This window comes from Phoenix dactylifera, unplaced genomic scaffold (assembly GCF_009389715.1).
Source record: "Phoenix dactylifera cultivar Barhee BC4 unplaced genomic scaffold, palm_55x_up_171113_PBpolish2nd_filt_p 001260F, whole genome shotgun sequence".
NCBI classification, from domain to species: Eukaryota; Viridiplantae; Streptophyta; class Magnoliopsida; order Arecales; family Arecaceae; genus Phoenix; species Phoenix dactylifera.
Window position 1 is genome coordinate 1 of NW_024068594.1, and position 122,341 is coordinate 122,341.

The 122,341-nt window shown below is 39.5% G+C and overlaps 5 protein-coding genes, 1 non-coding gene and 1 pseudogene across 13 annotated transcripts; 3 read left to right on the top strand and 4 right to left on the bottom strand.

Moving 5' to 3' along the window:
* Positions 1 to 25,044: 25,044 nt before the first annotated feature.
* On the top strand, positions 25,045 to 34,352 carry LOC103713379 (guanine nucleotide-binding protein-like NSN1). The gene is made up of 10 exons (XM_008800277.4): positions 25,045 to 25,294; positions 25,818 to 25,859; positions 25,952 to 26,196; positions 27,849 to 27,981; positions 28,101 to 28,274; positions 28,440 to 28,654; positions 30,265 to 30,529; positions 31,622 to 31,801; positions 31,879 to 32,093; positions 33,673 to 34,352. Exons 2-10 carry the CDS (start codon positions 25,841 to 25,843, stop codon positions 34,135 to 34,137), a joined length of 1,911 nt encoding a protein of 636 aa, XP_008798499.2. The 5' UTR covers positions 25,045 to 25,294; positions 25,818 to 25,840; the 3' UTR covers positions 34,138 to 34,352.
* Positions 34,353 to 37,472: 3,120 nt separating this feature from the next.
* LOC120108293 lies at positions 37,473 to 51,005 on the top strand. Its single transcript, XM_039121876.1, has 3 exons — positions 37,473 to 38,646; positions 50,188 to 50,558; positions 50,754 to 51,005. The coding sequence occupies exons 1-3, from the start codon at positions 37,473 to 37,475 to the stop codon at positions 51,003 to 51,005; spliced, it is 1,797 nt and encodes a 598-aa protein (XP_038977804.1).
* LOC120108295 lies at positions 41,986 to 42,085 on the bottom strand (annotated as a pseudogene).
* Positions 51,006 to 63,955: 12,950 nt separating the features above from the next.
* Positions 63,956 to 65,678, bottom strand: LOC120108294 (LOB domain-containing protein 18-like). The gene is made up of 2 exons (XM_039121877.1): positions 65,122 to 65,678; positions 63,956 to 64,633 (listed from the first exon to the last, which is right to left on the bottom strand). Exons 1-2 carry the CDS (start codon positions 65,455 to 65,457, stop codon positions 64,250 to 64,252), a joined length of 720 nt encoding a protein of 239 aa, XP_038977805.1. The 5' UTR covers positions 65,458 to 65,678; the 3' UTR covers positions 63,956 to 64,249.
* Positions 65,679 to 75,486: 9,808 nt separating this feature from the next.
* LOC120108292 (ATP-dependent Clp protease ATP-binding subunit CLPT1, chloroplastic-like) lies at positions 75,487 to 93,386 on the bottom strand. Its single transcript, XM_039121875.1, has 6 exons — positions 93,005 to 93,386; positions 92,877 to 92,912; positions 92,690 to 92,799; positions 80,859 to 81,038; positions 75,951 to 76,078; positions 75,487 to 75,872 (listed from the first exon to the last, which is right to left on the bottom strand). Exons 1-6 carry the CDS (start codon positions 93,259 to 93,261, stop codon positions 75,840 to 75,842), a joined length of 744 nt encoding a protein of 247 aa, XP_038977803.1. The 5' UTR covers positions 93,262 to 93,386; the 3' UTR covers positions 75,487 to 75,839.
* Positions 93,387 to 96,188: 2,802 nt separating this feature from the next.
* TRNAL-AAG lies at positions 96,189 to 96,269 on the top strand. Its single transcript has one exon. It is a non-coding gene; the product is annotated as a tRNA-Leu (tRNA).
* A 1,614-nt stretch (positions 96,270 to 97,883) lies between these two features.
* On the bottom strand, positions 97,884 to 113,798 carry LOC103713381 (DNA-directed RNA polymerase III subunit RPC8). 8 transcript variants are annotated; one of them, XM_039121880.1, is made up of 11 exons: positions 113,700 to 113,785; positions 113,093 to 113,313; positions 111,456 to 111,510; positions 107,290 to 107,428; positions 106,600 to 106,715; positions 106,426 to 106,521; positions 105,212 to 105,299; positions 101,870 to 101,933; positions 101,635 to 101,701; positions 101,449 to 101,538; positions 97,884 to 98,220 (listed from the first exon to the last, which is right to left on the bottom strand). In XM_039121880.1, exons 5-11 carry the CDS (start codon positions 106,708 to 106,710, stop codon positions 98,170 to 98,172), a joined length of 567 nt encoding a protein of 188 aa, XP_038977808.1. In that variant the 5' UTR covers positions 106,711 to 106,715; positions 107,290 to 107,428; positions 111,456 to 111,510; positions 113,093 to 113,313; positions 113,700 to 113,785; the 3' UTR covers positions 97,884 to 98,169. The 8 variants fall into 8 exon arrangements, with proteins under 8 accessions (XP_038977808.1, XP_026662876.1, XP_026662875.1 ...); XM_026807075.2 differs by lacking the exon at positions 113,093 to 113,313 and having other exon boundaries at positions 107,296 to 107,428; positions 113,700 to 113,798; XM_026807074.2 differs by lacking the exon at positions 113,093 to 113,313 and having other exon boundaries at positions 113,700 to 113,798.
* Between the last annotated feature and the right edge of the window lie 8,543 nt (positions 113,799 to 122,341).

The window sequence follows — 122,341 nt, forward strand, 5'->3', positions numbered from 1 at the left end:
CAACAAGTTGGTAACACCCCTAAGCAGGAGAGAGAGTCGTCAATCCTGCTAGTAATACTCAGACAGGACAACAAGAACCGGGCCTAGGCCAAGTTATGCAGACCATAGTGGGCCTTATGTAGATGCAACAGCAAGTGCAACAGCAGTTGCTCCAACAACAAGCGCAGTTGCCCCAGACACAACCACAGCAAGGACGAGGGGAACAGTGTGAACAGTGTAGCAATATAGCTGAATTTAAGAGGCTGGCCCCTCCAGCTTTCAAGGAGACTACAGAATCGTTGGAAGCAGACAATTGGCTTACAGAGATGGAAAAAGCATTTGCTGTCTTGAGATGCCAGGATGATGAAAAGATTTTGTTTGCATCATACATGATGCAAGGTGAGGCATTCAACTGGTGGCGGATGTTGGAACATAAATATGAGCAGGATAATTATGGCAATTCTGGCCCCACCACAGGGTATAATTATGGTATTCTGGCCCACGGGTGTGCGGCGGTTGGCGCGGACCCCCGGCTCGCAATCTCGAGCTGGAGGCGTGACAACGGCCATTATCGAGCGCTGCCTTATCTCCGTGGTTGACTCCTATTCCATAGCCATCCTTGAGCGCTGACCTTGTTGTGCAGCCCTTGCTCTCTCTATTTGTCCACCACCTAGATAAGGTCCAACCACCAAGCTAGGACTTCGAACTCGAAGCATTGCAAGGAAGACAATCCAGCAGATCTGAGTTAGATTAAGATCCAACCAGATCCTTAGATCATGGGGGGACCTATGGATGGATGATCTCCCTTTGAGGCTCTGGCTAACTATGGTCGGCTCTAAGGTGGCAGATAGCATGTGAGTCTATGATCTACTACTTCTTGGAGAGCGGAGGTGGGATACCAACTGAATCATTCGTTCGTTTGAGGACCACTTGGCCGAGAGGGTGCAATCTATCGCTATTCTGAGATGTAGTGCTTTTGATGTGAGAGTTTGGAGATTCACTTGCAGCCCAAGGGTTAGAGCAAGGGATCTTTATGGCCTCTTCAGAAGAGAGCAGACTTAGAGACATGATTGCACCTAGATTTGGTGGTTGGGTGTCCACCCGAGGGTTGCCTATTCCTTTGGATGGTGACTTAGGGGTGCCTTCCAACTAGGGTCATCCTAAGCAGACGTAGGCTGCGCATCCCGCTAACTTGCCTCTGATGTGAGGTGGAGAACTCTATCAATCATGTCCTCTTCTGGTTCGTGAGAATTCTTTTTTTTAGAGGGTGGATTAGTTGCAGTTCCATAAACAGGCTGGCTCAAGCGATAAAACTTTTTGTTGCCCAGATAGACAACCCAAGAGGGGGGGTGAATTGGGTTTTTAAAATAATTTGCAACTAAAATATTTGTGGAAGACTAATTAAGACTTTAGCAAGATGATTAGTTAGTTGCTATGTGCTGTGAGTGAGATGAGAGTAAGAGAAAGGAACAAACAATCACAAACACAAGGTTTTTATAGTGGTTCGGAGCTAACCCTTGCTCCTACGTCCACTCCCCAAGTCTCACTTGGGAATTCACTATAACCCCCTGGATTACAGTCGGTTGTTTTACAAGCTCACAACCAAACTTGTTGTTTTACGAGCTCTCAATGAACTCGGTCGGTTTTCCCTGGCTCACCGACTAGAACCACCCCGATTGTTTTTCCGGGATCACAATCGAACCCTTACACGTTGGTTTTAACCTAGGCTCACCAACCAACCTCTACACCCTTGATTCAATCCCCCGATTGAACCAAGCTAAGACAATATGCTAATAATGAGGACAAACAGAAAAACAGAGCTTCTCAAAAGCAAATATACAGCAATATTAATAAAAGCAAAGTTAAGAGCCCTCAAACGCGTTTAAGTTGGAGAAGAGAAAGGGCTTCTTGAACTTCGGGTCTCCTCTTGAAATTCTGGACGACTTGAAGGCAGGAGGAGATCTCTTTCAATGTTGGGAAGATGTGGTTGGAAGGAGTTAATGGCGCTCTTCCCTCTTTTCGTTGAAAGACCACTTGCAGAGAATGAATGCTTGATCTTTTTGAATGGAATGGTAGTTCTCTGCCTTGCTACAGTCCTCTGTGGCTATTTAACCCATCCCCTACGGAAACTAGCCGTTAGACACCTTTTTCTGCCCGTTCTGCACACTCTGCACAACCTGACAATATGTCCGTTGGGGGTCGGAGTCGACTCGCGCGATCTGGAGTCGACTCGGCTGTAGCGGGAGTCGACTCATGCTTTTCTGGAGTCGGCTCGGCAACTGTTCCGGATTTGAATTAAAGTGACCTCCTCGACTGGGAGTCGACTCGACTTAACCTGGAGTCGACTCGCCAACTTCTGGAGCTGACTTGGCATTCTCGGAGTCGGCTCATCCCATGAAGTCCATGGAGCTAATTTTCAACTTGGCCCACTCGAGTCGACTCGACAGTCCTGGGAGTCGACTCGGCGCTCAGAGCCCGAACTCCCGATCTTCTGTCATTCGCCTCGTCCAGTCTTGGAGTCGACTCGGACTGTTCCGGAGTCGACTCGGCTCTCAGTTTCTGAAACATACCCTTCTGCCTTGGAGTCGACTCAAGCTGTCTGGGAGTCGACTCGGCTCTCAGAGACAATAATTTGGTCTTCTGTCTTTTTGGGATCGCGCTGTCTCGGAGTCGACTCGCGCATTGCGGGAGTCGACTCGAATCTCAGAGTCCGAAAACTGCTCTCTGACTTTTGCCTTGTGAACCACTGAGAGTCGACTCTCGCTTTCTTTGAAGTCGACCTGCCAACCATCGGAGTCGACTCGCGTTCCACAGGAGTCGACTCGAATCTTAGGGTCGAAAATCGCTCTCTGACTTTTCTGTCTGTAACTCCTTGGAGTCGACTCATATTACTCCGGAGTCGACTCGGTAAGCATCGGAGTCGACTCGCGCACTTCAGGAGTCGACTCGCTGACAGGTTTTGAGTTGATGCTTTCTGTTCGTCTGTCTGTTCTCAGTCGGAGTCGACTCGTAATGATCCGGAGTCGACTCGAGCCCGTGCCAGTGATTCTGATACGCTTGGAGTCGACTCGTAATATTCTGGAGTCGACTCGAGTCTCAGACTTTGGTTCAAATTGACTTCTTAACTTATCCAAACTATCTTGAACCAAATCTAGAGACACTTAGACAAGATTTTCACTGAAACACTCAATTGAATTCATTAGTAAACAAAAGATATACTCAAATGCTTTGAGCTCATCAAAATCAAATAGGGTTTTAATCAATCACTCCACAATCTCCCCCTTTTTGATGATGACAAAACATTGAGTATATGTAAAGTGAATTGCTCAATAAACAGGAAAATAAAATCCATAAATGAATTCAAGTGTCTGGTTATTTAATTTATCCAAGCTTGAAAGGTGTGAAACAATAAATTTTGGAGTTAAAGCTCCCCCTTTTATTTGGAATTATATAAGCCTTCATATCATGCAAACAATTGTTTGGCTTATATATATTTAATGATTTAGCTTTCTTAAGAAAATTCAGATTCTCCCCCTCAACATATGCATTCATCTTTGTTTTGGTTCTCTGAATTTTCTTTTAATGCATTGAAGTTTTTGGACTGAAATTTTTGGTTTTTAGAGGAAAAATCTGTCAATTTGTTCTTGAGTTGGATTCAACTAATCTCCGAATATCCCTTGAATAGATTCTGGAGATTACTCCATTAGGAGCCCCAACAGAGAGATAATGAGCCTCGAGGTACCAAATCCACTAAGAACAAATTTCATTTTGATTCTTTTTATGTTGATTCCATTTACATATCTATTAAGTATTTCTCCCCCTTTTTGTCATCGTATCAAAAAGGAGGTAAGCAGAACACACAATCAATCATAGATCAAATTGCACAGAATTGAAGAGAATATGTCTACTCATTGTATTGATTTGTATGTAAAGACATTTTAGAATACAATAAGTAAAACAAAAAAAAATAAATGTCAAAATAACACAAAATGATCTAAGGCTTCCTCGAGGAGGATGCGGGTCCCCGAGGCATGCGCTCTGCAAGTAGTGTGACTGCATTGGTGACGTGCTCGAGCTGTCGGATAATGGCCGAGGTGGCCCTGCTATGTGTCGTATCGAGCTTGGTCACCGATTTCTGAAGGGTGTCCAGCTTGTCGATGAGCACATTCGCCAAGCGCTCGGCCCCCTGGGTAGTGGTGCCCATATCCTGTCGGACGTTATCGCGCATCTTCCGAGTGGTGCTCGAGACTTCGCTCATGCTATGGAACTGGGCTTGGACCAGGAACCTTACATTGTCGATCTCTTCCCGCACATGGGCTGTCATCTCAGCCACGGCGGACAGAGAAGGGACCAACGCTGAAGAAGGTGCAGGAGAAGGAGCAGGCACTGAACCCCGGAGCTCCCTAAGTAGGTCGTCCCGGAGATCTCTAACTATCTCCTGCCGCAACTCCCGGAGCTGAAGAAAAAATATCCCGCAAAATTCGATAAAATCGGATGCCAGGTCAGAAAATCAGTTTTAAAATTTTATCTATTTATTTATAACAGGTATAAATAAATAACATAACTATATTATGTTTACCATACCTCGATCCCGCAGCGGAAGATGGTCAAGGTACTCAGGAACAGAATCTGGTACAGGGCCAAGTGCTGGATCAGATACTGGATCAGATGCTAGATCTGGTACTGGATCTGGAACTGGATCTGGTGCCGGATCTGGTACTGATGGATCTGGTGCTATGCGAGGCCCGGATGTACGGACCCTCTACTTCACACGCACGCCAAGAAATGCAGGAAGGTAGGATGATGTCTGTATAGTGCAAAAACCCTTTTGCAAATAAACCCCTGGAAGAAAAAAATTTCAAAAATTCCTTCTTCCCTTTTTCTTTTTCTTTCTTTTCCTCTTTCTTCCCGTTTCCTTTTCCTCTCTTTTCAAGCTACTCAAAAGATCATGAATCTCCCCTCTCCCCAGATAAAATCTCTAGCAAAGAATGAAGAAAAAGCTAGCCTATTTATAGGCAAAGACAAGGCTGAACCAGGGAAGAGAAAACGCCAAAAGGGAAGAGTGAACGCCAAACATTTCATGATTTTATTGAATTTTTTGAACCGTTTGATTTCAATTAAATCAGTCCTATATTAAAGAGGTTTCAAAACCGAAGAGACACGTCTCTTCGGATCTTCAAATGGTAGCCGAAAGAGGGAAGATCAAGCGGCCTTCGATGTGTTCGGAAGAAGAAGAAGAATGCGGTCCACGGGAGAAAGTTTGCAGAAAATTGGTCCATGGACCGAGGAAGAAACCAGAACGTGTCATTCAAATAGAGGGGCAAACTAGTAAATGGGTTAATTCAAATGGGCTGAATCAAATGGGCTTGGGTCCATTATTGATTCTAAACCAAATTGAAGACCAATTTGAAAGATTTTGGATCCGAAAAAATTCCACATGAATCTGATTCATGTGAACTCCAATTAGTTCAATTTTCAGATCAATCCGAGTCACACTTGGACTAGAATAAATATGGAATAAATTCTAATAAAATCATCATTAAGCCCAATTACATTCATTTGAATCCAATTCAAAAACAAACTCAACAAATGAGTCCAAATCAATTTCAATTACATTAATTGAAACTTGATTAAGCCAGAATACAGACAAAATTAAATACACATCCATGAAATTCAGTATGTACCTCATGTTCAATGCTAGCTGAACATAGACAAAACCAAATTTCAAATGACCCACAATTTAATTCTCAATTAAATTGGATCAAGTCCTTCCTACTTAACTTGACTTATGTGCGTGACTCCGATAGGTTCGAACACTAAGCCGGTAGTACATGAACCACTCCATGCACTAATCGAGGTGACCATCTAGCAATGATACCCGATGTCCGGATAGGTCGAATATGCAAAGCAACATTCAAGAACCCATTCATATGGTTACCGCATAATTCATCCTTTTGACCAACGATGCTCAAGATGACCTAAAGTGAACTGTCACACTTTGGTCCGGTCATCCATATTGTATTTCAATTAATTAAATTCAAGTGACCAATCACTTGGTTTACCCTGGCCAAGGTTTTACTAAATTGAAACACAGCGAAACATCAACTCCTATAATCTGGAGCGGTCAATCCCTTCTTGACTCATACACAGACTTCGCGAGTACTTGACTGCACCCAGCAACTTTTCAATATCTGAATTAGAAATTCAGATCGTTCAGTGCCAAAGTACAGTGAGTTGCTTGCAAGTCACCGTGATAGTCTCAGGTCTAAGGGATACTTATGCCCATATGCTTTGTGAGCTAACTCCTGACAGTGGAGTGCTCAACAGGTGAGTCACTGTTCAGTGACGATGTACTCCTACATCTCACCTATATGCCATACCAATGTCTCCACACTCCTTGGTTAAGAGGACAACCAACTAAATGGCATACAACGACCTATACTTGACATAGCTATTGTCCAATTAATAGCTTGTCAATCGGTCGCGAACCAATTTAAGGACTAAATGATAAAACCTCCTTTATCCACTAAATTAGTCCTAAGGACTTCATTACAATACACAGGAGTTCCTATTTGAAGATGCAACACTTGTGATGAAAAGAATGCCAGAATAGATTTTATTATTCATTAAATAAAACATATACATTATTCTTACAATAAAAATTGGCTTTGGGACACAATTCCCTACAACTCCCACTTGAACTAAAGCCAATTTGTACAGTATCTAATACCCATCTTCGATTTGTGATAATCGAACTCCTTTACAGAAAGGGCTTTAGTGAATGGGTCAGCTAGGTTCTCCTTTCCATCGATCTTTTGAAGATTGACGTCACCTCGTTCCACGATCTCTCGTACAAGGTGGTAGCGACGCAGAATGTGCTTGGTTCTATGGTGGGACTTTGGCTCCTTTGCTTGTGCAATGGCTCCAGTATTGTCACAATACAAAAGAACTGGACCGTTGATTGAGGGAGCAACACCAAGTTGATTTACAAACTTCTTGATCCAAACAGCTTTCTTTGCCGCATCTGATGCAGCAACATACTCTGCTTCGCATACGGAATCGGCTACTGAATGCTGCTTGGAACTTTTCCAGCAGACTGCTCCTCCATTCAGGGTAAACACAAATCCCGACATACTCTTACTATCATCATGGTCTGACTGAAAACTAGAGTCTGTAAACCCCACAAGTTTTAAGTCGGATTCTCCATAGATTAACCATTGGTCCTTAGTATTTCTCAAATACTTAAGGATGGTTTTCACCACCTTCCAATGGTTCTCACCCGGATTAGACTGATACCTACTCGCTACTGCTAGTGAGTAAGCAACGTCCGGTCTTGTACATGTCATGGCGTACATGATAGAACCTACTGCAGAAGCATATGGGATTCTACTCATACGCTCTCTTTCTTCGGAAGTTGTCGGACAATCTTTCTTAGAGAGAGAAATTTCTTGGCCTATCGGAAGATAGCCCTTCTTGGAATGCTCCATGTTGAACCGCTTCAACATAGTGTCGATGTACGTGGATTGGGATAATCCAAGCAACCTCTTAGATCTATCTCTATAGATTTTCATCCCTAGGATGTAGGATGCTTCTCTCAGATCCTTCATGGAGAACTGTGATGACAGCCAGAGTTTCACATTTTGTAATGCAGGAATGTCATTCCCAATTAAGAGAATGTCATCCACATACAAGACAAGGAATGTGATCACTGAACCGTTAGCCCACTTGTAAACACAAGGTTCTTCTTCGTTCTTAACGAAGCCATACGTTTTGATAGTTTTATCGAAACGTATGTTCCAACTTCGAGAAGCTTGCTTAAGTCCATAAATGGACTTTTGTAGCTTGCATACTTTGGACTCGTCTGTGGATATGAAACCCTCAGGTTGTATCATATACACCTCTTCTTCCAGCTCTCCATTTAGAAAAGCTGTTTTCACATCCATTTGCCAGATTTCATAATCCATATATGCTGCTATAGCTAGCATGATCCGAATAGATTTTAGCATTGCCACAGGGGAAAAAGTCTCGTCATAATCGATACCATAACGTTGACGATACCCCTTGGCAACCAGACGGGCTTTATAGGTCTCCACCTTTCCATCTGCGCCTCTCTTTCTTTTGAAGATCCATTTGCACCCTATGGATTTTATCCCTTCGGGTGGATCAACTAGTGTCCATACACTATTGATTTTCATGGACTCCATTTCGGATTTCATGGCATTAAGCCACAACTCAGAGTCAGACCTCTGCATAGCATCCATATAGGTGATCGGATCCTCATTGTTCTCATCGAGCTCAATAGGATCCGCGTCATGAACCAAGAAATCGTAGTATCTATCCACTTGACGCGGTACTCTACCGGATCGCCTTAATGGTGCTTCTACATTGGGCTCCGGGTTTGATCTAATCAAAACCGATTCTGTGGGTTCAGTAGATTGTGTTAAATCTTTCACCTGCTGAACTTCACTAAGTTCAACCTTAGAGGCAACAATTCCTTCACTAAGGAATTCCTTTTCCAAAAATGTTGCCTTAAGTCCTACGAACACCTTTTGTTCATTAGGAAGGTAAAAGTAATAACCCCTAGTTTGCTTGGGGTACCCTACAAAATAACACTTATCGGACCTAGGATCCAGTTTGTCAGTTTGAGAACGTTTAACATAAGCCGGACATCCCCAAATCCTAAGGTATGAAAGTGTCGGCTTACGCCCAGTCCATATCTCATATGGAGTCTTCTCAACAGACTTACTTGGAACCTTATTTAGTATTATACACGCAGACTCTAAAGCATAACCCCAAAAAGATAGAGGCAGACTAGTAAACCCCATCATGGATCGAACCATGTCTAACAGAGTTCGATTCCTCCTTTCGGATACACCATTATGCTGAGGTGTTCCTGGAGGGGTCCATTGTGAGAGAATCCCATTCTCCTCTAAATAAGTCAAGAAATCACCGGAAAAGTATTCTCCTCCTCGGTCTGACCGAAGGATCTTAATACTCTTTCCAGTCTGTTTTTCTACTTCATTACGAAATCGTTTGAACATTTCAAATGATTCCGACTTATGCTTCATCAGATAGACATACCCATACCTGGATAGGTCATCTGTGAAGGTTATGAAGTAGGCATAATCACCTTTGGCACTTACGTTCATAGGTCCACATACATCAGTATGTATGAGGCCAAGAACATCGCTGGCTCGTTCACCCTCTCCAGAAAAAGGTGACTTGGTCATTTTACCCAGTAGACAGAATTCACAAGTTGGCAATGATTCACAATCATTGATTTCTAAAATGCCTTGTTGGGCTAACCTGTTTATCCTGTTTTTGTTTATATGACCAAGCCGGCAATGCCATAAATAGGTTTCATTGACTTTATCTAATTTAGGGTGTTTATTAGATGTGTACATTACATTCACAGGCAATGATAGAGTATAAATGCCATATTTCATTTGTCCACTGAAAATTTTAGTATCATTCAAAATGATATCACAAAATCTTTCATTTATATAAAAGGTATAACCATTCTTGGCCAAAAAACCTACAGAGATGACATTCATCAAGAATGCTGGACAAAAGTGACAATCATCTAACATAACTACTCCAGACTCAAAAAACAACTCAATGACTCCTAAAGCTAGGACTGGAACAGATCTTCCATCACCAACATTTAGGAATCGATCGCCGTTCTTGAATCTTCTACTTACTTGAAGTCCCTGCAAAGAATTGCAAATATTAATTGGACTTCCGGTATCCAATACCCAGGTAGTAGAATCATAAACAGAAAAATTACAAGGTGTTATCATATAATTACCTTGTGCAGCAACTGTTTGCTGCATTTTCTTCTTTGGCCTGTTTGGATCAAGGGACGCTAAATAAGCCGGACAGTTCCGCTTCCAGTGACCCTGCTTCTTGCAGAAGAAGCATTCTGCCTTACTCTGATCAGATTTCTGCTTCATAGTCTGTTTGGGCTTAGAGACCCCAGCACGAGCTTTCTGCACCTTCTTCTTCTTTCCTTTCTTAAAGGAAGAAAGTCCTGCAGAAGTCCCACCTACCACATTCACCGACTCCTTTTTGAGTTGGTGATCCTTCTCATAGGTCTGCAGTAAACCTAGCAAACCATGATAGGATACTTCAGGTTTAGTCATTCTATAATGACTAAGGAAGGTCAGGTAGGACTTGGGAAGTGAATTCAAAATGGCATCCTTGCCCAATTGCTCGTGCAAAGGAAAGCCAAGTTTACTTAGGCGATCAATTTGTTCGACCATGTACAATACATGATCGGTGACCGATGCCCCTTCCCTCATGCGGGCATTGAATATAGCGCAGGAGGTCTTATGTCGTTCAACATCATCAGGTGTGCCGAAAGACTCCTTCAACATTTGAAGGATTTCCACTGGCTGCGCTTCCTCGAATTTACGACTAAACTCGTCATTCATCGAGGCCCTCATGATGCAACGCACTGTAGTGCGATCGTTGAGCCACTTCTGATAAGCGTCTCTGATTGCACGTGGTGCATTGGCTGCAGGTTCCTCAGGTACAGGATCCGATATCACATACAGGATCCGCTCATGCTCTAATACTATTTTCATCTTTCGATACCAGCTATCGAAGTTAGTTCCATTAAGCTTATCATTGTCTAATAGTGTTCGGAGGGATAATGAGTTAGCCATATCTGAAAGGAAAAACCAGAGCTAATTAGTATATGATTTATTTTAATTCTAAAGACTTGGACTTCAGTCTAAAGATTTCTCCCACTATTTTAGTCAAATTTTTAGCCTCTACCTTTAATTCGAGGAATTACTTTAATTCCTTAGCGGGTACTAGAATCCACATGGACTATATACAGGCCCGAGGAAAGCTCGGCCAACCCATATGCATCTAAGGGTAGGTACATTACCAATTATTTCTCTAAATAATTTCTAGTATTTTATTTTGCCCCAGGTGGTAATCAGTAGGCAGAGGCCTCCACTGAAAATCCTGGTCAGATCCAACCATTAATGAACTAACTCGATGACACTACCTAATGTATGATCAGGCCCGAGGAAAGCTCGGCCAACCTAATCACAATCAGATAGCTCAAAGAGCTATCATATAATGAAGGATAATTCCAATATTCAGATGAACACCAGACGGAAGCGTCCTGCATGTCCAACTGAAATACTGGACCAATTATCATCCATGTTAATGGGAGGCTATGACCTAGTTATCTATATAACTATATCATTTTAAGGACCTAATAATTTAGAGGATTTTAGAGAGACCGATAATTCTATATCCTCCCACTGACTGCACTGAGTCATATAGAGGACATAGAATTTCATTGGTCTATGGACATCTAAATCAGTCATACTGATTTCCTTATTGACATGGGTGAGTACCAAGTCTCAAGATATCTAAATCAAAGCTTGAACGACCACATTGGCCAGGTAAGAGAGATCACGGGAGGGTTCCGCCATTAACCGTCTTTCCTAGACACCAACAGAGTTGGCCAGGAAAGAGGTAGCCCCAATTAATAACCGTAGATCCAACTTGCCTTAGACACCAAATGGTATGTCAAGTTGATTTAGATAGTCATTAAGAACTCAGGCTCGACCACTGAGCCACAATCAGATCCAATTGAAGTGTTTGGACATGATCAACTAAACTATTGAGTTTGATCAAATTAGAAAAATGAATTTAGTCTAATACAACTATTGATTCCAATTCAATTCTAACATTAGGTCTAACCTAATCAACTAATCTGATTGTGCTAACCCATGCCCCAAAACCCATGTTCAAATTTAAATTTTAAAAATTTTTAAATTTTAAATTCAACATTTAATTCTTTATTAAATGTATTATGATCATGGATTCAAGGTGTCAATTTATTCCAAATATAAACAATTTATATTTAAACTTTGTGGTCATAATAAATTTAAAACTGAAATTTCATAAATATCAATTATGCATAATTTCACAAAAATAAACTATTTATTTTATGATACAAATTAATCTCAATTTTGTGCTAGGACAACCTTTTCACTATAAGGGGTTAACCTTATAGCAGGACAACCTTATAATTCAGCACAAGATTGATATTTTATCAATAAATCTAGATCTAATCTAAATTTAAAAATTAAATCATGCATAATTCTAGATATTATAGGCCAATTCCATCGGCCAACCTGGCTCTGATACCAATTGAAGAAAAAATATCCCGCAAAATCCGATAAAATCGGATGCCAGGTCAGAAAATCAGTTTTAAAATTTTATCTATTTATTTATAACAGGTATAAATAAATAACATAACTATATTATGTTTACCATACCTCGATCCCGCAGCGGAAGATGGTCAAGGTACTCAGGAACAGAATCTGGTACAGGGCCAAGTGCTGGATCAGATACTGGATCAGATGCTAGATCTGGTACTGGATCGGGAACTGGATCTGGAACTGGATCTGGTGCCGGATCTGGTACTGATGGATCTGGTGCTATGCGAGGCCCGGATGTACGGACCCTCTACTTCACACGCACGCCAAGAAATGCAGGAAGGTAGGATGATGTCTGTATAGTGCAAAAACCCTTTTGCAAATAAACCCCTGGAAGAAAAAAATTTCAAAAATTCCTTCTTCCCTTTTTCTTTTTCTTTCTTTTCCTCTTTCTTCCCGTTTCCTTTTCCTCTCTTTTCAAGCTACTCAAAAGATCATGAATCTCCCCTCTCCCCAGATAAAATCTCTAGCAAAGAATGAAGAAAAAGCTAGCCTATTTATAGGCAAAGACAAGGCTGAACCAGGGAAGAGAAAACGCCAAAAGGGAAGAGTGAACGCCAAACATTTCATGATTTTATTGAATTTTTTGAACCGTTTGATTTCAATTAAATCAGTCCTATATTAAAGAGGTTTCAAAACCGAAGAGACACGTCTCTTCGGATCTTCAAATGGTAGCCGAAAGAGGGAAGATCAAGCGGCCTTCGATGTGTTCGGAAGAAGAAGAAGAATGCGGTCCACGGGAGAAAGTTTGCAGAAAATTGGTCCATGGACCGAGGAAGAAACCAGAACGTGTCATTCAAATAGAGGGGCAAACTAGTAAATGGGTTAATTCAAATGGGCTGAATCAAATGGGCTTGGGTCCATTATTGATTCTAAACCAAATTGAAGACCAATTTGAAAGATTTTGGATCCGAAAAAATTCCACATGAATCTGATTCATGTGAACTCCAATTAGTTCAATTTTCAGATCAATCCGAGTCACACTTGGACTAGAATAAATATGGAATAAATTCTAATAAAATCATCATTAAGCCCAATTACATTCATTTGAATCCAATTCAAAAACAAACTCAACAAATGAGTCCAAATCAATTTCAATTACATTAATTGAAACTTGATTAAGCCAGAATACAGACATAATTAAATACACATCCATGAAATTCAGTATGTACCTCATGTTCAATGCTAGCTGAACATAGACAAAACCAAATTTCAAATGACCCACAATTTAATTCTCAATTAAATTGGATCAAGTCCTTCCTACTTAACTTGACTTATGTGCGTGACTCCGATAGGTTCGAACACTAAGCCGGTAGTACATGAACCACTCCATGCACTAATCGAGGTGACCATCTAGCAATGATACCCGATGTCCGGATAGGTCGAATATGCAAAGCAACATTCAAGAACCCATTCATATGGTTACCGCATAATTCATCCTTTTGACCAACGATGCTCAAGATGACCTAAAGTGAACTGTCACACTTTGGTCCGGTCATCCATATTGTATTTCAATTAATTAAATTCAAGTGACCAATCACTTGGTTTACCCTGGCCAAGGTTTTACTAAATTGAAACACAGTGAAACATCAACTCCTATAATCTGGATCGGTCAATCCCTTCTTGACTCATACACAGACTTCGCGAGTACTTGACTGCACCCAGCAACTTTTCAATATCTGAATTAGAAATTCAGATCGTTCAGTGCCAAAGTACAGTGAGTTGCTTGCAAGTCACCGTGATAGTCTCAGGTCTAAGGGATACTTATGCCCATATGCTTTGTGAGCTAACTCCTGACAGTGGAGTGCTCAACAGGTAAGTCACTGTTCAGTGACGATGTACTCCTACATCTCACCTATATGCCATACCAGTGTCTCCACACTCCTTGGTTAAGAGGACAACCAACTAAATGGCATACAACGACCTATACTTGACATAGCTATTGTCCAATTAATAGCTTGTCAATCGGTCGCGAACCAATTTAGGGACTAAATGATAAAACCTCATTTATCCACTAAATTAGTCCTAAGGACTTCATCACAATACACAGGAGTTCCTATTTGAAGATGCAACACTTGTGATGAAAAGAATGCCAGAATAGATTTTATTATTCATTAAATAAAACATATACATTATTCTTACAATAAAAATTGGCTTTGGGACACAATTCCCAACAGGAGCTGCTCAGGAGCGATCTGGACCTCCATGGGCTGAGTAGGTGGAGCTGAGGAGGAGGGTCCGGCTGAGGTGGAGGGTACTGGAGTGGAAGGCTGAGTGGGATAATCAGAATCAGGGTCTGGACTAGAAGAATGTCTGGTGGTATGTGTGGAGGTAGAAGACTTCCTAACCCATGTCCCCTCTACCTTCCGAAAGCCCATCCTGTGCAGGGTTCCCGTTCGCGTGCGATCTGTCCATCGCAATGCACGAGAGGGTTCCCCCTCAGGAATAGGGATCTCGGCCTCCCTAAACAACAGGGTGAACATCATGCCGTAGGGGAGGGTGAGCCTAGGTCTATCTAGTGGCTCACATAGATATCTATAAATAAGTTTTGGGAAGTTGACTGGGGTATCCTGGAGAATATAGAACATAAGGGCGAGGTCCCTCTCAGAAACAAAATCGAAGCGGCCAGTCTTCGGGAAGAGGGACCTAGACAGGATGCTCAGGAGGATCCGCACCTCAACTGGAAGTGAGCTAGCGGATACCTCAACTAAGGGGGACTGAGGTGGATAACCTAGAATGGCCGTAAGGGCCTCAGTCCTATCCTCGGGGTGTGTGGGAGCCACCCCTACTTGTGGAAGGTGGAGGATTTGGGCAATGATATCCTCCGAGACGAACAAAGGGACACCGGCTACCGTGCCCTCTATACCCCCATCTTTCCTATGGACGGTACCATAAAACTCTCTAACTAGTCCAGGGTATGTGGGGAGATCTAGGGTAAAGAAATACTCTAGTCCCTGGACTCGCAACCTCTCTCCTATCGTAAAGCCCTCCCGGGAGAGATAGTCGAAATCGACGTATCTCCCGGTGGAGACCGCCTTCCCGGCACACGGCCTCGAGGGAACGGCCCTCGGCGGGGAACGAGCCGGAGGTTGTGGCCTCACGGGGTCGTTCCGGGCCTTGGAACACCGCTCGGCACCGGTCGCGGAATGGGGCCTCTTCTGGCTTGGGACAATGGTTTTGCGAGGCATGGTTGACCTAGAACGGGATGAAAACCTAATGGACGATGAAAAATCGACGGAAAAAGGACCTAGAGGCGGCCGGAGACGTTCTAGGAGTCGATCTAGGGTTTTGAACAGTGGCGGCGGTGAAAAGATGTGTTTTCTAAATGATGGAGTTAGGGTTAAAAAGTCGGATCCCGACTGCGAGTCGACTCCACTGAGTCGCGAGTCGACTCGACCTCGAGTCGACTCCAAAATATGCGCGAGTCGACTCTCCTTATGCGGCTGTTTACCTCGAGTCGACTCCCGACTGTATGCGAGTCGACTCTCCCTCTGCTGCCATCGTTCTCGAGTCGACTCCCGTAAATATGCGAGTCGACTCCCCCTTACGAGCCGACTCTGAAACTTGCTCGAGTCGTCTCGAACTCTGGCACGCACCTAAAAGTCATGCTATGTTCGTGCCGAATGAGGGAAAATCACTAAGTTATGATCTGATTTGATGATCATTGTAAAGAAACTCTAAATTAACCATGATCTAATCATCAAAATCAATGAACTAGTGGAAAATACCACTAGGATGGATCAATCACTCCTAATCCCCTCCTAAACACACTAAATCTCTCTTCACTTAGGGGTTTTGTAAAAATGTCAGCTAATTGATCATCAGTGCAAACAAATTGTAGTGTCACATCACCATTCAGTACATGATCTCTTATGAAGTGATGTCTTATCTCAATATGTTTAGTTCTTGAATGCTGAATTGGATTTTTAGTTAGATTAATGGCACTTGTATTATCACAATTAATGGGTATTTTATCTTGTTTAATGCCATAATCTTCTAATTGTTGTTTGATCCACAAGATTTGAGCACAACAACTCCCGGCTGCAACATATTCAGCTTCAGTAGTAGATAATGCAACCTAGTTTTGTTTCTTGCTAAACCATGATATTAAGTTTTTTTCTAGGAATTGACATGACCCGCTGGTGCTTTTTCTATCAAGTTTACATCCAGCAAAGTCTGAATCTGTATATCCTATTAAGATCAGGCTAGATTCTTTAGAATACCATAAACCTATATTCTTAGTTCCTATTAGGTATTTAAAGATTCTCTTAACTGCAATTAGATGTGATTCCTTAGGATTAGACTGATATCTAGCACACATGCAAACACTAAACATGATATCAGGTCTACTTGCAGTAAGATACAATAAAGATCCTATCATACCTCTATATAGTTTCTGATCTACAGATTTACCTGATTCATTTTGGTCTAATTTGCATGAAGAGCTCATGGGGGTGCTGATTGACTTGTTCCCCTCCATATCAAACTTTTTAAGTATCTCCTTGATATATTTGGCTTGATTGATGAAGATGCCTCCTTCAGACTGTTTGATTTGAAGCCCGAGGAAGTAGTTCAGCTTTTTCATCATGCTCATCTCAAATTCACTCTGCATCAAATCAGCAAATTCTTCGCAGAGGCGATTGTTAGTAGCACCGAAAATAATATCATCAACGTAAATCTGCACTAATAACATATCTTTGTTTTGCTTTTTCAGAAATAGTGTTGTATCTACATTACCCCTAGAGAACTCATGTTCTAATAGGAATTTGCTAAGCCTCTCATACCATGCTCTAGGTGCTTGTTTCAAACCATAAAGTGCTTTGTTCAATTTATATACATGATTAGGGTATTGATGATTTTCAAAACCAGGAGGTTGTTCTACATATACCTCCTCATTAATATACCCATTTAAAAATGCACTTTTTACATCCATTTGAAATAGTTTGAAGTCCTTAGAGCATGCATATGCTAATAATAATCTAATAGCCTCAAGTCTAGCTATAGGAGCAAAGGTTTCATCAAAATCTATACCTTCTTCTTGATTATAGCCCTTTGCTACTAGTCTAGCCTTATTCCTTATGACAATTCCATTTTCATCAAGTTTATTTTTATGAATCCATTTGGTACCTATAATTGGATATTCAGAAGGTCTTTCAACTAGATTCCATACTTTGTTTCTAGTAAATTGGTTTAATTCTTCTTGCATTGCATTTATCCAATTTACATCTTTTTCAGCTTCTTCTATGCGTTTAGGCTCAAAATGTGAAACGAAAGCTAGATGATTGTTTAAGTTCCTAAGGGATGCTCTAGTCCTAATAGGTTGAGACGGATCATCTAGAATTAATTCCTTAGGATGCCCGTGAGCATGCCTCCAAGCTTTGGTTAGCCCATGATCTACTATAGTCTCTTGGCTTGATGATGCATCTTCAATTAATTTTCGACTGTTATCTTGTAATGTCATCTCGTCAATCTTTTCTTCAAGAATTTCCGTATCATCATCAAAATTAACTCTCTTACTAGAAGAGATATCACTAGAATCATCGAAGACAACATGTATGGATTCTTCTATAACTAGGGTTCTTTTATTAAAGACTCTATATGCTTTACTAGTTATAGAGTACCCTAAGAATATGCCCTCATCAGATTTAGAATCAAATTTTCCTAGATTATCTTTTCCATTATTATGAACAAAACACCTACATCCAAAGATATGAAAATAGTTTACCTTTGGTTTTCTGTTTTTCCAAAGTTCATAAGGTGTTTTCTTTATAATAGGTCTCAATAAAACTCTATTTAATATATGACAAGAAGTATTAATGGCTTCTCCCCAAAAGTACTTAGGGAGGTTACTTTCACATAACATAGTTCTAGCCATTTCCTCTAGAGTTCTATTTTTTCTCTCCACAACTCCATTTTGTTGTGGTGTCCTAGGTGCAGAAAAATTATGTGTTATCCCCTTTTTACTACAAAACTCATCAAATAAATGATTGTCAAATTCGGTACCATGGTCACTTCTAATAGCTACTACTGAAGTATCTCTAGCATTGGTTACTTCTTTATGAAATTTCTTGAAAACTGAAAAAGCTTGATCCTTATGAGCTAAGAACATGACCCAAGTGTATCTAGAATAATCATCTACAATAACTAGACCATATTTATTTCCACCTAGGCTTGTTGTTCTAGTTGGTCCGAATAGGTCCATGTGTAGTAGTTCTAGAGGTCTAGAGGTAGAGACACAATTTATAGATTTAAAGGAGTTCCTTGATTGTTTGCCAAATTGACATGCTTCACATATTTTATTCTTTTCAAACTTTAATTGTGGCAAACCTATCACAGAATCTCTTTTAACTAGTTCAGATATTGTGTCCATGCTTGCATGACCTAACTTACGGTGCCATAACCAACTAGCATCATTATCCTTAGTTTCATTAACAACTAAACACGGGTTGTGTTTGGCAAGCTCCTCAAGGTCTACAACATACATATTTCCACGTCTTATTCCTTTAAAAACTAAGCTATTGTCATTTGGGTTTGTTATGATGCATAGTGATGGTTTAAACATAACATTATAACCTCTATCACATAATTGACTAATGCTTAATAAATTATGCTTAAGACCATCAACATATCGAACATTATCAATAAAAGTAGAAGGGGTAATTTGAACTTTACCTATACCAATGATGTGACCTTGGTTATTGTCTCCAAAAGTCACAGCACCTCCCTTCTTAGCTTCAAGGGTGAAGAATTGATCCTTGTCACCCGTCATGTGTCTTGAGCAGCCACTATCCAAGTACCAGCAATTTTTGTTGACCTTGGCTGCAAGACACTCCTACACAAGCAAATCATATAATCTTAGGTACCCAAGTTTTCTTGGATCCTTCATGGTTAGTCATGTTGGTTCCTTTTGGAACCCATACCCTTTTAATTTTTCTTTTTGTTTTTCCTTTTCTATAATTGCACACATTTTCTTTATGTCCTAAAGTTCCACAACAAAAACAGGTTATTTTCTTAGTTTTGCTTTCTCCTGCTTTAACAAAGAAGTTACTAAGAAGTTTTTGCTTATTTTTTGGTTTATATCCTAAACCTGCTCTATTGAATACCGCTCGTTGACTATTAAGTATCATATTCAATTTTTCTGAAATATATGTAAATTTTTCAACCAAGGGTTTGTATTTTTCAAGTTCTTTAGTTAGTGTTTGTTTTTCTGCTTTTAGATCATTTAGTTCTTTTGTGATACTCTCATTTATATGTTTATTATTTTTGGGTTCTAATGTTTCTTTGTTCAGCCTTTCATTTTCTTTAGTTAAGGTATTATTCTTTTGTACCAAGATTTGGTTGTTTGTTTTAAGTTCTGCATTCTCTTTGATAAGAACATCTTTATCCTTAACTAATGAATCATACTTACGGAGATGAGTTTGGTTAGTTACTTTTAGTTCTTTGTTTTTAACGTTTATTGTTTTGTATTCATCCATTAATTCATTGAAAGCATCATATAGTTCATCGAAAGTAAAATCTAAATGTGGTGCGGATGTTACCTCATTGTCATTGGCCATTAAGCAGAAATTGGCCTTTTCTTCTAGTTCCTCATCCGATGATGACAATGATGCGTCGGAGTCCGATAGGGTGGTGACAAGAGCTTTCTTCTTCTTGTACTTGCTCCCCTTCTTCAGTATGGGACACTCAGCTCTGATGTGCCCCGGCTTCTTGCACTCATAACACCCAATCCCCTCATTTTCCCTTTCCTTACCTTTATCCTTGCGATAGGAATTTGAGGGGCCTCTCCTTTGATGAAAGGTCTTCTTTTGGTTGATGAATTTTCTGAACTTGCGCACGAGAAGAGCCTCATCATCATCTCCCTCATGATCCTCTTCTTCACTGCTGCTACTGCAAGACAAGTCTTTATTAGTTGAAGTAGATTTAAGAGCTATTACCTTTTTCTTATGGGAGGACTCTTCTTCGTTGTGTTGCTTCATGGTTAGCTCGTGCGTCATTAGAGATCCAAGAAGCTCCTCAAGAGGAAGCTTGTTCAAATCCTTTGCTTCTTGGATTGCCGTCACTTTGGCTTCCCATGACCTTGGTAAGCAGCGAAGAATCTTCCTGACAAGATCACTGTTAGTATAGTTTTTGCCAAGGCTTTTTAGGCCATTAACAATGTCAGTAAATCTAGTAAACATGCATGTAATTGTTTCATTAGAATCCATCTTAAATAGTTCATACTTATGAACCAATATATTTATTTTGGATTCTTTGACTTGATTTGTGCCCTCATGGGTCACTTCAAGTCTATCCCAAATCTCTTTTGCAGAATTGCAAGTAGAGACTCTATTGAATTTATTCCTATCTAGTGCACAATAGAGCACATTCATTGCTTTGGCATTGAGTTGTGCCTTCCTAAAGTCATGGTCATCCCAATCCTTTTCTAGTTTGGGTACTGTGACACCCTCTACATGGATGGATGGGATGTATGGTCCATTCAATATGATGGTCCACATCTCATAATCTTGGGCTTGGATAAATATCCTCATCCTAGCCTTCCAATATGAGTAGTCGGATCCATTAAAGAATGGGGGTCTTTGGGTGGACTGACCCTCGATGTGGGAAGATCTAAATGGGGTTGTCATTTTGATCTTTGACTCTTAGGGTAGAAGAGTTTAGGCTCTGATACCACTTGTTGCCCAGATAGACAACCCAAGAGGGGGGGTGAATTTAGTTTTTAAAATAATTTGCAACTAAAATATTTGTGGAAGACTAATTAAGACTTTAGCAAGATGATTAGTTAGTTGCTATATGCTGTGAGTGAGATGAGAGTAAGAGAAAGAAACAAACAATCACAAACACAAGGTTTTTATAGTGGTTCGGAGCTAACCCTTGCTCCTACGTCCACTCCCCAAGTCTCACTTGGGAATTCATTATAACCCCCTAGATTACAGTCGGTTGTTTTACAAGCTCACAACCTAACTTGTTGTTTTACGAGCTCACAACGAACTCGGTCGGTTTTTCCTGGCTCACCGACTAGAACCACCCCGATTGTTTTTCCGGGATCACAATCGAACCCTTACACGTTGGTTTTAACCTAGGCTCACCAACCAACCTCTACACCCTTGATTCAATCCCCCGATTGAACCAAGCTAAGACAATATGCTAATAATGAGGACAAACAGAAAAACAGAGCTTCTCAAAAGCAAATATACAGCAATATTAATAAAAGCAAAGTTAAGAGCCCTCAAACGCGTTTAAGTTGGAGAAGAGAAAGGGCTTCTTGAACTTCAGGTCTCCTCTTGAAATTCTGGACGACTTGAAGGCAGGAGGAGATCTCTTTCAATGTTGGAAAGATGTGGTTGGAAGGAGTTAATGGCGCTCTTCCCTCTTTTCGTTGAAAGACCACTTGCAGAGAATGAATGCTTGATCTTTTTGAATGGAATGGTAGTTCTCTGCCTTGCTACAGTCCTCTGTGGCTATTTAACCCATCCCCCACGGAAACTAGCCGTTAGACACCTTTTTCTGCCCGTTCTGCACACTCTGCACAACCTGACAATATGTCCGTTGGGGGTCGGAGTCGACTCGCGCGATCTGGAGTCGACTCGGCTGTAGCGAGAGTCGACTCATGCTTTTCTGGAGTCGGCTCGGCAACTGTTCCGGATTTGAATTAAAGTGACCTCCTCGACTGGGAGTCGACTCGACTTAACCTGGAGTCGACTCGCCAACTTCTGGAGCTGACTTGGCATTCTCAGAGTCGGCTCATCCCATGAAGTCCATGGAGCTAATTTTCAACTTGGCCCACTCGAGTCGACTCGACAGTCCTGGGAGTCGACTCGGCGCTCAGAGCCCGAACTTCCGATCTTCTGCCATTCGCCTCGTCCAGTCTTGGAGTCGACTCGGACTGTTCCGGAGTCGACTCGGCTCTCAGTTTCCGAAACATACCCTTCTGCCTTGGAGTCGACTCGAGCTGTCTGGGAGTCGACTCGGCTCTCAGAGACAATAATTTGGTCTTCTGTCTTTTTGGGATCGCGCTGTCTCGGAGTCGACTCGCGCATTGCGGGAGTCGACTCGAATCTCAGAGTCCGAAAACTGCTCTCTGACTTTTGCCTTGTGAACCACTGAGAGTCGACTCTCGCTTTCTTTGGAGTCGACCTGCCAACCATCGGAGTCGACTCGCGTTCCACAGGAGTTGACTCGAATCTCAGGGTCGAAAATCGCTCTCTGACTTTTCTGTCTGTAACTCCTTGGAGTCGACTCATATTACTCCGGAGTCGACTCGGTAAGCATCGGAGTCGACTCGCGCACTTCAGGAGTCGACTCGCTGACAGATTTTGAGTTGATGCTTTCTGTTCGTCTGTCTGTTCTCAGTCGGAGTCGACTCATAATGATCCGGAGTCGACTCAAGCCCGTGCTAGTGATTCTGATATGCTTGGAGTCGACTCGTAATATTCTGGAGTCGACTCGAGTCTCAGACTTTGGTTCAAATTGACTTCTTAACTTATCCAAACTATCTTGAACCAAATCTAGAGACACTTAGATAAGATTTTCACTGAAACACTCAATTGAATTCATTAGTAAACAAAAGATATACTCAAATGCTTTGAGCTCATCAAAATCAAATAGGGTTTTAATCAATCACTCCACACTTTTGATACTAGTTTCCGGCAGCAGAAAATTTTAGAGGTATCCACTTGTTTGAAAGATCTAAATTGTTTTTTTCTTGGTACATAGCTATTTTCTGATAATTCATTAAGATCAAGCTCTAGACCGATGACATTTTACAACTGTTCTCCTTCTTGGGTGGATGTTATATCAGTTAAGGCTGGTTTGGTTATTTTTTATTTTTTTCTGATGTGGCATTTAGGTCTTATTTAAGTGAACGATTTGGATAATATTCTGCTAAGTTGTGAGTTAAAGTGTTGAATAAGAATAAACCTCAGGGGGTAAGCATAGGTTTTTCAAGCTATTGAATGTAAGTATAATTTATTTCTAATCTTAGAGAATTTTTTGTAATTTACAAATCACTCAGAGGCAATTTGACTTTTCACATAAGGTAAACGGATTCGCTAATACCATTAATTGAACTTGAGATAAGTATAGGTTCTACAAATTATTAGATGTAAGTGTAATAAATATAAACCTTAAGAAGATTTTTATAATTTACTTTTTATTCTATTAATATTAATAACTTTGTATTTTTTTCTTTTTGAAGAATTGCGTTGGAGCTATAATGGCATCCACGTTAATGCATGTTAGACAGATTCCATATTGTGAAAGAGCATAGACTCACACATAACATGGTAGCTGCTATTCATTCAATCTGCTACTTATATATATATATATATATATATATATATATATATAGGATGGGAAGCAACTGCAAATGATGCTAAAATTTTTCTAGTGCAAAACAATTCTAGAATGCCAACTTCCCTTGGCCCTTTGAAGTAATCTAGAATTATCTTATATTGTATTTGTTTAATGACTTGTATAAATAATGTGATTGTTGTTAATGACTTGCATAAATAATGTGATTGTTGATTCAGGGTAGACCAAAATGCCCGATTTTCTCTAACCATATTGTGGGGAGGGTTATTACATAAGTCATTATAGGGGATTGAGATGGAGTTCAGCTCAAATGGAGGAGCTATTTAATTACAGGCACTCATCTTTGAGCATTTTTTTTGGGAATTAATGGCCCAATTCTTAGTTCATACATAAATACCTCTTTATAAATTATGGATGCAGTGTTATATTGTGATTGTATGTTGTGCTATAGATAATTTTATTTATTTGGTAAATATGAGAGGGAAGATCATATAGTAGATGATGATGTAGAACTCCCATAAGAGATCCTTTATTTGGTAAATATGAGAGGGAAGATCATATAGTAGATGATGATGTAGAACTCCCATAAGGTGGAAACTCACTGGAGCAAGTTCAAATAAACATGATACCTAGCCATTTGCATTACATGGGCCAAGTTCAAGATAAAATATCATGACACGTGGGAAAGATAGAATATCCAAAACGAGGTTCTTTTTGATGTTTCACTTAGACTTATTTTAACTTATGTATCAACATATATAATGAAGCATAACTATATTGTATAATTAATTTTCAATGATAATAGATTTAATTAGTCTAATTACAAATCATATATGTGAACTTTATATGCATAATTGTATATTCAATGGTCATCGGTAAATGGATAATATTTATGAAATGATGGAGAAAATACATTTGCATTGAGTTTTCATTTTTCTGCTTACCTAACATGTTTTTCTATTTTTTATTATGAAAAAAATAAAAATAGCAATGACTACTAAGCATGTTTTTGTTTTCAAAAATCAGAAATAAAAAAATAAAAATGATGCCAAATGCGCCCTCCGGCCTAAAGGTCCGAGTCGGTTTGGATTAAAGATCCAGGTTAGGTTGGATTAAGTTCAGAGTTTAAATTAGCCACTTGGGGATCTGTGTCTGGTCGGGCTCAACACTTGGGTCCTAGATCGGGTCAGATTCTTGTCTCGGGCTCTATGTTTAAGAGTGGCAAAATATGACCCGATCCGCTAACCCGACTTGTGTTCGACCCGCCATAAACAGATTTAGGTTTGGCCTAAACAGGTTGATCCGTTAACATATTTATTAATTGAATCGGATACAGATTTTAGATATCTGATCCGTGTAATCCGTTTAACCCGTTTAACTGTTGGCTGATAAATAAGAGCCAGAATCCACAAAAGCCGAGGGCCGGCCCAACTCCCCGCCAGTCCGTTTTATATGCCTCGGCCCAACTCCCTGCCTCCGCCCAATTTTCAGCGCGTCCACGACGTCTCCTTAGTTAGGGACTTAGGGTTAGGGTTTGTCTATTCCCTCCCTCATTATCTCTCGAGTCTCCCCCCTCTCCTCTCCTCCGCATTCTTGGCCTCCCGAGCCCTCTCCTCCGGACCTCCGCCTCCGCCCTCTCCTCCCCCGTGCCGACAACGTCGGCCTCCCCGTCGACGGCGACCGCGGCGGCTCGACGGGTCCTGGGAACCAAGGTTGAACGGAAGAGCTCATAAAGAGGTCGGATCCTCTGCTCTACCGAGGTAAGAAAGATCCTCTTTTCTTCTTTCTTCCTTTGATCTTTCCTCTCTTCTTCTCTTTCTTTTTTATGTTCCTCCCTTCTTCTATTCTCTGTGGGGTTTATCCTAGCTTCTTCTTGTAGCTTCTTCTATTCTCTGTGGGGTCTGAAAGTTTGGCTCTGTTTCCTTCATTTATTTATTTTTATTTTTATTTTTCGTTTACAGATTTGAGTTTCGAATGCCTGGTATAAAATTGACAATTTTAGTGGTGTCTTTTTGGTTGTTCTTCAGTGCGGGGGAATATTATGGATGGCTTGTCTTTTTTTTTCTGTATTCTGCCGAAAAACATGATTGAAGAAGATGAACTTTCTACCCTTTGTTCTTTAGATCTAATAAATGATTATGGAAGTCTCTTTTTTCAAAGTTTTTTTTCCTGCCGGTAGTGTCAAGTTTGTGGAATTCTAATTGGAACATAAAAATATGTTTTTGGGCAAGGTAACAAATGAAACGTTGAAAGGCTTTATTGTTTCTTCCTTTCTCCTTCCAGGTTTTTCCCTTGAAGAAGCAAAAATGGTGAAGAAGAGCAAAAGTAACGTGCTGCATGGAAAAAGATTTAAAGTTTTTTCATTTCTTCTGTAAATTTGGACGAGTTCTAACGTTATTTTTTAATTCATAACTAAGAGAGTAAGAGTAAGAGGGTGCCTCTTAGGAAGAAGTACAAGATATTAAGGAAGGTGCGAGAACACCACAGGAAGAAGGCAAAGGAAGCAAAGAAGCTCGGACTGAACAAGAAACGGAAGGTCGAGAAGGACCCAGGCATCCCTAATGACTGGCCTTTCAAGGAACAGGAGCTCAAGGCACTCGAGGCCCGTAGAGCCCGTGCACTGGAGGAACTGGAGCAGAAAAAGGCTGCTAGAAAGGAAAGGGTATTTTTTTAGCCCTTTTGCTTTTAGTAGGTTTATTGCATTTGGTTTTCTGTCTTCTTGGTGCATCAAAAGAACTAGGCTGCATTGAATAATGCTACTATAATTGCTTCATTGTCTTCATACGTGAAGACCAGACATTCGTAGGAAGAGCTTTCCATGCCATTGCTTTCTTTAGTATTTATGATATTATCTACCTATGTTATGATGTCAAGGGAGATGATGTTCATGGTGCTATTTAAGTATACTGAAAGTTGTCATTTGTCTTTCATTGTCTTGATTCACGAGGGTGATATATTTTGTACTAAAATGCTATTTGTTCTTGATTGCATTGCGAAAACTCAAACGATTAGTTGTATCTCATAGTATTACCAATTTACCATGTCCATGACCATAACCATAACTACAACTATGAACCCTTATCCCAACTATTTGCATCTGGCAAATGTGTCATGGTAGTCCAAGCCTAAAGTACCTGAGGGTGATGTAAACTGTTTTCTTGGATTTTAGTTGCCTAAATGAGCTTCAAGGGAAGCGAGTGGGATATGAAAGGAGTATAGGACCAAAAAAGGGAATCTATGGATGAAGTTCTGTGTAAAGTACAAATTTCTGGATGTATGCATGCATAAACGCACTCACACCAAAAGACTTAAATAGCATTTTGCTGGCTTGAAATAAATCTTGGATGCAGTTATTGGTAGTTAGTCCTTGGATAAGACTGAACATTGAAGATGCACAGGTGGGGTTATGGTGTGCTAATAGCCTCTAGCTAGAGGGCTGTGTGAATCAATTTTGATTGCGGGAGAGGAAAATTTTTTCTGATCATTATCTCTGGGCTTGGAATATAGATAGTCATTTGTCTGAGGTCTTGAGAGGGTAAAATGTGGGCTCCTAGTGTGCATATATCTTTCATAATGTGACTTGAAGTTGGACTCGTCTCAGAAATATAAATCACCTGGAATTTTCCCTGCTTTCATTTTTCTGCTTTTGCAGGAGTGGGGAAATTTGAGATTGCACTGTTAACCAAAGCTTGATAATAATAAAGGAGATAGGTATATGATATTTAGAAAGAATGTTTTAAGTTGCTAAATTTTTTTTTGGAACTTACGGTTCACTCAATTTTATTTGCGGATTCTTGTTTTTGAGCAAGTAAAACCCATCTATGGATGGAAATGGAGGAAAAATGATGATATCCAGACGCATTTGGAATGATAGTCTTGTTGAAATCGAAAATAGACCTCTTTGGAGAGGCTTTTGTCCCTAGAGGATGTCATGCTCTACATTAATTAAAAGAGAGAAGTGCAGGTATGGTGTGTGCGCGTGTTGGGCTTAACAAAATTACTTTATCTAGATCTTGAAATGAAGTACCAGATGTGTTAAACCAGTTTCACTAGGCCAAGTACTATTAAATTAGTCTTTGGAGCACTTGACAGTGTTTTTTCTTTGTTTTTTTTTTCCACATTTGATACTTTCTGTTAGCTATATTCCTAAATTGGGTTTTTGTGTTCTAGAACATTGATACACTAGGATTCTATTTTGGTAGTCTTATCTTCAACGAGTGCATTCATATGTATATGTTCACAATTGAGCTGGCCATCAGATATGACAATTTTTCTTAATCTCACTTTGAGTGGTTGACATTTGCTTGATCACAGGCTAAGAAGAGAAAATTGGGTTTACTCGAGGATGATGATATGAGTCAATTGGCTTCCATGGCTGCTGCCAAAGACCTTGAGTTTGGAAATAGGAATACAACAGTAGAGGCTTCAGCTGTAGCTAAAAGCCATGGTAATTGATATTAAAGGAACAGTATGAAACAAAGTATTCTTGTCTTTTTATGCCTCATGCATATTTGATCAACATTATTTAACATTCTGAATTAACAAGAATTTTGATTGATATCACAGACCATTCTGAAAGATCGTTCTACAAGGAGCTGGTTAAAGTCATAGAAGCATCAGATGTAATTTTGGAGGTTCTTGATGCACGGGATCCCCTTGGTACTCGCTGCTTCAACATGGAAAAGATGATATTGAAGGTGGATCCAAATAAGCGTATTGTTTTGCTTCTGAACAAGATAGGTAACTATTTTAGTTTCTTTCATAATTGTATGTTGATTGGATATCATTTTATCTATTATAATGTCTAATACCTAAATATGATTTTGGTAGAAGTGAATGTGAATGCCGTCTCCTTATGGAATGATATTAAGATGATCATTGCTTGTATTCTTTCTTATGTCATAGATCTTGTTCCTCGGGAGGCAGTTGAAAAATGGCTCAAGTACCTTAGAGAAGAGTTACCTGCAGTGGCCTTTAAGTGTAGTACCCAAGAGCAGAGGTCAAATTTGGGGTGGAAATCTTCAAAGGCAGCAAAACCGAGCAACATTCTGCAAACAAGTGATTGCTTGGGAGCTGAAACTCTCATCAACTTGCTAAAGAATTATACAAGGAGCCATGAGGTAGCATCAAATTCTTTCTTTCCCTACTGAAATTATAGAATTTAATATAAGTCTGGAAGCACCTGGTGACATAAATTTTATATGTGTCTGAATAAAATTTTTAAGTTTACAGCTTCTAAAATCGACATTATGATTCTTGGACGATTTTGTTTGTCTTGTAGACATCGTGGCCATTCAATGGATCATATTATGATTTAGTGTTGATTTTTTACGAACATATACTTATAAATAGCTTGTATTAGTTTTACTGACTCTATCACTGCCTGTTTGAATGAGTAGATATTTGACCAAATGGATTAGATTTGATGGACTACGGGATTATTGCCATTTAGTTTTCAATTTTGTAGAATTATATTTGTTACTGACACTAGACTAGACATTGATTTACTGGTGCAAATTGGTTCAGTGATTCAGGTGTTGGAGAAGAAACGGACTGCTTCTATCTAGAAAATCTATTTTTTGGCTTCAGGAAATCTTCCCTACCAAAAAGAAACATGCTCTCGACCAATATCTCATCATCTATTACATATGTTTTATCACTGTAATAATATAGTATAGAATTAGATTGTTATACAAATACTGGTCAAATTTTTGGACATGCTTATATCATCATAGATTTAATTGAAATTGTAACAGGTCTTGATCCTGCGAGTTTCATTTTTTCTTCCACTTTTTGTCTCTTGGTTGCTTTATTTTAATCTTGTCACTTAAATTTGACTGTGTTTTTTGAAAAAAAAATTCTTTATTATTATTATTATTTCTCTTTTTTTTGTTTGCTATCATGAAGAACACAATGTACATGTAAGGACATAGGTAATGTTCATAGCAAGGTTCGCCGTCTCGATACCAAACTCCGTACCAGTGCCACACTAGCACAATGTCGATAAGGTATGGTACGGAATTTTTTTGGCAACACACAGTACGCTACCTATTCCGAGTACCGATACCAAATCGGTATAGTACGATACGTCCTATACAGCCCGATTCGGCCTGGTACGGCATATCATGGTTCATAGACGTATATTCATTATGTCATAATTGAAAGTTCACCAGGAAAATGGTTTATTGTACATCCTTTTACCATTCTTGTTGATTAGATCTACTTTGTAATACCATGACCAACAAGTTTGATTCTGTTATTTTGTATTAGTTAGAGCTCAATTTTGTATGTTGGCCTAATTCATTGTTCGTTGTTTTGTTAGGTAAAATACTGGGTGGGTTTTTAGTGGATGGTTGAGACCTGAACCCCTTTATGCTAATTTCTTCTTTGTTCTGAAGATAGTTCTTAATAATCTTAACGCTTTGTATGAAATAGCATAATAAAAAAAAGAAAGTATTCTCAATTTAATGTCTATTATGTAGTTGAGTAATTGACATTGGGGCACAACCAAGTCTATTCCCTCTCTATTGACTCTTTTTTTTATTGCTTTGTCCATTATGTGGTGCACATATTTTTATCTGTTGAATGTTTGATATTGAAATTATGTAGCATCATTATCATATAACTTCAACCATGATTGTAAATTTTAAACTGTTTGTTTAGGTTTTCAGTATGTGATGAAAGATCTGTGCTGTCATACAATGCTAACTGAACTGATTTGCTTTGGCAGCTCAAAGTATCAATTACTGTGGGAATTGTTGGTCTTCCTAATGTCGGTAAGAGTAGTCTGATCAACAGCTTGAAAAGATCTCATGTAGTCAATGTTGGTGCTACTCCAGGACTGACCAGATCAATGCAAGAAATTCAATTAGATAAGAAGGTGAAGCTTTTGGACAGCCCTGGAGTTGTAATGCTCAAGTCTGGTGATAGTGATGCATCTATAGCTCTTCGCAACTGCAAAAGAATTGAGAAGTTAGATGATCCAATCACTCCAGGTAATTATACATTTTTTAAAAAGAAATATGTAACTGTACTAGAATTTCATTTGCTCGATTGCATTTGATAATTCATTTTGTATTTTGAGAGTTAGTTTTTCATTTTTTTAATGCATGAAATAATGAAAAGTTGCCGTTGGGTAATCAGAATCAAGAATTGACAAACAATACAAGTGAGAATTGGACACATTTGCATTTGACTGTGATTGTTGCTCAATTCGAGGCTTGGTTATGCTCTGCTGATTACTTAAGGACTAATCATGGTGTTGGGTAGAGGTCTCCTTTAGTAGCTCAGCAGGGTCAAATAACAAACAAAGAAAAAAAAAACTAATGGGTTTGATTGCAGAGTATGGTTGCAGCAAAGTTCATTCATTCTTGTGTTCAAACTATAATATGCAATGGCATCCACATTTGTAAATTTATGAAATCCTATCAATCCCATTACTAGTGCTTAAGGCTGTGTTTGGATGCTGGCTAGCAATCCCATAAGTAATCCTTAAGGCTGTTTATGGATGCTGGTTAAATGGTGGATAACATAAAGTTATTCAGCTAACATCCAAACACACTCAAAAAGTGATGAATAAACTTATTCGATCAACAAGTGAAAAAAAGGTACCGACCAGGTTAAAATTATTTCAGGGGGGGAGCATGAAACAACTTTAACCACCCAAAGCTTTCTCTCTCCCTCTACCTTTTTCACTTTTCCTCAACTTTATCCCCGACTGTGGGAGCACCACCAAATAGCAAATAGAGTTATTTGCTGGTTAGCTGGTTAGGGGGTGAATACCAACGGTTAAAGTTATTCTAGGGGTGGTTAGCCATTCGACATCCAAATGCAGACTAAGATATGATTATTAAGCAAAACTGTCCTTTGATCGTCGACTCTTAAACTAACATCTCTTTGTAGTGACCATGGTGGCTTTGATCCAAATTTGCTCTTGAAACTAGGTTGGTTGATTGGAACTGTAAGTTTAAGCTGGAGATAACTTTCTATACTCTCTAACTTTTAAAATAATTGCCACTCTTTTTTGTTCAGGATTTAGTTTCTGACTATTAGAAACTTAGTTAATTTGGTCCTGTGAACTCCTGCAGTTAAGGAGATCCTCAAGCTTTGCCCGGCAGAAAGGTTGATATCCCTATATAAGTTGCCAAGCTTTATGTCAGTTGATGACTTTCTTCAGAAGGTGGCTACAATTAGGGGTAAGTTGAAAAAGGGTGGAATAGTTGACATTGAAGCTGCTGCAAGAATTGTGTTGCATGATTGGAATGAAGGTATGTGTTTCTTGTTTTAGCTTTTGAATTTATTTAATTTGTAATTCCCATTAATCTGACTTGCTATGATGTTTCAGGTAAAATTCCATATTACACACTGCCTCCTACAAGGGAACCAGGGGTGAATTTAGATTCAGTAATTGTTTCAGAATTTGGGAAGGAGTTTGATGTTGATGAAGTTTATAGGAGTGAGTCTTCATTCATTGGTAGCTTAGCATCAGTCGAGGATTATTCTCATGTTGAAGTTCCTCCGAGTCTTCCACTAAATTTTGATGAACAGATGCTAGAGGAGGTTTGTTTCTTCTTGTTTCCTACTATACTCTTCCCTCATTAAAGTTTTGCTTGTAAGCGTGACTTGCTAGTTAATTTACCTAACATTTGTTTTTCTCAAAAAAGAATGTATCAAACATTGACACTTTTTCATACCTGCCTCCAATCAACCTACTGTATTGTTCCATAGTTATGTCATGCTATCATTTTTTATCTCAAAACCTGAAATAGTTGTCTGCTTGTTGATGATTCTGTTCTTGTAGAATATACAGATATATTTTACTATAACTATAACCCAATGAGGTTTGAGTTTAAAATAAGGATCTTCTGAATGTTGATTGCTGAATTTTGCGAACTATGTTAAGGAAACTTGTTAGACATTAATACACCTTGGGAGAACCCAAAATCCTGCTAAAAGTTTATAAAGAAATCTTAAGCTGAATGTCTTTCACCCTGGAATTACCAAACCAATACAATGTTCTCATTTGTTTTCAAAATTTACTGTAGAATTTTATATGAACTTCAAACTGTTCTGATTAAGGTACGCCATCTTAGTATCGAGCTCTGTACCAGTGCCACCTAGTTACTATGTCGGTATGCCCCGTACCGTCCGGTTCGTTATGGTATTGGCGTACCTTGGTTTTGTTAGCTGCCAACATCTGGAGCCTCTGGGATGTTTGGTCATTAGAATTCCTCTCATGTTTGGTACAAGTGACAATCATCACCTTGTTAAGACCATCACTGTTACTAGGTGTATTACAGTTTTTCGTACAATGGAGTCTTCTCTTTTTTAGGAACAGTAGCACATCCTTTAGAGACAAGTTATGAGAAAAGAGCCAGTTACTATATACTGAGATAGTGCATAGAATCATAATGCATCTGGTCTTGTAGCAAACATCAACCTTCAGATGGTCTAAAAGAGTAGCAACAGTCTAGTAAATAAAGGTCATTTTACTATGTTAATGTAATCACATTACTAAGATTATAAGGGCAGCATTTTGATTCACAAATATTTGGGATTTTAGTGGAGTAAGGCAGGGATCAAGGTAGTTGTTTATTGGTGCATCCACTATAAAAGTGCGTTATCCCCCTTTTGTTTTCATTTTTTGTAAAGCATTGAATGACAGATGCAGACTTATGTACCATCCCCAAAATCTGCAGCCTTAAAAATTGCAATCTTATTTTGCTCCATGACCTTGGAGAATATATATTCTAATCTCATGTCCAGTTTAATTATGAAAACACTGATTAATGTATGAATAATTCATTCATACATCTTTGCCCTTCTGTATGTTTATTCTCACAAGCCAGATATATTTATAAATGCTCTCCTTTTTATCTTCGATCCCGGGACTACATCTTGTGCATTCTGTGTTCCTTGGATCTTCTGAAGGTTGAATTACCAGGTAAGATTTAGTGTTATGCTTTCAAAGATAGCATGTTCCATGATATTTTTAATTAGCCAGGATGCATAAACGTGATAGCAGTGCAGTAAATTCTTGTAATCAAGATAGAGCATATAATCTGTAACCTTTCTTTTTAAACTGAAGAGGGAACGACATTCATATTTGAGCATAGTTGACTGAGCTCAACTTTTTCAGGATGATGTAAAACAGAAGGAAATAGCTGAAAATGAAGACGAACCCATGGCAGATGATGGAAAAGACCCTGTAGAATCTAAACCCAGCACTGCTGGCAAACAAAACGAAAAGCTATATACTGCTGAAGGCATACTAAATCCGCACAAACTAAGAGCAGAGAAGAAGAGGAGGAAGGCCCAGAAATTAAACTTAATGAATGATATGGATGCTGATTATGACTTCAAGGTGGATTATCAGATGAGGGAGGTTGGCTCTGACGTGAATGCAGCTGGTGAGGATGAAAGTGATGGTGAAGATGATGCCAATGAGGAGGTGCCCTATGTCTGGTGTTGGTGTGGATGCCTGAGAAAGGTTGGAGACTTGCCGAGATGCCTGCGTCATTGTGAGTTTTGCTTTCTTGCCACCATGCAGAGGATCAGTAAACCATGCATTGCCCGCGCCTGTTATCAGAGCCTGCTGATCTGAAGCAATAGAAAGCAAATTACTGATCAAGAAGTAAATCAAGACAGTTGAGCAGGGTTTGGTGCCTGAACCAGTTTTGAGTTAATTCTAGTAATAATGGGATTATGATTGTAGTAAAAATGAGGAAGTAATCCAAGACTTGTGGATTTTTTTGGTTAATTCAAAAGAATGAAGAAGAGAATTCTGTTTATTTAACTGTACTTTTCTATTCCATCCCACATCATGCTTTTGACATATTCTGTCTGGTTGGTCTCCCAAGCTGGTTCTGTATTCTTACCAATACTGTAAGAAGGTAAGTCTCTTTTATTTGTTATTTATTTGGGGGATCTTGTAGTTGAATCCACCACAAATCACAACTTGTTTCCAGCATGTGGCCACATTAATGCCATTGTATTTTTAGTTAACAACTAAATCAAGCTACCCTCAGCATTTTTTTTGAGGGAGGGGTTCGGGAAAAAAAAGTTTGGAGACAAGCTCTGGTTTACAAAATCCAGTGAAAAAATAACCTGCATCCTGTGGCCTTCCAGTGAAGAGAATCAACCTTTACATTTTACTCTAGTTTTACAGGAGCCTTGGGGTGGATATCTGCATGCTTGATGACCACATCGACCATGTCTGGGTTACGAAATACGAAACTAGCTTGCTGTTTTTTGGCTAACATTCTGCATTGACATGCTTTTACCTAAATTTCTTAGTCACTACTAAGACCACATTTTATAATGCTTTAACATGATGGTTCATTTTAGCCGTACTAATTGAATTGAAATATTTCAACTAACTTATAATATTTGAATTACCAATTTTTCTTCTTTGATAGAAAAGTCGATAAAATACATACATTATATGGCACCAGACAACAACCCAACCGAGTTCTTCTTCTGTGTCTCCTAACACTCTGGAGAGTTTCTAAAAGAAGAGTATTGCTAACGGGACGACGGAACATAGCTGTGGGGAAACTCCTAACGGATAGTTTCCTGCCGGAGAACTGCCCGTCGGTGTCAACGCCGGACTAGGCGAAGTGGTCTCCGGCGTTGCGGGAGGCCGGTCGTCCATCCGGGTGGCGGGACTTGCGACGGAACCTAAGCTAACAGCTCGACGGACCCCACCATACTTACCGTCTTCTTCCTTGCAGGGCGCCCAATGGATCGGAGGGGGAAGCAATCGACGGGGACGGCAACGGAGGGAGCGGCAAGAGGCAATGGTAAGGGGTCTGGAGCCTGGACGAGGCCGGGGCCGTGGGTGACTCAATGGCCCACGGCCGCGGAAGTCGAGCGGCTGAGCCGCTGCTTCCCGGAGGTGTTGCATCCTCCGGAGGAGCCGATCGCGGCGGCCCGGCTCGAATGGGAAGGGCGGGCAGCGGTGGTCCGGAGTTTCGGCCGCCGTGTCCCAGCCGAGTGGGTGGCGAAGGAAGTCGCCGCTCGGACCAAGTTGACAGAGGTGGTGGCCGTCCCGCTTGCGGACGGCTACCTCGCCCTGAGGTTCCGGTCGATGGAGGACCGGGACCGGGCGTTGAGCGAGGGCCCATGGGTGGTGGCCGGGCAACTCCTCGCCATGACCCCATGGGTTCCGGATTTTGAACCCGGGGAGGAGGCCGTGCAGACGGCAATGGTGTGGCTCCGCCTGCCTCATCTGCCGCCGGAATATTGGTCGACGTCGACCATCTTCTTTATAGCCGCTCGGGCGGGCCGGCCGGTAGCTGTGGACAGTTTCACAGAACAGCGGCAGGCGATGGGATACGCCCGGGTGAGGGTGGTGGTTGACACCACCAAACCATTGCTGCCGGGAGTGCTGATCCAGGGGAAGACGAAGGTGAGATGGCAGCCCTTCGTCTTCGAAAATGCCCCGGTGTGCTCTCGGTGTGGGCGTATGGGCCACCAGGTAGCGGCTTGCCGCTCTCCGGCGACCACTAGCGCTGAGGGGGGCTCGGGTTCGGCTTCGGCCTCTGCGGCGGCGGTGGACCCGGGGGGCGGGCCTGCCCAGCCAGCTCCGGGCGTCGGGGAGAACGTACAGGGACCGATCTACGGTCCCTGGATGGTGGCGACACGGCAGCGAATCCCGCGGGAGAATCGGCCGCCGTGGCCGGGGAAGACGACTGAGGCGCACTCGGGGCCCGGGTTGTCCTCGACTCGGCCGCTGTCTCCGGCGGCTCGACCAACTATGCTGGTGTCCCCGGCGGACACCGATGGCTGGCAGAAGCCGGCGAAGGTGGCTCGCCGCCGGTCCCCGCTAGCCGTTGGGGGGGACGGCCACCCGGATACATCCCTCGGCCCCCTCCTGGTGGACTCGGCCGATGACCTCCTGGCCGAGTCTGGGGACCCGGGGCTGAGTCGACGACTCGGCAAAGCCCCGATCGGGGCTGATCCTGAGCCCAGCAGGGCGGCCGCGGCCCGGGCCAAAACCCAGAAGCGGCCCAGGCCGCAGGCGGGCCTTGGCCCACTTGGGGGTACCGGGCGGGGGGCCCAGCTGGCCCTTGTACCTATGGGCCGAGGGAACCCAACCGGGCCCCCCCAGCGCAGCCGGGCCCACGAGGCCGGGCGCCGGGGTCGCAGGCCGGTGGGGGCGGGCCGAGGCGCGATCCGCGACGCGGGCGTGGCCCACGCGGTCGGCGCAACCCGCGCTGTTGGCGTGCTTTGCGCCAGCAGCGCGCCGGGTTCTGGGGACGCGCCGGGCGCGCTGAAAGCGCCCGGTGCTGGGGTTGAGCGGGCCCAGGATACGCTGGGCCCGTGCGATGATGCGCGCGACCGATGGGCCGCGCGGTCTGCTGGGGAATCGCGGGCGCTGGGCCCTCAGGCCCAGCCCGCGGTTGGCTCTTTGGGCCACGCCATATTAGGCCCACAGGCCCACTCAGATACGGGCCTGGGGGGTCAGACTGGACTTGCGCTGCAGGGCCAGAGCGAGGAACCAGCTGGGCCTTTTCGGTTTAGGCGTCCTCATCAGGGAGCAGATTTGGAGATGGGTCCCCCCGCACACGACGATCATGCTCTTCTCACCTTGGGTGTGACGAGTGGGGTTCCGCCTGGGGACGTGCGGGTGGGCACTGACCATGATGGAGTCTTTCGGTTTGGCCCTTGGCCTCTGGTTGGAGATGAGCAGCGGGAGGATGCATCCAGTGGGAGCGGGGCCAGGGACCACATCGTGCCGCTCTCGCAGGGGTGTCAGGCCGAACCGATGGTGACGGGAGGGGGCACGGACCACACGATTGCTGTGCAACGTATTAGGTCGGCAGTCATGCAGGTCGTATCTGCTGAGCAGCGGGAGGGCCCAGGTAGCACGCTTGAGGCTGGCCCCGCGGCCCAGGGGGAGGATGGGTCAGAGGCCGACTACGTGGACTGTGATCCATGAGGATCCTAGCCTGGAATTGTAGGGGGGCGGCCAAGCCGTCCTTCATGTCATCCTTCAAACGGTTAGTGCAAGTTCATTGTCCGGAGATCTGCTTCATCAGCGAGACCCGGCTATCTGGTGAGGGGCTTGTACGCTTGAGACGGTGCTTAGGGAGGGACTGGGAGTCATACGCAGTCGATTCCCGAGGGCTGTCGGGAGGTATCCTGCTACTGTGGAGGCGAGGGGTGGCGACCTTTGATGTCTTCCACAACTGCCCCCAACAGGTAGTTATGGTTGTTTCGGCACCGGATGTTGCCCCATGGGTTTTGCGTGGGGTGTATGCGAGCACGGATTATAGGGTCAGGAGAGTCCTCTGGCAGGAGATTACCAGCCTTACAGCCCAGGGTGTCCCGACAGTTGTAGTTGGCGACTTTAATTGCATATTGAGTTCGAGCGACAAGAGGGGCGGGGCAGCCTTTATGGATAAAGCGGACAGGAGGGAGTTTCGCGATTTTGTGTCGCGTACGGGCCTAGTGGACTTAGGGTTCTCTGGACCTCAGTTTACTTGGTGCAATAATCAGCTCGGCAGTGCTAGGGTTTGGGAGCGTCTAGATAGGGCCTTTGCGTCCCCGGACTGGATCCTCCATTTTCCTACCTGCAGAGTTAGTCACCTACCTCGGATCGCCTCAGACCATTGCCCCCTGCTGATTTCCACATCATCGGGACCTAGTCATCATAGCCCCTTTCGCTTTGAGAAGGTTTGGCTATCATACCCCCAGTCCTGGGATATTGTCCGTGAGGCATGGCGCATCCCGGTGCGTGGAGACGCTATGCACCGGGTGTCGCGCAAACTAGAATTGGCCAAGAGGCGTCTTCGGCGGTGGAACCGTGAGACTGTGGGTAATATCTTCCGGAGAGTAGAGGGGGTAGAGACTGCGATCTCTGAATTGCAGCGGAAAGAAGATCTAGAAGGTGAGGTCTCGGTGGATGACATGGGTAATCTCCGGGGGCTTCTAGCAACCCACCACTCACTACTACGGCAGCACGAGATCTTCTGGCGACAGAAATCTCGAGTTCAGTGGGTACATGAGGGTGACCGCAATACTAGTTTCTTCCATCGGTCTACGATTATCCGGAGGCAGCGGAGCACTATCCACTCGCTGCGAGACGGGTCTGGACATCGGGTGGAAGGTGAGCCTGCCATTCGCCAGGTTTTATTGGACTTCTTCCATGATAGATGGACGGCAGATGAGGAGTCCGGCGATAGAGACCTGATGAGAGCACAAAAGTGTGATCTATACATCACTTAAATTAGTATTATTGCTAACAAATAATGATAAAATTGCCGCATTAATATTATATTTTTGTGAGGTGCAGGTGATCGGAAATCAAAGCTAAAATGCACATTAGGTTCAAAAAGATGCATCACTATAGGTGACCAGCCAACCGCATGGGTCGACCCCAGTTGCACACTAGGAGGAGGTCAAGTTCAGCCGTCTACTTCGTCGCAGCTTCAGTCTTCTGCAAGCCGGCATCTATTCAACGTCTCCGTCTGCGTGGAAGAAATGAGCATTCTCTTCTTTCCCCCATTTCAAAGGCTTTTGGAGTTCATCCCAGCCGTCACTCCCGGCGTCCGTGATCAACCCCCTCAGATTGTGTCCGTGCAATTCCCAGCATGCCACGTCCGTGAACCAGAATCTCCCAAGATTCAGCCTCCGTCTTCCTCGCAGTCCACCTCTTCCGGATTAAGCAAGCGATCGCGATCCACCCAGCCGTCCACGTTCGAGAATCTCCCAAGCTTGCATCCACATCTCAGCCCCCAGCAAAGAACCAGCTTCTAAGCCCGTGATTTCAGCATCCATGATCACGCCCCGTCCGCAACCTCCCGCGAAGCATTCTTCCATGATCCCGTCCGACGAATCATCCCGAATCTCCCGAGATCCCAGCTTCGGTGATTAGGTCCCCGTGTCCACACCTCTTCCTCCCAGCCGTCCGCGTGCAAATCTTCCGCGAAGATCCCGCATCCACAGCACAAATCCAGCTCCTCCCAGATCCCGCAAGCGTCCGCTCTCCACGCGTCCGATCCCTCCGGAGCCAGCATCCCGTGGGATCAGGGACCTATCGCAGCAATAAAGAGGACTCTCTCAGCTGGGAAGAGGGGAGTTCATTCGGGAAGGAAAACAGAGGAGCCGGCCCTAGCATTTTGAAAGAAAAAAAAAAAGAGAGGAGGAAGAAACAGGGGATGTCCTGTTCTTCCGAAAAGAAAAGAAAAAAAAAGGAGGGAGGGGCTAATGTTTTAATGGAGGGCTGAATCCTTCGGTGAAGGGTGATGGGAGAACCCTTGACTTATTACTTTCTTGAAGTAAACTCTGAACTTTGGTTTTAATGGATTTACATCTTTTCATATGTTCTGATTCTCTCATTTTTTTTTATTAGATAGATTCATCATGTTTTATATTTATTGATGCATGGATTGCTCTGATATTTGATTTGTCGTAGACATAACTGGCACGATGAATGCTTAGACATTGAGTTCATGTATTCAAAAGATATATTTCATGATTGGAACTATTTTATTTATTTGATCCTTGATCGAGAATTACCAAGTTTATTTCTTGAACGCAATATTGTCAAGGGGGATTCCGGATCCCTAACCATTTCTATTTGATTGAACTTAGTTTATTGATCTATTATTCTCTGCTTTTAATTTCTGAAAATCAAAACATAATTTTAATCCACAAATTTATTGAATTAATTAATCTAAAATTATATTAAATAATCTCTTATATATTCCGTTCCCTGAGGATTCGACCTCGGACTCCCGAGAATTTACTACTTGTGCGATTCTCCTGCACTTGGGAGAACAATTTTATTTTTGCATCAAGTTTTTGGCGCCGTTGCCGGGGAACGGATGATTTATTAGTATAATTTTAGATTTAATTTTTACTTTAGTAGTTAGTCTTTTTCTTTCGAAAAAAAAAAATTCTTTACTGCTGTTTTTTTTATTCCCTGCACAGTCTGCATCAAACTCTGATATCAAAGAAATTAACCGTCTGATTGAACTCAAATTTGGTCGTCCGCTGCAGGACCTGTATTTCTTTCATCTGAACGGTCTGATTGACATTCTGAAACTTTTAAGACTATCAGATTAATACGAAAACTTGCTGCTGTCTGTTTTGAATTTTCTGCATTTAATTGTTTTGAATCAGAATTTTATTGTTAACATATCTCATTAACCCTTGTTGCTAATTGAAAATTTAAAAAAAAAAGAAAAAACCTAAAATTTCAAATTTCAAATTTCAGAATTCAAATTTCAAACTTCAATTCATAAAATTTAAAAAAATAAATAATTTGCTTGATCACCTATTCAATGAAATTTAATGTCATGTCATAAAATATTAAAAAAAAAATCTCTTGATTGTTGCATATAGTATAAGGCATCAGCATAAAATATTCTAAGGGCTGAACTTATTTAAAAAGATAAGGTCGGGATTTCATCACTCGTCCTTAGCCCAAAAATCACCCCATTGCATAAATATCCTAAGCTTAATTAAAATCAACTAGACGTTGGCCCCTAAGGACATTCGAGCTCAATAGGACGAAGACCACCGAAAGTTGCACCAATTTCGCTCTGTGGCTTAGTTGATGTCTAGGCAAGCTTTGTCCCTATAAGGGAGACAGTTCATCTGTTCGAGGCAAGTGGGTTTTAAGTGGGACCTTTGCGAACGCATCGTGACCCCTCCACTTACCTGGGAGTTTACCTGGTCAACTCGGTTCATTAGACCGGATTGGAGGCTTAGGTGCCCTCTTCAAACCAGTTAGGAGCTGTCTAGAAATTTAGGAAAAACATTAGAAATTGAGGTGTAATGTTTAGTTGCATGTTTGATTGTGAATAGATTTTTGTCTTAGGGTGTAGTTTTAGGTTATCTTCAGTTGGTACTTACATTTATATTTATTTTTTTAAAAAAAACATAAAAAAAATTAAATTAATTAAATTTTGTATGCTAGGTTGGGATAGGGACGACACCGGTCGATTAAGTCGTACAACTTTAGATCATCCCTTAGGACACATCCTTGAAATTCCTTCGCATTATCTCACACCTTGTGAGATGGCAAATTTTCCTGATGATGTAGGAAGTCACCATGGTGATGAAGGTAGACCCCCAGTTATAACACTTCGACAATACTTACATCCCACTAGGACTAGTCAACCTTCATGCATGATTATTCCTGAAAATGTAGGACACTTTGAAATCAAACCAGGAGTAATTCAATTGCTGCCCAAGTATCATGGAATGGAATCTGAGAACCCTTATCTTCACCTTAAGGATTTTGAGGAAATTAGCATCACATTTAGAGTGCCAAATGTATCGGAAGATGTCCTTAAATTGACCTTGTTTCCTTTTTTCTTAAAGGATAAAGCCAAAACATGGCTGAACTCCTTAAGACCTAGATCGCTAGGAACATGGCATGATATGCAAAGAGAATTCTTGAAAAAATTCTTTCCCGCACAAAGGACTAACTTTTTAAAACGACACATTAGTAACTTCCAACAAAAAGACCATGAAACATTTTATGAATGCTGGGAGAGATTTAAAGATTTGCTTCTCTCTTGTCCTCATCATGGGTTTGAAACATGGAGAACCATTAGTTTCTTTTACGAAGGGTTGTCTCCACAGTTGAAACAATTTATAGAGACTATGTGCAATGGTCTATTTCTGGAAAAGCAACCCGATGAGGCATGGGACTATTTAGACTCTCTCGCAGAGACTGCACAATTATGGGATACAGGGGATAGAGTGAATAAACATTTGCCTAAGCCTACTAGCACTCCACACGGGGGCCTTTACAACCTTAGTACTCAGGATGATATTCAGGCTAAAATGGCAGCCCGTACTAGGAAGGTAGAGAAAATTGAACTTAGAAGGATTGAACCCGTCAAAACCGTAGAACATAACAGCGAGTGTTGTAGGATTTGCGAGATGCCTGGCCATCTCATCACTGATTGCCCCACAATACCCGCATTCAAAGAAGTCTTGCACGATCAGGCCAATGTTATGAATACCTATCAAAAATCTTTCAATAATCCTTTTTCGGGTACTTACAACCCTGGGTGGAAGAACCATCCAAATTTCAGGTGGAGGAATGACCAATCTCAACAAGTATATAACCCAACTCCTCCACCTCCGCAACCTAATTATATACACGCACCCCCTCAAAAATCCAGTCTCGAAGAAACTTTGCAATCTTTCATGCAAGGTCAAGCTAAAATCAATGATGAATTAAGAAATCAACTGACAACGCTGACCACTGCTTTAAGTGCTAAGAGAAAGGTAAGCTACCAGCTCAACCACAACCTAATCCTCAAGTCTATGGCGGTAGCAATGCATCATCATCAACTTTGCATAAAGAACAAGCAAAGAGTATAATAACTTTGCGAAGTGGAAAGATTATTGACCGACCAGTTCCAGAACAAACACAAGTCATACCTGATTCTGACCCTCCTAAGACAAAAGAAAAGGATAATAAAGAAACCGAAGCACCAACATCTACTGAAAAAATTGAATGTTCTTTTCCTGCACCATTTTCACAAAGATTAAAGCCCTTACAAAAGCTTGAACCAAACTCTGAAATTCTTGAGCTTTTTAAGCAAGTAAAAATCAATGTACCTCTTCTTGATGCAATCAAACAAGTGCCTTCCTATGCAAAATTTTTAAAAGATTTGTGCACTGTCAAGCGTCGTTTAAATGTCAAGAAGAAGGCATTTCTGGCTGAAAATGTGAGTGCAATTTTACAGCATAACATTCTTCCTAAATATAAGGATCCAGGTTGCCCAACTATCTCGTGCATCATTGGCAATTTTAGGATTGAGCGAGCATTGTTAGACTTAGGAGCGAGTGTGAACTTGTTGCCATATACGGTATATGAGCAACTCGGTTTGGGTGAGTTGAAGCCAACAACTGTGACCTTACAACTAGCTGACAGGTCAGTGAAAGTCCCTAGAGGGATTATCGAAGATGTGTTGGTCCAAGTAGACAAGTTCTATTTTCCCGTTGATTTTATCGTACTGGACACACATCCGGCTTCCAATTCACCATCTCAGATTCCGGTCATCTTAGGACGTCCATTCCTTGCAACTTCTAATGCATTGATCAATTGTAGGAATGGTGTCATGAAGCTTTCTTTTGGCAATATGACCTTGGAACTGAACGTCTTTAGTATAGGTAAACAACCCAGTGATCATGAAGAAAGTAAAGAAGTTGAATGGGTTGAAACTATTGCGGAAGAATATTTGTTAAAAGAAACATTTACTGAATCGGCCGACAATGGTTTGATAGATTGGTGTTCTGAAGGTACTGCTAATGATGTGGTCCCACCTGATTTAGATAATTCGGATGTTATGATGGTCAATGGGTGGAGACCGCGAATAGAGGAATTTGAACAGTTGCCACCTCGAAAAGCAAAGATAGTACCATCCCATGAACAAACACCTAAGCTCGAGTTGAAACCTTTACCGAAGGAACTCAAGTATGTCTTTCTTGGATCCGAGGACACATTTCCTATAATCATCTCATCTGATCTGGATCATGCCCAAGAAAGAAAATTACTTAGGGTTCTAAAGAATCATAAGGGAGCTTTAGGATGGTCTATTGCCGACTTGAAGGGGATTAGCCCTTTAATTTGCACGCACCGGATATATTTGGAGGACAATGCCAAAACCACAAGGCAAATGCAACGCAGGTTGAATCCTACGATGAGAGATGTGGTTAAAGCAGAAGTCCTCAAGTTGCTTGACGTGGGTATTATTTACCCAATTTTCGATAGCAAGTGGGCGAGTCCTACTCAAGTCGTGCCCAAGAAAGCAGGTCTGACGGTAGTCAAAAATGATCAGGGTGAACTAGTTCCAACTCGTGTTCCGACGAGTTGGCGCATGTGTGTTGACTACCGAAAATTGAATTTGGTCACTAGGAAAGATCACTTTCCCCTACCCTTCCTAGACCAAGTTTTGGAAAGAGTTGCAGGACACAAATTCTATTGTTTTCTCGATGGCTATTCCGGGTACTACCAAATCGAAATTTCACCTGAGGATCAAGAGAAGACTACCTTCACTTGTCCTTTTGGCACATTCGCTTTCCGTCGGATGCCATTCGGGTTGTGTAATGCACCTGCAACATTCCAAAGGTGTATGCTTAGCATTTTTGAAGAAATGAACGAGAAATTTTTAGAAGTGTTTATGGATGATTTCTCTATTTTTGGCGATTCTTTTGATGATTGTTTATTACATTTACAAGCAGTCTTAGCTCGATGCATGGAAAAGAATTTGATACTGAATTGGGAGAAATGCCATTTCATGGTGCCAAAGGGAATTGTCCTAGGACATATTGTTTCATCGAAGGGCATGGAAGTTGATAGAGCTAAGATTGACCTAATCGCCAAGCTACCTGCACCCAAGACGGTTAGAGATGTTAGATCATTTTTGGGTCATGCTGGATTTTATAGGAGGTTCATCAAGGACTTTAGTGTCATAGCTCGACCATTATGTAACCTCCTATCCCTTGATACACCGTTCAATTGGACTGAAACCTGTCAAGAGGCATTCGAAAAGTTGAAGTCTATGCTTAGCACTGCACCCATCGTGCGACCACCCGATTGGTCATTACCTTTTGAGATCATGTGCGATGCTAGTGACTATGCGATAGGAGCTGTCCTAGGACAACGCAAGGATAATAAGCCATATGTCATTTACTATGCAAGCAAAACTTTAAATGATGCTCAAATGAATTACACCACCACCGAAAAGGAATTGCTTGCAGTAGTATTTGCATTAGACAAATTTCGCTCTTATATCCTTGGTGCTCCTATTGTTATCTTTACGGATCATGCAGCGCTAAAATATTTACTGGATAAGAAAGAGGCTAAACCACGCTTAATACGATGGATACTTCTACTCCAAGAATTTGACATCACTATCAAAGATAAAAAGGAAGTAGAGAATGTGGTTGCTGACCATTTATCACGGCTAGTTGTTCATGATTTGGTGCCACAGTTGCCCATCAAGGACTCGTTCCCTGAAGAGCAATTGTTTGCACTTTCTACTATGCCATGGTATGCTGATATTGTAAACTTTCTTGTCACGAACCGGATGCCGGAGCATTGGGGATCGAATGATAAGAATAATTTCTTGCGTGAAGTAAGGAGTTATTATTATGATGCCCCTTATTTGTTCAAGTATTGCAATGATCAAATCTTTAGAAGATGCATTCCGGATCATGAGATACAAAGTGTACTCTCTTTCTGTCATGCCAATGCTTGCGGAGGACACTTTGCATCTAAGAAAACGGCAGCTAAGGTGTTGCAATGTGGTTTTTATTGGCCTACACTATTTAAAGATGCCCACGAGTTCTGTAGGACATGTGACCCATGTCAACGTGTTGGAAGTCTAACTCGTAGGCAAATGATGCCTCTTCAGCCCATTACTGCTATTGAAATTTTTGACATGTGGGGCATCGATTTCATGGGCCCATTCCCACCGTCTTTTGGATATGAGTACATTTTGGTTGGTGTTGAGTATGTGTCCAAATGGGTAGAAGCTGTGCCTTGTCGAACAAATGACCACAAACCAGTTTTAAAATTTCTTAAAGAAAACATATTTTCTAGATTTGGGATGCCCAAGGTTATAATTAGTGATGGGGGAAAATATTTCTGTAATAAGTCTTTTGAGATCCTATTACGAAAGTACGGTATCACTCATAGAATTGCAACTCCTTATCACCCGCAGACTAGTGGCCAAGTTGAGTTAGCTAATCGGGAGATTAAACGAATTTTAGAGAAAACGGTAAATCCATCATGCAAAGATTGGTCTTTAAAACTTTCTGACGCATTGTGGGCTTACCGTACTGCTTATAAAACTATTCTTGGTATGTCCCCGTATCGGCTAGTCTATGGAAAAGCATGTCATCTACCTGTTGAAATAGAGCATAAATCGTATTGGGCCATTAGAAAATTAGACTTTGAACTGTCAGATGCTGGTTTCGCTAGAAAATTACAATTAAGTGAATTGAATGAAATTCGTCGGGATGCGTATGACAATGCTAGACTCTGTAAAGAACGAATGAAAATTAGGCATGATAAATCAATTCTAAGAAAATCTTTTGAACCTGCACAAAAAGTTCTTTATTATGACTCCCGCTTACATCTGTTTCCTGGAAAGTTACGATCAAGATGGACAGGTCCTTTCATTATAAAAACTGTTTTTTCACATGGGGCAGTTGAAATTGAAAATCCACAGGATGGCACAATTTTTAAGGTAAATGGACAAAGATTAAAATTTTTTCTTGAGAATTTTGCAGATGAAGAGGACTCCTTTCCCTTGGAGGAGCCTTCTTATGACTGAGCATGACGGCCAAGGTATGTGTATATTAGTTAGAATTATTTTTTTTCTTTTATTTCTAGTTTTCTTCTTATTTTGTAGTTCTTCTTTTCTAGAAATCAACAGCTCAAGGTATTTTTATTCTCTCTATTATTTTCTCTATTGTCTCTCATATATAATTTTCTTGCATTCTTTTTTTTTACATTGAGGACAATGCAATGTTTAAGTTGGGGGAGGAAAATATTTTGATCAAAAAAAAAAAAAAAAACTTGTTTTTGCATTTGATTTATTCTATTGCTTTCTTTTCTGAGCAAATGCACATGTATTTTCATATTGAGTTTGTGCAACTATTAAGGCAAGGAACACATGCATACTATGACTGATCAGAGACCTATTATTAGATCCCCACACGTGTACTTAATGACAATAGGAAGGCCTCAGGAGTTCATATTTGTTAACTGCATTTTTGTTAGCCTTATCCGTAAAAGAAGTATGAATGTCCTTGTTTGTACTATAAGGTTCATGATTTAGTTTTCATATAAAAATAGAGGTTGAATATCCCGACTAGATTATTTAGGTGCCTTATGATCCGACCTTGGTTGACCTATAGTCACAATGCAGTCACATATATAATAAAAATATCTATATGGTTCAGTCTACCATCTCTTTTCTTGCATAAAAATAATAATAAAAAAAAATCCTTATGATGACAAGTCTGGCCTCGTGGCGTAGTCTGGTTCGAGTAATTAAGCCCGAGGGGTGTTTCACCTAATGTCTTGAGCCAACTGGATCGGGGGTCATTGGCTGAAAGCTCGCTACATGAACCTTACTAGAGCCTAATGGGGTTGGATAGCTGTAGTTGTCATGTGTATTGAAAAAAAAAAAATGAAATAAAAATAAGCATGAATGAGTTGGTTAGGCTGAACCTAGTGACATGTGGTAATGGCTGGTTTGACTCCATTGTATTGGACCTCTGTGTACCCGGGTTGTTTAGTTGAGATTGATAGCTCTTTCTTTACATGCAAACCATTCTAGACAAATTTAGACAACATGTGATATTCTGAAAATTTGATGGATCAGGTTCTAACAAATTGTAGAAAATACTTGTGAACTTGAGTAGTGCACCTAAAACTCAGGCGGTACCCTGTTGTGGTGGAGATATTAGTACTCTGAGAAAGTCATGCTATTTTATGCACACTACATTTTCATATTTTCTTGCCTTGACAGTTGCCATGCTTGAAAATATATATCAATTAATTACATGTGTATTAGCTTAAGATTTATTTCATATTTTTATTAGAATCTCATGTCATATAATTCATGATGTTTGTGGGTAACATCTCTGAAAATCCTCACGAGACAACACTCGTCCACTAGGGTAACCTAGGGGTTTAACGGCTTGTTGCACGTGCTAAGTGCAATCGTGATTCCTACAAAAGTGAGTACATATCTTAGTTTTATATCTTCAGCTTCAATAAAAAGTCATAGGTTAAACCATACCTTTTGCACTCTCATTCTATTATCTGCTCATTAATTGCTAGAGACTAGCAATAAGCTAGTTGGGGGGTGTGATGAGAGCACAAAAGTGTGATCTATACATCACTTAAATTAGTATTATTGCTAACAAATAATGATAAAATTGCCGCATTAATATTATATTTTTGTGAGGTGCAGGTGATCGGAAATCAAAGCTAAAATGCACATTGGGTTCAAAAAGATGCATCACTATAGGTGACCAGCCAACCGCATGGGTCGACCCCAGTTGCACACTAGGAGGAGGTCAAGTTCAGCCGTCTACTTCGTCGCAGCTTCAGTCTTCTGCAAGCCGGCATCTATTCAATGTCTCCGTCTGCGTGGAAGAAATGAGCATTCTCTTCTTTCCCCCATTTCAAAGGCTTTTGGAGTTCATCCCAGCCGTCACTCCCAGCGTCCGTGATCAACCCCCTCAGATTGTGTCCGTGCAATTCCCAGCATGCCACGTCCGTGAACCAGAATCTCCCAAGATTCAGCCTCCGTCTTCCTCGCAGTCCACCTCTTCCGGATTAAGCAAGCGATCGCGATCCACCCAGCCGTCCACGTTCGAGAATCTCCCAAGCTTGCATCCACATCTCAGCCCCCAGCAAAGAACCAGCTTCTAAGCCCGTGATTTCAGCATCCGTGATCACGCCCCGTCCGCAACCTCCCGCGAAGCATTCTTCCATGATCCCGTCCGACGAATCATCCCGAATCTCCCGAGATCCCAGCTTCGGTGATTAGGTCCCCGCATCTACACCTCTTCCTCCCAGCCGTCCGCGTGCAAATCTTCCGCGAAGATCCCGCATCCACAGCACAAATCCAGCTCCTCCCAGATCCCGCAAGCGTCCGCTCTCCACGCGTCCGATCCCTCCGGAGCCAGCATCCCGTGGGATCAGGGACCTATCGCAGCAATAAAGAGGACTCTCTCGGCTGGGAAGAGGGGAGTTCATTCGGGAAGGAAAACAGAGGAGCCGGCCCTAGCATTTTGAAAGAAAAAAAAAAGAGAGGAGGAAGAAACAGGGGATGTCCTGTTCTTCCGAAAAGAAAAGAAAAAAAAAAAGGAGGGAGGGGCTAATGTTTTAATGGAGGGCTGAATCCTTCGGTGAAGGGTGATGGGAGAATCCTTGACTTGTTACTTTCTTGAAGTAAACTCTGAACTTTGGTTTTAATGGATTTACATCTTTTCATATGTTCTGATTCTCTCATTTTTTTTATTAGATAGATTCATCATGTTTTATATTTATTGATGCATGGATTGCTCTGATATTTGATTTGTCGTAGACATAACTGGCACGATGAATGCTTAGACATTGAGTTCATGTATTCAAAAGATATATTTCATGATTGGAACTATTTTATTTATTTGATCCTTGATCGAGAATTACCAAGTTTATTTCTTGAACGCAATATTGTCAAGGGGGATTCCTGATCCCTAACCATTTCTATTTGATTGAACTTAGTTTATTGATCTATTATTCTCTGCTTTTAATTTATGAAAATCAAAACATAATTTTAATCCACAAATTTATTGAATTAATTAATCTAAAATTATATTAAATAATCTCTTATATATTCCGTTCCCTGAGGATTCGACCTCGGACTCCCGAGAATTTACTACTTGTGCGATTCTCCTGCACTTGGGAGAACAATTTTATTTTTGCATCAAGACCATCCCATGAGGATGGATGCGAGAATCGAGGATACTGAGAACGCAGCCCTGGTCCGACCATTGTCCGCTCAGGAGGTTCAGGAGGCAGTCTGGGCTTTGGCTCCAGACAAGGCTCCGGGTCCGGACGGGTTCCCCCCGTTCTTTTTCTGACAGTATTGGGGTATCATTCGGACAGCAGTGGTAGAGGCTATTCAGTGCTTCTTCTCTCAGGAGAGGATGCCGGATGACTGGAAGGCTACCTTCATCACGCTCATTCCGAAGCGTCAGGAGGCGGCGGAGCCCGGCCATTTCAGACCCATTAGTTTGTGCACAACCTTGTATAAGGTTGTGGCCAGAATAATGGTCCGTAGGATGAAGCCCTTACTGCCTGGCATTATCAGTCAGGAGCAGGGGGCTTTTATAGCTGGCAAAAACATCTCCCATAATGTTCTGTTGGCCCAGGAGATGATGTGGGATCTGCAGCGAGCATCGAAGCGACGTAGCTTGATGGCTATTAAGCTGGATATGGAGAGAGCTTACGACAGGATCAGATGGAGATTTCTTCAGCAGGTACTCGAGGCGTACGGCTTCCACAGACAGTGGATCGGTTGGATCATGGGGTGTGTCGGGGGGCCAAGGTTTTCTATCTTGGTCAACGGCACACCTTCCCCTTTCTTCGAGTCCACCATGGGGCTGCGCCAGGGATGCCCTCTATCGCCTTATTTGTTTATTCTTTGTGCTGACATTTTGTCTCGTGATTTGCAGAGGGTGTGTGCCCGTAGAGAGCTCGAGGCCTATGTCCCCGCCCCGGGGGCTAGTCCTCTTTCCCACTTACTTTTCGCTGATGATTGCCTTCTTTTGGCCAGGGCGCGGGTTTCTGATGCACGGGTCCTTCGGAGGGTAGTGGCGGACTATTGCGCGGCGTCAGGTCAGAGAGTTAATTTCCACAAGTCAGCAGTCCACTTCAGCCCGAGCACGGAGAGCAGGGTCAGACAGGAGATCCGAGGGATTCTATAGATACCTCAGCAGGAGGAGACATTGACCTACCTGGGAGTTCCTATCACAGGCCGCAGACTGCGGGTGGCAGAGTGCTCCTACCTAGTGCAGCGGGTGGAGAGTAAGTTGGAGGGATGGAGAGCGGCCTCCCTGTCTATGATGGGGAGACTGACCTTGATCAGATCAGTGTTGGGGTCCATGCCAGTATACCTTATGGCCAACACCGTGGTTCCGAAGACGACCTTGCTGAGGGTCGAGCGACTGCTGCGATGTTTTCTGTGGGGGTCATACGGCGGAGGCCACGGGGTGCACTTGGTGGCCTGGGAGCATGTCTGCCGGCCTACCAGTGAGGGTGGCCTCGGGGTGCAGTCCCTACTGGAGCGGCGCGAGCTTTTCATTGCTCGGCATGCAGCTCGGTTCTTGTTATAGCCACACGGGCTGTGGAGTCAGGTGATGGCGGCCAGATATGGCCGTGGGGGCTCAGAGGCGGCACGGAGAGCGCGACGAGTCTCCTTTATGTGGCGTGAGATTGGGAGGTATTTGCCGACGGTGTCAGCAAATACCAGGTGGCTGATTGGCGATGGGCGGAGTATTGATATGACTGCGGACCCATGGGTGGATACTGTTCCACTGAGGTGCTGGCCGACCATGATCGATGCTGAGGCAGTGGAGGGGTTGCGGGTCTCCAATCTTCTTGCCCCAGGAGAGTCAGCATGGGATGACGCTAGGCTATGTCAGCTGTTCGGAGGATATCTAGCTGAGAGGATCCGGTCCCTTCCGGTGCCAGGTTGCGGGGGGCCTGATGTCAGGGTTTGGGGCACCTCTTGCCGGTCCAGTGTCAGTCTGGGAGACCTCGCCGATGTTATCCTGCAGGAGCATGAGCCGGGGCAGGACTATGCTTGGATCTGGAGGTCTGGGCTTCACCCGAGGGCGGCACTCTTCTTATGGAAGGTGGCATGGGACCGCCTTCCGACGAGAGCAGTGCTGAGCAGGCGAGGTTGGGGGATCCCTGCGGAGTGCGGGACATGTAGTGTTGAGGAGTCGACCGACCACGTGCTCTTCCAGTGTACGTGGGCGAGGTCGGCATGGCTGTGGGCAGGGTTCCCGCAGGAGGTTTGGTGTGGGAGGCCTCAGTTTGTACAGATGATGCAGCAGTGGCTGGCCCGGCCTCGGACATGTCAGGAGGCTATTCGAGCGACCTGCACAGCACATCAGATCTGGCTGGCGAGGAACGCCCGCACCTTCGGTGAGCGCAGGGTGTCACCGAGGTTCGTTGCGGAGTTCGCGCGAGTCCAGGCATTGGAGATCAGACTTTCTTCAGATAGACCTCTGATAGCTCGGGACACCTGGGGTTCCCTCTCTGCTCTGGCAGCTCCTCAGCAGGTGTTTTTCACCTGGGAACCCCCACCCTCGAGCTTCCTCAAGGTCAACTTCGACGGATCGGTCATGTATGGAGGCGCGCGAGGAGGTGCGGGTTTTGTGATACGGGATCCGCACTCCAGAGTGATGGCAGCAGGAGGCTGTCAGTTTTTCGGTACGTCGGTTCCCGGGGCAGAGCTACGAGCCACCTGGGCAGGTCTTCGATATGCGAGGCAGGTACTGCAGGCTGGCGCGATTGTCTTGGAGGGCGACTCAGCCACAATTATCAGTTGGATCCAGGAGGAGCTGAGGGGTGGGGGCTCAGACCATCCCTTGGTTCGGGATATAGGGACGATGTGTGGGGTTGGGGTGGCCATCCAGGCCAAACATGTATTCAGAGAAGCTAATGGGGCAGCCGACTGGGTGGCTGCCTTCGCGGCTCTTCATTCAGGGTACACTTTTTGGGTGGGGGAGGGGGAGCTGCCACTGGCTCTCCGTGAGTTAGTCTTTTTTGACTTTATTGGGTGTATTCGTACACGTACTGTATGAAAACCCGTTTTTAGCCAAAAAAAAAAAAACCGAGTTCTTCTCGGTTAAGGCGGGAAGAAGAAGCAGCCTATGTAATATAACTTTTGCAACAGTTAAATTTAGCAAAACAAATCTACATGGCAACTAAAAGACATTTAACTTTGTAAATACTTTGTAAAAATAAGATACCTTATTAAAAAAAGAAATATATATATATATATATGGTGAAATTAAGGGCCATGCAACTATGGATCCAATGGCATTGCGAATCATCTTGTATAGTCCATGAATCCTAATCAAAGGCTTGTTACAAGCTCATACTGTACTAACAGATATCTCCTAAAATTGAGTTCCAAATACATCAATCCCCACCATCTTGGATGGATTTTTGCTTACTAGACTGCCTCGTGCTACATCAATTAAGTATGGCCATCTATAATTCTTTAGAATAACTTTATTTCTCTCCTATAAGTAGAATTTTCACTTTATCAGATATGACAAAAACCAAGTAGAAGACACCACATTTGTGAAAAAATATTATTTGTACAAACATAATAAAATAAAATAGATAAAAAGAAGTTTACAATGGTAAATTTACCTTGATAGTTCAAGCATGTTGTAGCCTTGCTCTCTACTCTCGATTCCTCTCTAATTAAATAAAGAAAATCGTAATATTAAAGTATATAGTACAATGCATTGAGAAGAATGTAAACTATGCTTGGAATAATATTTAAGAGTCATAATTGGGTTCTATAGAGCTTCTATTAGAGAATAAACTATGCATTAATAAGATAGATCTTAAATCTTCCTACCAAGCTTTCATCCTTTGAGAGTAACTAACTTAAATAATTACATTAGCCAACTATCAAACACCATTTCAGAAAACCATTGTATGAGGCCAAAAACCAACTGACTAAGATCAAACATATTTTCAGGCATTGATTTGATCACACTATCAAATGCCAAAAAAAAAGAAAAAAAATCATCAAAGTTACTTTTTCTCTGGTCTTTTGATGCTGACAACCAATTTAGTTTTTGACCTTTTCTTGATGTAAATATTGATCAAAGTGTAACCTACTTTGCTGTCACCCAACCAAATGAAACCAATTTTCTCTTAATAACAAAACCTAGCATAATGGGCCAAAGTTAATACCTATCTTACCCAATTATATTTTAGGTCTGATTATAGATTAAGTAAACTCACCAATAAATCTTGAAAACAATTGCAGTTCAGCAAGAATGAAAAAGGAGAAACATAAAATTGGCTATATTATCATTTGCAATGTGCTTCGAGGAACATATAACAGACCTAAGACCTAAAAAACAAACCAATGCCTCTGTCCATGTCCTCTTGATTGAGGTAACAAAAATTAGTGTTTAACAATTGCATGATAGCTAAGCAAAGATGATGATCAAGTCCCCAAGGAAAAATATGATATATAGAACATTTCACATTTTCTATGTTAAAAAAAGATGAAGCCACTGATTCTCGATAGCTATCTAAAAAATTATTAAAACACAAAAATAATTGGTATGCAAAAAATATAAACCATAAAGTTTCAAAAAAATGATAAAGAAACAATGCATGTTAAAATACAAAAGTTACCAGAGAAAAGTAAAAGAAGGTACAAGCAATCTCCAGACGCAGCTTTGGAATATGTGAAAGTCTTTTTTCAGTGACCATTTGAGTCCAGTTCACTGAGTTGCTAATAATTTTGGCAAGTTCGTGCTCTTTTTATTTAGATATAAAGTGAGTTAAGTTCCCTTTCCAATATTTCTTTACATATGTTCTTTCCTTTTCATTGATTCAGCATATTGACTATTTTTCATAAAAAAGCATTTGAAAAGTATCTAAAATGAAAGTTAACGTGAAAAAAAATAAAATGCTAGGTGTGATAACAGACATGCAAAACTGCTAAAATAATTTGGAGAATTCTATGGTTAATGTGAAAACATATGAACTGGAAAATGCTTTAGGGCACCATTCCATGCATATCAAAAGTTCATCAGCCCACACCCCTTGTTTGAAAACAAACCTATGAGTTGCACCAATCTTCTCTTGCCACGTGGCATGAAAAATATTTGTGTTCACACAATTGGAACCCCATAGGATTACTCATGTGAATTACCTAACAGATCTTATGAAGGCTGGAAATTGATGGAAGTTTTATGTCGTCCATGGAAAATGAGAGAAATAGTTGGGCTCAATTCTGTTAGAAAGCAGATGGCACCCATTCATGGGGTCATCTGAATTTCACTTATGCTCGCGTGGCATTAGTCTAAATGTCAGTGTAATATCATTAAAGTGTCAAATAAATCACTTGCAAAATGAAAGTTTGGCGGTAAATATTACATGAGGCAAAGTGCATATGAATTCATTCTGCCTTCCAATCCTAGTGACAAACGTCCACCAATATTATTGATGAGTAAATTTTATAGAATCTGTCAGTAATTCTTCGCCACAGCTTCCTATGGAGAAAGATCGAATCATATTTGATTCCTCTTTCTTTCTCATCCTTGTTAAGTTCATGTGGACCAATTAAATGCTTACTATGTTTTCTTTTGCAAGGACAAACTTGTAATTATATATCATACATACTATGAGGAACTGTACAAGTGTGTGTTTAGTACAATGAGTAAATCTTGGGTACAAAAACAAGAAATTCAAACATACATTTTCGCTAGTCCTTTTGGTTGAAGTCCTAGATTGTTACAAGTGATATTGGAGTGGACTAAGCTCATGACCCCTATATACTAAGGGATAGTGCAGCATGAGCTCATTTGAGTTGACCATTGACTAACCATAGCATTTATGATTGTGATACTTGTAAGTAAATTCGAATAAATTTGGACTCATAGTTTAGCGAGGACACTAGAGCTTAAGCAGAAAGAATATGTGAGGACGCACGCGGGAGAGTTTTTAATCTCACATCAACTATACAATAAGTAGATCTTGAGTACTTATACAAGATCATAAAAACTCAAGTAATACTTTCCAGCTAGTTTTTTTGGGATGAAGTCCCAGGTTATTACACCTATGGTTTTATTCGACTATGTTTTTGTGATCGTGAAATAGAGAGAGATAGATGGAGAGAGAATACTTATCACAAGGCATCTAAATGGCTTCCATGCCAACCATAATGGCTATTGTAACAATGCCCATTCTATTATCTATCGGAGTAAAAAATTATATATAATGGTTGTTAATCATCGTGCATTGAAGCTGCCACTATGGGGTTTTGAAAAACCTTTTAAGATGAAGGAGGTGCAAGTAAGCTTCCTCAAAGGATAGGGTTCTGAGTCAAGATCCTCTTCACTTCCATCTATCACAACGACCAATGTTCAAAAAATAAAAATCAAAATTTTGATCCAAATTACATATTTTTAAAACTAAACATGTATACATGGTGGTTTGAATAAAAGAAATGTTACATATTTCAATCATAAAATTTTCTAACATAACACATAACATGCTTTTATATAACACTTGACTGATAGAGGTACTTACCTAATTAAAGGAGCAACCGAGAAACCCTTCAACAAAATGCCTACTACACTATCACAATTCTAAATAACATAACATAGTATCGATTAGAACCATAGGAGACTAAAATTTAGGCTAGAATTCACAGGAATAATCATGAAATGATATTACATTATATCATTATAATATTATATTATGTAATATTATTTTATATAATAATAAATTATTACATTTTATTATATTATATATCATGTCTTATCATAGTATATTATGATACTATACTATATTGTATTATGTTATTATATTATAGTATATTAAAATATTTATTACATTATGGTACATTATATTGATAATAATATTATACTAAATAAAAAATATATTATTTATTATATTAATTTACAATATTATATTATATTATATTATATTATATTATATTATATTATAATAATATTATACTATATAGTAATATTTTAGTATGTAATAATATGTAATATTATAGTATATTATATTTTACTGTACAATATCTTGCAATATTTTTTTATTATTTTATTATACCAAAAATACTTTCTCATTTTGGTTATCAAACATAACTTAAAATTCTACAACACTTTAGAAATGTAGTTACGAAATAATGAATAGCTTTTTATAAAAGCTCTACTTTTCAAAACTCTACTTTGTATAAACTCCAAAAGCTCTACCACTAGCAGTAATCCCAAAGAGGGCTTAAGCCTCCTTGTGTCCTCCATCCAATACAATAAGATACTAATATTATTTATTGAGAATAAAAATTTAATCAATTATATATAAAGTGATATATATATAGACTCACACAATATATATATATATATATAATATTAACTATACCTATTAATATATTTTTAACATTCTACCCTAACGTGCATACTAAGTTAATTAACTTATGCGAATACATAAAATATCCGTTCAGACGAGGCTGGGTTTAGGCTTTTACTTAGATATATCATCCAACGTTTCAAGCCTTCCCTCCTTTCATGCAAAACCCTAGATCTCTACCTTAAGAAAGAGCAAAAAAAGGGATAGCTTAGATAGTGATCGAGCACGAAGAGAGAAAAAAGAGAGAAAACAAGAGATACGGTAAAGAATCTAGGAGGCGAAGATAAAAAAGAGAAGAGGATGGTTTACCTTTGAGGATGTAGGAGAGGGAGAGAGAGTCTCTGCATCCAAGGGAGAGCACAAAAGGCAAGAGAGAGATGGCATGGTAGGGCATAAGAAATAAAAAGATGGAGAGATAAACAAAAGGCGAGAGAGAGATAGATGGTGGCAGCTAGAAAGGGCATGCGAGAGATAGAAGAAGAGAAGAAAGAAAAAAATAATGCGAGAGAGCAACACAAGCATGTCTAGAGAAAATCATGTGGGATTTAGATTAACTTGGTGCGTTTAGGCTAGAGTTTAGGCCTTGATTGGGTTTAGATAATAAGAGAGATAAAGAGAAAGTAAGAAACAAAGGAATGAAAGAAGGAATCCGAGAGAAAGAAAGGAACGAAATCAAGCGAGAGATAGAGAGAGAGAGAGGACGCTATGCATGGGATACAAAGGTGTATTTGTAATCGTTGTGAACTGATCTCCTTTTTCCTTATCTTGTTCCTCTTTACATTTTTTTTGAAAAGAAAGAAAAAATTGGGAGTTACATTATGATGATAGTTGCTTGATGCAGCATTATTAAGGAAGAAAATGCTGATCTTCTTAGAAAGGATAACCTCCTTTTGTAGTAGTCCCAATTAATAGAAGTCTAGTGATCCAAGAAGCTGCAAAAGAGGACAAAAAGAAAGCTACTCCTAGGCCACCATGATGAAAAAGATGATGTCGTCATCTAATTTGACCTCTTTAACCTACCCTTTCCTTACTTTTATGGTGAGAGAAGAAAGTTATTATGGATTATAAATAAAAATAATATGGTTCTCAACTTCAACGGGTGTATATGTCAATTTATTAAAATCAGATTAAGGCATTCTGGAAGTAGTCATTTGGGCTTTGCCAATATCACTTGCCTTTTTCTTGGTATAAATATCACTTGCCTCTAAAGGCATGGCTACCTATAAAATCAATTCAAAGTAAAAGAAAGTTTTCTTGCATACAACCTTTTTTTTTTTCTTTGAGACAACTAAATTATACAACCCTAGAGTAGCTGCAACCAATGAAGTCGGAATATAAAAGATCATGAAATTGAGGAGTAGGGGTGGTAGAGTTCCACAAAACTGACCTGGTATGTCCAGCAATGTGAGAAGCCATCTAATTCACCATACCTTTTGCCTCTCTGTAAATATGGATAGCTTTGCATACAACTTTCGAAGTTATATTGAGTATACCTATATAAGGACCCCATGGGAACAAAACCCTATGGAGAATATAGGAGTTTCTAAATTTTGGATTATCTAAACGCCTACATAAGATAAGAAAAAACTTTATAAGCTACAAAAGAGGATAAAGAATATACAAATACTCTCTCTTAATGTTTAATTTCTCGCTTGATCTAAGATGCATGGCACATGGGGAAAGATATGAAGGTGATGGGGAGATTACTTTTTATTTTATATGGACCCACAATGAGCCTTTCAAATATAGAGCTACACGGATATATGGTTGGCCTCAGAACTTTTTCTATTATATATCATTTTTAGAAGATTATGGAAATATCAATATTTGTATGCATATATAATTGATAATTCTTGCTTGTTTGCTTGTTTATATATTTATAGTTAGGCTGAAAACCTAAATTATTTGGCTGGAGAATTTTGCAAATATTTGATTTTTATGTACCCATAATGTTTTTAAAGTTTTTTTATAATTTCACAAATTTGGTCAAAATGCGTTGTGGGTTTAAGAGAAACTCTTAGATGCCAGACAAGTTTAAATCTAAACTAGCTTCCTTAAAACCATTTTGTTTATAGTTTGCATTTTGCCTCTTCTCGAGGCAAAGGGAGTTTAGGGTTTTAGGTTTCTCCACTCCCTTTCCATCTTATTTGAACATATTTCATCTTTTTTCCTTTCTTTCTTCGACATAATTTGCACCATATTTGAATTGCTTCGATTTCTTGTTAAACTTGTTGAAATTTGGTCTAAAAATTGCTCAGGTTTAAAATTCTCCCATAGCCTATATAAATTGACCACCCAAATTGGATGCTTTAGCTTATAACCACTCAATACCCTACCTTCTTCAACTTCCTTAAACTTGAGCAATTAGATCCATTTTTGGTTTCTCTCCTTTATCATAATTGCCAAGGGGCATGATCTATCACAAAGCTTATTGCGCTATCCTCGATTGACTATTGGATAATTTTGAATTTATGATCCTAAGAACTCTCTAGAGGCCTAAATCTAAACCCTTCATTCAATTCACTCTCCTCTATAAATATCATACCCAAAAATATTAACATTTAGGAGGTATTCTTGAAAAAACTCTTACTCTTAGAATTCAGAAACTCTTTTAGAATCTGGATCTAAGATTAGAGCAGGGAGAAAGGACAGCTCCAATATGTGGAGACTTCTCCCTCTTGATCCCTTCTCCTAGCTAGATCGACCCAATTCCATCAAGATAGAGGCCTAACTTTAAGGTTCATTTATTCCAAGGAGTAGGGAGACATCAAAAGAGCTTAAGGGGGGCCTCCCAAAGAGTCCTCTCTATGAGGGCTTCAACATTAATTAGCAACCATATGACCTTCCCCTTTCCCATCTTCTTTATTTTTTTAAAAAAATCATGCATTTGGTGCTAAGTTCTTTACTTTCTTTTCTTTCAATTTTCTTAAGAATGGAGTTTGAATGGATGAGATAGAGTTAAAACCCTTTTAATCCCACTCCTCTAGGATATATATATATATATATATATATATATATATATATATATATATATATATATATATATATATCTCCAGAGATTAAGACCCTTGTCGAACATCAAGAATATGTGAGGAGGATATGTGCATTTGCTAAAATAATTAAGAGATTTCTACACGGATGGAAATATTTTCTAAAATAATTAAGAAATAGGCTTCCTAAAATAATTTTTTTTTTCTCTAAGAAATTCTAAATGTATGGCTTCAAATATTTTTCTCATATTTTTTTCTAAAATAATTAAAAAGATTTTAATGCATGGTGATATTTCTAACAACTTCTCATGCGTGAGGACTCTATGTGGGGATTCTAAATAGACGGCTTCAAATATTTCTTAAAATTTTTGTGCTTTCCTAAGATAATTTATGCATGGGGATAAATATTTTTTTTCAAAATAATTTCCACATGGGGACTACAAATAGATGCCTTTTATTACTTTATTTTTATAAAATAATTTTAGACATTTATAAACATATTACTAACATATTTAGATAATTTTAACATATATAAATATATTTAACATAATTAGATAGTTTTAACATATCTAGTTAACTTTTTAAAATATTTTTCAAGATATTTTAGACATATTTTCTATGATTTTTCGTTTAATTTTCTTGAATTTCAGAGGGAGGTTGATTTTTTAGTGCCTAGTGATATTTCTCCAGGCTTTCAATATGTGGAAAGTCTAAATTGATGGATTCAAATATTTTCTAAAACTATTTACATTTCTAAAGTAATTTATACATTTCCTAAATATGCCTCAGCAAAAATTAAATAAGAAGATGTTCTCCATTTTCTAAAATAATTAATAAGAGATTCTATGTTTCCTAAAATATTTAAGAAATTTCTGCATGGACAAAAATATTTTCTAAAATAATTAAGAATCGGGCATCCTAAAATAATTGTTTTCCTCTAAGAAATTTCTAAATGGATGGCTTCAAATAATTTTTTCTCATAATTTTGTCTAAATTATTAAGAAGATTTCAGTGCATGGTAATATTTCTAATGACTTTCAATACATAATAAATCTTCATAGGGACTCTAAGTGGACAACATCAAATATTTTTTAAAATTTTTGTACTTTCCTAAAATAATTTATACATGGAGATAATTAATTTTCTAAAGTAATTTCTATGTGGGGACTACAAATGGATTCCTTTCTATTATTGCATTTTCATAAAATAATTGTAGATATTTATAAATATATTCCTATCATATTTAGAAAACTTTAGAGTGTGTGCGCGTGCGCACGCGTGTGTATATATATATGTATATGTATGTGTATATATATATATATGTATGTGTATATATATATATATAACATACTTAGATAATTTTTAATATATCTAGCTTCAAATATTTTCTAATATTTCTATGGATTCCTAGAGTAATTATGCATAGGGACAATTTTTTTTAAAAAAACAATTTCTACATGGGGACTATAAATGGATGCCTTTCTATTATTTCATTTTCTAAAATAATTTACACATTTTTAAATATAATTCTGACACATTTAGATAACTTTGACATATATAGATATATTTGACAAACTTGGATAATTTTAACATATCCGTTTTTTTTTATTTTAATTTTTCTAGATGTTTTGGATAGTTTTGCTATAATTTCTCTTCTAATTTTTCTGAATTTTGTAGATTGGTTGAGTTTTCTCTCTCCCTTCCCTCTAATAGGTACATAGATATAAACTCAATATTCCCATGCTAGGCTATATTACTCATGTGTGACTACATGGACCTAAATGGGCAGGCTTTTGGAGAGCAAGATCCTGAATCAAATTATCTCAATAATGCATTAGTATATGTCATCAATCTCCAGATCCGTTGGTCGATTATTCTCTTATAAATTGGATCATAAAAGGTCAAGATTCGAGTAAAGAAGGAACTGGGCTAGAGAAATAATCCGGATATAGAAATTAAGCTAGGTTGGGTCAAGGAAGTCTAGAATTGGGCAAGCCATAAAGCCACTTACATGTGATCCAAGTGCTGACGGTCAACGAAGGAAGTGGGCCACCACCCTCCTACCTATTATTGCCCTACACTAGTAGATAGTGCACTCTTGCAAGGGATGCATGCATTTAGAAAGCCCTAAAGCACTAGTAGAAGGAATCAGCACGGATAAGCATACACCTCTTCCTTATCTTCTCTCTAGCAGAGTCTAAGGGAAGCCCTAAAGCCTCTGTCATCTATATAGAAAAGGGGAGGGGGTGTCCTACGATTGTTTATTCAGGATCTAATCCTACCACACATCAACAGAGAGAGTGAGGGAGGCGCAGTTAAAGGTTGAGGGCTTTTCCTTGTCCAAAAGCAAGAGAGAGAGAAAGAGAGAGAGAGAAAGCTTGTAAGACAAGACTTTCTTGCAGTGCATCCTCTTGGCTTGTAGCTAGTTGCCAGATACTCAAAACTAGGCGAAGCTCTAGATAGGCATACGAACTGAAGTGGCTGTAGATAGTGAATCTCAAAGAGTTGCATGCTTTCATATTCTCAGGATCTCCTATTCTTTCTCTATGCATGTAACCTATGTAATCATGGTGATTAAAAGTTTGATCCTAGCCCAACTTGGTAGTGAGACAGTTGTTAAGTTTACCTACAGCATTTGCTTTCTTTTCCTGACCTTGCATTGTGAAGGGCCTAACGTAAGAAATTTAGTTCAGTCATGTAACACTAAATGGAATTGTGAAAGGAGCTTATCATCTTTGGCGCTGGCTAATGACATATCAAAAAATTAAACTATCATCACCATGGTCTTTATTTGCATTAAAAGACAACAAGGCCCTTTGACCTATTTGGAATCCAAATGGGTCTCTTGTGTGTGCCAAATGGAAAACTAATGCAAGCACAAGAACATGAGCTAAATAGATATCCTAGGATAACGTTGAAATTGGTTGGAATTCACCATCAGAATGAGATCTTATTCATAATCAATGAAAATACAGTGTCAATTCGTAATCATGACTTGCTATATATATGAGATAACTAGAACAACTCCTAAACACCTGGCACACTCGTATCTAAGCCATCCCAGCTCAGCTCGAGGTATACCACATATGGATCTGTATTCAATCCAAACTTCGCTAGAAAAGCTTTCTTGGTTTAACTCAATCTCAATATATATTCTAGTATTGCACTAAAACTTTGTCTGGTTTTAACCATCGTAACGGTTAGACTAAAAAAATCTCAACAGAAAACTTGTAAGGAATCAAAATAAGCACCAAACAAGTATTAAACTGCCCCAAATGGGCAAGTAAATATGCCTTTGACAAGTTCCAAATCCAAGTAGGAACTTTTATTTGCGTCAGAAATGATAAGGCTACTGGAGGTAATTGCACCATAGCTGGGAGTCAATGACCAACATTTTACCAAGTAGAAAATATCCAGGATCATCATCATCAAAAAAAAAATGTAAAGGAAATCCAGCCGAAGCTCAATGCTCCTTATTGAAAGATTGCTCAGCTGCCTTACTTGATGTCACTTTCCAACATTAACATCATAGACCCTGAAAACAAGGGTCGAAGAACAACTCAAAGAACATTGTCAGCAATCTCAAACTAAACGGTTCATTTCAAGTTGAACAATCATTGATCCCCATAAACATCACCATTTATTTCAGTGTAATTTGAAGGCAGTGTGCCCGTCCGAAAACGACCCACTGCTGCTTCATGATCATGCTGAACACCAAAGCGAGCTCACCCGGGCCTACAAACACTCCTAATGACGGGCAACAGACTGAAGGCCTGATTAGCCTTTATAGAACATTAATATCTCGATTCTTTCTCAATTATAATCCATGTATTCCACACTCAGTTTAAAGCGAAGCTTTTTATCAATGAAACAGTGGAGAAAAAGAAAAAATATTACTGCACCATCCCTCTTAATACAATATATAAGCAAGTGGATCCTGGATCTCCGGTTAACAAGACATGCTATAATATATTTCGGCGAATGCCGGTCACCTACCAACCTTAAAAATTGTTATTGCCGGGAGGCCAGCCGCCTTGAGTCACTGTATCAGATCATTTAGAGAGGGGAGGGGGCTCGGTTGTGGCCGTCCTGTGCCGGTCGAGGAGCTCCCTTGCCAGGGCCTGCAGGTCCCCGCTGCCGCCTCCCGAGCTCTCGCCAAGGCTTCTGCTTCCAGGGCCGAGCTGCTGCCGGGGCTCCATGGCCCGCTGGTGCTGCTGCTGCTGCTGTTGAAGGGACCAGTGGGGCTGCACTTGAGGATCAAAAAGAGTGGAGAGGTCGACAGTGGCAGGGAGATTTGATGATGAAGGGAGGTTAGATATCGAGAAGGGGGGCGGTGCGGCGAGCTGCAGCGGAGGGGGCGGAGGCGGAGGGGATGGTAGCTCGAGTGTCGCGAGGTGGGCCTGCAAGTAGGACAGCTCCGCCTGTAGGTTCACCACCTGCTCGTCATCACCAAAATTGGATGCGGCAGATCAATACAACAGATCAAAACGATGGGCTGGCCACTCCAAAGAAAGAAGCACATGAAAGGAAGGAGGTTTCGATTGATCTCAGCGCTAGCTCACGTTGGTTGGAAGGTGAGAATGATTGTATGTAGCCAAGAAAAGCAAACATACATGGAGATAAAGCAGCAAAACAGACGCTTTGCTTGTGAGGCTTTGGCACAAACCAAACCAACTCACCCATCCTTTCTTTCTGACACCATGGATTCCTCCTAGCTAGAATCAAACCGAACTTGCCCATTGGAATCGATAAACTTCAGCTAGCTATCATACTAGTCACAAAATTTTTATCATAGAAGCAAACTACAGTACAAAATATGATAATTTAAAGTCTAGGAGCCACAGTAGCGATATTGTTAATTAGGAGGCGGTTAAGTAGAAGATGGAGTTTGAGTGGTGTGAAAGGGAGGGAGGGAGGGAGAGACCTGTTGTTGGAGGGCGAAGATGTGGGCGACGCAGCCGTAGACGGGGTCGCGGAGACGAGCCTGGGCCTCGTAGCAGATGGTGACAACGGCGTCGAGGCGCTTGTGGGCGGGGATGTGGAGGAGGAGCTTGGACACGTTGCTAGCTCCGAACACCTTGTGCACCGCTGCGAAGTGCGCCGCCCCTTGCTCCGAATCGAAGTACGGTGCAAATATGCACCCACTCACGCACTTCCTCCTCAAGAACTTACAAGCCCCGCAAGGCCCACCACCGCCACCACCTCCACCTCCACCTCCACCACTGCTTCCACCCACACCACTGCTCGTACTGCCACTCATATCAACCCCCTTCTTCGCTTCTTTCTTTCCTTCTTTGGGCTTAGAAAGTGTGTGTTGTTGTCCTTGTGCCTAGGTCGGCTTAGAGAGAGAGAGAGAGAGAGAGAGGAAATAAGAGGTGAATAAGAGAAGGGAGGGAAGGGGCCGGGAGAGAGGGGAGATAGGGTGGGGGTGTATTATTTTGGGGAGTTTGTCCTATTGGTGGAGGGTCGTGTTGGGGTTACTGTTTGGGTTTTGCATCTGTTTGGTTTCTTCGTATTGATGAGCCTTTAAAGCCACGCCAGGCCCCTCTCTCCATACTCAGCAGCTTGCCTGAAGCAAACATGAGATGACAAAATAAAAAAAAAAATACCCATCATCTCTCTCTCAGCATCAACTCCCGCTACACCTTCTCCCCCTCCCTTACTCCTCTCTCTCTCTCTCTCTCTCTCTCTCTCTCTCTCTCTCTCTCAGGTAATTTCTCTTTTCTCTTTCTTGGTCTACAGTGTGAGTACGATAGAGAGGGGGGACGTGGGTGTGGAGGCCTGTCCGAGTGCGTCGCTCTCAATATACGTGCAGCTGGCTAGGTGTTATTCCGGATGGATGCGTAGAAGGCAAAGGACGCCACCTTCAACTTGCTTAACTTGTTTCCATTATCTTCCTCCGCGACCAAAAATGCCACTGGGATTGGAGGGGAATAGCTTATGGGGGACCCGACGGTTTCACTTCGCCCTGCCTTTTTGAGGCTGGGGAGCCTTCTGTGCCTCCAGGCGATATCGATTTGGGGCTGTGCCCTTGTTGAGCTAAAGGGTTTGTGAGGAACACGTGATGCCGCTTCCTTTTGAGAGGTAATGATTTATTGATGGGCAGAGCCCCACAAGACAAAGGAGACGCAGGACTCATAACTACTCTCTCCTCTCCAACAATTGTTTTCTTTCTCACAATCCGATGTTCTACGTATACCTCAACATCTTGGTGGGTGGCCCATCTTGAAACGAAACTAAATCTCAATCTACTTTGCTTTCCAAGGTATTGCTTCAGATATGGAAGCTGAAGTATTGAAGTGCAAGTGTGTATAATATATATAACGAGACTAGAAAGCTTGTTAAAGCATCATCAGTTTCTATTGATATCGTACCTTGCGGTATATCGGGATATCTAGTTTTTATAAGGTGGCAACTCTGATGAATACATAGGATCTGGTGGCTTCTAGATCGTTTAAATCAATATTTCAGCCAAGTTGAGAACCACGCCCTACTTTACTTTTAAAAAATATAGCAGAAGATTAAACATGTATTTGGACAGCAAATATTAAAAAATCTGAATTAATTTCTAATGGAAACTTGAATTACTTTTTTATTGACATCATATCACTTGATGTTTAAGGATCTATCAGTTTTCATTTGCATACGAAACGAGATCATTGCAGAGATATATATATATATAGTGCAATATTCGAGATCATACAAATTAACATTTCGGCCATGCTGAAAACCCTACTTTAGTTTAAAAATGGCGCCACCACATATGCAGATAGTATATCAAGCTCTTTCCTTTTGACATGTACTTCTTTACTTATATTAGATTGCCTGTCTTATTCTTATGGAATGACAAACTATAACCTAAATATTAATTAGTTCTATCATTGAGAAACAAACTTCATATGTCATCTAATAATTGTCGTTTGTGAATTGCACATTGACCTATTTCTCAATATCAAGAAACCATTGTAAGTGCATTGAATAGCAACACTCAATTTCATTGATAAGTAAATTATATATATTTTTACATATATAATCCTATATGAATTCTCTTGTTTACAAATGAACCTACCAAAAGTAAATAGTGTATATATTCTTCGCGAATTCGAAGTTTGCATTTAAATTCTTATTGTCATGTGTTCACTTCCCTTATTCTAACTTTAATTTGGCTAGATCAAAATTTAACTCATCTCATCCATTACTTTTTTGGCTTTTTGAATTTGAGCATATCTAAAATTTTGTATGGATTGTATATCAACCTAGCATAATAATAGCGAAGGGGTGTGTGTACATATGTATGTATATTTATATATGTACATCTTTTGGCATCTAAATCGTATTTTCATTATAATTTTCTAAATTGGACTATTTTCCTGATTTTTATGAAAAAATGCGCCTGGCGAGCCATCTGCTAAGTATAATTTAGTTATGATGCTAAGAAATGTATATTCACACCACATTCTAACCCATAGTAGAAACCCAAAGGCTAGTTGGATGGTGACCATGTTGTACAGTTAGAGATCCGATAATAAATAAATTTACCTCAATAATAAAGAGCAAACTGAAGAGGGTCAGTGTTGGTTTAACAACGCAAACATGGAAGCCGCTAAGAGTTAAGTGGAGATGGATTAAGATGTTGATACATAGCTAGATTTGGGGTTTAAATTATGGTAATAGGCTGATCAAACTACCATGAGATACTATAGAAGACAAACTGATCTACATCTAAAAGGAATTGGTTAAATCAAGCTAAGTATTTATTTGAGACATAGGCCAAGTTACAAAGGTCCCAAGTATAGGCAAATTGTGAATATTGCCTATTCAAGAATGTGAAGATGAAGGCCGGTTAAGTTTCATAGCTTGCGTGGTTCAAACTATCAACCGAGTGTACGTGAGGTGAAGATAGGAGAACAGAACGTGTGGCAATGTGAACGTGCAAACAAAACATGGAGCGTCTATTTAAGCACCAACCATCAGCTTATTCTCCTTCCCATTCCTATCCCGAAGAGAAGAGAGCCAACATCATACTTAATATACCAATTTATTGTGAAGCATGAATTGCAAATTGGCCTACTCTTGATGGCGTGAAATCATTTTACATGCATTGGTTGAGTAGCGATGCTCAATTTCTCTATTAAATAGTAATAAGTAAATAATACAAATATTTTTACAAACATGCCTTCAAGAAAACCTTTATTTGTGCCTTGACTCTTTCAAAGTAAATTGTGAAAATATATCCTTCCTAAAGTTTGAGCTTTGCACCTATACCCTTCTTACAATATTGTATTCACTTCTTTCATTATAATTTTAATTTGGCTAAACTAAAATTTAAGTCAACATATCCATTGACAATTTTGGCTCTAATTATATATAATTGTTGAAATTTTGAGGGTCATATTTAAAATTTTGTATCGATGATATACCAATACTCACATTTCTTTAAATTTTCAGAGATATATAAGCAATTAAGCACTTTTCAAGAGTCATTATCAATAAAGGAAAAATAGAAAACAATATGGCGATAATATTTTTTATTTGGGGGATGTTACTAAAAATTTTTATTACGGCTTGTTGCATGGATTCATCATCAACCATAAAAATGCGTATGTATTATATTGGAACCACACTGTAATAGGCACATTTTTATTAGTCCAGTGCAACTGAGAGAGAATTTTTGGTAGAATGAGATATAATGCCTAGCAAATTACTTTAAGGTTTATGTCATAATAGTAGATTTTGAGATTCAAAGTTGATAGAATGTCACCTTTTTGAACTCATTATAAGCTTCAATTACATCATAAGCTTTGCTCCATTGCATGACAAACATAATTCATGCACAACTAGAATATATCCTAAACTTCATGGATTATTTCTTATCTAATTAATTTATTCACCTTCAACTATCCTAAGGACCATTAAAACATATGACAGAATATTTCAATTGAGATCTTTGATAAGAATTAAAAGAAAAGAAATTAAACAGAGGATTGAGCTAGACAACCAGATTGGTTACCTATGGAGAGCCCTATTGATGCACCGCATTGAAACAAAGTGTACATTTGCCCTATAAATTGGACTTTTCAAGGCATCGATTCACGAGAACACCCTGGGCTCTCCACTAGAAAAAGACACATGTAATGCGCATGATAGGACAAAAAAAAAATGCAGTTGTCCAAAACATGGACGTACATTTTGAAGACCAAAATTAAGGGAAAAGAAATTCTATCACCTTTGAACTTATAGAATTCTAATTTTCTAAGATTTCTCACCTCTTGGCTTTGTATTAATCATAGAAAGATAGCAAGCTCAACCACTTCTCCAATGGAGGATGCTAACAAAAGGAACCCAATAATATCTTCTTTTTTGTCCTCTATTTCTATCATCCTATAAATATTTCTTTTTGCACATCTATCCATTAAAAATATTTTAGTCATTTTAATTTAAAATCATTAATTTTATAATGGTATTAGATGGCATAGGTATACATACAAAAATAAGAATAAAAAAATAGTACAATAACAAAATAAGTGTTTTATGAAGATATTCATGCCAAATTCGATATTTAGGAGGGTATTTATGCCAAAAAAAAATTTAATCTTATTTTACTCAACAGCATATTGCCATATAGAGTAGAAGGGCGGTTATGTAATTAACGTGAAAACCAGGGGCATCTTCGAGTGCATCTGTCGCCAGCCGAGCGCTGCGGTGCGACGTGCCCGGGTCAAAAACCGACCCGCCGTTCAAACCACGGGCGCGGGGAGCTCGTGCCTCTTCTCCGGTCAAACTCTGCCACGTGTCCTGTGTGGGGCCCGACGTAACGGCCGGGATGAGATGACAGCACCCCGCGCGCGAAGGGCCCACCTCCTCCCGCCGTTTATTTCAGAAAGGCCGCAATATAATATTGGGGCGGTCGTACCGTTTCGCTCCAACGCGTCGTCCTCGCTCGAGTTTTCTTTTCTTTCTTTTTTTTTCCTTTCCCCCTCTCTCTCTCTCTCTCTCTCTCTCTCTCTCTTTCTCTAACGACGATTAAAAATTATTTCCTGTCAAAAAGAGAGAGAGAGAGAGAGAGAGAGAGAGAGAGGGAGAGAGAGTTCAGTCGCCACCACTACTTCAACGGGGGGTAACGGCGCATCACCGCGCCGTCCGGCTTCTGTCCTTGCTATGTGTTGCGAGGAGGAAGCAGGGATGGGACCCACATCTTGCCACGTGTAGCACTCTTCGCCGTCTCGGGTACGTTTTCTCTTTCACTTTGTTGTCGAAGGTGGATGACAAATTGGGAGACGAAATACGAAAACAAGGCCGCTAATGGATGACTTTCTCGATTTTTTTTCTAAATTTTAAATTTCTTTAAATTTTAATAAAAGAGATTACTTTACCCCCAGAAAAAAAGTATTATAGATGGTGAATCCTCAGATATACCCGATACTAACGATGGCGAAGTTTGAACCAAGTTTCTTACTTTAACATCCAAGCAAGCAGGAGACCTCCATGTTGCTCTATTGTCTCTTTTAAAATAAACAATATTTTAGAGAGAGTTGCTACTAAATTTTGGACCGAGCTCAAACTCTGCTGTGCAATGTGATGAGGTCGAATGGAGCCGAGATGATTTGAGATCGGTTGAAACTAAGATGGAATGCAGGATCAACCTACAAAAATATCTACTTGCCGGAAGGTTTCTGTTCGGAGACGCTCCGATGCTTAAGTTAGAAATGTAGACAACAGTAGGAGAGAGAGAGAACAATATGTAGAGAGAAGTCTGAGGTTATTTGCCTAAGGGTCCCCGAATTATTCCTACATATAGGATGAAATTAGTGTTTGTTATTTGGTTTATCAAGGAATGCTGTAATTGCATGATAACAACTGACCGTGCATTAACCGCATAGTAACGGCTCGCCTTAGTTAATGCTTGAAGATAACTGCGTCGATCGTGCATCAACTATTGTACTAATGGAACTGTTGCTGATGCCATTATTGCCATTCAATCAATGATCTTCATCATTATTCTCGCTCCAGACCGGCCATAATGGCATCTCGATCCTCATTTACCTAAGCTAGAACTGAGGTCAAGGTAGTCGAATCAACTTGAGGTTGGGATGACCAATATTCGTCCCATCAAGGAGAAATTTTAATAGAAAAAGAAGGCTACATAGCTTATATGCACGTCTTGCATGCTATTTGGGGTGACATATATTATATGCTAAGCATGTTTAAGGGTAGATCTAAGATTGCCACCCATCCATTTTAACCACCAGAGAGACCCAAGAGCTTCCATTTGCATAGAGTTTCACCAGAAAGGTATTATTTGCTGCATATGTAGACAAGCAGAAGTCAGCCTCTGATGACCTTAGATCAACCTTTGGTCCATAATATTGATCAATACTTTGGATTATAATTACAATCCACACATGAATCAATTAGTTTAAGATTCAAATATTCAGTTTTAGATTTCTAAAAGATTTACCCTAGGAGGCCTTACTCATGCATGCCTAATGGTATTCGATGTCGACAACTCGTATCTTAATCCAATTAGGTTTCATTGCAGGTCCTTAAGGACACATACTAAATTTTTTGAATATATTCTTTCATTAACTTGGCATGGTCGGTCCATTTGATCTTTCCAAGTTTAATTTAATCTAATATCACTATGTTATGATCCTAACCACTTTAAAACAAGAAGAAAAGAAAAGAAAAAAGGGTCCAAGTTAGACTGGCTTGGTTCAACAAACTGCTTTCAATCTTGGTCTTGTGGCTTTAGGAGCTCCAGAGGCATCAAAAGGAGCTTTTGGAGCAAAACTAGATGGAGGAATGAGAGGGTGGGCTGTCCACATTCTAAAGATCAGTATAAACCCAAAAGTTGCATTCAAGGTGGGACCCCTTGGGATGTTTTCTTCTCCCCATTCGTGCGGTCAGCGCATGGGAATCACCAACCTGAGATTACTTATACGACTTTCTCCCCAGATTTTCGGTGGAGGGGAATAGATAATTAATTACAGGATGTCACCTTAGCTTGGGGCAAGGGGACTGGTGTTGGTGCTTATACTAATGGTTCTAATAAACAAAGGCTTGGAGGAGGTCGTAAATGGAAGAGGAGTCAAGAGAAGAATCTGGTGGACCAAACCAACCTTCCTTTCCCATGGCATGAATTTAATGGAAGGCCCTACCAACCACCTAAAGGCTCAACAAATACCCCCAGGTTGAAACCTAATTCTTTAGTCATGGAAAGCTGTGCACATTACTTTGATAATTCCGTGGTAACCTGGAAGATGAACTGTGGGAAACACATCGCATGGGTAGATTTAATTTGCATGCAAGTCAATTTTATAGGTACTCCTCGAGACGCTATCTTCAACCCGACCATGTTAGGTTTTCATATTTTTCCTACGAAGTTTTCCACTTCAGTAGTCAAAGTAAGCGTAGTAGAGATGAGAAAGATATACAAGTTCTGCACGTAATGACTCACGGAGGACCGTTTTATAAGAAATCAAGCTGTATTTCTGTTAAGCGCAAATATAGAAATTAAAAAAAATTATTTTATTTACAAATCAAAAAATTTTATTTTTATATGGACTATAGGACTAAAATTTTATGATGACTCCAGTATTTTATTTTTATACGAATTCTTATTAGATTTTAGATTATCTATATAAACTCATTACTGTGTTAATTGACAATATAGTTTGCATTTTTGAGTTTGAGAATATTGAGTTGCCCTTTTCTTCTATCTTTTTCTTCTCCTCTTCTTCTTCTCTCTCCTCCTTCTTCTGTCCGTCGTGAATGGTAACACTTATAGTAAAAAAAGAAATTCAAGGTTTGAAGGACAAAATGAATACAGCCAACCTAATATGCAAGTTACTCTACTTGCAGATTAAGTCTGAGAGGATCACCTAAAATGGCTCATGTTTGTTTAATAAAAGTAGGGAGACGTCCATGTTCAGCCTTGGGTTTGAAGAGACCATGTAAAAATTACGATGGACTTCAAAGTGCATTCAAGTCCCAACACTAAGAGAAAAAAAAAAAAAAAAAAATTGATTGGTTTTTCCTTGATCTCTAGAAGAGCCAATTGTTGGTTGAGGGTTTGGTTAAGTCTGCTTGTAATCAGTGCTTCAATCCATCAGTAGGTTCAAGCCTCAGTCTGACAACAGAATGATGCCAGCCTCAGCTGAGTGTTGACTGCGACCTTCCAACTGCATCCTCGGACTGAGTGAGACATTGGCATCTCATCAGAACATATCAGATTGGTTCACAAGTTTTCTTAATGAAGACATAATATTTGTAGGCTGTGGGAGCTTCCCATATTAAGCCAATGAAGCATTCTACGCCACCACCTGCCACCACCTATGATCAGTTGATGAGAAATGTACCTTTGAGTGCATAGCAGCAAGCAAATAATTTTTTTTTTTTGGCAGCTTTGCAGAGTGGAAGCACTTGAGATTAAAGCATATTTTCCAGTCTTTATATAGCATGAAGTTAAGCAGGTCTGAAGCAGTCAGGCCATCAAGTTTGGTTGGATCCAATTGGGATGCCAACACCAAAGGTTTTCATCTTGGCCTTGAACAAGATTTGTATTAGTATCCAATACCTTCCAATAGAAAATCTTAGACTCTATGATTTTAGCCGATATAAACCAGTAAAATCCAATATCGATCTATATTTTTCAATCAGTCTCATACTTCCTTAAACGATTTTTTTAATTAGCCAATACTCTAATACTCTATGATTTCGATATCCCAGTCTGAAACCACTATCGAGAAAAGGCCTCATCCCACTCTTTTCATTCCCCGCTCAGAACACCATAGTGCGGTCCCTATCTGCCATGGGAGACCGGTACGCTCTGTGAAAAGAGTTGTATTGGGAAGCAGCACCATTAAGCAAGGTCTAGAAAAATCTCAGTTCCCTCGAAATTTTTCCGCTTACGATATTGGGTGCGATAAATCAGGATCACGATTTATCTTGGTCTTGGCTGCTCGCCAAAACAATTGATATAACGAGATTTTAAGACCTTAGCCAATACTCTAAAGTTACTCAAAATGACTTCAAATGTCTTTAAATTTTCATTGGCAAGATTCTTCTTCAAACTATTCCAGAGTATGAAACTTCTGTGAATAGATCATGGGCCGTGTGCTTGCCCATTGAATACCTCGTGACTTACAAATTCACAGTGTCATATGTTGATGCTGTTTGAAAGTATTATTTCTATTATTAGAAATTCACTGTGGTTTGTTGATCCCTGGGGTTTTACATCCATAATAGACAGAATTATCATGTAATATCAAAATTGTTGGTTTCAGAAGATAGAATAACTAAATTTTTACTTGGATTATTAGTTTATTTCACCAAGATAATTAATTGGCTTCTTGCGAGCAAAACAAGCAAGATTGAGCCCTGGATGAAAGAATCTATCATCAAGCAGTCTCACTGGAAATAACAGGGGCATCTATAAATACTCAAAGTTTCATATCTCAAGCCAAGTTTTCAAGACACTGTAAGGGTTTTAGCAAAAGCTACCCTTCCCGAGGGCATTGATGGGTTGAGAGGCCTAAAAGAGAGTGATTTTTAAGAGGGATCATATTCATACCTGTTAGCATCGGATTCTAAAAGTTAGTACATCTTTTAAGGCAAGACAAAAACATGTATTTACAAACAAAAGAAAAAAGATCATTTCTCTCCAATATTCTTTTACAAATGTCTGTAATATCCATCATCTGAATTATTATGCAGTCCATTGACAAGACTGACAAGATTTCTGAATTATATTCTTTCCTTGCCAGAACCTACTCCAAATTGCCACACTTGTAATCATGCCGGCAAGGAAAGTCTAAACAAGTTCATCAACCTAGTCAAGTTTATACATGGCATGCACAAATCCAATCCTCTTAAATACAAGATCCGGTAGATATTTTGTACGATACCTATCGGACCAAGTAATACTTTTGGTCCAGGTATAAACCCCCCACATTGCCGGCCACCACCTAGCTCAGAAGCTCATTTACCATTCCAGTTCCACATATAGCCGCCTTCCTCACCCTTGGAAGGAACCCTTCACTCTTCACAAAGGGCAATTTGAAACTATCTCAATTTTCTGATGATTGAGGACAAAAGATGCTATCTCATTTCTCCACAAAAGGTGCTAGTTTGCCATCCAAAACAAGACTGGAACAAATAAAAAATCATCATTTTAAGGCCATTAAGGTTGGTGCTTCAATGCAGCAATTCAGGTTCGTGACAATTTCTTTCATGCAAGACCACCAAAAGCTTAGCTAGAAGCCATGAAAAAGCAATGACAATATGAGTATTAAAGATTGAAGCAAACCACAACCAGATGCTATTGGATTTTGATTTACAAAATATCGTCTTCAACAATGCAAGGACCAAATGTGAGAGGCTGGCAACAACAATACCGGGCGACTAGATGCAGAATCATACACTTTGCAGATGCCCTAATAAGTTGGATTGAGAAAAAAAATTCCAGTCTGGGAGCATGGAGATTCCTTCAACACACCTTACCACTGTATAGGTGGCTAAATCCATGATGCACCTTGTAAGCAGATTGACAATGAAATTTTCCAGAAAATGGCTGGCTGAATGGGAGGTTCTTTGAGCATCCAATTTGAAAACCATATGCCTTTACGGAATTTTGCTTCACATCTATTTATAGTTCATGACCGCATCCTCATTGGCCTGCATGTCAGGAGAATCATGTCATGGTTGACAATTAAAAAACTAGTTCTCTAGAAAGAAGATGGATGTAGAACTTACACACTTGGCCAGCTCATTAGCTTTATCATCATCAAAACCTAGGGAAGCCAATATCTTGTGACCAGCCGAATCTTTCTCTGACCATATGCCCAGAAGCAAATGTGTCGTCGTTATCTCTCCATCATCACCTACATTTGAGGTTACATGGTCAAGACAAATAAGGAATATGATAAACTAATGTAAAGTAAGACATAAAGGACGTAGAGAAAAGTGGTCTCTGTTAATGGTAGTACAGTGATGCAGTGATGTAAACTGATGATAGCCCTTTATATGAATAAATTGTGAAAGAGAATTTACAGAACCAACCCAAACAAATGAGAAAGGAATTCAAAGAACTCTAAAGTATGAAACAAGTTCTTTGATGGTGATGCATAATATCTTGGACCAATCTGCAGGCATTCTGAACCTGAATATTTCTGTCATTGCAATACATCTGTGAAAAGCTGCCACGGTGCCGATAGCCCATCTATCTTAAGAATCCACATTACCGGTCATGATTAACTCATTTTTTTAACATGTGGACCAAATGTCAGCCCTTTCCATTCCTAGTTGCTGGAACTTTTGACCTGATATGCCAGATGCACTCCAGAATAACACATACAACTGCTTCTTGGCGTGTTAGGAGCCTCCCAAATGAAGCAGTCATACATTACACCAAGGGCAATTATTACTCAATCCTAATGATTCCTTCCTTTCTTGGTTAGTTGACAATTTTGCCGAAGTCATCTCTTGCATTTGAACATCACGTATTCTTAAAACAAAATACTGAAAAGATGGGAATTCATTTCCCATGACACCAGATATTAGTTCATTCAGATGCTTCCAAAAGAAATGAATTAACTTCCTCAAAACCCACTCCTCATATCTGCATTGTAAAAGTTTCAAATTTTGGATCAAATGGAACAATCTGTCAAGTTATGGAAAACCCATCCATTGTCTTATCATTTAATGCATTAGTAGAAGCCACCAAAAGAATTGATTTTCATGGGTGTAACAAATCATGGTCAAGGCTGTGGACCTTCAAGTGAGATGTACATGGTGGCATCAGACAAATAGAGAATGTTATAATTCAACTAAACAAACATCCCCATAAATGGCAGTTTCATAAACATAATTGATAATTATTCATAAAAAAGGAAGAGAGAGAAAAGGCATATGTTATACAGGAGCAAAGGGGAAACAGCAGTATTTTTGGGATGGCCCACTGAAGCAACAAACTGGAACAGCATAGCAAAGATGTTATGTAAGCAACTGCCAAATCCAAAATCATAGAGACAGAAAACAGAAGACACAAAAAAAGGGGTCTGTATATGCATGTGTGCAAGCAACTACCAAGAGAAACCTTCATCCCTCCCAACATCAACCCAATCTCCATTCCTTGAGGGGAAATGAGCAAGACCATTTTTTTATCTAAAAAATGGCCCCCTATATCAACCTGCTCCTTACCACCCGAACTTCTTACCTTCCAATAGGACTAACTACCCGAACCCGCTTGCTTATTTTATACAATTTAATTAAGTTAAGCAGTGGTTATTTAACGAATATGAATTTGGTGACTAGAACTTCTATCGACTACTATTCGTCCGCAATCTTGGTATCGAGTACTATACCGGTACATTATTTGTTCAATGCGTTATGGGTCGGTATGGTATAGTACACACCTTACTAAAACAGCTCTCTTGCCACTTGGTGCACAAGTTCGAGGTCTCTAGATTACATAATTTTCTTGATATATAAATAGTTTAAAAATAGTAGATCACATTCAACAACTTGGATTATCAGTGTCAGACCTCCGACTTTTAATTTCACCTAATTGGTTAAGACTTCAAATCTAGTCAAGCAGATCATGTCCCACCTCCTTAGAGACACATATATGAGATAGACTTTACTCCTCTTGAGTGGAAAGGATATCTACTCCTCTCAAATCTAAAATCAATAATACGGTCCCCAAAATGAAAATCCACACCATTTATCCTGATCTATACCACTAAAAATGACTATAAAACAAAAATTACATATTTTGATGGTCTCTAACCTATGCATCAAATGATTGTATAAATATACAGTTAAAATGATATGAGACCAAGTTTTGTTATGAACTAAATAATAAAATATATTGAGTTTCAATTTATATATGTTTTAACATATGTAGATCACGATCAATAAGGTGGCTTCTCAATCTATATGCTTCATCGTGTAATTTAGCTATATGACACAAGAGAAATGGTCCATTTCTATGTCCACTTAATGCAAAGGTTAGAAACCACCAAAATGCATGATTTTTTATTTTAGATATTTTAATAGTATAGATCATGATAAATGGTATAGATTTTCAGTTGAATGAGAAGTAGATATACTCTTCTCACAAGAGCAATGTAGTCCATCCCTACACATACATGCACATATACGTTGGTGCAGTTATATTACACACAAGGTGTAAAGAAAGAGGAGTTCATCCACCATTAAATTCAATATTGATAGTTGAAAAATAGAAATCTAAACCCTTGGATATGATCTAGATACCTAAATTATCTACAAAAAATCATATATTTTGGAAACCCCTATCCTATGCATCAAGGCACCCCAAGTAGGTAGTTATAATGGAATGATACCGTGTGTTGATAGTCAGACGACTTGGTACATAATCTAGGGGACGTCAAAAGATACGATTGTTTGTAAGTAAACATTTTAGGCCTTCTAGATCACATCCAGCGATTCAAATTTCTGTTTTCCAATCATTAACATTGAATTTAGTAGTAGGTTTAAAGGCTTTTTTGCACCTTATGTGTATTATCACTTTACTCATACACATACATGCACATACACATGGCTCTGACACACAAACACGTGCACATACACATGCGCACACAACCAAATACACCTATATACAGCTATTATTTGGATGCCAATACAAATAAGGTTGGTCCTAGCCAGGTGATAAAGGTTCAGCACCAATAATCTGAGATACTAAATGTGACCTACTACATTTATACTATTTACACCAAAAATCACATGATTTGAAATCTCTAGCCTATGCATCGAGTTGGTCAAAGAAGATGTATTGTTTTGTATTATATTTAAACTATCTATTTTTGACCATTCGATGCATAGGCTAGGAGTCTCCATATCGAATATTTTCGTGTAAATAGTTCATAGGTAGTAAATGATATCCAACAGCTCGGATCATCGGTGTCAGAACCCTATCATCTGGTTACAACCTTATTAGGGCGTGTGCGCACCCACACAATAGCTATACATGCACACAAACACGATAAAGCATTTAAACTGGGAATCCACCATATCGATCATGAACTACACATATTAAATCATTTATAGATTAAAGATTTACTAGGTTTTAATGCTTAGATTATAGCAAAACATGGTCACATATCATTTTAGCCGTTCATTTTTGTATCCGCATGATGCATAGGTTAAAGACCACCAAAACACTTGAATTTGTTTTCTAGGCCTTTTTTTGTAGTATGGATCATGATCAACAATGTAGAACTTCATTTTGGATACCCTATTATTAATTTTGAAGTTGAGAGAAGTAGATACTCTATCCGCTCAAGAGGAGCAAACTCCATCTCTTGCAATTTTAACTCGAGTAAAGCCACTAATCATCACTGGAATTTTTTGGTCCACATCTTCAAACAACAAACTTGAAGTTTTGTATATGTGATAATGAATCTAAACTCACCTTGAAATCCATCAATAGGGCCTGTACTGGAAATTCCACACCAACAAGGCAAGCCCATAGATCATCCCTAAAATCAATGTCAGTGCCTTGAGTTCTAGAGTTACTTTTTGATAGAAATTAACTTCACAGTTTACGTAGAAAATCTTTCTCTATCAAGAAGCACAAGAAATCCCCCATGGCCGACAATCTATTTTTGACCATCCACTTCTTCCACCATTCAACCACCATCTCCCACCTTACCTACCCAACCTGTCTATGAATACCACTTTCCTAAGAAGAAGAAAGAGATTGAAAAAATATCAGATGATTGTCATTTCAACACAACAGAGGATACTGAATATTCCTAATGAACCCTATCATACATCACACACCCCTCCCAAGTTGGATAAGGCTCTACCATATTTTCCAAAGCCAGGGAAATTACCTGGACGGATTCACAATTTCAAGATTTAAAATCATTGTTAATGGTCATCGACTCTAAAGTTCTTTTTCCAGAAGATTATCGTCAAGCTTGTGAATTGGAGACTTGGCGACCAAGAACTCCCAATAAAAATTAAGGGCTTTTGACAAGAGAATAGAGTTTTAATTGATTGAGCTGTCAGTTAGGTCTTAGTTTTTTTAACCTTCAATTATTTCCTTTTTATCTATGCTTAGGTATTTAGTTATGTTACCAAGGCATGATGCAATGGCTTGTATTTCTTCGTAGAGCCTCAAGTAGGCATGAAATGATGATTGAATTATTAAAGTGGGAGGATATTTCAGTGTCAAGCCACTTCAACTCATTGATAAAATAGGGTCTGGCCTATCTCTTTAAGTTTCCAAACTACAGTAGTTAAGTCACCGCTGATAAACTTTGTTGTCTCACCCAGACATACATGCATTCGAAATTCACCTTAATGGCATCATAGGTATTCTTAACTATATCATTAGAAATTTCAAAAAGAGCACCAAAACATGGTAGATTGATCTCCAGAATTTGCTTATCTGAAAGCAGACTTCTTACTCCCTTCAATGAGTGGACAGCAGGTGTCCTCCCGGTTCGTTATCTAATGTGTACCAAGAGATACGATGACCCAATCAATCCTACAAGTAGTTCTATACATTGCTTCTGAGAGAAAATAGTATCATAAAATAAAGCAAATAGCACCAATGCTATACACTAATGCAGAAATCATGATAAGAATAAAGCTATAAAGAATCAGAATAACCTGATTTCAGTTTCTCATCAACAGCCCAGTCAAGCGCTCTTTGGGCTGGTTCAGTCAATGGTGGATGCTCAGGACTGAAAAAGTACAAGTCAGATTTTCCAAGCAACTTCACAGTTTCCTCACGAACTTTGAAAAGGGTAATTCCATTTGCACGTAGAAAATTTGCTGCTTTACTGGTTCCTGCAAGCAAGAGAAAAGGGCAATAAGACTTACACAATGATCATTAGCTATACATTCGCAATCACTAGTAAAAAAAGGGAAAAAAATACAGACCCAAATGATTAAGGATGCGTTTGGATACGTGCAACTAGATGTAAGTGAACCTAGTTGCAGGTGGTGACCCTTTTCCAATGTTTGGATTGTTGTAAGCTAACCAAATTCATGTAAGTTAAATGCCCTTGGAGGGCCCTTTCATAGTATTTTGTCTTAAGGCTGAATTTGTTGTAAGACAAACTACAACAACCAAGCTTTAAAGGTACCTTTATGATGGGTTTCAGTCCAACCAAGGATAGTGGTTGGTGGACCTAATTAATACCAAGGTCGGAGGAACCAGTACTGAGCACCGTACCGGTTCTTTGGCAGGACAACTCGGCACGGGCCATGCCGAGCTTGTACCGAGATAGAGCACAACACCGTGGGAGAGAGAAAAAAAAGAAAGAGAGAGCAAGCAGGGGAGGAAGGGCTGGAGGAGGATGGCGGAGGCCAGTGGAGGTCGCAGCTAGTTCCCCTGTTTCGAACGATATAGAGGTCTGGCCGTGGCTAAAAAAATTCATGTTTTTTAAGTGAAGTCGGCAAGAGATTTATCAACTTCACTTAAAAAATGGAATCATCTGTTGGACTTTAAAAGTATGTAATTGATTGCATTATTTTTTAATGTTCACATCACTACTTGATTTGAGAATATTTTATGTTATTCATTTATAATTTGTATCATTTTAAAGTAATAAGATGCATCGTCTAGGTTAAACCAGAATCATAGAAACATCAAAAAAACATCAAAAAGACATTAAAAAACATCAAAAAAAATTAAATTAGACTTAAATTTATAGAAAAAGTTTGAAAAGAGTGATTACATCGAATGATCTTTCGAATTAGTCAAGACTCTCCAGTTTATGGCCGCCTCTCTATGGTACCAGTTCTTGCTTCATTTTTTTTTTGCTTCAGTTCAAATTTGTTCAACTATACAGGCTATAAACAAGGACTTTCAAAAACAATAGAGCGTGCCGGTTCACTACCAATTCGGTTCGGCAGACCTTGGTTGACAGTGAAGCAACAAATGAAAACTGAAAGCTTCCAGTATAAAAGCATGGATGAAGATGTCAAGGATCATTTATATTGATGATCTATTATATAGAGAAAAGCAAATGCTTCCTACTATGCAATATTCTTTTCAGTATTCATATTAGTATCCTATATTAATATTACATGTGATAACATGTGATGAAGTCAAAAGTAATAGGAGAATACTACATGATCATTCAAAAAGGGGTAGCACAGAAAGGAGCTAAATGCTGATTGTTCACTAAACAAGATTTGTACCGCAGACAAGGGTTATAAATTCCAAAATGTACACTAGTAACGGGTCAAAATAAAAAGATTTTAAGCCAACAAATCAAGCAGATTTAACAATAAATCAGTAAGAGTGATGATAGAGGGTACGCTTTAGGCTGTAGACTGACTTTGTAATAAGGAAAATAGTTTCTGAGTTTTCATGTGGCATGGATGAATACAAATAATTCAATCAGATTGGGAACCAATTTTCAATTTATAAAACTATCATGCCTTAAGGAAGTAGACATTTAAAGTTGAAACCAAGGTCGGAGGAACCGGTACCAGGCACCGTACCGATTCTCCAGCAGGACGACTCAATATGGGTCATGTCGGGCCCGTGCCAAGAGAGGGCATGCTCCCAAAGCCGAAAAAAGAGGAGAAAGATAATGAGCGAGGGAGGGAGGGAGGAGAGGCGGCGGACGCCGGCAGAGGCCATGGCCGGTTCTCCTGTTTCTTTTGATACAGGGGTCCGGCCGCGGCTAAAAAATTTTGAAATTTTTAAGTGAAGTCGGCAAATCGATTTGACTTCACTTAAAAATTTCAAAATTTTTTAGCTGCGGTCGGACCCCTGTTTCGTTCAAAAGAGGAGAACCGGCCACGGCCTTGGTTGCCACGGCCTCCGCCGGCCCTCCGCCAGGCCCCCGCGGCCCTCCGCCAATGTTTGTCGCCTCTCCTTCTCCCTCCCTCCCTCCTCCACTCGCTCTCTCTTTATCTTCTCCTTCTCGGCCTCCGGCAACATGCCATTTTTACAGCCCAGACCGTACCAGTGAGCCACCCGTACGGCTCGAAACTGGCGGAACCGCCCGGTTCGAAATGGTTCCACCGACCATGGTTGAAACTGTGTCAACTCTCACTCAAGACCACTTTATCATTATAACCCTCTTCTTGCAGATATAAGAACACCAAAAGCATTCCCAGCATAGTTGTAATTTAAATATTACATTCCAATCCTGGTATATTATTAACGACACTAGTAATATGAATTTTAAAGAAAATAAAAGATAATTGACTAATTCCATAAACTATGTACCTTTAGAAGCATCTTGCATCACCCTGCACAAGAGCTGGCAGAAAATCTCTTGAAGAGAAGTATCCTAGGTGACACAAAGGATGATACCAAGGCAATGATGCATCCAACAATTCTTTGGCTATGTAAATTTGTCTTATATGCTTAATGAACAACTTTTAAGCTACAAACTATTAAGGATCTCATAATGGATCAAGAAATATGAGAATCACCAATGAAGTTAAGATCATGCAATCCACAATCTAGATTGTATGATCTGGATTAGAAAGGGGAAAATAACCTGGATCAGATCATGGAATTGCAATAAGTGAAGGCTGAACAATTCAAAATTGGATCATGCAATCCAAATTGTGGATTCTCTGATCCACTTAAAGCAGCCTTTAGGGCATTGTTTGCACAAAAAAAAGGGTGGTCTTTGTTTCGTGCATGAACAGTGACACACATCAATGTTTTCATGCAAACTGTGAACTGGTGCTTGAACGTTTTATTTTTATGTTTTTTCAACAAAAAGATAATATCATATCCTATCCTAACCCCTCTTATGCCCTTCAACCACTTACTAAATATTATCTTGGATCTCTATTGCTATCTAAGAGGGAAGAAAACAATGGTTTTCGGGTTTTAAGGGAGGAGAAGATAAATCCTTATCCAAAAGATTTTCTGAATAAAACTTCTATATCGGGTCCTATATAACGCACCTTAATAGGACCCTCTACAACATGCCATAGGCATCTTTGAGAATCTCAAAGAACCAATTGAGATGAGATAGATGGAGCACAAGGAGGCTCCGTTAGTTCTAAGCCCCACATCATTTGCTCTTTGGAAAGAGATACTAACCCCCTTTGTCTCCTCTATCCCTCCCTCTAGCTCTGGCCACCCTCCACCACCTCCAACCACCGATCCTACCATTGGAGCCACCATCCCAAACCGCTCACTTTTTTTTCTCCTCGCTTTCAAGCCCTAGAAGTCCTCACAATGCCAGCCCCATTATTGCCCGTTGCCAACACCGATAGGTCAGGATTTCCTGATAAAAATAGGACTTGTATTAGGCATTATCATGACCGTTGCAAGGAGGAGGGGAAATTGTCAAATATAGTACTCCGCTACCATTGCCACCAAGGGCAAGGAGAGGAAGGAGGCCATGAGAGATTGAAGGAGGGAATAGGCAGCATGGATGAGCCTGCCAAGGGCGGTGTGTTACTATTCAACTTATGTTTTAACTCCATCCTCCACTTCCACCGTTGCCAATTGCAGTAGAGGATCTCAAGAATGGAGCTAACATGGTGTCGAAGAGCTAAGCGATGAGAACCGGTAGCACTGGCTATGGTTGCAAGTGTCACCGCACACTTTGTTGCTGCCGGTGAAGAACTAGCTGAAGAGGTCTAGGCGGTTCATCTGTGTCCCAGCTAGACGAAGAGGAAGAGTAGGATGGCATTAGAGGCAAAGTCCAAGGACCTAGGAGCTGCTGCTCGTCAATGTATGGAATGGCAACGCTGGCAGTTGGATTAATGGCCACGGGTGGTGAGAAATTCTAGAGGGATGGAGGGAGGAGGAGATGAAGGGACATTCATCAAAAAAACAATAGAAGAGGTGTGCGAGTTTTTCACCTTCCTGCTTCTCAAAATGAAACAAAAAGAAAATATGGTTGACAACAGGCATTCATAAAAAGGTGTGGTTCAAAATTGTTTGCAAAGGAAAAATGAATTATACCACATAGTGTGATGTGATATAGGTATAGGATATTAGTTTCGGTAAGTATGAAAACTGTGCCTCTCACAATATGGTGTGGAAAACCAGCTGTAAAGGTCTGACCAATTACTTTCTGTCGCTTGGAAATAAGCAACCAACTACTCACTCTGCTTGGGAAGAACTGAAGGTTAATCTTAAAAATGTATTTGTTGGCAGCATCAGATACTTGGAATCCTGATGAAGCATATCTGGTAAGGTTAACATTTTTTTTGTGAGGATCTGCTTAGTATAGAAGAGTTCTAGAACAACAGAGCAACTAAATTTGTGTATTTTTTAAGATATAGGATTTCATCTTTATTGGCCCTTATATGGTGCAATGTGGGTCACCTATTCACTATAAACAAAGGCAATAACCAAGGTACCCTATTGACACAAATTCAAGACCTGATGAAAGTGGCCCATGATATAAGATGGTTCAAAAAGGGAAATGAACATAATTGCATGTTTTAAGTGCAAAGGATGGGAGAACTTCACATTGATTTGCTCCTACCTGATACCTCCAACTTTGCAAATGAGAAACATGAGCAAAAACATGAAAATTATGACTCTCTACAAGACCCTACACATAGTAAAAGGCAGGGATCCAAAAAGAGCATGAGTGAGTTCTGCTCTTTTTAAGCAGATTTTAGTGGCTTTTACAGAGAAAGGGGAAAATTTGCAATGCATAAGTATGTTCCACACTAAGCTCAATCCATGACCATCTTGACAATGGGATTTCAATGCACATGGTCAAAAGAGTTTGTTTACAAGTGTGAACTAATGGTAGAAAAGTATTCCAACTCATACCATGTTGTATATGGTAAATTACTCATCCACTGAAATTTCTTAATGTTTGCCTTTCTATTATTTAGAAAAGATCATCAACAGAATAATTGATGTCATATTCTTCCTGTTTCCACTAAACATTGTTGCTTAGACAATAGGCTATTTGATCAGATGGTGTAAATGATCATACTTGCACTTCTGACCACCACAATAAGGAAAGGCCTCAAGGCCAACACAAGAAAGCCAAAGAATGGAAAATTAATCATCTACAGAAGCATGCAGAAAGTTAATGAGGGCACCAGCTGAAAAGTAGAGATGGGCATCGGGCCGTGCCGGGCCCGGCCCAGGCCCACCGGGCCACAGAATAAACGGGCCGTGCCTGGCCCGGCCCGCTTAGCCTAAAAGCTAAGCCCGGCCCGGCCCTAGGCCCGTGGGGTGGCGGGCCGTGCCAAGCCCTGGCACGAGATGGGTCGTGCCTGGCACGGCCCATCACGGGCAGCAAAATGGGTCGTGCCTGGCACGGGCCGCGAAATGGGCCGTGTCTGGCACGGCCCGTTTGGCACCGTTACGGGCCGTGCCTGGCACGGCCCGTCTGGCAGGGGGAAGAAAATAGCCGTTTCCAAACGGCTATTTTTTGGTTTTTACCCAAAATACCCCTCCCAGCAGTCCAAAAACGGCTAATTTGAGGGGTATTTTGGGGAAAAAAATATTTGGAGTCCTATAAATACCCTTTCCTCCCTCATTCTCACCACACCAAACCAACTATTCTCTCCTTCTCTACTACTATTATTTATCTCTTCTAAAGTGCTCTTCTAGCAATTTAATTTTTAGTTTGCATTTAGCAAGTGTTCAAGTGCTACACAAGAGGAGGTTCTTGTTGAGAAGAGAAGGTCACTTCTTGTTGAGAGCACAAGAGGAAGCTCAGAAATCTCGGCTCTACCTCTGCCCTCTGGTCCTCTACTCAATTCCTCCTTGTGGTTAGTTTTTATTTTTTGCATTCACCAATTTAGATATGTCATCTTTTGAGGAAAGTCATTTGGGCATTCCTCCTGTTTCTGAGGGAGAAGAAATTAATCCCCAACCCCATGTTCCTAATTCCTCTAGAACTAGTGAACCGAATGAAGATCAAACCTCTTCTCGTAAGAGGACTAGTGCTGTATGGAATGAATTTGATAGAATTATGGTTGATAGAGTCTGCAAAGCAAAATGTAAAAAATGTGCTAAACTTTATAGTTATAGTAGTAGTGGGGGAACAGACCATTTAAAAAGACATCAAGAGAGTCATAGGATGCATAATTCTCATGCTCAAAGTACCCTTAATATACAAGGGGGATCACTTGTAGGTAATTTTGCATATAATCATGAAAATCAAAGAAAATCACTTGTAAAATGGATAATTAAGGATGAATTACCTTTTAGTTTATGTGAATCTTTTAATTTTGAAGAATATGTTCAATTAAACCTACAACCTGCTTACAAAAGAACTAGTAGGCGTACATTTAGAAGAGTAGCTATGACTAACTTTTTAGCAATAAAACAAAGTTTAATTGAAACACTCTCTACTTTAAATGTAAAAGTTTCATTAACTTCTGATATTTGGTCAGCATCTGTAGGTAGTAATTGTTTTATTGCCATTACTGCTCATTATATTGATAATCAAGGTCTGCTGTACCGGTACCGGTCGGCGTACCGGTGGCGGCCCGGACCGATACGAAACCGGTCCTGTACCGGTCCGTACCGATGGCGTACCGGTCCGTACCGGTCCGAACCGGTCCCGAACCGGTCCGAACCGGTCCCGTACCGGTCCGAACCGGTCCCGTACCGGTCCGAACCGGTCCCTACCGGTCCGTACCGGTCCCGTACCGGTTCTTCAACAATAAATTACCGGTACCGGATTTTACGCTGATCCGGTACCCGGTCCCAGGCCGGACCGGTACGTACCGGCCCGTACCGGCCGGTACGGACCGGTACGGCAGACCATGTTGATAATGATTGGCAATTAAATAAACGTATTCTTGCTTTTCGTGCTTTTGATTTTCCACATTCTGGGCAACAAATTTCAAATGCCATTTATCAAACTGCATGTTCATATAATATTAATGATAAAATTATGTCTATTACTTTTGATAATGCATCTAATAATAATTCTGCTGTTACATTATTAAAGGACTCATTGCATCCCATGTTAAATGGAAATTTATTGCATATTAGATGTGCATGTCATATCTTAAATCTTTCTGTTCAAGCTGGCATGGGCATGATTCAAGATGTCATTTCAAAAATTAGAAATGCAGTTTCTTTTATTCATGCTTCAAGATTAAGACTTCAAGAATTTAAGGAACTATGTATAAATCATGGTAAACGTTTTAAAAAATTTAAACTTGATGTAATTACTCATTGGAACTCAACATATAGCATGATACATGATGCATACCCATATAAAAACTTATTAAGTGCATATATTAATGATCGTGGATTAGGCTTTACATTGACTGAAATTGATTGGAATAAAGAAAAAATTTTGGAAGATTTTTTGCTTAGTTTTTATAATGCTACTAATGTTCTTTCTGGTATTTATTATCCAACTTTATGTTCATTTTTACAACAAGCATATATAATTAGTCAAAAATTTGCAGAACATAGATATGATGATGTTTTAATGCCTATTATTGAACAAATGGAATCTAAATGGAATGAGTATTGGGACAAGATATGTCCTATGCATAACTTAGCTGCTGTATTTGATCCAAGAGTTAAATTGAATGGCATGCTAATTTTACTTGATGCATACTGTGAAAATATGATTCAAGATCCTGAACCTGCTAAAATTGAGGTAAAAACAACTTCTTTATGATATTTATGCTATATATGATGAAAAAATTCGTGGATCTAGATTCTCCGTACAAAGCTCTATTTCTTCTTCTAGTAGTTCTCGTTCGTCATCTATTTTTTCATTCATTGCACAGAGAAAACACACACATGCTTCAAGTTCATCTTCATCTTCTTCATCTTTAAGTAGTGAACTAGAATTTTATTTACGAAATGATCTTCAGTCTGCATATGATGAAAATCAAATAGAGAGTCTCGATGTATTATCTTGGTGGAAGAGTGTTAAAAATCAATATCCTGTTATGTCTGCAATTGCACGCGATATTTTAGCTGTGCCGATGTCCACAGTAGCATCGGAATCCGCTTTTAGTGCAGGTCGGCGTGTTCTTGACGAAAAGAGAAGTATGATGACTGGCGAAACGGTTGAGATGCTTCTCTGCTTCAAAGATTGGTTGGATGCTGAGGCGAGACTTCAAGATAAAGGTGGACATAATACAACATCCTCTGATGATGATGATACAAACACTACTGAATAGTGAATACTGAATCACTGATGATTAGTAAGATTTCTTAATTTTTATAATTGTATATTTTTATTTTTTTAATTGTTAAAGTGAGTCATCTCTATTTTTTCTCCTTTCTTATTGTATTCTGGAGGTCAGACCAAGGTCCAAACCTCCCTTCATGTACCATTTTGATTTAAATTAATAAACTGGTAGGGGTCTATGCCAAACCCCCCACCATTAAGGTGGCTTTATATTAATAAATCCTTAGTTTTCAATATTTATTAATTTATTAAAAAAAATTATTTCCATTTATTTTAAGGGGGACGGGCCGTGCCTGGCCCGGCCCAGGCCCGGTTCAGGCCCTTATGGGCCGTTCCGGGCTGGCTCGCGGGCCGTGCCGGGCCCAGGCCCACGAATCGTGCCAGCCCAGGCCCTTATGGGCCGTGCCGGACTGGCTCGCGGGCCGTGCCGTGCTTGGCCCACGCGTCGTGCCCGCCCAGGCCCTTATGGGCCGTGCCGGGCTCGGCCCGCGGGCCAGGAATTGGTAACCCAGCCCGGCCCCCTTTTATGGGTCGTGCTAGGCACGGCCCGTTACTGTAGCAAGCGGGCCGTGCCTGGCACGGCCCGCTTCGTGCCGGGCCGTGCCGGGCCATGGGCGGCCCGGCCCAGTGCCCATCTCTACTGAAAAGGATCAATCCTTTGGTAGAGAGGAGTTGTTTTAAGTTTAAGGGAATTAAAGACGAAGAAAGATGGGCAAGGGAAGGGCCAGTCAAATGAATGAGTAGCACTAGAGGAATGCACATGGGGTTCTAGAGAAACAAAAAGAAAGGATCTCTCCAAGATCCGCCGAACTAGTATCGAGACCCGTAACAGTCAACGGGCGAGTCAGTACGGTACCGGTTTGATACCATACTGACACAGTACGCTTAGGTATGCCAGTTTCCGAATGGGCACGCCCATTTTTTTTTTAAGTTTTTCGAGTTTGATTAATTGGTAATCAATTTTTCAAATTTTTCAATGATTTTAAATATAATTTGATATTTTTTATTTTTTTATATTTTTTATTCCGGTTTAACCTAAATGATGCATTTTGTTGTTTTAAATTGATACAAAACATAAAATAATTTGTGGGATGTTGCATGCGACAAGAAGCAATATGAATGGAATATTCTAAAATTAAATAGTAAGGTAGAAAATATAAAATAATACAATCAATTACATAAATTTATAATACAACATACATACCGATATCTAAAATCTCTTCGAGCGGCAATGTTTCTTGTGGATATACGGACCATTAACGTAGTCAGAAAGTACATCAGCCCACCTCTCTAACCAAGCAGTATTGTAATCTTGTATGATTATCGCATAAGGAATGCGTTTTGAATTATAAGCACTCTCGAATCTCTCACTAAAGCTCTGGCTCTGAGAGATAACTTCTAGCTGATAATACGGCTGTGGAGGAGCCCACCCAGCAAAATTCAATCTGTAAGATGCTCCGAACTGCGTAGGATAGTAGCCACCAAAAGATGGCTCAGAGAACCATATCCACATCCATATGAGTTATTGGGTGCATGTGGCTGCGGATAATAGGATCCAGTATACGACTCAGAACCTAATACATTTATGGATCCGATTTCATATACGAGGTCATCCGCAGCTGCATCGTATCCTCCTGAATGACCTCGAGGAGCCCATCTCCTATATGCAAATATATTTTAAATTTTTAAACATTATATATAATTTAAAAATTAAAAATTTTTATGTCATCGTGTAGATTATCTGATAGATCTACATTATATCATAAAATCAAGAAAAAATCAAAAATTTTGGCATGCTCCCTTTATTTTGCAAATTTCAAGGTATTTTTTGGCATCCAAAAAAATAGAAACAATGAGATAGAAAAGAGAAAGCATAGCTTATTTAAGGTTGGATCCTCCTTCAACCGTGTTGAATCAGCGTATTTTTTGTCGTGGGGAAGAAGAGGAGTGTTCGGATAGGTTGAAAAGGCCTAAGAAACTTCTCGAGCCTTTCCAATCATCTTTTAAAGCAAAAGGAAGAGGAGGGAGGAGGCTCGGTTCGGAACCGGTCTGACTCGATGCGGACTGGACGGTTCACACCGGTTCCACACGAAATCGGAAAGTTTGGATCAAGTCCGAGCAGTTCACGACCAGTTGCAACCAGTTCCTATCGGTTAGAAATCGGCTCCGGCAGGTTCGGAGCCGGTTTCGAAAAAAGAGGTAACCGACCCGATCCCCCACCGGGTCAACTCTATATGGGCCCAACCGGACAGTTCGGCCCGGTTCAGCGGACCTTAGATCTCTCTATCTGGAAAGTCACATTTTTCCTAGTGTAAACACAACCAAATTCTCTCTACACTTTCCAACTGACTCAGAATACAAAATCTCCTTCCTTTGAAGAAGATTGCACAAATTGAGATGGCATTGCTCAAATTAATCTTTTTTTTTATAATTCCTCGTTGACTGCTTTATGAATATGTGCTTGGCAAGAAGATAGGTTGATAATTCTTATCAAATTAAGCAACCAGATTCCATGTCAGAAGAGGATTAAGGAATCCTCCCTCCCACCACAGTGAATAAACTGAGAGCAATTGAATGCATGTAATGAGAAACTAGAAACATTTAGGGCCTGTTGGGCACCATTTTTGCTTTTGGGTTTGTCTCGGAAAATTAGTACAATACCACATGGAGACTGATGTTGAGGATAGCATTTGCACAAAACTTCTGATGTTCCTTGCTTTTACTTTCATGCTTTTTTGAAAGCAAAAAAATCTTTGATTACAAATCCTTTAGAGATATTACAAACAATTTCAAGAAACAAAAGACTTTCATCATATATGTTGCCCAGTCTAGTTCATTTTTTTCTCGGGTTTTGGAATGCCCGAACAGAAAATAAAAGCAATACCAAACAGGCCCTTAGTTAACACAATCAAAAATATTAGCTTAGAATAAAGCATATAATAATTGATTGAGATGGTTTTGCCACTTATAAACCAAGCAAAGATGACCAGGGCAGGTACCATATTTTGCATGGAGAGAATGGGAAAGCCTAGGAAAATCCTAATGATATTAATTTCCTTGATCTCGCTACAATATAACACATAAACTCGATAGAAACAAATCGGAAGCAACTTGCACTACCAAAGTCAATCTGTAATAGATAGTTATTTCCAGTATACGACTTCCCATCTTTAAAGAAAAGATTTCCATATAAATAGTTCTATATTCAAAGAAGCGAAAAAAATAATCGTACATCATATCACTGAAGCAGGTTAATTAGTCCAAACAAATTTATCACTAGAAACAAGAAACATCAACAGAATTATAAGAGAACGAAGACTAGGGACCATGAATCTTAGAAAGGCCAGGCAATTAAATACCGACCCTCAACGAGGATACCCATGAGGAGAGCCTCCGTCCCGGTGTTGGGGTATTTGAGCTTCCTTGCCTCCAGTTCCGCCATGTTAAAGGACTTTATCGCCCTCGCCGACCACCTGAGCCATTTATTACAACGTACTCATCATTACCCAATCACGACCCTCATGAAAGAAAAAGAATCTCAATGGCTCACCTGGAGATCTTCTCGGTCGAAGCTCTCTCCGGTTTCCTGCAAGAATGAGAAATCAAAAATTCAATCAGGAGTCATTCTTGAAAACAGGGTTCGGAAGAGGGGGTGGGGGCATTGAAGGGTGGATTTACGCGGTGGGGAGACTGAAGAAGACGGCGGTGGAGCGAGGGCTAGGCCGCGGGTAGAGAGGCGTGGTGGGCGCGCGGGGGGAAGAGAGAGGGCCAGGGTCTCCGAGGAGAGAGCTCGCGAGGGGGTTGGCCTTGCGGCGGTTGGAGGGAAGCGAGAGAGAAGAGATGGAAGGGAGAATGGGGCTCTTGGCGCTGCTCTTGGAGAGGGAGGGATAGGTGGAGGTCGAAATCGGAAGGGCGGAGAGGATTAGAGTTGTCATGGGAGCTTTGTTTAGGGGGGGATGAGTAGGAGAGGGCTTTATGAAGAGAGCGAGAGGGGAAGAAAGGGGAGGACAAAAAATAAAAAAGAAAGAGCGGCCGCCATGGGTGGTCTGGTTGGACGCCGGTCAGCGGCGAAGTCGCGGGGATGCGCACTCCTTTTTCCCATGGTAACTAGGGGTACATCCGGGGAAAATTGTTTTGAAAATTAGCTTAGTAAATACTTGTAATTATTAAATTTGATAGAGTAAATTAGATTAGGGTTTGATTTTTGCACAATTGATTAGATTGCAATCAAATGGATGCCCTGGGATAATCGATGGGCGAGAATGGGATGAAAGGTCTTGATCCCACATCAAGTCGAGTGTAGATCAAGATTTAGATATTGCTTCCTTTGCTACCCGGGTAAAAAAAAAAAAAATAATAAATACTAAATATTACTTCTTTTGCATTCTCTTATCAGGTATCTTCCTCGTCAGCTCAATCTATAAATCTTGAAGACTTTCTAAGGCAATATTTGGCCTTATTCTTCTTATAGGTTATGAGTTTTTGGAAGTCAAGGATCTCATCACTTCCATACTGTAGAGAATGATTGGCAATTTGTCTGCCATAAGAATATGATCATCTGATTTCTGCATAGTATATACCAAAGCATGTTGTGGCGCATGATACTACCCTTGATAATAGAAACAAGCCTCTTGAACTGCTCTACTATGAAAGTTGAGGATTTCTTCTATTACTTCGCAAGTGATCTTAACATAGTGGCCACTTGGCTAGTGACTACTTCCAACAGGTCGTGTCGGCTATCGTTCATATAAAACTTGAACTGTGTGACTATAATTTCTAGAGGACCAACTAACGGATGTATCATCTCTACCTATGAAACATGGCTTCCAAAGTCAAGCTTCCCAAAAGGAGTAGAGTCAATTAGGTCGCTGAAGACTTCAACTCCCTATGAAGTTGGAGGAACTAGTCTAGATGGCCTAGTATGAGAACTCGAAGGCACCTTGATATAGTGTAGTGGACTCTTTGGTAGTCCTGATGACTGAGCACCAATACTCTTTCTCAGTTGCATGATGATAGCTACCCAAGCTGCCCCATCGAGCATGCTAGAGAAGATGCATTGGCTGTTGGATTTTTCACTAGGAGGGATGAAAGGTGCACATCCTCGATGGTACATGTAAGTGCACAAGCATGCCATCAATGTCAGTAATCGAAAAGAAAACAGAGTGAATGATTTGTAGAATGGATCTTGATGTCTTAACGTTTAAGGACTTTCACTACTATGATACCACCTACTTAAAAGAGGAGGATGTAGGTTATAGACGTGGCCACGATTCTATGCTAACAACTATGGATAAACTAGAAAAAAGCAAGGTAATTAGAGCAAAAAAAATAAAGATAAATACAATGATAAATTAAAGGTAAAGAAAAGATAACAATCAATGTTTGATTGTCTATGGGTCCTCCTTCAGGTTACATCTCACCATTTATACATGACATTATAACTAGTTTGGTAACCATTCCTCTCTAGTGCTGACATATGTCCACCTTTAATTTTCTACTTCTTTGATAATTAACAATATTTGGCACCAACTATCCTTCACTATCCATGTTATGATAATTGCTAGGTCTTCTAACATATAGTGATCCTTCTACAAGATTGACAAAAGGAACCCCATAAATCACTATGCCCATTCGGCCTTAAATCAGGCACAATTTGACCTTATTCGATCTATCGTTGATGGTTAACTAGTTTTGAACAAAGCTCTCTTTATTTGGCCTGAGGGGTATAATAGATCTCATGTAGAACCATTCCTAAGATTACTCAGCATATTTTCTAAATGGAGTCGAGGGTACCAAGGCTTCAACCTCTGAGTTACTCAATTTAAGGGTGCTTGGCTCGAGACTCCTCCATGATTATCCTATCCAAACCTTGCCACATGGTTGAATATGCATGTACCCTTTTTAGATGCCATCATTAGCCAGAATGTAATGTAAACAAGGTTTTGAACTTCTGACCTGATGAGTCGCCTTGCGTTCAGATCCTTGACAATGAGTGAATTCATTATGAAGTGGAAACCTAGTTTCCACTTTGGACCCCGACCATACATGGTGGATTTTTGGATTTAGAAGCATCCACCTCTCAATTTTTTGTGCACTATTCGACATGATGGCAAATATGTATCTCAAAGTCCACTATGTATCACTGGTTGACTTGAAGTCAACACTAAGTTTGCACGTTGCGTGGAGTATAAACTACTTTAAAATTTTGGTTGTGGTAGAGTTGGTAATATTTTTAGAAATAAAGATGGAAAAATTTAAGTAGTTGTTACTAAAAAATGCAGAAGTATTTCAAAAACAAAAATTATTGAAGCTTTGGCATTGAGGGAATGATTAAAGTTGGGCTAGATATTGGTTTCCATGGCTTCGAGCTAAAAGAGGCACCTTAGTTATTATATAAGGATTGCACAAAAAGAAAAACTTTTGATAATGGTATTGGAGATTTTAATTATTCTCTTTTTCTTACTAAAATTGCAGGTGGGGTTTTGTTCTACTACATCCCTCATCACGGTAACGACACATCTTAGTTGTTAGTCAAGTATGCCTTATTTTTGGATGTTTATGAAGCTTGAAGGAAATCTTATCTTATCTTTGTAATATCGTATCGTCAAGCTATATAACTTTTTTCTTTTACGACATAAATAATATTCTCATGTTATCATCTTAGCGGGGAGAAAACTCCATCCTTATAACCCTAGAATAGTAGCATTTTCATTATGGACCATGACCTACCTAAGTAGTGGTTAGAATTACTAGAGAAGTTAAAAATTTGGGGATTTAGCATGTTTGTTTCTTTACATTTATTTTTTCCTGACTAATCCTATATTCAATTTGAATTAATACATAATAAAAGGGTTATTAACAAGTTGAGATGGCCGAGTTGGTCTAAGGCGCCAGATTAAGGTTCTGGTCCGAAAGGGCGTGGGTTCAAATCCCACTCTCAACAGGTTCTTTTTGGGAAGTTTTTAATTCTTTTTCTCCTTTATAATTCTTCTAAAGAAAGGTTTCCTATTGTTCAAGAAATCTTGAGCTTAGTCCACACGTCTAACATCAATATATAATTTTAAAATTATATCTTGTTAATTCTTTTTTAAAACTAAATTATAATTCTTCGAAAAAGTTTCTAAATTAACATTGAAAAAGTGTTCAAATGAATTTTGAGTCCAATCCTCAACCCTTAATACTTTTCCCTTTTCTTTTTAATATGTGGAAGCAAACAAATTAATAGAATTAGAACATCTAAAATATGGGGAAAAAATTAGTTCAATAAAAAAGTTCTGATATCAATGTAATTTCTACATATATCTGTGCATATTGATTATTTTAAACAAATATAATATATATTTTGTAAAAAAAGATTGTTACACTAATAGTTAAAGGCATTTGGACTTAATGTAGGGTGAAATATCATGTGCTAGATTTTTTATTTTCCTTTCGGTCAAACACAAATTGCTATTTAGAACTAAAAAGTGCTAATTTCCTGGCTAGCATTGCCTAGTGATAGTGCATTAAGAGTAGGGATTTGTGTACGATCTTAAGATATGGTAACTTACTTATGTAGCTTGCCATGGAGAAAATGTAATACTTAACCAAATTCTTATATAACTTGCAAGGCCCAATTTTGATCTATGTAAGCTAATTTAGGTCGTAATGGCAATATTCTTCTAATTATTAAAATATTATAAAATTATGGATGATTGTGATTAAAGCCAAAAAGGCATTGATTGAGATGGGACGAATAGTTGTTATTAAAGAACAAAAAGAGTCGTGCACAACCATGGTTACAAAGAAGAATGCCAATTAAGATGGAACGAAGGGCTTTGATTAAAGACAGTAGTGAGAATTGGTTGAGATAGAATTTGGAAGTTTGAGCTTAAAAGTTTCTAAGTTTCCCAATGAGAATAGAGAGCTCAATTAGGATTCCCAGTTTCTTTAAGAAAGTAACATATTCTCTCTCAAAAGAGTGAGTCTTGCACTTCACCCCTGGCTTTCGCAAGGAGGAGCGATTTTTTTTCTTTTTTGGCTAAGCACATGGAACCGGCCTCCAGGGCTTTCTCACTATACACGTAAGATATTCAATAATTTACAACTTTTGTCTTCGCAAAATATTCAATCTCTGTGCAGGAACCAGATTGTATCTTTCGCAAGAAAGAATGATTCATCTTCCTTCGCATGCATTCACCGTTGGATCACTATATGCACAGATCTCAAATTTCTCAGAATTCCATCATTCATCCATAGGCACAGCTCTCAAAGTAAGCAGCTGATAATTCAACAGTAGATTCTTGCAAAAGAAGGTGAATCCTTCTTTAAAGCGAAAGATACAACCCTCTCACTACTTATACACACATCTCCCCTTCTGGTTTTCCTCGCCCCCACCACCCCCGGCCGCATTCAATCATGAATCAGCCTCCGATTGCGCATGCAGGAGTGAAGCTGTATTTTTTGTATGCGGCTCATGCAAGCACATGGGACACCAGTGTGGCCATCATCAAGCGTTTAAGGTGTCACCTAAAACCTACATACCCTTGTAATAGCAATAATAATGGTAATGGTAATAGTAATAGTAACAATAATTAATACATAAACAGCTAGATTAATGATCAACACAAGGAATAATAACTTTTGAGAAGGCAAGATCACAGTAAAATGATGCCTTTTAATCCTTGAGGGTGTCAAATGATGCATTGTAATTTAGTTTCCCTACAGTGGATTCTAAGCATAGGTGATTCAATGAAAACTATCAAGGACTGAACACAGGCAAAACTCATTTGGCTATGAAAGAAAGCATTGTTAGTGAGGCTGATACTGGTATATGCAGTGTTCTTTGACACCATCGTAATTGGTTACTCCGCCCACCAGGAAAGAAGGCCCAAACCATCTCCATATATATCTCCCTGACAAAAAAACAAATTTGTGAAAACAGTGATCACATTTACTTCGGCCACTAAGAAGGAAGGCCCAAACCTTCAACCTTCAAAAAAATTATTTTGCAAACACAGTTCCATATTGTAACATGTTGGGGTCATGCGAGATAACTCATCTTGTACCAAATCAACAAGTCATTTTATTGCAAAATCTTATCAAACTCCAGTTACTTCAGATGGAATGTCATTTATGTAAGCAAAGTATCACTTAGTCAAAATTTATGATATCTGTCTATATAACTGCTTACAGAACAGCAAGCATTTCAATGCCGCTAATCAATACCAACCAAGGGCATTTGTCTTCAACAGGCAACAGCACTGAAAATGCCTACCAGTATCTCATATCTCAACCAAGTTTCTATAGGTCCATATTGATATTTTACCTGTTCTCAATATATATATATTGATACGTCGAATGAAATGCTATCTATACTGTTAGCAATGGTGTCAATTGTAAGGCAATGGAACGTCTCCACTTCACCTACCAGTGTCTCATTTTATCCAAGTGTCTGTAGGTGCTTTTATTTTTTTGATGGTATGTCAGATGAAGTTCTATCTGCATTGTTATCCAGGTATCAGTGTTCATGCATTAAAAAGTGGTTGGCACTTCACCTGTAAGGATCTGAGACGTGATACCTTCATACAATGTAAATATAATGACACACAGGGACATATATAGATATATGTGCATGAATTTGAGGAAGAGAGGGGGGGGAGAGAGATCGGAGACTAATGCTAGAATACTTTTGAAACTAGTTTGCCCCCACCTACTTCTAACGTGAAATCAATGATTTAAAATGCATCAGAAAATAGTTCATCAGCTAAAACACATTATGGGTCATGTATTTTGAGAGTCTAAACTATCGATCTTGTTATAGACATCTTAAAAAACTTCTGAATCAAAGCATGATATGCAGGAGCATTAGATCAGTGGTACACTTTCACTTCCAAGCGAAAGGTCTGGGGATCGAGCCTTGAAGTGGGGGTTATCCCCAGAGATCTTCAATCCCACCCTGTCCAGGCATTTTCCTAAAGCAAAAATCCAAGTCCATGAACAATAGAACTCAGACTGCCCAGGCAACTAGAAGGGTAGTAATGGGGTGGCTCTGGCCTCCCCTATCTCAAGGTGAAAAAGAAAAAAAGAAAAGAAATCAGAGCATGATATCTTATAATTAAAATTGTCCACTTTATATGTACTTGATGTATAGGCAAGAAAGTTCCAAGGATGTGATTGTGTCTGTTTGTAGGCAATATAAACATTGTGAATTTTCATTTTAAAAGGGCTGTCATGATATTATTGGATATATTTAATACTTCGATAAATTAACATTCCAAAATAACTTAAAGCATAATCAATGATTGTAAACAATTAAAAAGAATTCCAAAATATATTGCAGTCCGTGAAATTTACACTAAACTAATTGCTAAACATGATAGATGTGCTGAAGTTTACCATTTCTGTTCTAAAGCACGTGGCAGAGATTGCTAAACTTCCACAATTCTCCATCTTATTGGAGGTTGGAGCCAAGGTTTAAAAAAGCAACTATGGTATATAAGAAAAGTCAAGGTAATGCATACGCTCAATTGACGCCTAAGCATTTCATATTTAGAAAAAATAAAAGATAAATATATTCATAATAATATATCAAAATAATATAAGTTTTAGAGAAAGCTCAATAAAGATTTATAAAAAAAAGAAAAACCTTAGAGAAAAGTGGTGAGCCACACATCCAGGGACGGGCATATATGGGCCATTTAGGCAAGGTATAGAACCCATTAACATATAAAGGTAGCCTACACCCATGCAGTGTAGTTAGGAGGCAATATATGCATATGGGGCCATATATGTGGCTGCATAGACCATTTTTAAAACAATGGTTGGAGTTGTGATCCTGAGCAAAACATTTCATAGGTTACTTTTTCAACACAGGCTTACATAAGTTTTGTTTTTAACATAATCTAGTTTTTTCCATGGGACTCTAGACTAACATGTCTCATATACTTATTAGCATTAATGCCTCATTTATGAAAGAAATTACAGAAAATTACTTATATATAGCTAAATATATAAAATTACTTACATATTAGCAAATATATGTACATCTATGTATGCATGTGAGCATCTGAATATGAATATGGGTGTATCCACAGATGTGGGTATTTTTGTGTTCTTACATTCTTATATATGATGTATGTCCACGAATATATTTTATGTAATTGATAGCTGTGCATGTATTGGTGGCAATTTCTAACCTAAATCTGCTAACTACCCAAATTCACTTGAAATTGAAATTAAAGGGTTTCCGCCAGTTTTTGGTATGGGTTTGTCCCTCCAACCTGATGAACACTATGAGTTGAACAAATCATTGAAATCCATTACCATACGCTTAGAGTAGCCTTAGTTATGTTCTGGGCCATGGCCTAGTCAAGGATTGTTCGTGTTATATATATTCACAATAAAAATTTAGAGATAATACATCACATCTAAAGGTTCGGATCATCGGCGATGGGCCCTCCATCATCTGGTTAGGACAAACCTTTTTTGGACTGTTGTGAGTGCCCATATATTAGCTCTATCATACATATATCAACGGCTCAGATTATCGATATGGGACCCCCATTGTCCAATCTAGAACTGAACAGATTTTAGTGGAGATTTGCTCGAGTGTAGTCAAGTCAATGTCATACATATATATATATATATATATATATATATATATATATATATATATATATATGTGTGTGTGTGTGTGTGTGTGTGTGTGTGTATATATATATACACGTATGCATGTATGTATGTTCTTGTTTTCATTTTATTTTCTTAGAGTCAGTCATAGAACCTAAGTCCATAAGTTACTGAAAGTTCTCACATCTTGAAAACTTAAATTGAAAATATATTTATTTCTAGGAAATTGCAATTCTCCAAGAATACCATTGACACATTAAGCTGTGACTGAACATCCCGCACGCACCATCTTTCCATCCAATGTTAATTCATCATGGCCATGCATACAAATTGATTCACAAATGTTTACAATGGAAGTATCTTCCATCAATCAATACATTATGTCCTAAATGACCAACAACAAGGCCATAATCAAGATCTAAAAGCAAGAACGGGTAGAAGCTAATAATATAGTATAAGGTGCTGACACAAGAATTATTCAAATAAGGCATGTTAAAAGAATCATGACTCACAATAATTTCCATGGGAGCAAATGGTTCTGCATCTTCCTTCTGCTCAATCGGGATGGATGGATATCTAATATCAGCCACTCTAAAGTGTACCTGCAAGATAATTTTCAGAAGATGAGTAGAAGGGCGAGCATAAATTTAACACCTGTTTGTCAAAATATCAAGTTGAACAGGAAAAAAATTAAACACCTCTTCTTTTAGATCTAGAGTCAATTCTCCGCATTCATGTTGCCATATCCATATATCACCTGGTCCCCTATCATCAAAATGTAAGGAGAAAAGAGATTATATAGTACACAGATAGATTATGTAGTCTCCTTCTCCAATAAGAACAAATGGCATAGAAGGATTCATGAATAATCTCAAGTGATGTTGGCTAAACATGTGTAGAAGGAAAATTCAATTGCAAACATAAAGACCTTACAATTTGCATGGCTGTTGCAGCAGATGAACAGGAACATATATGTCATTAAAAAACCCAAGGGACACTGCAACACAGGTTAACCACCAATTATGAACATGAGCCTATAAAGTAAAAGTTGCTAAGATGGTTAAACAGGCCAGTTTTGAGATAAACATGTAAAATTAATGAAAATAATCAAAATTAAAAAAAAGTATCTCTATAATGAGTGATAGGATGGTGGCACGGAAATCACAAACAAGTGACCATAAATGGTTGCAATGAGTCAGACACACCCTCCCAGATACACAAAGAACTAATGACAATCTATTTCAGACATGGTTAAACTTTAGATTTAAAGTAGTACACATTAATACTTCCAGTTGTGCTCCAAATCTGATATGGAGAAGTGGAGGATTACTCATTTACCCATAAAGAAAAATGCAAACATGCAACACTGATGGAAATAAATAAACAAAAAAAATCAAAACACTCTTTCTATAATGAGTGGTAGGATATGGGCATAGAAAGCACAAACATGTAACTATAAGTGGGTGGCAATCAGTTGGGACAGAGCCATCCAGATACAAAAAGTAGAAGAATGGATGACTAAAGTCTTAGTCATCAACAACAATATTCTATTTCAGACATGTTCATACTTAAGATTCAAGGGAGTACACATAAGTACTGCCACTCACGGTCCCAGGATGATATGGAGAAGTGGAGGATTACTCATTTGCCTATAAAGGAAAAATGAAAAGATTCCATACTCCCAATCAAATATAGGTAAGAAGACTTGCTTTCCCTTTTCCTTTTATTTCCTTCTTCAGACAAAGGGAGGGAAGACACATCCAAGGTAAATAATCAAGGTCCAAATAGCACCACCAAAGACCTAAATCGGAACCAACCCCAAGGGAATGGGGTGTGACCACTAGGGCATTGCCCAGTTCACGTAAGAGCACTTGTTTACCATAGGTATTGTGTTTCATACCCATAGATGGGGTATAATCATTCTGCTGAAATCCAGAAAACCCTGAAATCACCACTGATTAGCAGTTGTTAATTGTGATAACATACAACTGCAAGACTGGTTTTTCCTTAAAAGCACTAACTATTTCAATTGAGCAATGATATTGATCAAACAACATACTAAATAAATTACAATTTGGGCAAAAAACTCATTACACTAAAAAGGATATCAGAAGTTGATGCCCTATAAACAGAAAAAAACAAATTTCTTTCAGCATAAAATATGATTTGGAAGAAAAGTAACCAAAGACAAGCAAATGCAAAAATCTTTTTCTTTTTTCATTTAATTGTTCCCTTTTACATTTCAATCTTGACCATTAGAATCTATGACATTTTCTTGATTTAAAATATCATTTTTCCCCTGAACTGATATGTATTTGCATGCTAAATTGAACCCTGAATTGAGATGGTGGCTGCTGCAATTATTACAAGGCCCTATCAAAACATAGCTTCCTTCCTGCTCCATATGACTGCATATATTTAGCTTCAAATCTTGCCAGGTGATGATAGAAAGACTATCCTAATCTCGTAATATGCAAATTCAACTAGCATCCCTTTATGTGCTTTTGCCAGAAACTAATTTGACAAAGTAGACTCAACCCAGGTGAAGTTTTCAGTTTTATAAATTTCAATAGACACAGTAGACTCGATCCTAGTCCCGGATTTCCAGTCAGGAATATAAAAAAAAAAAAAAAGCAGAAAAAAAAGTAAAACTAAGCTGGGTTCTCCGATGAGAATCGACAAGAGATAAGCAGATGGTCCATGGACTATGACTAGCTGCTACCTAGTGGACACCTGCTGGTTAGCTGGAATCCCCTATCTTGAGTAATAAAACAAACCTACAAAGTTTATCATGCATCATTCTATTGTACATCTCAGATCCTTCCTTGTATAGTTCTGAATCTTCTGATAGTCTTAAGATGAAACTAAAATGTACTACAAACAAGAGTTAATATCAAGTACCAGTACTGAATACCAACTTATTAAACACCAACTAACTACATAAGAACAAGAATTTAGTATCACATTATGTACCCCTAATTCACTAGCCAAAATGGTACTGCATGCATATCGCACCAAAACAGGGAATGAGTAAATATATGTCGGTTCAAATGCAATAGAGCAAAAGAGAGAAGTGTACCAAGTGGTCCGGCAGCAATATAATGTGGCATACCCAGAAACTAAGGGTTTCCAAATGTTGATTCCCAGTCAGTATGGCACATACTAACCTATACAGGCACATACTTGGCTCTTCAATCCTTCCATAAGCGTATAATCATATGCAACTTCTCAATATATATGAATTAAGTACAATATCCAAAATAGATGTCATTGTGTCACCACAATGTGTGTAGTGCTTCTACTGCAATTGACATCATATGTAAGTCCCAGAAACACTAGGCTTGTACCTCCAATTAGGCCCCAGTCAAATTGAGCTATTCAAGAACAACACAAGCTCAGCTTGCTAACAACTTGTCTGTAATCCTGCAAGTACTACAAAACAAGCTAAGCCCAAACATTATACTAGTGTACTAGACTTGTTTGGTAGATGAGCTGAGCCTGATCAGAGTGCTCATACAATTAGGCTAGTGAACAAGGAGTGCAAAATATTATCAATATTTAAGTCAATTACCTCGAGTTGAAAACCCAAATACCTAATTCCCAGTCTCGCCTCTCAATATCTCATAGTCTCCATCTCATGTTCTTGTCACTATTGCAGGTTGTGCTCACTATCTTGCCTGACCACAAGGAGATCACCCCAAGTTCCCCTCACCTTGCCGCATCCCCTATCGACAATCTTCCACTCTCCTCACTTCCTATGCTTGCCACATCATCAGAGATTGTACTTCTCTCCTTGTATCAGTCGATACAGGATATCATGTCAAAGACCATCCACTAAAATAATTTCGGCCACAAGGTACCGCACCATGTCATCTTCCCAATCCACCACTTTCCAAAACTTTTCTCTATGCTTTATCTACCATCTAAGGCTTCTTGAAGCCCATAAAAATTTGATTTTGCTATAGCTTCCTTGCAATCTTTGCCCAAAACTCCACTTCCAAGAAGCAGAATAAAGGACATACATCATTAATTGATGCGATAATTTAACCACCATCCACCCTCTACATCATAACAGAAATACGCTTTTGGCAAAAAAATCCATTACTTTTAAATAGACTACAACGAGAAGCATATGAAATAAAAATAATGTACTATTTATTATTTGTTTGCATGCTTCCAATATCAACACTTTGAAAGCCTGTAGGACACCCTATCTTCCATATGAACATTACCACGAAAATATATGTAATGCTTAACAAGTAATTTCCTACATACAGCGCAAGCCATCAGCATTAGATTTTTCAATCCTTCCACTGAGAATCTCCCCAACAAAGGGCCGAAACATAACTAATCTGAACACAACCTATCAAAAGAAAAATAGTTGATTAGTTGCATAACTAGTGACAAAAAGAAAGCACATAAACCAATATATATGTACCTTATTTCAATCAGATGAAACAGCTATTATCATGAAGCAATTGTTATCATTTGTAATTGCGTATTATTTTTTCTAAGTCCAAATCAGCAGCAGTAACCAACTTATGATTTAAACATAAATTTTAAGGTAGCAAAAAAAAAAAGGATGAAAAGAAACAAAAGGTTAGATAGCAAAGGTTAACAAAACTGGAATAAAATAGAAAAGGAAAGAAAGAAGGAAAATAATATGTTCATTTTTGCCTCATTTGGGATACAGAATGAAGAAAATACATGGAAGAAGACAAAGAAGAGAATAAAAGAAAGTGGAAAGGAAAAATATTTATAAGAAAGTAAGGAAGAAGAGCAAGAAGAAGAAAATAACACTTGGTCCAAAAAAAGCTAAAAAGCGAAAAATGAAAGAAAGAACAACAGAAAATAGGAAAATAATAACAGGAAAGGAATGGATAAGAACAGAGGAAAAAAGAGGAACAATAAGGAAGAATAAAGAAAGAATCATAACAAAGAAGAACAGAATGGACTATTGATGGGACTATTGATGGGTAAACATAAGGTTGGTGGCTGGCAGGAAGATCATCCGCAATCTATGACATGTGACATGTAGGTAGACTCTCTTAACTTCTTCTCAGGAACAAAGAAAACAGCTATTTTACAAACACACGTACCACGGGGGTTTCTATAAGGTGTCATGCTCATTGATATGTCTATAAATAATTTATTAGCTATTATAATCTAAAATTTATAACTCATTAGTTAGTGAATATTTAACATACAGCATACTTCATAGTACAATAGACCATTTAAGTATGCACATTTTAATTGACATAAGTTGTATACCATTTTTGCTTGGTGAGCTAAGCGGCCACCTAGGTTTTGATAGTACTAAGCAAGAACTTAAAACTCTAGGCAGCCACTTTGCATTGGTGACTATCATCTAAGAAGTAGAACTGAGCTAAGTGCCGAAGCAGCTGCCTATCAATAATACCTTTAAGCAAACTTTGCAACTTTATGCAATTGAAACTCCATAAGTCAAAAACGAAGAAAAAGATGAGCACCTTATATGTCGAAGAGCCATCTCCTGGAAAGATGAAACCACCTTCTATGGATTGGATGTCATAGACAGAGATGCAAAGCCCCAAATTTGAGATAACCTAGTAGAAATCAAATATAAACATAAATAAATGGAAGAGATGGAAATAAAATTAACACCACTCTATTACTAGCCGCACCTTGTCCAAGAACAGCCTCTCAAGTTCTTCCTTGATTGCATCACGGAGAGGACGGTTAAGTAAGTGAGGAGGCACTGGCAAATTATGCTCAATTAGGCTAAGATAAAACATGGTACCTACAAATGAGATGTCATAAACAACCTGTTAGCTCTGTAAGCAAGATTTAAAAAAAGTGCAAAATAAATTGGGGCATTTTCATGTATATTCTCAAAAATATTACTTTTGATATTTGCTCTTTGAAGTTACAAATATCAAATATATCCTCCTGTATTTAATTCATTTGCTATTGTGTCCATTAGGTTCCATTGTCATAATTGAACATCGCTGGTCAGAGACTACAATACAGAATTAATGATGCAAGACCAATTTGGAATGGCCTAGTTATCCATTTCTGGAACTAAAGGGCTAGAAGTCCAAGATGTGGGTGGTAACTCTATAGGAGTCACAATACAAACACTGAATTATATAGTGATGATTTGGGATATTGAAATTGATTCTATACAGAGTTAGCAATTCGAAGGCCAACCTTATGTAGAGTATGCAAACATTAAATTTTAATTAATAAATGATAGACAAATTACTATCATTACATTGAAATTTATTAACTAAAAGTTACTTTATGCAAAATTCCTTGAAAAAATGAGCAACAAAGATACTCTATCATTAATACCAAAAGAATGTGTTAATTACATCTACCATGATGGCATGCTTCCTCTATCTCCAACTCTCTAAAAGGTATGGTCTTCCTATCCCATTTACAAAAGCATATCCAGATCGTTAGTGGATCAACTTCTTCATTCCATTTCAAAAATATTATGACAGCATCTCCCTGTGATTCTCAGAGAACACAAATAGGACTAGTTAAAACTACCAACAGCTAGCTTCATTTGCTATCAATAATATGTCCCCTCATTCAAGTATGTACACAAAGAACAACAGGAATAGCTGACAAGGAATTTTCCTGAAATGGCTAATGTAATTGAGACACCAATATAATGCATTGGGGACTATGTATCCTAAACTGTCAACTTTTGGATAAGTCAAGAATCATCTACCATAGTTATGGCCCTGAACTTTTGAACAAGACACATAACTCTTAAGCAGTGATCCTTGAATGGGAAATCCAAGATTAGATGTATGCGCGCCCCAATGAGCGAACATAATCAAAAATAAATTCAGTACAAACACACATTAATGATTTGCAAGCTGAAATATAAGAACCTACATTGTGTTTAGTAATAGCTGTATACAAGCAGTTGAATATAACCTCATCCTAAATATATGCGACAAAGTTTCAATGCACATTAAACAACTAAATGTAGAAGCACAAATCTGCATCAAGGAAATCAACTTCAGCAATAACTTTTTTTAAAAAGTCGGCATTTAAACTACCTTGTTGATTACATAGTTTAGGCTCTTGCAACCAATCTCCAAAATCCGTGATATTTAATCCTTAAAGAGTCTACATTATCATGGAAAGAGATAATTCCAAAAAAATAGATGGTTTTTTTTTAATACTGCCAGCAATAAGAATAACAATGTTGACAAACACTGAAGAATGCCGCGATTTCTAGAAATATGCTGACAAAGTAAAGGTGATAAATTCACAATTTATCACCTCTTTTATCAATGAGAGAAATAAAATGGCAACTTACTCCTAAGGATGTTTCATTGTGATTCTTCACATCACTGAACTCCCTGTACCTAGAAATATACAGCACTAACTCTCTCTTACACACTACTAACAATTAACTACTCTAAAGTCCAGCATCTCATGTCATCAAGTTCACCATCACTAAAATCCAAGAAGAAACCAACAACTACATACTTCACTCCAGATATTTAACCAACTAGCGCAGATATGCACAGATCCACAAATGCAATCCATCAGTCCGTTCCACAACATCAAGTACAATGGAGACCCCAAAACAAGCACTCCTTGGACTAACGAGAACTTGATCGTGAATGCAATATTTCATATAGTTCTACGAGTTCATATATTCCTAAAAGTACTTGTTGGAAGACTTATTTAAAATTGAAGAGAACCAATGTTAATGGAAATACATATACCTTTGTGCATAGAGAGATGAGAGATTGGAGATGAGAAACAGAGAGCAGGATTCGAGGACTAATTTCTTTTTTACATGCATTGCGCATGCCAATAAATATTGCAACTAAACTGGACTAATAGTCCATCTCCATAGGGTAAAAGAAGGTTCATCCATGTCGATGCACAAGGCCACTTCATCACATTCTAAGGAGACCACACGTGATAAGCCTTCACAAACCAGATGGACTTCTTCAAGTCTATTGTGTGATTGTTGGTTACAGTATTTTCCACTTGCTGGCGCAATCGATGATAGTACAGTCAAGAAGGTTTTCGGCCTAAATCTACAACAAACTATAAGCTCATTTGCTTGACTGAAACCATATTGTAAGTAGAACTAAATATGCTAAACTACAGGACTACGCTAAGAATAGGATAAGCCTAAAAAAGCTTTGACAAGTTCATCCAGAAAATTTAAAGATATACTGGTCTGATACCTTGTTTATGCCTCATAATAATATTATACATCATACCCTGCATCTTTCTGGAAATAATACAAGTTGCTCGCACATGCTGCATGACTATGTTGAACCTAGCCACGACAATCAATACAATCCATATTATAGATTCCGTTTTACAAATTTGACCTATATCACAAGGCACTGTAAGAATCACAGCGTTCTTCTCAAAACAATCTTCAAATCTTTTGAGAGTATATTAATTAAATCACCATCCAAATTAAACCTTGTCATACAAACATACTAATCACAAAATCACAAAACATTGAGAGAAGAAGAAGACGAGGAGGAGGAGGAGGAGGAGAGAGTTGGCAGGTGTCACACCCCTAATCCCAGAATCATAATTCGAGGGCATGACAAATGCCGCATACTCACAGGGTTGATCCTACAAGCATGAAAGGCATTCTACCAATCAATAAATTCAACAATATCTGGTAACAATGTAATTCATACACACGAAGTAGTGATAATCAGAACAACAAAACTATCGTACAAACTACCACATATATTCATACACACCACCCCAAGTCATAAACAAGGTTCTTCCAAATTTTATAACTCAAAACTTCTAGTATTTAAGTTTACTTATAAATAATCTGCAAACAACACTTTAATATACACAAACTGATTAAAACTACATCTCCTAACTATAAAGTCCGGCTTTGCGTCTATATACTCCCCCCAAAAGCCGGTACTGGCCTAGTTTTTGATCTATGGATCTGAAAAAAATAGGTGAAGATTATGAGCTTCACAACTCAGTAACAAATCCACTTTATAGAATTGGATCAAGCCATATCAAATAATTTAGCTCAATTAAATTACACAAAACATGATATATTTGTATCAGCAAAGTTTCTACCATTTACTTTCAATAATATCCACATGTTGAAACAATGCATTTTATCTTTTCAATAATGTTCACACTTCACATAATGAATTGGTATGTGTAATCAGATAGAATATCCAAATCTCATAATCAACTATACTTACATTCATGTACTTGTACATGGGTAACAAGTTCCAATCCATTAAGCTCTACAACCCTAACTACGGCCGCATTTATACCCTTACGCAAGAATCGTTGTGCCGGTACTGAAGTGCGGATCGGTTGCTTCACGGCACGGCTTGGTATGCCCCATGTGTCGTTTCGTGCTAGACTCATACCGCACAGCAGAGAGGATAGGAGAGAAGGAGAATAGGAGAGAGAAAAAGAGAGAGAAGAGGAGGGAGGAAAGGAGAACAAGAAGACCGGCGGAGGCTGACGGAGCACATCCCGACACGGCAAAGAGGGCGGGGAAGAGCAAGAATAGAAGAGAGGAAAAGAGAGAGGGGGGAGGTAGAGGGATGAAGAGAGAGGGAGGGTGGCGGATGGCCAACGGAGGTCGATAGAGAGCTGCAGAGGACCAGGGAGCCACGCAGAGGGGCGGAGAAGGGGCATCGCCTCTGGTTCTCTTATTTCACTCGAAACATGGGTCCTCAAAGGGGCCCTTTTTAATTTCAAAAATTTTACGTGAAGTCGGCAGCGGCCCCTCCTTCACCCTCCGAGTGGCTTCCCAACCCTTTGCAACCCTCCACCGACTTCCATCGGCTGTCCGCCATTCTCCCTCTCTCTTCCTCCCTCTCCCTCTTTTGCTCTCTTTTCTTCTCCCTCTCCTCCTCCTTCACCGGTTTCTCGATTTTATTGGCAAAATCATCCCGATCCGCCGCCGGTACAGCTCGATACATCTTGAACCAGATAGTTCGGAACAGTTCCGCCTTCTTTGCCTCTACAGCTCAAGTATCACTACAATTACCTCAGTGGTGAAATTGCCACATTTCAATCCCTATGACTAAGTACCATTATGATTACCCTCTGGTGGAGTGTCACATTTATATCCCTATGACTAAATATCACTACGATTACCCCTATAGTGGGGCGCCACATTTATAGGCCTGTGGTAGAGTATCACCACGATTGCCACTATGGGAGGGTCACAATATAATCAAGTCCAGACTCATCTTGTAGTCAGACAGAGAGTTAAGTGATATACATATATATACATATATAAATCAAGTCTTCTTTTCTTTTACAATACCTCTTCGAATTTTACAAATAAACACGCAACAAATATAATTTTACATGCTTGATCTTATTATAATGTGTCGAATCATGCGGTTAATTAAGAGAAATGCAATGATAAATCAAATTTTATATAATTACAAAATTTCATATGCAATTTATTTTTAAATTAAGGCAATAATTTGTACAATTAATCTTAGAGAAATACTATATAATATAAAATATTACATACCTCGCAGATATCAACAACTAGGTAGTCTAATCACCTCACAGGGATCCTTTGAGACCTAATAAGACAAAAACCACACATGTACCAAATTAGTGACGTGCTAATATTTTAAAATAATTCCTAAAAAATTACAAAATTCCAAAACCACGGATTTTAAACTATCATTTTAACCAGGGAAACGGGCCACTAGCCTTGATCTGTTTCCTTCGCAGGCCAAGAGATAGGAAGCGGCATAATGGAGGCCTCTCCAGGGGTAAATTGGAGAGGAAATAGACTAATGGAGAGGGAAAATGAGAGAGGGTGAGTCAGAGGGGTAGAAGAGGGCACGGTAGCCCTTCACCCTCGAACACACTCGAGCGCGCACACTCGAAGGGGGCGGGAATGATGGAGAAGAGAGAGAGGGAGAGAGAGAGAGAGAGAGGGAATAAGGGGATAAAGAAAGACTCTGGGGTGAGGAAGAGGAGAATTGAGAAAGGAAGAGAGAAGGGAGGCTGAGATGGTAGAAGGAGGCGGCGAGCGGATGGAGAGAACGGCGGACCGATGAAGGAGGTGAGAGGCTGACAGAAAGAACGCGAGAGGCGGGGGTGGTGGAGATCTGCTGGAGGTGGGAGAGTGATGTGGAACGCGGCGAGGGGGCAAGACAGAGGAGACGCAAGAGAGGCGGCGGGACCGAGGCGTGCGAGGGTAAAAGAGCACGGGAAAGAATGAGAGACGCGGTGGCGAGGGGCGCTAGGGCTTGTCGAAAGAGATCGGAAGAACAGCGGCTTCGTCCCCCGCTCTCTGTCTCAAATAGGAACAGGGCACCGAAAGCAGAGGTCGACGAAGCCGGCCGAGGTGTTCGCGGGCAACGGAGATGGGTGGAGGAGCAGCGAGCCTGCAGTATACCAAGGAACGGAAGCCGGAAGAGCTGATAGGAGAGGCGACAGCGGAGGAGCTTGTCGTCGGCGACGGACGGTCGTCGCCGGAAGAGCTGGGAGGCGGAGATGGGGGACTGGAGATCAGATGAGGGGAGAATTCTCCTCTTACACCCTGGCTCGAAATAATTACCAAAAAAAAAATGCTGTCGAAATCGGATCGGGTCGGTTTAGAACCCGACCTGTTTATAGGCCTGTGGTCATGTCAAACTCTGACCACATGGGAACGGATCGAGATCCATGAAAACAAGGGGAGAAGGATATGAACCTGGATTAAAATCAGGGGGAGCGGTGAATTCAGTGGCGAGGGTTTCTCTCTGGGAGCTCCGGGTCTCATCAGAAGGTAAAATTTTAGTGCTTGCCAGGTACAGCCAACTATTTTCTAAACCATCCATTCGTGTCCAAACCAGAAAGAAAATACTGTGCTCAGCTGGAGAAAAGAGAATGCATAAACACACCCATAAACTAGAAAAACAGAGAAGAGGAAGAGGAGGCTCGGATTGAAATGGATGCAAACTGTTGACTTCGCAAGAACAACAAAAGACCGTCCAAGATTGCCTCACCATTTAGAAAAGCCATTGTCCCCCTCGGCAATGTAGCAAAATCCATGTTCAAGAATCACCACAGACTCCTCGTACGAGACCAGATATCAAGAAGAAGAACAAAATCCAGCGAGAAGAAAGAAAAGAAAAATGAGAGAAAGAAGCACAATTTCACGGCCGTTACCCGCCAAGAAGAAGAAGACCACCAGCCAACCATGAGAAAGAAAACCAGCTGGAACCTAGGGTTCGAAGGTTCGAAGGCTCAAAGGGGATTCTTGATTCGATGAGACGGAAAGATCATTCCTTCTTCTTCTCCTTCTTCTCCGATGAGCGGCCCAGCTACCAATGGCTGCAACAGGTTGTCTGCGGAACAGCAGACCTTCCAGAGCTGCCTCTCGCACATTGCTAGAAAAGAATACATGCACGGCAATGAAGAGGAGAAGAAGAAAAACCCTTAACGAGCCACCCATCATCATCGCCCCAATTTTATACATGTACAGACGAAGAAGAGGAGGAGAAGGAGAAGGCTAAGAAGAAAAAGGAAAAAAAAAGAGCAGCGGTATAAGTGTAGAAAAGAAATCCCCACAAATACTTCTCTCCATGACGAGAGAAAGCGAGAGACGAAGCCGCGGCTTCTTTAGCGACGTCCAAGAACTGATTCTTGAGAAGAGGAAGGACCTTCACATAGAGGCTGCGCGGGCGGCCGGGAAGGGGGCGGGGGCGGCGATGATGTTGGGAAGAAGGATAGCGAAGCAGTGTGTGGAGGGAGAAGAGAGGAGAAGGAGACGAACCTGGATCAAAAACAGGGGAGCGATGAGATCGGCGGTGAGGGCTTCGCGCTGGGAGCCCAGTCTCCGAGGATAGAGGGGAATACATAGCGAGGGGAAAAAAACATTGAACCTGGATTTTTTTTCAATGTTATAAAAATATTAAAAATGCTTAAAATACATTAAATTTGAATAATTAAATATTTTAATAGTATGTTCGGAACACAACAAAAGGAACTCCAAGGTTCTAGATTTTCTCCCATTAAGTTAGATATCAACAAAACCTATAGTTAATCATAACATCCCACTATTTAAAAAAAAAATTGACCAAGCTGGGCTTGTTGCGAGCAAAATCTAGTATTAAAAATTCAAGCCAGACCTAACCAATTTAATAAATAGGCTTAATTTTTACATTTGGCCTGGCTTTTTAGGACAAAAAGCTTGGCTTAAGTTGCTTAAAAGGCTTTGGGCTAGAACAAGTCAGGCGGACCACCCAACCTGTGCATAGGTCTACTCCACTCCAAGCTTTGACTTCCATCTTCCTTCCTCTACGAGTTCACCTCAACCCCTCCTTCCTCACCCACAATACCATGTCCAACCATATCTTCTACTGTGACAACAAGTTCTAAAAATTCTAGACCTTCTTCTCCCTCTTCTACATCACATCTCCCCCTCATGTCTATCATGCTTAGGGATGGCAATCAGGTCAGGTTGGACATAAACGGGTCGGGTCATATGTAAGTCGGATCAGAAAATCATAAATCTGAACCCGATCTGTTTATTAAACATGTCATAAATTATAATCTGAACCTGACCTGTTTAATAAACAGGTAACTCGATCCGACCCGTTTAACCTGTTTGCCCAACCCGACCCAACCTGTTTAATCTTTTTAGCCCAACCCATCCTGATCCGACCTGTTTAACCTGTTTATCCAACCCGACTCGACCTGTTTAACCTGTTTATCCAACCCGACTCGACCCAACATGTTTAATCTGTTTGTCTAAAGCTATCAGTAATTAAGGAAATCAGTTGAAAAAATGGTTGCTTGGCGATCACTAAAGCTAAAAAAAGGGTTGATTAACACTGACAAACTCAGGAGCTTTAAAATCAAACACATAAAGCTGAGATAATGAAACGCATAGAAGTTCTCATAGTTCTGACAGTAACAACAATATCAAGCTCATACCACAAAGCTGCAGATATGCTCATTCATATAATAACAGAACACAATTTTACTAATTGGAATCTGATGGTTTTCTAGTTGCAAAAATATGTCAGTACAAAATGTGATCCCAGGAGTAAAGCATTATGGGAACGGATCGAGATATTCATTATGTACCTATGTTTTTTATCTAAATATTTTTTTATTCTAGATATCCTAAACTAATTGAACTATATTAAAAAGACCTCTGCTTTTTATCGGACTATAGTATATATATATATATTTTATACCAAAATACCCTCCCATCTAATCTTAAAAGTATAATGATTGCCCACTTACCTCCCAAGTGTTAACCTCATAAATAAAAAAGAAATTAATTACAATTTATCGTATTATCTTTTCTCTTTCTTATCCTCTAAAATCAAACACAATATAGAGAAAATGAAATACTAAAATATATTATAAAATATTTCATATTAAAATATAGTATACAATAATAAAATTAGGTTAATAGGTAAAATTTAGCAATAAATTAAAAGGATAACGCACTGTTATTTTGATTTAAATTTTTCTTGGATTTTGTTTGGGTGTTGTAAATTACCAATAAGTATTATATACTATTATACCATTATAGTAGCTAGTAATGGCTAATAAAATATGATAATAGTAAATAACTATATTTGTTAGTAAAATTCTACTATAAAAATTCATCCTTATATATATTATGAGCCAAAAGCATTAATAACTATAAAGTTATTATTGAGTTTTTGATTTTGATATAGATTTTCTGAAATTTCAAAAAAAATAACTTTAAAAAGTTATAAATTTAGAAATATATATCAATGAAAATGTTCATTGCCATTTCATTAAGCAAATGAAATGACACGAGGAGAAGAAATTAAGAAAGAAAAGAGGAGGCATTGAGGGGGGAAAGACAAGGTGAAGACATAGCCATACTATATCCACAACCCTACCATCTTACATCTAAAAATAAAAATCAACCACCTATGGCCAAAGAAATCATAAGTATACAAGCACAAAATAATATTATGTTTACAATACTATATAAACATCATAACTCCTGGATAAGAGAATTGCAAAGAAGAAGACTATTTGGATAAGTAAGCAAACTTAAAGAAAGTATGAGCATCATGCTTACATCAAATTGCCATAAGAGTGCTGCAACCATGCAATTTCAATTTAGATAAACTTTCTTTCAGACTTGCTTATGCCTTCAAATCTTCTAGAGAGTCTTAGTAAAGCCATTCTTCCCTCGCTTCTTGAATAAATATTTAATTGTAAGCTAGAGATTTTTAACACTTATAGTGCAAAATAAGTGTTCTTACATGAAGATCTTTCACCATTATTTTTTAATGTTACTAGAAAAGCAAAATTGATTGAAGGCAACTATAAAAGGTTTCATAAGTACATCGTGATAAAATAACTTTAACAAAACATAAACATTATGAGTATTTATTAATCCTAAAGAGAAGTATCAATAAAGAATTAGTAGTAAAGATATTCCTCGTTTATTCTCTTCGCTAATATTGAAATAATTCAAAATGAAATGTTTGATAAATATATGGTGGATATTTACAGTGGATAGACTGAAAAAGGAATAATTTATTAAAAGGCTAAGAATTTTTAAGTTATGAAAAAGTGCCTACAACCCATACCAATATGCAACCCTGGTGCCTGATACGAAATAAGAATATAAATAAGATAAATCCATAAACAATAGAGAGAAAGATGACGGTGAGATTAAGGATATAGATTTTAATGACATGTATCGGGTGCTTAAAAATTAGAGCATAGATATATTAAAGTAAAAATAATATATATTAAGAAGAGGTGGACAACAACTATCACATTGTATCATAAATCCAAGTAATATATCATGCAATCCAAAAAACAATTACCTCGTAGAACTTAAATTATGATGCCTAATATTTAACACATAGCCCTAACCAAATCATAAAAAAGGAAAAAAAATGTTAGAGCTTTCATATGTCATTTACTTTGAAAATATAGAGCTCAAGGATATAATAAGCCTTGGGATGGACATGAGGAAAAAAGCAGTGGTGGCACAAGATGGAGCACATGTTGGATTGAGGATTAAAATTTATTGGAGACTGTGGAGAAGTGGCCTAGCTTTGGAACTCAAGATCTCCCTTGTGTTGCTATTGGAACTCAATATCTAGTAAATTAGGACTTATCACCTACCTTGCCATGATCGCTTAAGAAGTAAGGTTCAATTGGCAAGTCCAAATAACCATGGAAGCCTTGTTCTCTTACATGTCATCCTAAGATTCTTTTAAAGTTATGCTGCAATATTTTCTCTCTTGCATTCCCCTACGTCGATATATATTTTTTTCTCATCTCACCTAAATACTTTATGTCTTTACACCTCTTCATAACCCATATTTTATTTGGTTGTGGTGTTTTGCTCAAAACTATTGCCACGAGAGCTAAAAAAGGGTTGCAATCCAAAACATTTGGCATATTCACAAAATTTTTGCATTGTTATCAAAAATTTACAAAGATAATATACATCTATATGAACAATTCTCTATAAAATTGAAAGAAGTGACCTCATAGAGGTCTCTAGTTACCAAACCTTTGAAAATCATCAGGATTTCATTATAACATTTCAATATTTTGTCAGATGAGACAAATTGAGATAGAATAAGTCTAAACACTAATTCTTTGGTGTCAAAGTCTAAATAAACAAACAAAGATAAATTTTAGTTTATAATACTACATCAAATACAATCTTACTCTTAATAGAAATGAAAATAGGACTATCAAGCATACTAGTATACAGAGCATTTCCATGCTTCTAGCCATAAATTGTTATAATTAGTAAGTTAAAGATCAGAATATCATCCTGCAAAAATAGAATCAGGGTGTCAAAAATTAGTCATGGGATCCTTTTTGAATGAAGAAATAATTTACATTTGAGTGCTACAACTCGATGTGGAGCTTCAATGAATTAGAGCATGCTGGTAGATATGTGGGTATTACTTATAATTGCTTGTTGATTGATTTTTATGTAATAACAGGTAATCGTAGCATAATTTATTTTGGGACAATTATGTAGGCATCATTTATGTGATATTGGCTATCTGATCGAGTTGGATGCCACATCCCAGGAGCTAAGGTTCGAGAAGTTCGTGAGTGTGCACAATAAATCCTTGATAATATAGACTGCAGGGTATATGTGCTCATATTTGCAGAGATACTAATAGGAGGCAAATTGAAAACTATTGTGTGATGAGTTCGAGAATCCCTCATTATATAGGGGTTAGGTTGCAACTAATATTTTGTTCAATGCCCACTGTGTTACGTATGATAGGTTTTGGGGAATGGTATGGCTAGAAGTTGTCTAGCAGGAAAACTATGTCACGAAAGGTTTCTGTATCATTGAACTCCTAATCAAGACCCTGTATAAAGCTTTTCCAAGCATCCAAATTATTATTTTTTAACTTGGTTTCTCTTCAATTATAGCTCTAATTTTTTTGACAACTTGACCGAAATTACTTAAGCTGCCAAAAGAGGTAAAGTGCGATGAGCCATTTTTTGAATTATTTTTGCAATGGCATGTATACTCAATATTTTGGATGGACAACAATCCCTGCAATATTTTAAAAAAAATCAATATATTAGCTATCAATTTTGTGCTTAACATAAATTGCATATACGTAGATCTCGTGTATTATCTCATATCGATTATCAACTCATATCTTTAGTCAAGCAAGAGAATGGCTAACAACCATCTCAATTATCACAGCATTTAACTATTGATGCATATTTCTAACATTCTTATCTTCCATGAGCGTAATAAGTATTCTATAATTGTTTGGAACATAAAATTTTACTTCTATCATTGTAGAAAAAAGATGCTTTTACCATTCCACTATTTTTGTTGTAAATATAATCGAGATTTGTATCTTTAGAGATGAAAATAATTGTGGGCTTCGCTACCATAAGAGCAAACAACCATAAAAATTGGACTACTTGTGTCCTTTGAAGCCATGATAATTTAAAGAGCAAGGAAGAAGAGATGCTACAGATTTTTTTTTAAATATTTGATGTGAAGGGAATAATGAAATAGAGCGGGGAGGATTCTTCTTTAAGGATTCCTTTTACGCATTAATGGACTAAGAGGAGGAATTGTTTTCAGTTGACTGATTGAAGAAAGAAAAGTAACCCAAATGGGGAAGAAGAGATTTGGCAAACGGGTAAGAAGAGATTTGGGGCAGGCGTGCATGAAGAAAGATGATATTTGGGGTGGACATGCATGTGGGAATGAATCTTCTCTAGGGACCTCTTTTATGCATTAAGGGACTAAGAAGAAAGTTTGTTTTGAGTTGACCATTTGAAGAAAGGAAGTAACAAATGGGGAAGAAGAGATTTAGGACAGGCATGCATGAAGAAAGATAAGATTTGGGGGGTGAGCGTGCTTGTTGGGATGAATCTTCCTTTACAAACGTCTTTATATATTCATGGAATAAGAAGAGAGGTTTTTTGGAGTTGACTATTTGAAGAAAGGAAGCAGCCAAATGGGGAAGAAGAGATTTGTGGGCATGTAATAATTCAGGATCTCACCCAAAAAGACTGGGCCAGAAGGTATTTTTTGGATTTCTTAGTCCTATATCAGTATCCAAGATCTTTTCGGCAAATAACCGATATGGGACTAAAAACACGCAAGCATTGATCTTCACATACTTTTTCTATTTAAGCCCTAATATCTTCGTCAGGCTAAGGGTTCAAACCTATTCAAATATAATCATAAGCACCACGATCGGTCCATGATCAACCTCAATGAGCTCATGCCTGGAGTGTCCCATAGTCCATATGGGCTATGAGCCGGATCCGCTTTGATATCATTTGTAACAATTGAGGACCTCATCCAAAATAACTCGCCGGAAGGTATTTTTGAATTTTTAGTCCTATATAGATACCCAAAAACCTTCCCTGGCTAATAACCGATCTGCGACTAAATGCATGCTCGCACATCGATTATTAGTCGGAGATCTTGGCGTACGCTATACAAACTTAAAAAAACTCAAAAATACCTTCCGACTAGCCCTTTTGGGTGAGTCCTAGGTTGTTCCAATTATATCCGAGCTCAAGTTAGGTATTTTAGAGTTTAGATTCAAAGTAAGCATAAGTGGGGGAAAACCACTAGACTGGATGTACGTTAAAATAATGTTATGATATATTAGATGTACTATCGATATCTAAATAATCTGAATTAAATAATTCATGATGCTGAAAATATATGTAGGTTGATATGGCGTGAGAGAGTGGACATGGGCATGCTATAAGGCCGACCCAATTTGTGGATGGCTCCATCGCATGGACACTCGCCGAACAATAAGAAGGAGCTTCACCCTCGCCGGCCAAGGGTACACATCCGTAGGAACACCCGATCAACCCCTCTAGCAGTACTCCAAAGATGGAAAATCTGGGGATGGGAACTTCCAGAGGATCAAACCTACGGACTCAAGAATCATCAACGTGCTGTAACCAAACTGGTGGGGGTTGTGGGGGTATGTTTGGGATTTTCAAATAATGAAATGGTTATTAGGGACCAGGAATTATAAGGCGCATATCATGTGGATCGGAAATAGAAGTTCCGATCAACAAGGATTACTTGTTATACCATGGTCATCGGGAGTGTTGTGGTTCAAATTTGGCCCGAGGGTGACCACATCGGAGGAGTCGAGAGAGTCGCCGGTGGTTGGAAGAAGAAGACGGCGGCCACCTCCTGCACGACGGCCTGCACAAAGCCTCACCAGTGTTTCCGGTGAGGGCCCTTCGACGATCAAGTTAGGTGAGATAAATTTGGTCCAGCCAAAAGTCCCTTAGAAGTTACCTGACCGGGCTATTTATAGTCCCGGTGGAGAGGCCCAGGTGGCAGAGACATTGCTCACCCTCATCATGAAGGGACGTGGCTCTGAGCTGAATGGCGCGCAGCTTAGGCTGGTTAGTGGCGTGTGGTGCTGTCCGTTCTTGAGAACGGTAAGGTGTTGACAGTCACAGCAGGACATGGCCGGAGTAGTCATGGTGCCGTCCTTTGACTATCGAAGGCCAGCTATCGAAGTGTGACACGGTGGTGCTGTAATGTACGGTGACGTAGGAGGGCGTAGGCGCGTACATAGGTGCGGTTGTTAGCGAGGCCGAGTTCGTTGAGAGGTTGTATCATGCGTTTAGCGAGATTGGCTATACGGGTGCTAGGGGTAGCTCGGCTCTCCGAGTTCCGAGGTGTGCTCAGGGGAGCGCCCCGAGCTTGGGAGTCGAGGTGTACTACCGAAGTAGGCGCCCCGAGCTTGGTCGGGGTGGATCGGCGAATATTGGAGGTACCCAAACTTGGTCGAGGGAGTCGGTGAATATCTGAGGTTGATGGAGCTTTTGGCGGAGTCCGAAGCCGAGCTAGTTTTGGGCCGGACTGAGGATTCAATTCGGACGGTGTTGGCATTTATGGGCCAAAACTGGGCGGCCTTCTAACTGTGGGCTGGAAGATTCACTTTGCCCCCATCAGGGAGGATCGCTAATTAATTACCGCAAATTTTTATGAAAAGCTAATGGTATTTCTCTATCCTATCATGTGTTATTTTAGTATTGGCTATGTGTCCTTATGTTGTTATGCTGAGGCATTCTGTTTTCATCTAACCAATGCAATATTTTTCATAGTTTTTTTCCACTATTGTAAAGAAACATCAACACTCAAATGACAGTTCATATCATACAAATGCTATTAACCAGATTGGTTTCTGAACAAAGTTGTTAGATCAAGGTATCAAATAACTGTTTCAAACCCTATTTTATTAGTTTATGCCGCTATAACTTTGTTGGCAAATTATTGGTTTGTGAGCCATTTGATAATGCAATATTACATTTGGGAGGACTAATTTCAATGTTATACAGATATATAGTTTTGAATTTAAAATGCAAGGCATCAAATGACAATTGAAAAAGTATGTATGGGTTATATGTGTATGGACAACTTGTAATAAAATAAGCGTCGGTAGTTTTCATCGGACTCTATTGAACTTCTTATCGGGATGTCCATAGTTCTAAATCATGGGATGCAACAGAATCACCCTAGAGTATAGATATTATTTGTAAGGTCAGGCACAATTCGTTGATCAACCAGCCTAACTCATGTAATGAAAGATTTCACATCGGTTAAACTCGTTTCAGAGCCTAGACATATAAGACGGATGTCTCCAAATCCTGCAGACGCATTTTGGATGGAAAATAAAATCGAAAAGATCTGAGAAGCACACGTGCGCGTACGGACTCTGGAATCGGACAATATCTGGTAGAAGAGCCCGTATTTTTTCTCATGTGGCCCTCATATGGGCATTAGATGCCTCACATGCTTCGCACAGACGGAGGCTAACATATAAACTTTGGCTTGGCCTTCATTCGAAGTATGGCTTGAAAGCTCATTTCCAATTTCGATGGGGCAGAGCCCCTATTCTACATGGAGAA

Bases quoted from the DNA above. Each gene is read 5' to 3' on its own strand.
- LOC103713379 (XM_008800277.4), top strand. The intron at 30,530-31,621 runs GTAATTATACAT...GAACTCCTGCAG, and splicing joins AGATGATCCAATCACTCCAG to TTAAGGAGATCCTCAAGCTT. The intron at 32,094-33,672 runs GTTTGTTTCTTC...CAACTTTTTCAG, and splicing joins ATGAACAGATGCTAGAGGAG to GATGATGTAAAACAGAAGGA.
- LOC120108293 (XM_039121876.1), top strand. From the start codon at position 37,473: ATGAGGATCCTAGCCTGGAATTGTAGGGGGGCGGCCAAGCCGTCCTTC. The intron at 38,647-50,187 runs GTGAGCCTGCCA...TTCGGACAGCAG, and splicing joins GTCTGGACATCGGGTGGAAG to TGGTAGAGGCTATTCAGTGC. The intron at 50,559-50,753 runs GTACTCGAGGCG...CGTGATTTGCAG, and splicing joins GATGGAGATTTCTTCAGCAG to AGGGTGTGTGCCCGTAGAGA.
- LOC120108294 (XM_039121877.1), bottom strand. From the start codon at position 65,457: ATGAGTGGCAGTACGAGCAGTGGTGTGGGTGGAAGCAGTGGTGGAGGT. The intron at 64,634-65,121 runs GTCTCTCCCTCC...GATGACGAGCAG, and splicing joins TCTTCGCCCTCCAACAACAG to GTGGTGAACCTACAGGCGGA.
- LOC120108292 (XM_039121875.1), bottom strand. From the start codon at position 93,261: ATGACAACTCTAATCCTCTCCGCCCTTCCGATTTCGACCTCCACCTAT. The intron at 92,913-93,004 runs GTAAATCCACCC...TCATTCTTGCAG, and splicing joins TTCTTCAGTCTCCCCACCGC to GAAACCGGAGAGAGCTTCGA. The intron at 75,873-75,950 runs GTAAGTTCTACA...CCTGACATGCAG, and splicing joins CTAATGAGCTGGCCAAGTGT to GCCAATGAGGATGCGGTCAT.
- LOC103713381 (XM_008800282.4), bottom strand. From the start codon at position 106,710: ATGTTTTATCTTAGCCTAATTGAGCATAATTTGCCAGTGCCTCCTCAC. The intron at 105,300-106,425 runs GTGCTCATCTTT...TTCTTTTGATAG, and splicing joins ATGGCTCTTCGACATATAAG to GTTGTGTTCAGATTAGTTAT. The intron at 101,934-105,211 runs GTATGTAGGAAA...CCTGTGTTGCAG, and splicing joins TAATGCTGATGGCTTGCGCT to TGTCCCTTGGGTTTTTTAAT.